Below are 124,782 nucleotides of genomic sequence, written 5' to 3' on the forward strand. Positions count from 1 at the left end.
GACGGCCCCGTTGATCTTGAGGAGATTGAGTTTCGCTACCGTCAAAGGGAGACGTCGCGCGTCATTCGCGGCATCTCGATGAGCATCCAGCCGGGCCAATTCGCCGCGTTCGTGGGAGCATCCGGCTGCGGCAAGTCCACGCTGGTCGCGCTGCTCGAGCGGTTCTACGATCCGACCTCGGGGCGCATCTGTTTCGCCCACAAGGACGTCGCGGCCATGTCACCCCGCCTCTACCGCGGCCACATGTCGCTGGTGCAGCAAGAACCCACGTTGTACCAGGGCTCGGTGCGCGAGAACGTCTCTCTGGGCCTCGCCTTCGAGCCCTCGGAGGAGCAGATCCGCGAAGCGTGTCGCCAAGCCAACGCGCTGGACTTTGTGATTTCTCTGCCCGAAGGGTTCGACACGCCGTGCGGGTCGCGCGGCACGCAGCTGTCGGGCGGCCAGAGGCAGCGCGTCGCCATCGCGAGGGCCCTGATCCGCAACCCGCAGCTGCTCCTGCTGGACGAGGCCACCAGCGCGCTGGACACCCTGTCGGAACGGCTGGTGCAGGCGGCGCTGGACGAGGCGGCCGTGGCCCGGACGACGGTCGCCGTGGCGCACCGCCTGTCGACCATCCGCGCGGCCGACGTCATCTTCGTGATTGCCAACGGCCGCATCGCCGAGACAGGGACGCACGCCGAGCTGCAGCAGCTGAAGGGCCGCTACTATGAGATGTGTCTGGCGCAGTCATTAGACAGGGCGTAAAGTAAAGAGGGTGGGTGGCTGGTGTGTGCATGCAGCGGTAGGGACAATGGGCTCCTCTCTCTCCTCTTCATGTACTTGTACTTGTAAGTAGACACAATAAAAGTCCGTGCTGTTTGTTGTAGATCGTGCGTGTCCTTTTGAATCAGGTCAGGCGGGCTCGTTTCGTGATGCGTCGTTCGTCGATACCGTGGACTCTCGCCCGTCTGGTCTGTTGTGTGGGTATGGCGGTGCCAGCGTGGTTCGGGGCAACAGTCTGCCCGCCTCGCCCATCGTCAAGGCAGTCCACCTCCTTCAACCGGTTAGGGTCCCGCATACCCCGTACATATGACCTTGCGTCTGAACCGATCCAGCACTTGTCCACAAGGAAGTACCGGTAATGCAAGAGAAACCCACCTGCGGTCCTTCCTAGCGACGAACCATTCGGTAGTCTACAAAAGTGTCTTGCGGCTTTGGGCGGTCCGGGCCAGTCCAAGCAGGGTTGCTGTAGAAGACGGGTTGCCCGAGGCGGTGGGCGCTAATATAATAACTTCCTTTCTATCCATTGCCTAGGCATATCTACTTTACAGCTCAACGCGGGTTGCAGGGAAATTTCCCGCCGAATCTGGCGCGTCAGTGCCGCCGCTTTTGGAGGGTCTCTTCCCTCGATGCCGAGATTCACCCTCCGGTCCTTTTCCACATCGTCACCCGCCCAATCTCGAAACTCGCAATAAGAGCCAGTAATCATCCCAAGTTTAGCAAATGTCCTGGTTGCTCCCAAATCGCATCGACTGAACAGGGCGGCAACCGAAACCGTTCTCATGTTCTTTGACCTGACCCCAAAGGTGTGTACTTTTGAGCCGTAGGCGCCCACTTCTCCATCCGGCGGCAAGTCACGATCTTAGCCAGTCTCAAAGCTTTTATGGCCAGTATGATCATCTATGTCCGAGCCTCCAAAGTGGAGGGGGAAATCCCTCTAAAAAATGCTTTAAGAAGGCCCTTCCATCCTCGGTCCCGGTCACCCCAGCCAGCCTGAGTACCCTGTATACCTCCGTAGGTAAGCCATCATGCAAGCATTCCTTGCAAATTCTTTCCTGCTGGCAGCAGTTACTCTCAGTCGATGCGTCACGGCACAGGTGGTGGGATGCGAGGCTGTGGACTGCCCAGCCGATGGTTGCGTCGTCGGAAACACAACAAACCTCGAACTAGGAATCGCGAATTTCACCAGCGGCAGCCTCAGCCCGGACCAACCCCTATCTTGGACCGTCGGCATCGCTGACATCCCCCATCACAATGCAGTTAACGACACATGGTTGAGAAGCTATTACCTCGGCACTCCACCCTCTCTCGACCTCGATCAATCTGGCATCAGCGGCTGTGCACTTTTCTTTGAGGATTCGGGGACCTTCCAGTTCAACATCAGCGCCCAAGAAACAAGCATCGGGACGTGTCAAGACGCCTTGACCACAAAATGTGTCGACGACCTTGTCGCACGAGTGGCCAACATCACGGCTACCTTGTCTTCTGATGCTGCAACAAATGCGAACCAATCGACTCTCTGCTCGCAGTTGGGCCCTGCCTTGAAAGCCGACTTGCCGGCCAGTTGCATGGGGCCGGTGGGACTTGAATTGGTCCCTATTGTTGCGAAAGGTGAGTTCGATCTTTTGCAGGCTCACATCATTTCTGCCCTTTGCTGCACGCTTTGACTGAGACCAGTGGACTGACTGGCTACGAACAGACCTGACTGGTTCCAGCTCTGCGCTGCAACCCGTTCAACAGACCAATTGCACTCTGACCACCGGGGGCTCGGGATACAACGTTGGACTCGTCACAACCGAGTCCTACCACCAGCAGGACTTTGCCGAAGTCTATACTTCGGGCTTCATCTTCGGCGTCACTCCAATCCTGACCCTTTTCTATCCAACTCCCAGTCAACCTGGAAACAGTTCCACGGCTTTACAAGAGCCAGAAGTCCACCTCACCTGTGTGAAAATTGTCGAAGCTGGTGCTTCCGATGCGCATGGGCCGACCTTGCTAAATGCGGCGGCGTCACGGTCGATCCGTGACTTGTACAGCTTCTTACCTGTAACGGCTTTTTTGGCTCTTATCTTTGTTGCCCTTTGATGAATCTACGAGATGATATACTATGTTTTTCTGAGTTTTGGAAAAGGAACGTCGGGATGATCTGTTAACACTAGCATAAGAATGACTTCTGGGACTGCATGTGACGACGCCGAGTGCGATAGAGGGTCTGTATAATAAAATGGCAGGGGCTCATGGTGGTGTGTGGCTTGAATTCAGGGCCTTCGGGGTTATTTCTAGGCCGGAGAATACTAGTAACTTCATGACTTGACAACAACCCACATGCTACTGTTCGAGATCATTCGATTCCCAGCAGTTCTTCCCGGTTATCATGCACTTCGACAAGGCTTCCCAACAACATCTTGTACATATTACCAGTCGATAGCATTGTGTCAGAGTCTCTTGAGTCGTTCATATCCTTCCTGGTCGCGGCCAAAGTGGGACGAATTCAGTGCTGAGAGGCCGTTTCAAAAGGTCAAGGGCCACGGACCTCGAAAAGCGAGCTCACGAGCTTGTCCAGAAAAATCCCATCAGTCAAGAGAATCAACGTAAACCCCCTCCCCTCCCCCGCTATGGCGGGAGCCAGCCTTGTTGGCAAGACTAGGCTTAGGTCACGTGGCGAACCTAAAACACCGGTCGGTGTTGCGGTTGCAACAGTTGCAACATTGCTGATTTCCTGGCACAACTTTACATCAAGGATAGAAATATAGTATATTATCCAGAGAGACAGTGTATTTTCGTTTACCCACACACATAAGCTAGCATGTAAGTCGACCTTCGCTGTTTAGCCAATCACTCGTGCAAAAGCCGTCTCGACGGTTGATTTCGTCGCCATGTCTTGGGTTGTCGAGGTACGCGGACCCCATGTTCCGTTGCCAGTCGACATTTTGAACTGACCGGCTGAAACGGGCTGTTTAGTACATCCTGTCCTTCCACAACTGGTGGAACAAGGTCAACGCGGTCAAGAGGGATGTGCTCGGCGAGAAAGTCGCGGTGCTTCAGTCCGCGGCGGCATCAGCATCAGCAGCAGCAGCTTCTTCCTCTACCTCGTCACCGCAACAAAACCCGCCTCTGCTGCGCATGGGCGTCCTCTCCGCCGCGGCCATCAACTACACCGCCATCTGGGACCCGGTCTCGACGCACCCGGGCGTAGTGATCACGGGCGTCGCCGCGCGGGACAAGTCGCGCGCCGAGGCCCAGATAGCCAGCAACAAGCGCTTCCTCCCCGGCGGCGCGTGCACGGCCCACGGCTCCTACGCGGCGCTGCTCGCCGCCCCCGACGTCGACGCCGTCTACATCCCGCTGCCCAACGGGCTGCACCACCGCTGGGCGCTCGAGGCGCTCGCGCACGGCAAGCACGTGCTGGTCGAGAAGCCCGTCGCCTCCAACGCGCAGCAGGCGCGCGAGATCCGGGACGCGGCCGCACGGGCTGGCAAAGTCGTGCTCGAGGCGTTCCACTGGCGCTTCCATCCCAGCGCGCACGTGGTCAAGCAGCTCCTCCTGGGCGGCGAGTACGGGCGGGTGCTGGCCGTCGACGCCCGCGCCGTCATCCCCGGCGGCGTCCTCAAGAAGGACGACATCCGCTTCCAGTACGGCCTCGCTGGCGGCTGCTGCATGGACCTCACCTACGTGTTCAGCGCGATCGCCTACTTTGCCGCCCGCGACGTCGCGGACCCGAACCTCGAGGTTGAGGTCGTCGACGCCAAAGCGCGCTTAAGCACGAACGATAGGCTGGTCGACGAGGCCGTCACCGCCACGCTGCGGATCACAGACCCCAATCCCTACGCCAGTGCTAGCGCCAGCACCAGCACCGCGCCCGCGGAAATCAAAGCCACCCTGTCCGCGGACCTCGCGCAGCCCAAGCTGTTCGGGCTCATCCCCAAGGTCTGGGCCGCCGGCACGCCCACGGTGACGATCCAGTGCGAGCGTGCCGAGATCGTCTACGAGAACTTCATGGGCCCGTGGCTGTCGCACAGGATCGCCGTCGTGCCCGTCACGCGCGACCCGGCTACCAACGCGATCGTCAAGCGCGGCACCGCCACCGCCGGCGACGGGAAGAGCAAGCCCCACACGCTCAAGCAGTTCAAGGGCGGCCCGCTCTGGGACCGCGAGTTCTCTGCGTCTACGACCGGTGGTGCTGACGGGGGTCAGGAGTGGTGGACCACCTACCGCTGGCAGCTCGAGGCGTTTGTCAGGATGATTCGCGAGGGACCCGGCGAGGGCGAGGCCGGGTACAAGGGCCCCTGGGTCGGCATGGACGAGAGCATCCGTGTCATGGAGATGATTGATCGCACGTACGAGAAGTTGGGCTTGCCGCTTCGTGGGGCCGTGAGTGCTGCTGAGTGAGATATATGAATGAGAGAACTCGCGCCCGAGTCGAGTCGAGGTGTAGTTTGTGACAATGTTACAGTGATGTGTGGTTCCATGTCCCATTAGCATGGCATCTCCTTCGCCATCTCGCCGGCTTTGTCTCAGCTGGGTATCATGCAGTACAAGCTAGCTAGTCATTTGGTTGAAACAAAGAAAAAGTTGACGAGGCAATATGACTCTCGTCACGCGGTAATGTTCGTCTTTCAAGTCGTCGGGTTATATCCATATATCAAATATTGTTATTCAATGTACAGGACTTGAACAGCAAAAGCGGCTATCGCACAAGCATTGCGATCCTGGTAGGTGCGCGGGGTCGCGCGGTCATTCCAATCGTAACATTCGTTCACACCTGCTTTAGTCTCATTAGGGCCACGAAACGAGTGCCCTACCAAAGCAAAATCACTGGAATTTAAGAGAAAAGACAAGAAATTGGGCATGAGCACATATAACCACACAAGGCTAGGCGCGTCCTGGGTTGGTGCTGAGCTCCGGCTGTGGACCGGTTTCCATACTGTCAGGCTTGAAGGTCAAGAAGCACTCCTTCTCTTCCGCCTGCTAGGCCTCAACTATCGGCGACGGGAGTTTGATGGCGGTCCGAGCTACAGGGCAAGCGGCTGTTCGGGTGGACTGTCTGGGGGTGGAGTTGGTTCCTGGATATGGTGCCGATGCTGGGGGATTCCGACACGCGAATTCGCGCACCTGCCAGCGTCAAGGGCCTCGGTCTTGTATTGAGGCGGGGAGCCTGGATAGTCAGGGGTTTCATTCGAGGTTAAGGTCTTTGCAGCGTCTGAGATAGCGAGGGGTGACAGAGTCGCGTTGAGTGGATCTGCTTTCTCGGGTGGTGGTTGAGACTGGGAAGATGCGCCGTATGAGTGTCGGCGAACTGGACTGTCACCAGAGGCGACATGTGCTTCCCGTGTCTGTCGCGATTGCTTTCCCAGGAGGATGCTGCCTTCCGAAGGGCCTTTTCTCGCTCGACGTTGTGCAGTGTCCGAGTCCCGGTAGTCATATGGGTTTCTTCGATATTCTTCTGTGGCGGTGTGAGTAGAAACCGGGATCTTACTGGTGAGTCGCACGTACTACTCTGTCTTTCCAGATCCCAGTCTTTCGAATCATTGATGAGATCGCGGAGGTTGGCCTATCCGGGGCATTAGTATGGTGGCTCGCCCTCGGCAACGGCACGTACAGCATTTAGCGGTCCTTTCCCAGTCACACTGAAACCAGTGCGAGTCTTGTCCTACCCATATTGTTAGCAAACTGACGAGGCGGAATGCAGGCAACGTAGCTGACCGTGGGGTGGTGGGCGGACGTGATCTTTGCGGCGCGGTCGAGATATTGGGCGACATATTCTACTAGGACCGCAGTATCCAATTTTTCGCCCGGAACGAAGATATGGATTGGTGTCTGGAGCTCCTCATCGTTGTCGCTGTCGCGGTCGCGGTTGCGGTTGCGGACGCTAAAGTCATCCTCTGTCAGCGTCCAATATGGTCTTCGCCCTTCTCTTATGGAACCGGGATATGCTCCGCCTTGCTTCAGAATGGATGGATATTGTGGAACCCATACTTTTGGGTAGAGCCCTTCTTTCCGCTTGGGGGGAGGCAGTCATCATCATGTCTGCGCTGGTCTTCATTGTCTCTTCTAGCGCCGTCCCGCCCCCTCTGATCTTGCGCGCTAAGGACCATGAATGCTCAGGAAGTCCGCGACTCGCCGGATCTGACAGGACGGTATGTTGCTGACAAGCTTATGGTGCCGTATTGGCGGGCGGAGATAGGATGGCGCGGCGCCAGGACGAAACAATCTCTGGCTGTGGGAGGAATATCGTGACTCGCACAGCGGGGCCGGCGTCTGTGTATCGATCAATCGCGTCTTCAACCCCAGCGAAGCTCGACTCTGATGCGCTGCTTTGGTTGACTGCAGTGCAGCAGATGCGCAGTTTGGGCACACAACTTCATTGCATGAGTGACCTGCCACTAACTTGCAATGCGACCATATACTGAATCGACCGAGCCGGGCGTTGGGCCGATCCGTAGGCGCCGTAGGCCAATGATGGAAGCGAGTTCATTCAAGCCATCAGTCTCGGTCACATCGGTGCCACGCCCTATTTCTAAGATCTGGGCGGCCAAAGACGCCATGCCGCTTCAGGTATATCGCAAACACAAAGTCTCTCTTGGCATTGTCTGTAACCAGCGCTCTATCTACCTGAAGCTTGGAATCCACATAGGCGGGAATTTCTTGCTAGACTTCGCCGCTGATAGCCTTGTCTTGATCGTCGTACCATTTGCGACAAGGAACCTTTTCTCGGTCTCGCAAGTCCACTGCCGAGACAAGATGTATCGCTTCTTGTACCCAACGTTGGGCTTTAGTAACCCCGTCTCGGCTAATGGATCTGTGACGTGCAGTGCTGGCCCCAGCCGACCAAATCAACAGGTCTACAAGATCTGGGTCGATGTCGGAGAGTGTGGCCGCAAGTTCCAAAACGGAGCATACTTCGATTGACTGCACGATAGGGTGAGACCCCAGTTCTTGGAGGGATTCGACTGGTCGGCATTTCGAATAATCCCATGAATTGTGTGATTTTCCTGGATCAAGAACAGGGTAAGGTGTCGAGCAATCCTACCCTAGCCTCCGAAAATCAATGCAGTACCCATGGGAAACAGGACACTTAGTAGGCAAAAAGTCTGAGGATCAAGGACTGAGTATGAGTATTTTGTAGATATGGAATGTAGACTTTGTGCTAGAGAACTCAGAAATTGCAAGGAGACGAGGAAGAGGGACGCCAACGGATCTCACAAATGATCCAAAAGAATCCGATAGGGCAGAGGTTAAGAGTTCGACGATATAGATTATTCCAGAAAAAGGAAGGGCGGCAGCTTCAAAGATTCTGCTTCCAGTCCGACTGTGTAGATTTCAATCGCCATGCTTATACTTTCGTTCGAAATTGACATGAGGACGGCTTTCATACTATGTAGTCTATGTAGTGTCGTGCCTACAGAAGGCAGACATCAACATTACATGCCAGAAGCGAGCCATTTGCTGATCTCAGTGCCGATTAGGTGTGGGTTGTCCTCCTGCAAGTAATGAATCCCTGCACCAATGTCAATTGCTCGTGCGTTTTTCATTGTTCGAGCGTACCCCGCTGCATCCTCAGGGGAAAGAAGTCCACCAGGAGTAGCCCAAAAAAGTATTTTGGGCACAGGTGTCTGGAGCAGCCAGTGGTGTCCGTCAGAAAGAATCCGAGCCACATCGACTGGGGTCCCGCCAACAGGTAATTCGTTCGGCCACCGCCAGATGGGCTCGCGCGACGCCTCCGACAAGAACGCCTGGCGATAATGGTCCATCTCCGTCTCAGTCAACTTCCGGACCACACCAGCGGGCAGAAATTCCTCCACGAAAGCGTTTTGCTCGATCAACAGCCTCCGGCCGAGCTCAGGACTGCGGAACGCCTGGAAGGTAGCTCGAGCCGCCTCAGGAAACGCATCCCAGCTGGGAAAGGAACGAACAAATTCCATCAAAACAAGACCAGCAACGCGATTCTCGTTATATCGAGCCCAGTCGAGACCCAGAGCCGCTCCCCAATCGTGGAGCACGAGAACAACGCGATCATCGGGGACCACAATTTTGAGAAAGGCTTCCACGTAGCGACGGTGATCCGTGAATCGATATTCGATATTCTCTGGTTTTCCAGAACGACCCATTCCGATCAGATCTGGGGCAATACAACGAGCCTGTGGCGCAACATGGGGGATGATATTCCGCCATAGATAGGCCGACGTCGGGTTGCCATGGAGGAAGATACAAGTGTGACCAGATTGGACCTTCCCCGTGTCCACAAATGCTATTGTCGAGTCTAGGACATTGATGCTGCGCTGTTCAAATTTGAACTCTGCGGATATTTCTTGGGCGGTCATGGTGAATTGAAGGAGAGAGTAATGAGGACGATGTCAAGGAGAAAAGCCTTCAGGGTAGATGATTCGGTGATGTGGTTTGGTTCCGTCCACAACCAAGCAGCGAGGGAAGTACTGGCCCTTTATATAGTATTGTATTTGCAAGGATCGATCTGTAGGAGCACGGTTGGACAGCTCTTGTGGAATCGATCCGGGCTCAACCAGATGTAATCACGGCTGTGCATCGCCACGGAGTGCCAGGAGTGGTATGGTCTCCACCGCCTTAGCTCAAGCAGCGAGTCGCAACGCGTTACTTGTTGATAGAAAACGTGAGTGCCGCCAAAGTGTATCTCCTCCGCATGTTCCGTATTAATATACAAGTATACCAGTATGCGGCTGCACGGAGAACGATCGAGGCTGGAACCTCCGAGGCAGTGCGGCCGTAACCTGCTGGCGTGCGCCAGAAACGGTATGGTCTCCGCCGTCTTACCAAAGTTAGTTTTCGATGTGCGGGGAGACCATGCCACAGTGGGTGTTCAGCTGCTAAGTTTTACCATGGAGCAGATAAAAGTTGATATCAGCTGTTCTCATTCTATTTGCACAACAGACATGAAGTCCCATCAACCACTACTCCGTAGTGATCCTCAGACCGTCTAATGACATGGCCTCGTGTGCGCATTGATTCCGCTGGCAATGTTTTCCACATTTTCACACCGCAGGTCTTGCGGTGGATGCATCAAGGCGAAACGACGTTGTGATCAGCGCGTCCCGCAGTGTTCGCGGTGCATGCAGAAAGCAGCGACTTGTGTCTATGAGAATCAACCTCTCACGCAGCCTCGGACAGATCTGTCACCATTTGCCCCCAGAGCTGGATCCTTGAAGAACCTCGCGGCTCTCCCGTTCCTTTCGATCCCGCTTGATCTGGGATACGAGCCTCCAGTCCCAGACATTAGGTGGAGAAATAGCAAGATCACACTTTGTTACCTTGCTTCCAAGCTTCAAACGTTTCCAACCACATTCGTCAAGCAAGGCACAACACCTTTTATCCATCACCGGCTGTATTCAAAGCGCTCTCCCATTCAGATCCAACAAGCGTACAATGTCTGCGAGATTATTTGCCACGACGATGGCCAGGATGCTGAGAATCAACAGTCGATTTTGCAGCCGAAGCTGGAACAATTGAGGCTTCAACAGACTAGTATCGCTTCCTTTGATGATCTACTAGCTTCTGTGCAAGCATTGATACTATACCTTGTCGTTTGTTTATTCAACAACAGTCCCGACCTGAGAAGAACCGGTGAACAATTCTGCCCGTGTCTCCACTCATTAACCCGCAGGCTCTGCGAGCAAGCGCCCGCTGAGCTTTCCCATGGTCTTAGCCCCTGGCGGGCTTGGTACTATGCTGAGAGCGTCCGCCGAAGCATCCTTATCTCCCACATGATGCGAGCAGTGTACGCCACAATGAAGCAGGGTTACTACCTCCATACATTATATGTCGAAGCCTTGCCATTCGACCCTCAGACCCTGCGCTGGGATGCGCGATCGGAAAGCGACTGGGTAGCATGCACCCCGTCGACGCACCCACAAATATTATCATATCGCGAATACGCTGATGGTTACGCAACCGGAACCTTGGCGCCGACTGGACTTTTTGAAAGGCTTCTCTTAATCGCATGCTATGGCAAGGAGAGAGTCGACAGCAACTTGGTGCCCATGGAAGTCCATCGTGCTTAAAGTCATCCACGACGCAGGTCCTCTGAGCCGCTGGACTCCTGACTGGCCACTCAGCCGAACGGTCATCAACATAAATTCATGGAGCTCCTCATCGGCTAAATTCTGCCTATACATTGCTGGATGATATTTCAACATCTGCTGCCGTGGACAGCTTCCGATATGGGATAACGCTCTGGACAGCTCAAAAAAGGTCTCAACACGAAACACCAACTGCATTGTGCTGAGAATCTGAGACTTTCCATTCAATCGAATCGGGTGGCATACCCTAGGAGCTTCGTTGTCACTTGTCCGAGCGGATGCCCGGAAGCCGGCACGAAGATGAAGCAAGCAGCATCCCGACGACCTCGCTAGGCAACGATTGCATGCCGGAGCAATCAGAAGCAATCGCAGAGTGACGAGACAGGAGATCAAGCACTCCGCAGAACCGTTCAAGGTACGATGCTTCCATCGCAATGTTCTTGGTTCGGAGGCATATCTCGTCGAGTGACAGTGAGATCAGAAACTCTCTCGCTGATCTTGTATATATTTCAGACAGATCTGAGTCTTGCCCGATCCTCCCCGCCCAAAAAGTACGAATCATCGTTGATGCTGTCTTTGAGATAGCTGTACTGGTGTGAATACGGCGGTCAGAAGCTGGACATCGTCGTCACGTCCGGTAAAAACTGGGCTCAATAGATGAGGGACTTCGAAATGTGCATTATGTGAAACTGAAATCTCATTTAACCTATCCTGACTCTTCTGCGTACTGCTTATGGAGATGTACCCAACTGCTCGCTCGTCTGGCATTGTGAACGGTTCTTCATCCTCTATCACCAGAGCCATTCCGACGGAAAGAGATTGTTGTCTGTAGAGCACTTCCTCTGGATGATGCAAGTTTATAACGCAAGTATTCAACCATTATCCAGAGTTGTCAAATCAAGAGATTCAAAACCTGAGACTAGATTTGTTGGTCGTACTTTAAATACCTCTCCTAGGCACCGACGACGTCTTTCACTACCTCAGCAGCCAGAACATGACTCGAACCAAACTTGAAAAAAAAAAGGACAGAGTTGCCGAATTGGTGAACGATGTGTTTCAATCATATCGAAATGCACGACCGTTTCTTGCTGACGTTGTACCGTTTCGCTCCGATGCTTGAACTTTTCCGGTACTGCAGATGACCTCATGCAGAGTTATAATCTTTAATTCAACTGCCGCAATCACAGTCCACCATATCGTCGGAGGGCACACAACCATCATGTACTCGGCGTCCAAAGCAGCAGCTAACCATATGGCTCACAACTTTTCAGCGGAACTGGCCAAAGCAACATCACGACGAATGGAATATCACGCGGCTGCTCCCCTTAAAACTGACAAGCGGATGGGTAGAGGTACTTGAAGTGAAGAAGAGCTCAAACAGCCAAGCCCGCAACGGCGGCTTAGGCAGCCGCAGAATATTGCCAGTATCTTATTCTTCTTGACATCATCTGCAGGCAGTTACCTGTTAGTCCAGGTCCTGTTCTCGTTCATGGACTTGATTGTCGAAAGGAGCAGCGTAGATATCAAAGTCGATGGTGATATTCGCTTTGCTAGGCAAGTTGTGATCTATCAATCAACAGGGCGTGGCTTGGTCTCCTTCTTGCTGTCTTACTCACCTACTCAACTATCTGCTGTTGAGCTCGCAGACATCTCGGAACGCGGCCCGCCGGAAATTTAGGGAGACCGTACCAATGCTCTACCTGGCCTCCATCATTTCCGGCACGCAGCAGCCCGACGACCTGGAAACTCGGGAACTGTTGGAATAGAAGTTTACAAAACGCCCATGATACTTTGCTTAAGGCGTGATTAACTTCCAAGATGACCTCCCTTTATTCAAGCATTTTAGGCCTTTGCCCTGGCCCTTCATTCCACTTGGTTTGCTCCCATTCTGGCGTTACAAACAAGGTATGTCACCTGCAACCAACATAGGCCAGTTCCGTGAAACTTTGCACGGAGCATGGCGCCTCGCTTCCCAAGCCTCTGTCTCTACCACGAATCCGCAGCATAAATCCTACTTACTCGGCCCCACCGCGACCGGCTTCATCCTCTACACGCCTGACGGGCACATGACGGCCACTGCATCCGCCAACTTACCTCCTATCGAGACCGTCAATCCCGCGGCGGGACTGGCTTCACTGCTCTCGGATGCCGAGGCTGCCGCGTGTGCGCGGAGTTATATTTCGTATGCGGGAGGGTTTGAATTGAGAGAGATCAGTAAGGAAGAAGATGGGGAGAAGTGGGCGGGAGAGAAGGAGAAGGCTATGAAGGACCAAGGTGTTTGGCTGGGGATGCTTGTGCATATTGTGGAGTGTAGCTTATTTCCGAATTGGGTCGGGACAAGGCAGCATCGTATTTGTTCGATCGATCGGGAAGGAGTGTTGACGCTGACGGCCAGGGAGGGGACTGACAAGGACGTAAGTGTCTCATGTGCCGCTTAGGAGTGGTATCTTGGTGATCACTAAATGTTTGATCGACTGATTTTTCTGGATATTTTTAGGGAGAAACTTTCAGAGCCATTGCGAGATGGAAGAAGGCATGAGAATCCATGTGGGAGGAGAGTACGGTGAATTTGCAGCTATATCTGCTACAATCAGCTTTTCCAATCCGTGAGATTCAGCCAAGAAATTAAAGAGAAGAGCTTATTTGTATTGATTGTTTCTCCTATTCCACATCTGTTGCACAATGCCACAATCTTCAATTCACCTACTTTACAAGCGATGATATAGCATTCTGTCTTATTTCATTTTGAATTTGTGACCTCGAGACAACGTTCACACCTCGAGCCTGCAGAGATTGAGGGCAAAGGCCGGTGCCTCTTTACTAAAACATTTGGCGCAAACCCATCTCACGATTCTTTGGTGCATTCTTCCGAAATTTCGACAACTTTGGAGGTCGTATCCTCGAGCCTGATGTCCTTTTGGTAGACTGCAACCAAATCTTCATCCCCAAAGAGATGAGCCACTTCCTCCAACGGTTTGTGCAAGGTGTTGGGATAGCAAAAGTAGACCACAAATGCCGAGCATACCGAGAGCGATATAAAAACCATGTAGAACTTCCAACCAATGTTTGCGAAAGCTGTCGGGGCCAACATCAACCACAGAATATCAATGCAACAGACCCCAACCACTGAAATGGTTATACCTTTGGCACGCAAATGGGTAGGGAAAATCTCGCTAGCATAGTACCATTGTGGCCCTTCTAGGAAGAGGTTGAAAGTGAACAGGAACAGAAAGAAAAAGGCCACGGCAGCACGGAGAGCAGAGTCATTTCCACTTCCCAAAAACTCCGCCACCAAGGCGGCTTCGATGCTGAGGATAACTGTATCGGCAATTATACCGACGGTGAAAATGATATTGCGAGGAATTCGATCGACATAAGTGAGCGATATCAAGTTGCCAGCGATTGCAGCGACGTATGTACCCGCTAGGAGCTGTAAAGACGTCTCGGCGTCATACCCGAGCTCGACAAAAAGGGATGATGCATATGCTGCGGGATCATAAGTATTTGACTCCAGATCCTGAAGACACGACATGCTTACTTGTTAAGACCAGATTTCCAGTGGTAAAAACCATCGGAGGCAAGAAGAACGCCAGCGCGGCACGTTTTCGATACGAAGGGCGCCTGATCACTTCCCACCATGAAGAATCTAGAGAGGCCTCAAGCTCATGTTGCTTCTTCATCTGGGTAAATTCGATCATTGCATATTCATCCGACGAATCTTTCTCACGACGATGTAGTCGCGACACAATGTCCCAGGCACGCTTCTCCTGGCCCCGAGCAAGGAGCCAGCGAGGTGATTCGGGGAGCCAGGGCATTAGGCAAAGGAGGAGAACCGGAGAGACACAGCCCAGAGCGAGGGGGACACGCCACTGAGAATCACTGCTGGTCTGGTAGTAGAAGAATCCCACTCCGACATATGCACCCATGATGTATCCGATCACGCCGAAGAGCCCGACAATGCCGCCCAGGATACTACGCCCTCTCGGGGGGGATATCTCGATAACCCACAGGGGCACACCCACGTACTGCATGAATGCCCTATCGACAACCTGTCAGTCTCAATCGGAGAAGGGGACGAATGACCTAGCAGGGCGAGCCACATACCCCACTCCAACGAAGAAACGAAAGGTAATGAACATGGCAATGTTCACGGACCCAGCCAGACATGCCTCCGAGATGATCAGAATAATGCTTGCCGTTGTCAGGGTGACCTTCCGGCCCCAGCGGTCGGCCATGAAGGAGTTGAGTACGCTCCCTAATGCTCCCCCAGCATAGAAAAGCGAGGTCAGAGCACCAATCAAGGCTGTGGCGTTTGGATTGGTGTCCAGGCCCATGTAACTAATAAAAGAAGGTTGGCCTACGATTTGATCAAGTCAGTACATTCCCCTGTTCATCAAGATGGACATAAAATATGTCTTGCTCTCACCTAAGGTTGTTCCAATTATGGATGCCACATAGGCGTAGGAAATGGCCCCCCATGCTATACCAGCAACTGTCCGTACCAGGCGGCCTTGGTAGTGCCGCTGAGGCTCGGGGTCTGTTGCACGCAACATTGATCAAGAAACGCGGTCGATGATCTTCAATCTTGGCGAGAGGAGGCTCGAAATTGAGAAAGGCTGAGTTACTACGCTCTTTGGTACTGTTGACCTGTCATTAAAGAGACCCTTGTCAAAAGGGCGGGGGCAGGAAGGCGTAAAATGGTGGGGAGAGAAATTCCGAGCCAGATTCGAGGACCGCAACTTAGACCTTCTTTTTACGAGATAAAACGTGGGACATGAATGATGCCATTTAGAGATTAAGACGGAAAAGTCGATCTATCATTCATTCGGTAAGTTCTCTGGAGGGCGGTCATGGCTTTTCCGTAAGTCTCTATCCTTGTCCATCGCCAGTAGTCGAAATTGCGGGGGCGGTGGCGACAGCAGCTTTGTCTGGATTCCGCGCGAAGCATTTCTCTTCAAACAAAAGTACCATCACTCGGGATTCGAGCCCTTTCATACCTCAACAACTCGAAAAAAGATTCAGAGTCCAGGCTCACGACCGACTTGTGAAAGGCGTGGGTGAATTTGGTCGATAGCTCCCTATTCTCCTGTCTAATATGCATCTCTCTCCAGAATGGGCGGAAGTAAGTTTGACTGGAGATTGATGTCGATCACCTCTGCAAGAATGGATATGAGCTGATCATCATCCTCAGTATGCTAAAGCGACACCCCTGCCGGACCTTCAGGTCCCAACAACTGCGACCGAAGCCCAGGCCATCCGTGGCTTCATGGCGCAATTCGAGGACCAAATGATGGCCACTGCAGACAATACTGGACTGAGCGTAAGAGTAGTCTCGATTCCTACAAGGGATTCCCACAAGTTGCGGGCCTTAGTTTATACGCCGGACGGTCCTGGGCAGTATCCAGTGGTTCTATAGTGAGATTTATCCCTCGTGATGATTTGAGATCCTGACACCGTGCTGGATAGCATGCATGGTGGCGGATGGGTGTTGGGAAGACCAGAGACGGATGATAAGTCGGTTCGAGGAGTGTGTCGAAAAGCGAAGGTACTGGTCGTTTCCCTGGACTATCGATTAGCACCAGAGAATCCCTGGCCCACCCCAGTGAATGATTGTGTTGATGGATTGAAGTGGGTAAGTTAAATGATCAACCGAAAGGCAGGCTGAAGTCGTTCATCCTTGGATGGACTAGGTCTTCGAAAACGCTCCCAGCATACGGGGCGACGTATCCAGAGGTGTCATTGTGAGCGGCTTTTCCGCTGGGGGACATCTCGCTGCTACCCTTGCCCTTCGCGCACTCAAGCGCAAGGTTCTGATACCGATTCGCGGAGTTGTGCTTCGGGCACCAATGCTCAGTGATTGGCGTGCGCTTTCAGCATCGGAAGCCAGCGCTCTGAAATCCCTCGAGGAAAACGCGCACGCGCCGGTCATCAACACGGACAGCCTGAAACAGATGATAGCCATTTACAATGTTCCAGGAGACCGACTCCGAGATCCTGAAGAGTTTCCCCTTCACTTGAGTGTCGAAGCTGCGAAAGGATTTCCGCCCACATTCATTCAAGTATCCCAAGCTGATCCGCTTCGAGACGAAGGTCTTCTTTTTAATCAAACGTTGAAAAATGCAAGTGTTAATACTCGGCTACACTACTACGAGGTAAGACCACTGGCATGGTTACATAACATATAGTTATGTTGTTGACACTTGGACAATATAGGGGATGCCTCATGGGTTCCATATGCATAACATACCTACCGCAACTAAAGCGGAGGAGGATTTAGCTGATGGATTTGAATGGATTCTTGACTTTGGCAAACCGGCTTGCTGAAACTTGCCAAAAAAACCCCCCACCCTAAACGCCCCTGATTAGCTACCTTCGTTAGACCATTAAACACATCTAACAGCTTGATCAAAATGGCTTCGTCTGCATTTAGGAGTGATGTCCTCGAATAACTCATTTATGCTCAGTATAGCCAATCAGTCGAAACGATTATATGTATTCGGAATTTCTCGGAATGCGTTACGAATGGCCCTGTTTTCTGGCCCTTGTTGAATAGAATAAGTTGCATGTCAATTCCGTCCAACTCTTGTTAGATAGCTTGACTGAGTGTAGCGGGGTGTTCTTTAACATGAACTCGACCCGTTTCAAGTTCGCCAAAGAAAGTGAGACTTAGAGATTCTGGCTTGTATTCATTGAAAGGGTTCAACTCTACCAGCAGATGGAGTCACTCGCTGGCAAGACGGCGATAGTCACCGGCGGATCTCGAGGTATCGGAGCTACAATCGCCACTCATTTTGCCCAGGAGGGAGTCTCAAAAATTGCCATTACATATGCTGGAAATATTCAAGCGGCAGAAGAAACGCTCACAAAACTTCGCAGCCTCGGAGTGGCCAAGGCGATAGCTCTCCAAGCTAATCTCCTCGATCCTACGTTTGGGCCAGACTTGATCCCCAAAGTCCTTCAAGGTCTTGAGACACAAAAGATTGATATTATTGTCAACAATGCAGGTATTAATGCTGGAGAGTACCTGCAACCCACCTCGCGAACGACAGCGGACATATTTGGGAAGATGTTGCAGGCAAATGCGTATGCTCCGTTGAGTCTCATTAACGCTGCACTTCCCCATCTCCCGGAAAAGGGCGGTCGCATTATCAACATATCCAGTGTGTCCTCTAAACTAGCAAATGGAGACATGTACCTGACATACGGTGCATCAAAGGCAGCCTTGGATAGTATCACGCGGTCACTGGCTGCAAACTTGGGGGTTCAGACGGGGGCAACATTCAACTCGGTCAGTGTGGGGACCACCAGGACGGACGTCATTCAAACAATGCTGGATCAGTATGGAGATAAGCTGCGCGAACAACTGTCGTCTGCTTTCACTGCGGAGAAACGAATAGGCGAGGCAGAGGATGTCGCCTTCGTGGTTGGATTTTTGGCCAGTGACAAAAGTAGATGGATTAATGGAGCTAGCATACCCGCAAACGGAGGACAAAAAGATCTTCTAGCACTACAAGGTTAGGAAGACTATCTATTTTAGCATTCTGCAAAAGACGGCGGACATCATTGATGTGCTCGCACGGTCTCTGTCGTTGGCATGATTCACAGAGTTCTTCTACTTAGAATTCGGATTGAGCCCAAACAACGTTGCCCAAACACTCAAAACATCAGAGAACAACTTGGAAAGAACAGCCGACGCAGGAGGTGCCTTTGGGCTAAGTGTCATTCTGTAAGCTACGACAAATTATTGTTGCTTAACCAAGGAAGAGATCACGTATCTAGAGACGTATCGGTCATATCGCTGTCTCAGAAGTATCATAATCTGAGTATTCCGATACAATTCCGGTTGTAAATCTAGCGGCTCTACAAGCACCCTACGTACCTTCACTCCGTCTTTAAGGAAGCTAAGTAGCGGTGGAAGCTTGTTCCGGAAAGATTCTCGGAAAATGTGACTGGTGAAGCCATGCCTTGTCATGCACTTGCCAAAATCCTGAGCCTTTGGCATTGAAGAACCAAGCCATTACCGGAGCCTTTCTTTGACATCGCGCAATCTTGCACAAGAATGTCGACCTGGCGAGAGAATCTCAAATTCGCAGCCCCAGGGGTACCGTACGGTGAGCGCTTGGTGCCGAACGTGATCGATGAGGCGGCCGAAAAGGATCCTAATCGCATCCTGGTTATGATCCCGAAGAAACCGGATATATCGCAGGGATGGTTCACTTTGTCGACAAAGAATCTGGCTGATTATGTCAACTGCATGTCCTGGTGGTTGGAAGAAAGGCTCGGGAAAAGCGAGCACATCGAAACCATTGCATACTTGGTATGGAAACTCGATTGATGCCGCACCAAAGAGAAACGTATTCAGGTTACTAACGTAGAAAGGGCGCCAATGATTTTCGCTTTTTGGTGATCGAACTGGCGGCCATCAAGTCCGGCTATTGTGTGAGTGCTCAGCCTTTTCACCTTCAAAAGAATTGAACTAATGTTTTGTGCAGACTCTTCTCCTATCCCCTAGAAACTCCCCTGGGAATACGTTAAACCTGCTAGGGACGACAAACTGCAAAGCAGTCTTTTATACTGCGGACAGATCAACTCAAATCGCCAAATTAAAACAGCAAACAGATGAAATACCTCTATTCTTATTCCCATCCATAGAGGAGATCCAGCAGACACCTCCTAAACCGAAACATCCGTACAACAAAACGTGGGAAATGGCTAAGGATGACCCAGTCATCATTGTCCATACTTCTGGATCTACTGGTAGGCAACCCGAGAACCTGTCATTAAGGATGCCGTCAATGTTCATAACACTGTTTACCAGGTGATCCAAAGCCGGTGTATTACACGAATAGATTTCTCGCAGTCATGGATCTAGACAGGTTGGTGCCTCCGTGCAATGGTCGCACTTGTGGAGGCTTGAACATGTATGGAGACTCCAACACTGCGTATCTCGTTGGATCCCCAATGTTCCACCTAAGTGGTCTGGCCAACTCGATGGCACCACTGTGGGCAGGAGCTACCATGATTCTTCCACCCTCCGATATGCCTCCTACTGCATCAATAGTTGTGGAGATGATGAAGCATGTCGAAATTCACGGAATGGCTCTCCCTTCTTCGATATGGGAGGAACTTGTTGGTGAATATCAAGATGAGTTCCTGGCCGTCTCCAGGTATATCAAACACGTCACAATTGGCGGTGGTATGTGAGAAGTCCATGTCTCATTCCTGTACCTAAAACTGCGACTCGTCTTGCTTACAGATGACTTCAGGACCACTGGCACGCGCTGTTGGAGACTGGTTGTCCGAGAGGTTCTACGTCATGAACGGAATTGGGTCAAGCGAGACCGGCTTGTTGCACTCTCTAATTCCCGAGAAGGAGGACTGGGAGTACTTCGAATGGCACCCTACTCACGTTGGATACAAGATGGAGCCGATCGGAGACGACGAAGGTCTTCATGAGATGGTCCTTTACCGCGACCCCGATTTGAGTAAGTTCCAAGGGGTTTTCATCACACAACCAGATATAGATGTCTGGCGCACGCGAGATCTTTTCGAAAAGCACCCTACCAAGGACATGTGGAAATTCAGAGGCCGACGCGACGACGTCATCGTGCTCTCTAATGGTGAAAAATTTAATCCTGTCATCGCGGAGGGGATCATAATGGGCCACCCAAAGGTGGCAGGGGCCGTCGTTGTGGGAATGCAAAGGCTACAGTGTGCCTTGCTTGTGGAATTAAGGGACAAAATCCCCAGGGATACCGCGATTGACGAAATCTGGCCTACGGTGGAAAGGGCCAATCTGGAATCCCCCGGGCATGGCCACATTTCTCGCAACTTGATTATGGTCATTCCGCCAGACAAACCCTTTAAGAGAGCTGGGAAAGGGACGATAATACGACCGGTAGTTGTGAAGGATTTCGAAGCTGAAATCGACTGTCTTTACGATACGTTCGAGTCGGCAGCTGCTAACATCGACCTCCCCACTTTAGAATATCCTCCCGATGATGAGAGGACCAAAACCTTCATCAAGCAGCTGGTGGCTTACCAGTGGAATGACCCTGATCTGCCTTCGGATACCGACGATCTGTTCAATGCTGGGTTTGATTCACTTCAGGCGAGCCAATTTTCGACAAATCTTCAAGCCGCCTTGAGGGACAAGCTACTGAACAAGCGCAAGATTACGCCCAAATTGATCTATGAGAACCCGAACATTGAAAAGATCTCATCAGCGCTGAAGATGATCCTAGATCAGGAAGCAACGGATGACCGAAAGGCGAACGGCGTCGATGATACTGGAGACCACATGAATGGAACCGGAGCTGAAGAAGAACACAAGTTTCTTCTTCAGCGTCTAGTGACCGAGTTCTCAACCCCTTATCTGTCGAAAGGCGTGGAGAAAAAGTATCTGGCCTCCAAAGAGTACTTGCATGTGCTTGTAACCGGAACAACCGGCTCCCTGGGGCATTCCTTGGTCGAAGCGCTCTTGTCTGACCCTATGATTGGACGGGTGTCTTGTTTCAATCGCGCCAGCAACGCAGAGGAGATCTTCTTGGCTCGTACTAAAGCAACAAAGAATCCTCGGCTGGATTTTTTCCAAGTGTTGTTTGGACACCCAAACTTCGGCTTGGAAAAAGAAACTTTGGAAAGACTACAGCAAGAAGTTGATGTGATCATTCATAATGCGTGGAAGGTATGCATATGTGAGGTCTTGGGGCCGTCATTGTTCCTCTGACTAGGTCATGTGGCTGACCGAATCGTTCCAGGTCGATTTCAACCAGTCTCTGGAGTCCTTCGTAGACGTCCACATACAGGGACTCGACCACTTCATCTCATGGTGCCTCACGTCGACAAAACACCCGAGCCTCTATTTCGTTTCCTCGGTATCCTCAATGAGTCGCTGGTCTGCGATTCAGAACCCGCTCATACCGGAATCTGTTTCAGATGACTGTCGAGTCGCAGCTCCCAACGGATATGGCAGCTCCAAATATGTCGCGGAAAGGATGCTAGAAGCAGCGTCACGCGCTGGCGTTCGTGCTTTCATCTTCCGCATCGGGCAGATAAGCGGTCCAGTCCGGACAGAGACCGGCCGCTGGAATGACAATGAATGGTTTCCTAGTCTGGTCAAAACAAGCAAAGCCTTGAAGATGCTGCCTGAAAACGTCGGTGCCATTGGCGATATCGACTGGATACCACTCGATGTTCTGACAGACATTATGACCGAAATCATCCACAGTACTGTTCATGCGGAGGTTGGTCCCGGGGCTAAAGTCTTCAATCTGGTCAACCCCCATAAGGTCAAGTTTGATGTTCTTGCACAGGCTATCAAAAAGGAATACCTGGCCGAGATTGTCCCATATAGGACTTGGATTCAGACACTCGAGAAACTGGAATCCACTCGAGCCAATTTCGTTCGATATCCTGCACTGAAGCTCCTTGACTTCTTCCGAGCAAATGAGCAGCCAGATGAATCAACTGCCAGCTCCAAGGTTTGGGACACTAGGGAGTCTGAAAAAGCTAGTCAGACAATGCTTGCCCTGAAGCCAGCTTGTGCCGATGACATGAAAATGTGGATAAAACAGTGGGCGTATTAAGCCATCACACAGGAAAGACAGCCATATGGTTGAACCGGTTAATGCAGTTGAGAACGGCTGATCCCTCCTTTAGATTGGAAACAGTTGACGAGACTTGTTGTGAACATTGTCCCAGTTAGACATACAGTCATAACAAGGTCTTCTTACTTAGGCTTATACACGGAGCTGCCAGAAAGGAATCATCCTCTGGAGATGTGGGCTGCAGGGTATGAAGTACAGGGCTGCGCAGATACATTTTATCGGACTAGATATTTTTTACTGTACTTGAGTTGGCCATGCTTCACTTTCGTTAGAAAATGTCTTTCACAAGATTGATTGGTGGCCGGCACATCCATTGAGCCCATTTTTCTCAGTATAAAATTCCCTAATCAATATAAAAAATAACCTTTATAATCTGGGTTCGGCAGCGCTTGGAACTTCTTCAAGATCTGGTAGATAATCTGCCGAAGGGACACTGCTATGCTCGAGGTTCACAATTGTTTTCTTTACGCATGGGTCAATTGGCGAATTATCTTTCTCCTTGATGTACCAGGAAAGATCACCCCCTCTCTTCTCGGCCGAGCTGAATCCGTTCCCCAGGTAGGCAAAGCGATTGGTATCCTCGTATGTCCAGCGATAATCTTCGTAGCGAGGTGAGGCTAGCGTCTCGAGATAGTGCAAGCCTGAGCCAGGCCAGATGGCCACGACTTTGCCATGGATGCTGCCTGCCTTGTACCATGATCGGCAATCGTCGGTCCACACTGTAATGGAAAGAAAGACTTAGAAGTGCGGCGGGACATCGCAGAAATGGCAAAAGCTTACCGAGGTGACTTAACAATTCGTCCTTGTGATCGTTGAATTCTTCGACCACCTCTTTCATTACCTCAAATGTGCTATGTCGAATGTCAGCAGATGTTGATGATTGCAAGTCGAACTGTGTAGATGCCTGACGTACCGAACATTCTCTTTTTGAAACTTCGTGATGAAAGAGAGTATGTAGGCTATCTCGGCCTCGATAGCAATGAGAACTGGGCCATTTCCGATGGGGCAGTTGGGCCCGAGAGTCATGAAGTAGTTCGGATAACCGTCGACCCCAACTCCGAGATAGGCCTTAGGCTCGTCTATGAAGAAAGATCAGACATTAGTAAATCGTTACCATGATTGTGCATCCCACATCTTGTAGCCTACCTCTCCATATTTCACTTAGGTCTTTTCCATGTGAGCCAATTAGCGGGAATCTTGGTTTGAACGTTGTGTCGAATCCTGTCGCGCAAACCAGAACATCCACAGGGTGTTCCTGGCCATCAACAACGCAACCATTGGCGGTGACTTGAGTGATCTCTCCAAAGACAACCGAGACGTTGGGAGCTGTGAGGCTTTCGAGATAGTTTGTTCCAGGCGTGATCCGTCTACAACCCACTGACCATTCCGGGATCAACAACTTCTCTAGTTCCGGAGAACGCAACTTTGCTTTCATCTCGCTTTCCATATACTGTCGGACGTTGCTTTGGGCTTCCGATCCGCGGAAGAACGTGGGCCAGGCATTGTTCATGCTCCGTTCGATCTCCTTGCGCATGTTGATGTGGAGCGCCGGGTTCGTCGAGAACTCGGCTTTCTCTTCCTCCGTGTATACCTTGTATTCCTGACCCAAGGGTGGCGAAACCCACGTTGCCTCTCGAAGGAAATTGACCACGTGTTTGGCGTCATTCTTGATGGCAGGCAGGATCTGAATGCCTGAAGATCTTGAGTGAGAGAAATATTAGTATCAGCATCTCAGAAGATTTTGGTTCCAAGGACAACGAACTTCATAAAAGTTGGATGACTTACCCGTTGCCAATGAGGCCAACAGTCTTGCCAGTCAGGGATAGATTCGGGTTCCAAGCCGCACTGTGTACTAAATCCCCTTTAAAGTCTTCTAAACCAGAGATTGCAGGGTATCTCCATGAGTTCAATATTCCACCAGTATTCACCAAGATATGGCAGCTTTCATGGACGTCCTTTCCAGTGATTAAATCGTGGGCAGTGACTTGCCACTGAGCGTTTTGTGCGTCCCATCGAGCATCAATGACCTTGTGCTGAGGCTTTATATACTGTTCAAGGTGGTATTTGGCTGCAAAATCATTGAAGTACTGGTTGATTTCTTTTGCCGTCGCATAGTTTGCCGACCAATCTACCTTGGGCTCAAACGACCAGGTGTAGCAGTGCGAAGGAACATCGCATGCGCAGCTGCTTTTTGCATTAATTTTCACTCGATCTATCCAAACTTTGGTCCAACAGCGGTTCAATCGGCTGGCCAGATTGTCACTTACCCGGGATATCTATTCTCAAACCAGGTCCCGCTCAATCCCGGATTCTTTTCGAATATAGTCAGCTCAAAGTTGTCCAGGTGGCGCTGGAGCTTATACGCGAGCAAGAGTCCAGATGCGCCTGCACCAATGCCGATGACCTTCAGTTTGCGCTGAGGCTCGTAAATAGGATAGTTCTTCATGCTGATACTGTTGGACAAAGATCTTAAAACTATTCAATCCATAGAAGGAAAGGAGAGAAAATAGATGGGATTTTAACCCTCCAGAATCCAATATTTGCCATTTCCACTCGTCGGCGTTCACCTAGCGATGTTTTCCGTTCATTTCCGAGAGAGTACATGCTCCCTCTGCGCAATGGGAATCGAAAGTTGTCGTCAGGCTTTCTCAAGTGCATCATGGGCCGCCTCATCTCTATAGATTGACACTAAGGACTCGGAATTGTTTGCGGTGTGCACCCCGCGCGTGTCATGTTTTGATTCGTCCTAAGGAAGCCGGAATTGTGTCTCAAGCTCGCAAATTGTAGGACTTTGGCATCTCATTGCTGTATTTCTGAGACAAAGATGCATTTCAGAGATTTCCTGACTACTTGCGATAGACACTGACCTTTTTGCGATTCGCAAAGACGGATTAACTTGATAAATAAAAACACACCAACATCCTCAGATGGTCGCCATACACATATACAAGCTCTACCAAATCCTTGAGTTGACCACTTTTCATCTCTAGCAGATGAAGATGACATTTGTAGCGAGGGGCAAAGAAGGGCTATGACAGCAACTCAAGGAACGCGCGAGGTGTCTTGAAAATTTTAGAGTGTAATCGAGAAAAAGGCTAATAGGATACGTAGACCGATGAAAGGAGTGCAAGAGAGTGAAGGATAGAACGATCAAAGACAAAAGAAATTGCCGATTGTACAAACACAACCCGCGCTTTTCGATGATAATTGCGTCAATGCCGTGCTGTGCGGAGTCTTGCAAAGAAAAAAGCAAAAATGCCAGGCCAGACAAATTCAACTGAATTATGAATAAGAGGTGACTTGAGCGGTTCAAAGAGCATTTTGAGCAGCCACAGGGAAAGAAAAAAAGAAATATTTTTTCGATCGTGCGTAATTTTGTCATTTACTTAGAATCGAAGCCCGCCGTGGGCAGATAGAGTCGTAGCGGTAACGAAACTTGCTCTTCCACTGGTCAAGAAAGCTATGCAGTTAGCAATCTCTTCTGCTTTACCTACCCGGCGCATTGCAATCTCCCTGGAGCGCATTTGTGCCCGGGTGACTCCAACCTCTTCCTGGGGTAAAGTATCTAACATTGGGGTGTCGACCGTGCTATTGTTCGTCAGTCGAGAGCAGGTTCGGAAGAAGTTGGAATATTATACACGAACCCGGGACAAACTGCATTGACCCTAATACCATGAGCAGCGTATTTCAGTCCATCCTATAGTCTCTTGTTAGTGAGTGTACAGAGCAATGCTCCGTTCCAGAGAAGTGATTTACGCATTTCGCCAGACCAACGACCCCATGTTTAGACACAACGTATGCCGGCAGATCTCCGTTGCCGATTAGGCCTGCCTGTGAAGCGACATATACGATGGAACCTCTAGCTGAGAATGGGGAATCTCTATTGAATGAGAGACCTGTCAGTATGACTCGGAGAATTTCTCGCAGGCTAGAACACGATCGACTTACTTGCAGTTCAATGGCTCCTGCTTCAGCATTGCATTTATTTCAGCTTTCCCACAGAAGAACATGCCACGGAGATTGATCTGGTAGACGCTTTCCCAGTCATCGACCGACAGGACAGCTGTATCACCCTGGCGAATTATGCCCGCAGAATTGACGCAATAATCCAGTCGGCCAAACACGCGTACACCTTCGTCGACCATCGCTTGCACAGACTCTTGATTTCGAACGTCAACCTTGATGACAAGCGTCTTCACATCCGGCCAATTCTTCTGTATCTCAGCGTCGACGGCCTGAAGCAGGCCAATATTGATGTCAGCTATCACAATCCGATGACAGCCATCGGCAGCGTATCGAAACGCCGCAGCCTTGCCGATGCCTAAAGGTTTGAGATTGAGCCCACAAGATGCTCCTAAGGATATTGATCACCTCACCTGAGGCTGCACCTACGATCAAGGCAACACCTGAGAAGTCCATTTTCCCACCGCTGCCGTCTCCTGGCCGTGTGGTCAGAACAAAGGTGGAGAGACTGTGAGAGCTATTGACATCGGCGCATCAGCTTCTCTGAGGAACACGAGACACTTTTTCTCTTGCCCACCTGGCGGAATTGCCAAAATCCAGAAAATCATACAATGCGGCGACCCGGGATTCGGAAATGGGTCATGCACAGGCTCGGCGGCCCCACTTATTTTTCGCAATTGGCCGGAATGGAGCTATTGTGGAAGACCAGTCTACATCAAAACCAAAAAGCTGAAGAGACTAGGCAAGAAGAGAAGAGATAAAGTGAAAGAAAAAGGACAGAAAATACAATCTGTTGCCATTCCAAGTCCGCTTTTCCGTTCAGCACAATCGTACACATTCCGTTGTCTAACAAACTGCCATCACAACCAGCCGGATGGCGACCGCACCCACCATGACCTTGCCCGATGCTGGCGAGAACCCCGGCGTTGAAGACACCTCCAAGGTTGACCATGTCGCCGGGTACGAAGTCAATGAACAATTCATCCGTGAAGCACTCGAACAAGCGGGACCTAATGCGCTGCGGCTTGCCCTGTACCAGTGTACCGGGGACGAAGAACTAAAAGAAATGCGGGTCTCCAAAAAGGAGATCCGTTATGGATGGCTCTATGACTACGTCCTTAGCGAAGAAAACGAGAAACGGGTGCGACAAAAAGCCTTAGAGTATCTGCTTCAAGGTCCACGGGAGCCTCCGCAGCGCCCTAGCAAGGAAGAGGCGTTTCGCCTGATGGATCTGTTCTCGGACGAGCCCATGAGCAACATGGCCGAGGATTTTTTCGAATACGAAGAGGGATACGAAGAACTTTCGGTAGAAGACTTCCCTCGAGACGTTCAGTGGAGCGGGGGACCGCCTCCAGCTGACGAAATCAACAGGTGGAAGATCCTCATCGTAGGGGCCGGCATTAGCGGCCTCGCTGCCGGGATCCTTCTCAAGAAGTTGGGTATCCCATTTGATATTATTGAACGCCAGAACGGTGTTGGTGGAACCTGGCTGCTCAACACTTACCCAGAAGCTCGCGTCGACACCCTCAGTTTTCTCTTCCAGTACAAGTTTGAGAAGAATTATAAATGGACCGAATACTTTGCCTCCCGGGGCGAAACTGAAAAGTACTTAAACTACATCGCGAAAAAGTACAATGTGAAGGAGAATTGCGAATTCAATAGGGAACTTGTCGCCGCAACATGGAATGAGCATGACGCCAAATGGCAAGTCAACATTCAGCACAAAGATGGCAAAGACGAGCAGCGCGACTATAATGCCATCATCAGCGCGAGTGGTTTGTTCAGTACGCCTAATCTTCCCGAGATCGCAGGCATCAAGGATTTCAAAGGCAATGTCTTTCATACCGCGCAGTGGGATCACAATGTCGACTATCACGGAAAGAGAGTTGCAGTCATTGGAACCGGCTCTTCTGGCACTCAGGTTTCACCCGGGCTGGCACCACATGTCAAGTCCTTGGCTGTGTATCAGCGGACACCCAATTGGATTGTTAAGATCGACGGGTATAGAAATGCAGTTAACGACCATGTCCGCTGGCTCTGCGACCATATGCCGTTCTACTGGAATTGGTTTTGCTATGCCGCCTATTTTAGGAGTCTTCACATCGCTGAGCTTCAATATCATGATGCGGAGTGGAAGACGAAAGGGGGAATGATCAACAGAAGAAACGACGGGCTGCGCCGAGCACTGACCGAATTTATTCATTCCAAGTTTGAAGATCGGCAAGACCTGATTCCAAAAGTCATGCCACGTCACGCGCCTCTGGTTCGTCGATTGGTTGTTGACAATGGATTCTATGATATCCTCAAGCGGGATAACGTTGAACTAGTCACCGAACGAATCGACCGCTTTACGGAGAAAGGAATCCTTACCAACGATGGTAAAGAGCGCGAATTTGATATCGTTGTCCTTGCGGGTGGATTTAAGTGTTCGGAATACCTATGGCCGGTGCAGTACATCGGCAGAGAGGGGATGACGTTGGAAAAAGCCTGGGAAAAGGACGGCGCTCGATCCTTTCTCGGTGAAGTGATGCCATACTATCCTAACCTCTTTACATCTTACGGTCCCAATCATCAACCCAGAGGAGGCAGTCTTTATTCGTCCGGAGAAATGTGGGCTCGATATGCTGTCTGCTCTATCGTCGGGATGATTGAGCGTGGAGTCCGGTCGATGGAAGTGAAGAAATGCGTTTATGACGAATACCAAAAGAAATTGGACAAAGCCAACAAGCGCATCATCTGGGAGTCCGACGATTCTGGTTATTACGTGAACAAGCACGGAAGGCAATGTGTGAACATGCCCTGGACAACGGCGGAGTATCATCGACTCATCATAAGGCCAAACTTTGACGATTTTGTCCTCAAATGACTCCCTCCCGGCTGCTTATTGTTAGGACGAGACTTGAGTAACGGCTGTGACGGGATCTAGACAGACCAGAATAAGGAGGAAGCTGGAGCGATTCCCGCTCTACAGTCTTGTTCAACTCCTGTGCGCATCCACACTGGTAGAGTTTGACTCCAACCCATGTTTTCATTTCGTTCAATTCAAAGTACATGTTTGGGCGGCTCTTGGTAATCATGATACGTCAATAGTCTGCCAGGACTGAATCTACTTGGGCTTTTAGTGGCTACACATTTGATGCTCTTTTCTGCTTCAAAATACAGCGAGCGTGTTGGCTATTGTGGCCGCGCCACCTTCCAGATTCAGCGGGGATACCGTTAAGAAAAATGTCCACCGCTTCTCTCTCTCCGCAACCTTCGCCAATGCCTCCAGATCGAGAAGTTCACCTAGCATCATCCCCCAACCAGCTATGCAGGCCTCGTGAAGTCGCAATCCTACAGCACTTCGTCAGTATAGAGGACCGGTCAAATGGCATTTGAATGGTTGCTCACTTGTGTTATCCGACGCTGGAATTGCCTCTACAGAGATGGCGTCGCTGGCTAATGCGGCAATGTTGTTGTTCCACACCCACTCTAGGAACTCTCGAGTCGGGTCCACACCTATATATTGATCCCTCTCCCAAGGTCCAATGGACTCCGGTGTCGACTCCTTGATCCACTTGCTCAGGCCGGTGCGAATGACGAGCACATCTCCTTGCTTGACCGCGACGCCTTCTTCTTGAAGAATTTCTTGAATCTGAACGAGAGAAATCGCGTAGTTACTGAGTGGGTCGTATTCAATGCCCTTCTGCTTTGCATAGCGTACAAAGTCTACCAAGACACCCCTAGCAACAATACCACCTCGCTCCGACAAGGCTGCAATCCCCATTATTTGTCAGTTCACGATGATTGGTAGAGATGAACTCAGCGCCGCGAAGGTCTACCTTGAATGCCAAGTGTTTTATCGGTCCTCGATATGCATGCGTCGGCGAATTTGACGCCATTGTAAAATTCCTTTCGTTCCTGGTGTGCATAGTGCACTTGTACCGAGAATCACGCGTCAACTTTTCCATCGCAGTGTTTCAAGTACGGTCGACTTACTCAAACCGTCCCACTGGCTCGAGGCTTGTGTGTTCAATATCACCTCGTCGTCACAGCCAAACAAGTTGTGCATCTCGGCCGTAATTAAGCGATGTTCCAACTTGATGCGCCCGGGGCAAGGAACATGGGGAAGGGTTAGTGGGAGACTGGCTTGTTGTCAGTCTTCATTGCCACTTATCTCGTAGTAGACATGCTTCAATGCAACAGACTCTCCTGTCTGAATCTCCTCTCGCGCCGCCACCACTGCTTCGGGAGTGATGAAGTTGAGGGTACCATGGGTATCCCTCTTGTTCTCTTTGTCGAACACTCCCCAAGACGAACTGGGTGGAGCGTCCGGCTTGATGGGAAGCTCGTGATATTTGGGGACTTTTAGGCCCATTGTCAGAGAACAAGACTCGCACACCTTGGTCGTTGGATGCGGGGCACCCTTGCAGGAGCTTGTTACATACAAGTACAACTGACCAAACCTGAGTTACGGAAATTAGCAATCTCAAGGTATGACTATTTCCCTTTGAGTAGGACAAATTACTTGCACGTGAAAATCCACAAGTGTGTTGTTCAAAAAACTCATGGGCGGAATTCGGAATTTTACTCCTGGCCCAAAAGTGGGCCAGGTCGCATGAGATCTTTCACGGGAGAGCTTTCCAGAAAGGTCGATCGTGAATACAACAGAGAGCTAGATGCAGATAAATGTCTCGTTCATTTTCTAACCGTCCTACGTGAGTTCTTCTAGCAACTCTTGGCGCGCGATTCGAAAAGATGCCTGTTGCCATTGTCACCGGCTCGTCGAGAGGCATCGGCCGTGGAATTGTGAAGAGACTGGCGGATGATGGTTTTGATGTGGTGGTCAACGATATTGAGGCAAACAAAGCAGGGGTAGATGAAGTCGTCGGCGAAATACAGGCCAAGGGACAGAGGGCGTATGGAATTCTTGCAGATGTCAGTAGCAAAGAGCAAGTCGAAACTATGATCTCGGAGACCGTCCAGAAATTCGGGGAGCTCAACGTCATGGTGGCAAACGCAGGGATTCTTGACATGTCGCCTCTCCTTGATATGTCTGTCGAGACTTGGGACAAGGTATTTGCAGTCAATTGCCGTGGAATCATGCTATGCTACCAACTTGCTGCACGCCAGATGACCAAGCAAGGGAACGGCGGGAAACTGATCGGGGCCTGTTCAATCTCCGGATATCGCCCAAGCGGCAAAGCTCCAGCGTATTGCTCAAGCAAATGGGCGGTCAGGGGGCTTACCCAAACAGCGGCCATGGAGTTCGGGCAATACGGCATCACGGTCAACGCATATTGCCCCGGGTCTGTCCAGACGGATATGTCCATGGTCTTTGCTTCCAGACTGGCCAAGGAAACCGGCGAATCCGATGTAGAGAAGGCATACAAATCTTCTTCACACCGGAAATCCGCCTTGAACAAAGAGGTCTTCCCAGAGGACATAGCTGGCCTCGTGAGCTTTCTGGCGGGCAAGGACTCCAACCGTATAACCGGTCAAACTATCATCTGTGATGGAGGTAAGTCAAGATCAGCGATTACTTTTGAATTGAGTCCGACCTAAGTTTTCTTTGCTTCCAGGGATGCTGTTCTCCTGAGCATACTCGAAGGTCAAAAGAGGATGAGTTGTCGAACCCTTGAGCTGTTTCTGAAAACACATAGACGAGGACTTGGTTATACATTTATCAAAATCTGGAGCGCATGGAGACAGCATGTTATCGACTTCTGGTTCGATATATGTTCAAGTTTGGCTTTATGCGACCATTGCCATCTTAGGGTTTTGCCCCATGTAGTGTCGATTATGGCTAGAATATTGCTATAGCATTCGGTGGCGACGCCACTCCCCCAGGCACGTTTAATGGACAACTCGTGAGGAAAAAGGAATAACGTCCCAATTTTGCACAGGTCTCTGCCAGCCTTTCCAGATCCCACAGTTCTCCAATGGGGCACCCCCACATGGTAAGGAGGTACTGATGGAATGCTTATCAAGCATGAATTAGCGAAGGACGCTGCGCTGGGAGATTTTGGGCTTACATAGACCTGTTTTTGGGTAGGGCATCGACTCCCAAGCTAGAGCATCACCTGCCACCGCCGAGAAATGATGGTCCCAAACCCATGTTACCGTGCCAGGTGTTGGGCTAACCCCTGCCCCTTCTTTGTTAGGGTCCGTAAAAAAGGCATCTCGCTCATTTAGATCCACACATTCGTTGTACCACTTGACCAAGCCAGACCGAATAAGCAAGATGTCGCCCTGTTTGAAATCTAAGTTTTGTTCTCGGGCTGCCAACTCTAAATCACCATAGCTGATCGGATAGTATCTGATAGGCGAGTATTTGATGTTATGGCGCTCTGCGAAAGCCACAAAGTCGATGAGAATGCCCCGACCGACGATACCTCCCTTTTCATGCCATTCTGCAAATAGTCAGTATTCACGCTGACGGGTGGTCGCCTGCAACCGGGGACCAGCCTCGTAGTCATACTGTTGATTCCAAGCACGTCTGTACCATGTGGGCCGATGATTTCCTCCTTGTCCACGCCATTGTACAACTTTCCGGTGTCTTTGTGGATCGCATGGCGGAGTCCATCCCACTGCGACCCTGATTGAGTATTGAACGACAATGTATCGTCAAAACTTAACGAGCTGCTAAACGTACTGTTGTCGATAATAGCGTGATCCAAGGGCTGTCGATCGAAAACAGGAACGCGAGGCTTGTCTAAAGCCCAACTAAGTGCCCTGTTAGTCTAGGGAAAAACATATAGGTCCTCTTTGAGCAACTTTAGAGTCACACTGAATCCCTGGCGGATTTCTGCCGCAGCTTCACGTACTGTATCATCCGTCAGTAGATTGAGGCTGCCGAGCTCGTCGCGTGCCGTTGGTTTGTCCCAAAGGCCCCAGGCACAGCCTTTTGGCAAACCGGGCTTTTCTGGGAGTTCTTCAAATGTTGGAATGTTGGCCATGTGGATTGAATTTGCCCGTTTTCGACCTGTTCGCCAAGAACTACACGTCCCTGAAGGCCGAAATATAGCAACACTATACTATCGGTCGATCAATTACAGCGTAGTATCGGCTCACGGAAGACCCAATATTCCGGAGGAGCTCGTACTTTTCCGACGGCGGTGTTCTTTTTGGTGTCTCCGCAAGGATGCGGAGGCAACCTAGTCCAGAGATGAAAGACGAAGATGGAAGTTCCGACGTCATAAGATACACTTTCGAGAACAACAAATAAGTGATTATCAGCCTGGTCAACTTTACGGTTTGAGCAAGACTGTCCGCATTGTTTTCAAACATTTGTTTTCAACTATGACATACGACTTTCCTGGCGTAGCATTGGTGACAGGCGCTGCCTCGGGTATCTATCTCCTCGCGGAATTTTGCCAATCCTGTTCAGCAGCTAATTGTCAACAGGAATAGGACGAGCTACAGCTATCCTCTATGCTCGAGAGGGATGCAAGAGAATCAGTATTTCGGATCTCAATGAGAAAGGCCTCGAAGAGACAAAGCAGCTGATGGAAAAGGAATCAAAGGCAGTGACGGTCAGAATGACAGTCTGTAACAACATGGATGCAGCGTCTGTGGAGAATCTCATTGACCGCACGATCCAAGAGTTCGGCAGGATTGACTACGCTACAAATATCGCTGGAATTACTGTCCTTGGTCCAGGAACCGCGGATATGACAACAGAATTCTGGGAGAAAGATTACCTTGTGAATCTTAGGGGGCTGTTCTTCTGTGAAAGAGCGGAATTACGGGCAATGATGCGACAGGAACCATTACTTTCAAGGTTTGTCACCTCTTTGCACGCCGGCACAATCTAACGAATCTGTAGAGACACCACGTACCCAGTGAGAGGTGCCATAGCCAATGTGGCGTCAATGGCCGGGTTGGTTGGCATGAAGGACATTCCCGCATACACCGCGAGTAAACACGGTGTAGTAGGTCTTTCCAAAGCGGTAGGATTGACCTTTGCCTCACATTTTGTTTGAGACAAATCTGCCGAGCCTGACCGCATTTTAAGGATGGATTATACTACGGAAAACACCTCATTAGAGTGAACACCGTCTGTCCGGGGTAAGCTTCTTTGCCTTCTTGTTCACTACACGAGACTTTCCCTTGAATGCTCTCCGTGGGACGTTACTGGAATTGCTTACCCGAGTTCCAGGGCCACAGCAACGCCTATTCTAGCAAATTCCGGCAATGATCCTTCGAAAGCCCCTCTTGTTGATTCATCAAATGCTGGCAATGCGCTGAATCGGTTTGGAGATCCAGAGGAGCTTGCCCAGTGCTTGGTATGGCTCACAAGCGGTCGGGCTAGCTACGTTACTGCCGCTATTTTGGCCGCCAACGGTGGCGAGATCGGTGCCTAGGTTTGAGGCAATTCTCGCGTAGCCTCGCGAAGCGTTTATAGTATGTGATGAAAATCGAGGGATTGAAACGAATGCGGTCAAAATGATCGAATCTTGACTCCAATTTGTTGTCTCTTCCGTCAAAATCTAGACTATCTTATTACCCACTCAGCAGGAAACAGAGTCCAGCGTCACCTCTAGTGTGTCTCGTATACATTGGTCCTAAGGCGCCCGAGATAACGATTATCGAAGAAAACATTCTGTGAACGCTCAGACGCCGAAGAAATCGCCTAAATCATCAAGGCTGTTACAGCTGGCAATGTTGATCAATGTGTTCCGGAATCCGCTCTAGAACGATAGTTCTGTGACATTGGTGAATTGCCCACGTCTTGGAAAGATGGCTGGGCTCTGGAATGCCCTTCCTATTACAATGCCTATCCAGTCGCCAAATTCACCGATTCCCATCAAGCAGATCACTCACGTGCGAGGCTGAGGCCGCCTAAATCTACCTGTATTCCGATGTTGTTCCGCCCCCGCCCCCGCCCCCATACGGTCACATGTCGTGCCACTTAATACCTGATTCGGACTAAATGTGTCCACGATCGTACTAGCGCCTATCTGCGATTCACCATACGCAACCGCGCCAAAAGCTCATTACATAGGCAGGAAATTTTTTCTTTTTGACACGGCGCATCCAGGAGACGAACAGTAAAAGCCAGAAGTCAATGAAGACGTGATCTAGACTGTATGCGTTTATACGAAGTAAGGTACTATAGGCAAAGATGACTATGGAGATAAAAAGCTCATAAGAACCACCCTCTTAATGCAGGATTACTGTCTTCAAGAGCTTCCGGCCTTGCTTGTCTTTTAAGTTATAGCAAGTTTCGAATGCTTCAAGTGCATCCTTGAAGTTAAAAGTGTGGCTTACAAGGCTTTTCACGTCGATTAACCCTTTGTCTATCAAGTATACTGCTTCTTCGAAACAGTTCGCGGTGTATCTGATGGTTCCTGGGTGCGGCCTGGTTAGCAGATCGAAGAAAGTCAGAACATGGAAGTGAGGAATACCTCGGACGTTGAGTTGTTTGATGCAAACCTCCATCATGTTGATTTCGGGGTGCTTTCCTCGGTACATGCCCACTTGGACATCTACAAGATCACTCGTCAGTTTCTATAACCGGGCACAAAGACACAAGGGGATACACACATGTTCCACCAGGTCTACAAAGCTTGATACCAAGCTGCATGCATTCCTCGGCCCCTGCTGCCTCAATGCAGACGTCGAATCCGCGGTGAAGGCCTGGCACAGATTCCAGGATATCTTTACTCACACGACTGACGTATGCGTTGTTGCTCTCCTCCGGATCTCGAGGTGGATTCTGAAAGACGAAGTCGGCACAATACTCCTTCGCGAACTCGGCTCGGTGAGGTTGCTTCTCGAAAACCACCACATTTGCAGCGCCGTATCTAGATTCACGCGTTTTGTCAGCAGTGGTGGACAACCCGCGGGTCCGTTGCATTGAGCAAAGAGTATACGTACGCCTTGGCCATAGCTCCCAAAAGCAGACCAATGCAGCCTCCGCCCAGGATCATGACATTCTGAAGTGCCCTGAGGTCGGCTTGCTGGGACATTTGCAAACATATCGCCAAGGGCTGGATCAAACCGGCTTCCGTCCACGAGATCTTAGGTGTCAAGCGGACTAGCTGGATCTCGGGGACAACTTTCAAGGTTGCGCAGCCACCATCAACACCCGGTGTACCGTTGTACCGGGTATTGGGGCATAAATTGGGCCGACCTCTGGTACAATCTAGACACCTTCACAGCTTCAGCTCCTTTTCTCAAGCCTTTTGCCCACCAATGCTGGCGTCTTGCATAGACACTTACTTCAGACATGTCAGACCAGGCTTGATTGCTATTCTGTCTCCTTCTTGCCAGCTGGTGACATCAGGACCGACGCCTATGATCTCGCCAGCGCATTCATGACCCATTACGTAGGGGCTTGGTGCTTTCACTCCAAGTGCGCTTCCATGTTTCCAAAGATGGATCTATTCTCGATATTTGTCAGTTAACCAGTAGAAAGTGCGTACACCAGAAACTTCCCCCAGCTGATCATCTTTGGAACCAACGAAACAGTCAGAGAAGTTCTCGGGGAAAAAGATTTGGAGCTCACGTCGCTACCACAAATGCCAGTAACTTTCACCCGCACCAACACCGATCCAGAGGGAATTATTGGTTTCTTGTTAACCGACGCTGGAAGAATGAGAGGATATTCCCTGAGATCAAGGCTGTTTATGTCGTCCATCAGAACCGCCTCATTATGAAGTTCGATGGTTGCCTGGGCCATGGTGAATATGTGTGATCTAGAGTTGACCGAAGAGCGTACAACAGAGCGAAGCTGACGTTGCAAACGAAATCAGTCGACTTATGACCTATCAGTACCCCCGCAGTCATATTCCGGCAAGGAAAGTGGTTTCGCCGGTTTTAATTACCAGGCAGCAACACCATTTCGGGCGATGAGAGGCAACCTTTGGATACCCCTTAATTTCGTAACGCTTTTTCTAGTGCGCACTCAACTTCGATATTGCTTCCCTTTATACAGTCTTGGCATAAAAGGAAATGGCGAACTATCCTCGTGATGAGGACCCTCACTAAGACGCAGGTACTTCTATGAACTCTCTGATCTATTGCTCCTCAATATCTCCAGTCAGAGTAGAACTGGCACCGAAACACCATTAACGACTTGACCTTGAGCTTCCGTCTCTTCTTCATCCTCAGGGTTTATGATGGGGGGCTTATCAACTGTGTCAAGATATTCTGTTGTCACTTTGTCTTCTTCCTGCGCTCGCGTCAAGCCTTTCCCAAACCATGAAAAGATATTTTCCGCAGTCTCGGGGAGGTATTCATAGTTGAAATCCTCCCATCGTGGATTCTCGAAGGCCACAACAGCGTGAATACAGGATCCAGGCCAGATGGTGATGACTCGGCCGTCTTCCTTGCCGCGCTTCATCCACGACTTGCAAGGTTGAGTGTAGATGGTCTTGGTAAAGTATTTGTCGACATGGTTGGTGAACATCCTCATCACCTCTGGCTTGATGTAAATGGCTTTGAGGTACTCCCGCTGTGCCTTCTGGATAGCTTTGATCATATATTCACAAGCACATTCGACTAAATGAACAAGACCACCGGTGCCAGGCGCACCATTTGGTCCGATAAATCGTAACATGTTGGGCATCTTGTTGGGGAAAATTCCAAAGTAAGCTTCGGGGATTGGATCCCACACTTCGTTCAGTGTAACCCCATCCTGACCAAGAATTGGTATGTCTTGCTTCAACGTGGTGTCAAATCCAGTAGCACAGATGATAATGTCCACATTCCGTTCTTTACCGTCTATCGTCTCGATGCCATTCGGAGTAAAGTGTTTAATTTTGGTATGGACGAAATTCACGTTGTCTTCAACCAGAGCCTCGAGATAACCTGGACCAGGAGTGAGGCGGCGGCATCCCGGTGGCCAGGAAGGCTCGAGTGCTTCCATGATCTCTGGTTTCTTCTCCAGTTTCTTTTTCATGGCTTCGTGGTTGATAAGCTGAAATTCTTTCTGGGTCGGAGTACCAAAAATCGTGATGAGAGCTGCCCCATTAACCGTTTTCTCGATCTTATGCCTCCACGCTAGGTAGGTCTTAGGGTCTTTTTTGAATGTTTCCAACTCCTCTTGAGAATGTCTGACTGTGAAAAGGCATTAGTCTCATCGACCAAAGTCGACTGGTTCACACCTACAATTCCCAACAACGCCACGGATTTTAAGCTCATCACTCCCGAAACCAATAGGCGAGATCCATGTTTTCCCACTGAAGTAATGGTCCACTCGCTTGGCTACGGGTTGAATTTGAGGAAGGATCTGGATTCCAGAGGATCCGGCTCCTATCAAGGCAATATCTTTGCCCTTCATACTTTCGAGGGTGAGCTCCGGATCCCATTGGGCGGAATGGACCATTTTGCCCTTGAATGACTCGCGCCCAGGAATGTCCGGCCACTTCCATTTGTTGAGGATACCTGTCGCTGAGACGTAGAAATCACAGGTATCAACGACAACCTAGAATCTATCAACAACAAATGAAGTCGAAAGGTTAGGGCATCAAGTTTACCTCTCCCGTGTCCAAATTTTCAAATTCAAGATCCCATTTTCCCGCGCCAGACCGCCAGGTTGCTCCTCGGAGCATGTGGCGGAACTTAGTGAACCTGTAGACCCCATACTTTCGTGCAACCCGCTGAAAGTATCTCTCAATCTCTGCACCTTCACAATAGTACTCGCTCCACTGTGTGTTGCTCTCGAATGTATACTGATATGCCGCACTTGGCACATCGCATCTGACTCCTGGATACCTGCAAAGGCGATATCAGCTGGGAGTCCATTTTTGTACTTGCCGGCGGTCAAAACCACCTCTTGCTTACCTATTTTCCCACCAGGTACCTCCCACATCCTCGTTCTTGTCGTATATAGTCAAGTGAAGATTCGGAATGCGTTGAGGGAATCTGATGCCAGCAAGAATTCCCGATAACCCTGCCCCGACTACAATGACTTTGATCGGTCGATAGTCGTCAATGCAGTGTTCCCAAAGAGGCGGTAAGCCCTGGGTGGTTTCGTTAGCGACGCTTCCCATTGCCAATATAGTTTGTCCTATTCAAAAAATAATGGCGCTTTTCGAACTCAGAAAACTAAATTATTCGAATAATCCGTCTATGGTCATCATTTTAATTAGAGCAGGTTCAAATTGTGTCATAACCCTGTTTAGGAACTCGGGATTTCCGATTCCTTCGGAATTTCTAGACACTCAGCGAAAGATGGACTGTAATTTTAATGGACACGGCCGCATATCGCGTGATAGTGGTGTCGAGTCATTGATCGTTCTGTAAGCGGATAAGTATCCGTAATTTCCGAAAGCTAGAAGACCCAGAACTACTATGAGTCGTATAAATTTTGTATACTGATCCATGAGCCCATCACATAAAATAATAAGTATCTAGAAGCTCGAGGCACCCTCCGAAGGAGCAGGCCACTATTCGATCTCTCCACCATAGCAATCTCCCCGGTACTGGCATCAAAGATGACTCAGGTAGCACTCCCGCAATTAAATCAATGAGCGTAATGGCGCCCTAACAGCATTCTCACTACTAGCTCGGATCCAGGACTTTCAATCACAATATCAACCACATTGCTTTTGCGGTTCCAGACTGCGATCGTGCAGTAGAGTGGTATGGCAGTATACTGGGGTTTCGCCTGATAACGCGTATGAGCGTTGATCGGGAGGAGAATCCAGCCGACATCATCTTCGACATCTATCCTAAAGAGTTACGGAAGGCGAAAATTGCTGTTATGACCGCCGGGAACGGTGTCGGTGTGGAATTCTTCGAGTTTATTGACCCGAAGATGACACAGGCTGCAGCGTTTGATATTACCCGTGGAGGGGTTTTCCATGTCGCTGTTACCGATCCACACCCGGAAGAACTATGCTCAAAGATTATAGCAGCAGGTGGGAAGAAGATTGGAAAACCGGTTTCTCCATTTCCACTCTCAGTGGATGGATTCAAGGACGGCGCGCTTTACCTGCAGGATCCATGGGGGAATACGATTGAAATCGTCAGCTGTAACCTTGAACTGCTTCTAGCAAACAGATCCTGAGTTTTTGGATCCCTGAATCTGTGCCTCAACTATTTTGTCTTTACCCTTTCTCTCGCTGCTCTACTTCAGTGTTCAATCGTGCGTAATGTGTTTTCGACGGCTTTGTGTACGGACGGCATTACATATCATGGTTGTGGAATCGGTGAAGCCGATGGCAAATCAATGTACAAAGGTTGTGCGTGGCGTTTTCGTCTTTTGCAAAGCCGATAGTTTCATTGGCCCCCGCCCCCGCAAAACTGAGCACTCTCGCAAATGACGAATAGCGAGGCATACCTCTTCAACCGGAAGGTCCTCGTAATGTGGGCCGTCCATTAGGTGTTGAATCGCATTTTTCACTTTGTTGGAAGCCTCTATACTGGCGGCTTTCGGAACCCTGCAAAGTCAGCAATACAGCTCGGAAACAAAGGGCTGAACTAAATTGACGGATTTATCTCGCCGTCTGATCCATGAGATCCTTGCACAGAAGCTCTTTCTGCCAGCTTGCCAGCAATTACAACAATGTCTTTCGGAGGTCATGATGAGATCTCGAAGCACGTCATATGTCTCATCATAGGAGGTGGGATGAGTGGCGTGTCGATGGGTGCTCATCTGATTTCACAGCGCGTTTTGAAGCATTCGGAGTTCCTCATTGTCGATCGACACGCCGATTACGGGGGTGTCTGGGAGGCAAACACATATCCCGGCGCCGCTTGCGACGTGCCGAGCCATGCGTACGTTATGCCTTTTTCTTTAAAAGCTGGTATGTAGCGAGTCTCCTCTCTACAGGAAAATGAGCCGAGATACTTAGTTGAAAGATAGATTGGACCAGAAAGTACGCCCCTCAAAAAGAGATCAAACAGTACTACGTGGAAATTGCAGAACGCCATAAACTGCGCCAGAATACAGTGTTTAACACACGGGTGGTCGAGGCCCGATGGCACCAGGCCGATCTCATTTGGGATGTTTTAGTGGAGGATGTCACCACGGGTAAGCTGAGCAGATGGAGAACCAATTCCATTGTCCATGCCGGCGGTCAATTCTGGAAGCCTAAATACGTCGATATTCCCGGGCGCGAAACCTTCAAAGGAGAACAGATACACACTGCAGAATGGCGACATGATATTGACTTGCATGGGAAGCGCATTGCCCTGATTGGGACGGGCCCCAGTGCAGCTCAAGTAGCACCGAAGATTCAGCCGATTGCCAGGCAGCTCAATGTTTATCAGAGGAGTGCGACCTATGTGATGCCTCGAGGGGATGATCCAGTGCCTGGCTGGAAGAAGACACTATTCGGCTGGGTTCCTGGTCTTCTTTGGTTGTATCACATGTGGTGGTATGTTGATGTATGGTTTCTACCTCCTCTTCTTCAATGGGGTATCTAGTTCCTAATTCGGGCTGACTGCAGACTGAAATGAGTAAACCCATGTGGCTTTCTGGAACAAAACGACATCAACAAGCCGGTGATTTTGCTCTTAAGCATCTGAAGGACCAAGTGAAGGACCCCGTGGTGCGCAGAAAGCTCACGCCGCGAAACCAATTCGGGTGCAAGCGAATACTCGTTCTTGACGACTGGTATGCAATGTTCAACCAGCCAAACGTCGAATTGATCACCGACAAACCCATTCGAATCACGGAGAGAGGGATTATTTCGAAACCACCGCATGAACTTACGAAAGATCAGCTACAGGGCTTGCCCACCGGGGCCTATGATCTGAGGAATGAAGATCCTGAGGCTGTAGAGACCGAGAGAGAGGCTGACGTTATAATCTGGGGCACTGGTGAGTTCACGCATCGGCATTGATTGCAAACCAAAACATCTTCTTACTCGCCCCAGGTTTCGACATGAATGCTCAGGGTAGCCATTTTCAAGTTTACGGTGTAAATGGCATTAACCTGGAGAAGGTATGGGGGGACACCCCGAGAGCATATTACAGTACGTGATGAAACCTCAAAATGAAGCCTCTGTTAGCTTACTGTTTTCTAGGTGTGGGAGTGAGCAAGTTTCCCAACTTTATGCTCCTCATGGGTCCTAATGCGGCAAATTTCTGGTCCAACATTCCATTTTTAGTCCAGGTCCAGGTCAAATACAACTGTCAACTGGTGGCGCACATCAAGAAGCAGATCAACAAAGGTCCATATGGACTGTACATCAAACCCGAAGTTCAGTCGGCCTACAACGACTGGATTCAGGCGAACATGGGTAACATTGCCATCTTGTCACCCAACTGTTCAAACTACTATAAGGTAGATCCCCTTTCATTCTATTGGCGCCATCTCCTGACCAAGTCTTCCAGAATTCAAAGAGTGAACCTACCTTCTGGAGTCCCCTTAACGGCTATGATTATGCTTGGCGAATGGCGTGGCCAAAGTATGAGGATTACGTCCAGCTACGGAACGACAAATCATAGGAGTTCATCACCCAAACCCACGCCAAACGATGGATTGACATGGTGCAGTCCGAGTCGGGAAGACAAAACCGCATACCGAGCTCTTGTCAGGTTCTCTGTATCGGCGAAAAGAATTTCGCTCGAAAATAGATGATATAGCGACAATTTATTATGTCTGTTGTAACCGGGCAAAGTGTATGATATTGAGACTGAATCACTGTTTAATCACCCCTGAGTGAATTACTATAGAAACTGGAATGCGGAGACCTGTCCTTGAATCCACCCACAATACATGATGCTGATTGATTCCGAAAAACATGGAAGTGATAATTCCGGAAAGTGCACCACAAAAAGAAACATTCATACCAAGCAGTAACTAATAATGTCATTGTCCAAATAGCCCAGCTCCCCTTCCTTGTCACCGTTCGGCTCATTATGAGACGGCCAAGATTCGACGAATTGCCTCTCCACGAGGAGGATCCCCCCTTTTCCGCGTGGCGTCTTTATGGACCAGACGATGAACTTGGGTGTCTGAATCTCCTCACCCCTGAAGTTGTCAAAGAAGCTTCCAAAGAAATTCAGACAGGCATTCGAATTGGGCTGGATGGGCCTCTCAACTATCTGAAGCGAGCTCCACATAACCGTCAGAACCTGACTCACACCATCATTCACAAAGAACCTCGTGCGGTGCACGACGACGTGCTCATCTTCAATTCACAGGTCTGTTGACCCTTCTGATTCTGCGTCGGTGGTCGTTCATCCAGCGAAAAGTCTGACCCGAATCAGATATCCGCGCAGTGGGATGGTTTCCGACATTTCGGTTACCAGGAGCGCAAAGTATTCTACAACGGAGCAAAAGTGGAAGATCTCTCCGGGGTCAAAGCTGATTCGAAGCTTGGAATCCAAGGTCAGTCCTTTTGAGACATGTTTCTCTCTGCCACTATCGACACAAGGGGAATTTTTCGGTTGAACTTGAATAGCATGGTGCAGACAAGGGATTGCTGGCCGTGGTGTATTTCTAGACTATCTGCATTGGGCACGATCACAAGGGAAGAACTACGATCTCCTCGGCGACCATGCATTGACCGTTGATGAACTGAAGGCGGTGGCTGAATTCCAGAAGGTGGAATTCAAGAAAGGCGACATCTTGATCATCCGAACGGGCTTCCATGCTGGGTACGAGGCTCTCAGTGAAGAGGAGAAAATTGCATGGAGTTATGGAAGCCCAATGAAACACGTCGGGGTCGAGACATCCCTGGGAATGGCTAGGTGGCTATGGGACACCGGGTTCTGCGCATGTGCCGGAGACAGCCCTGCGTTTGAGAGGATGCCGAAGCAGTCTTCGATCCCCGGCGATCTGTTTCTACACGAACTCATTCTGAGTGGATGGGGCATGCCGATAGGTACGGTCCAAAAGCTGGCCCTTCCGCTGGTGTCCCCCAAAAAAGTGCTGATATGATTGACAGGGGAAATGTGGAGTCTGGACGCACTCGGCGAGGAATGCCGAAAGCAAAATCGGTATTCCTTCTTCTTGACAAGCATGCCTCTCAACGTCGACGGCTTAGTGGGAAGTCCAGCCAACGTAATGGCAATTTTTTAGAACGGAAATATCTCGATGCCATGATTAGTCTGGGGGCGTTGCCCTGCCCAAAATACTATGTGTTACATTCCTTGTGACAGGCACAAGACTTCCAAGCCAGAACAGACATAACTATCAGAGTTCAAAATAGAACGCGGGTGCCCTTGGGAAGCACAATGAAGGGCGGCAATGTATCCCTCACGCACATATGCACGCAGACGTGAAAGTTCTCAAGATGATGTTTGCCATGAGCCTAGTTCCTGGTTCATTGGAAACGCCATTTGCTGAGTGCTCAGGAACTCTCCTTGCAACCAGAGCTCGTCCAGTTCATGTGTCGTATAAGATAAGTCGTGAGCTAATGGGTTCATCAGGGTGTAGGAGAACGAGCCGTCGAATTTGGCGCCCATCATGCTTTCGTCCGCCGGTTGCCGAGGTGGGGTTCGAATTGACGGGAACTCGTCTATTAGCGTGTCAAAGTTGATATTCGCCATCTGGAAATCGGCAGGGGGGTCCGGGGTTGCCATGTCCCCGTCGCTGTGTCGGGAGATGGCTAGGTTGGTCTCGTGGATAATTCGACTTATGGAGCTGAGCGCATGGCGGGCCAGTGGATAATCAGACCGGAGTTGGTTGAGCAGTTGCAAGCCTTTCTTGAATTGCTCGATGGCGTCAGTCCGAAGCTGTGGAGGGTTGCCGCTCTTGATGATGATGCAGACGAGGCTCAAGATGGCGCCTTGGACGTAAAGCACCGACGAGAATCGATCGGTGCGGCGGTGAAGGTCCGAGTTGATATACTGACCGATCGCGTTGATTGATCCTATAGCGATTGACACGCACTCCACTGCGGTCTGGTAGTCGTACTCTAAACTCAGCATCCGCTCCTGTCTCAGGAGGAACCGAAGTTGATTGACCCTCTTGAGTCCACGTTAGTTAGTTGTTCTAGACGGGCAAAGAGTGGTCACCTACTAGGTACAAGATGATGCTTTGCCGTATTGTTGAAGGCTGGTGATCATTCATCTCATGAAGCCTTTGCGCATGCTCATGCCACCGAAGGTGAGGCGGCAGTTGACTCACAGTATAGAGGATTCTCGCATCGAGGGAGGCAACAAGCTCTTGGTTGACGGGCGTCTGAACGCTGACCGAGAACATGGAATCCCAGATTTCGGCACAGAGTTTGCCCCATTTCACCGCGACAGCGAGGCATGGTCCATAAGAGTGCACCGGGTCTTCTGGGGGCAACGGTTTGTCCGGATCCATTTCGCGGTCATTATAGCTTTTGGGCAGGTCCACCCGGATGTCGGATTCTCGAATGAGGTATGGAATGCCACTGTTGAGAGCAACGTTGCGTTCGAAGTAGAAGATAGTCCACATGATGCGTTGTCTCATGGCGATTTCAAAGGGGGTGCATGTCTCCCAGGCGTCCTGATTCGAGTACTTCATCTTGAAGCAGAGACGCGCCGCCCGGGCGATGGTGTCATAAGCGGCTTCACTGCGCTCCGCGTAAAGGAGATACTTAGCCTTGATTATGAGGCACTGCACAGTCATATGGTTGCCATTTCCGAGCCAGGTCAGGTTACCCAAAACGGTGTCTGCGCGACAAAATTCATCCCATCCGGGGACATTTTCGGAGTCGGAGTTCGAGTCGTCCAAGATCTTGACTTCAGCGCAGACCAGGTTGATCAATGCGATGAATTGGATGTGATCAACATCTCGATTCTCATTAAGCTCGCTGATAAGGAAGCGGTTGAGCTGTTGGCGGAACTGACATTCGTTCAAGCAGGGATAGTGGGGATTTAGGTACTCGAAGAAGACATCCACAAGGCGATAGAGCTCGGCACGATCGAGAGCTTTCGTTTCTCGTTCCAGGGTCGCAATATTTTTGTTTCGAGCTCGCGGAAGCCTCTCCCACCCAACACTTTGGGCGGGGCTTACTGGTCTGGCTTCCACTGGAGCGTGCGCTTGGTTTTCTCCCTCCCCGTTGTCAACGATCTTGTTGAGAGCGGTGATTGACTGGACGATTGAGGTGGGCCCGTGAATCGTGCCGGGTCCAGGGAGTCGCACTTCATTCATCGGCGTTGTCAAGTCGGAGGCGTTTCTATCCTCTTCTGATGGTGTCTGTGCTGGGCTATCATCCTGCGAGCATTTATCGTGCACAGCGATATGGTTCTTAAAGACATTCAGCTCTCTCTCCACGGCAGTAAGCCGCGCCAGGACATCCCCAAGTGAGTTATTTGGAGCAGCCTCTTGTGCTGGCGCGTGCGACCCGATAGACACCCGGCTTATAGCAACAGACCTGCATCCTTGGTCAGTTAATCCAAGGATTTTGAACGAGGGATGATTAGCTGACTTTGGCTTATCGCCTTTTGAAAGTAGATTAGAGCGTCTTTTCCTGCTCGGCTGATACATACAAATCTCATCCCCTGCAAGACACTGCTGGCAAGTCTCCTCTCCTGAGCACTATGATATTGATAAGCACCACCCAATCATAGGGATTTCAGGTCTGACATGCGCGCTTACCTTGATCTTTCGCTTTTGGCAGTTGATACTATAAGAACTGTATTAGCGAATGATCTAAACAGGAGAGGAAGGGTCTCGAACCAAGCTTGTGGGACATATCTGCCTCTTTTATTGGCCGCCTTTCTCTCCTTTGTAGTCCCGTCCCCGGCCCCCGCGTCTCCAGTTGCTTGAGCAATGGCATCACCAGGACTAACTCCGCCCAGGGGAGACGATTCAGTGGCGGAGACCGGCCTTGCTTGACTGGCCCAAGCTTGCCACTGTTTCTCGGCGGACCCGGGTAATGTAAATTTGGGATTATCTGAGCCAGACACAGCGTTCTCGCCAGATCCCACTACCGGACCTCCCACCACCTGCACAATTTCCGCTGGGCTGGTAGTGACAAGGTGACCTGGAGATAAATGCTGAGAGGCGCTGCCAGATTTTCTTTGGGAGATGTCGGTGGGTGGTGAAGGTAAAGCACCATTGACGGAGTTGGCGGTCTGGTCAGTGACACCACAGGTACACTCCCACATACCACAAATCTGGCATGATCGTCTGGGGTTCTTCCATCCCTGCTGAGAATCTGCGCCCTCACCGTCGGGCTTGCCCGCCCGGCAGCACTGCTGGTGGCGGAGCAAGACGTCTCTAGGTGCAGTGAGTGTCTAACGTCAAAAGGGCGAGATGTCACACCGAAGCTCGGGGCAAAAGACAAACAGACCTCCTGGATAATTTTTTCCCGCAGAGATTACACGCGTGGTGCTTTGCATCTTGGGAGCTATGCAAAGACACCATGTGCCGCTTCAGGTGCTCCAAGCGTGCAAATTGGGCGTTACACTCGGGACATGCATTTCGGGAAGGCTCTGGTCGCTCTTGTCGTTGGGCCTTCATTTTTCCTCGGGGAGTTCAAACATGCCACGTTATCGTTGGAATGGAGCTGCCACGGCCGATATGTCCTGTTCCGGCCTACCAAAGGCTCCAAGTGCTCAGTGCTGTAGGGCTACTGAATGCTGGACCTAGACGGCAGCCCGGTTGCTTCACGTGCTCCTCAAGCAAATGCAAGGCTCACGTGTATCTCGCCGCCTGACTCTGACGGAAGGCCAGTCAACCCACCGCAAATTCAGAGCTGAGCGTCTTTTGTGCAGAGAGAGTCTCAGGAAATTCCGGCGGCGGGGGGCCCTTTAAGTAGCCCTTTCTCCTACATTATTTCCGAGGCCCAATCACGGGTACATGTTCCTGTTCCGGCCGGTCGAAGGGCATGCAAGGTACTGATAGGTCCGCCGAGCCAGTCCAAGGCTTGGATCCCCCGCGTCACCCCGTATCACCCCGCGTTGCTGCCATTTTGAGCGGGTCGCCGAAGCTAGAGCTCTTGACTCTAACCTTTTTCTCCCACAGCCCCATCTAGTGCCAGCGTGCGTGCGGCGTTGTTGTGCACAAAAAACTGTTTACGACCACCCCGGCAATTGTGTGCTCCCGGAAGACTGTTAATGTGTGTTCTTCGGAAGACAAGGTGGTGTGAGCTGAATCAATCTCCGTTCGGACGGTGGCAACTTTCACCCACTCCTGTAACTCCACTGCATTCCGTGTGGCTACGTTCCTCGTGCTAGCTCGCAGGTCAACTAATTGAGAAAAAAGCTCTTTCCTAGAGCCTCCTTCAAACGAGGTTACAATGGTCACGGCAGGAACCATGGTTGCTCCAAGCCACTCACACCTTTCGCAAATTCACCCATCTTTCGTAGGCCATGTGCAGGATGTCAATGTTGCCTTTGATAAAATATGGACCTTTCAAACTGTCAACGAGCTGCGGAAGAACTTTTCAGGAGCAAGGGTCAACTATCCCTCCTTTGCTCCTACACAGGGCTATGTTATCAGTCACGAAAGAGCACCGCTTTCGGATGGCACCGACATGGAGATCCGAGTCTACAGGCCTGAAAACAAAAAGGGACGTCTCCCCATGTTCTATGTGTGCCACGGAGGAGGTTTGTATTGCCAAACTTGATCATATCATGGAGGCTTTGAAGAGGGCTCATCGTGTCATAGGTTGGACAGTCGGTGGTCACGATTCTGAGGCGATCATGAATCTCACTTCCTGTGTTCAAGCAGGGATCACCGTAATAAGTGTTGATTATCGAAGGTATGCTTGGGATTTTCGCCTCGATGGCATCAATTAAGAAAAATTCGTCTATCAAGGGCTCCCGAGCATCCTTTCCCAACGCCGATGAATGACGCCTTTGAAGGTCTCCTCTGGGTATTGTGAACCTGCATTTCGCTGTCGTTTGGTAGCTTATTATCATTTAGGTCCTGGACAATGCTGCCTCCTTACAAGTTGACCCGTCCAAGGTGATTGTTGGAGGGAGCAGTTCTGGTGCCAACCTTGTGCGCACGCCGTCCACAACAGAGCCTCTGTGCTAACAATCAGATCATCAGGCGGCCGCAGTGGCCCTACGTGCGAGAGATTCGGGCCTGCAAGGTATCATCGGTCAGGTTTTGAATATTCCTGCACTTTGTCACCCTAAACATTTCCCGACCTCAAAGTATGAGCTTCTAAGTTTTGCCCAAAACAAAGACTCTCCCACCACCAACTCAGAACGCATGCAATGGTTTTGGGGTATGGCAAGCTTATCCTTCTCTGATTTCGTCTTTCAAGGTAATGGTACGCTCCAGATTGCCATGGCTGATGTGTGCATTATGATTACTTTTTCTTTCAGATCAATATCTTCCAGATCAAAATACACATGCCTACGCGAACCCCCTTCTTGCGTCCTCCCATTCTGGGCTTCCTCCTTGCCGTAGGTCTAACTTCCCATCCCTGCATGGATCGAAGCTTACCGCCCTTTTGCCATAGTCATCCAAGTCGCTGGCATGGATCCTTTGCGGGACGAAGGAATGGCATATGCGAGTGCTTTGGAAGTTGCAGAGTGAGCTTATGAATCATCCGAGGCACGCTTCAACATCCTAAGATATCTTAGTGTTCCGACCACCCTCAAGATTTTCCCAGGACTTCCCCATGGTTTCATTATGATCCTCACTCTTCCACAGACCGCAGAATATTATCGGAATGTCGTTGAGTGGATTTCGCAATTGCTCGGAGCTCTCCAGCCGACAGAGATAGATGGTTAGTGGACAGGCATTTCCTTCGACATTGTCACCGATTTGTTCCTAAATCAGGTTCGAAGAGAATTTCGGCCATGTATATTTGCTTAACACAATCCAATTGTTGTCCTCCACGTTCATTTCAATGGGTCTGTGAATGGTCTTCCCAGGGGTGCCGAACATGACTCTCTACCCAGCCAGCGGGAATTAATTCTCATAAATCTACGATGAGGTCTGCGTTTGTGTCTGCTGCGCGGCCATTGTGCCATTCTTACAGTCTTCCAAGTTAGCCTTGGCCCCTTGAGCCAGCAAGGTTGCCTCCCCAGGGAGCTAAAAAGTATAAGCACACAGGGGGCGTGATTAGGGGTTGTAGAGTCCCTCGAACGTACCAAAAGAAAATTGAACCCCTCCAGCGTTCGGCATTTGCAGGATTCACCATCCCTCGCAAATATTCCGACTGGCTTTCCGAGCCGGCTGCAAGTCGCTAGGATCTTTTGCAAGGCTTCAAGGTAGACACTTTCGGTGCCATCGCTTCCTGGCAGGCCCATGGATAATCTTAAATCGACTGGCCCAACAAAGACAGACGTGACACCGTCAACTGATGCTATCTTCTCGATGTTGTTGAGGCCTTGAACTGACTCAATCATGGGGATGAGCGCAATCCGGTTGCTGGTATGATTCAGATATTTGTCCGTTGTTGCTGCAGGATCCAGGTCCGCAAAAAGAGCCAATGCCGGACCAAAGCTGCGTGCTCCTCTTGGCGGATAGAGCGCGCTCTGGACAATATTCTCCATCTGTGCCCGGGATTCCACCATGGGCACAATAATCCCTACTGCACCGGCGTCGAGCGCCCACTTGATCCATTCGGGCCCGTGAGATGGAATTCGCACAAGCGGTTGGCATTTGCCTGCCGATGCAGCCATCACAACATGAACCAGGACGCCAGCTTCACGGGCGGACAGAGGATGATGTTCCATATCGATCATGACAAAGTCATAGCCTACACGAGAGAGGATCTGGGAGCTGAAAGTCGAGCCGAACCCGAGGGTACAGCCCAGGGCTGTCCTGCCGTCAGGCTGCGAAAGAGGAAAGTCCGCCATCCCTTCGTACAGTGGATGGGAATGTCGAAGGCCGCCCAGTTGACGCACATCACTTGTCAAATAGACAGTCCTTGATTGCGAAAAGGAGGTGATGCAGGGAAATTTTGAGCGAAATGCAGGGGCGATTTCCGAAACCGTCGCCTCCACGCCTAGCAACAAGCCGGCAGCTGTGGCTCAGTCAGAGATGCCAGCTCATTCACAGGTAATCCAATGGCTCTTTTTGCGCCACCTCCGCATTCCGTTTGTACTCCCAGGCGCTCAGGCCAAAGAATTTGACTACTGAGCGCGTTTTGACGGGATTGAGGGAGCCATCATACACATCTCTCTAAGCTAATATGGCTTGTCGAAAGACACATTTGAATCATTCTCCAGGCTATTTTGTTCTGTTATGTCCTATAGTGATCTAGCAATTTGATAGAGATTCCTCCTGGACGTCGGAATTCAACTCAAAAGTACACCCGGAATTCGTCCATTGCAAAATACCTTGATAAAAGTCAAAAAGCATATGTATGGTTGGGCTTACTGCAGTCAATTGTTACACCTTTTCTGACCAAGATTTCCGTACGAACCTAGATAACACGGCGCATTAGATATCAAATCTCAAGAGCAGCGCAGGCCCTAAAAAGCTTCTCCTTTTGCCCATTCCAACCAAACACTTGTCCTTTACCTCAATTTTAATCCATCATCCATTCACAATTAGCCATTAGCCATGGTTCTTACTCAGAAACAGCTTCAGCTAAAGCAACGATTTCTCGAGAGCAGAGGCTATTGGACTGATGACTGGCACGCACTTCTGGTCATAAACCAGGACTATTTTGCAGCATACCTCAACATGCGTGAGGCTTCCGAGAGGAAGAACCGTCTCTCGGCGAAAGTGCAAGAATTCATTCACATAGCCGTCGCAGCATCGTGCACGCATATGTACATTCCTGGCGTGCGTGCTCACACCCATGCCGCCCTTGCGGCCGGGGCGACCATTGAGGAGATCATCGAAGTCGTCGGACTCACTTATCTTCTTGGAATCCATTCTGTTAGTAATGGGTCACAGATCTTACTGGAGGTTATGGAAGAGTTGGGCATTGAGAGCGACAAGAAAACATCTACGAACGAGTGGAAACAAGTCGAGGAAGAATTCATTAAACACCGCGGTTTCTTCCCAGAGTCGTTTCGGCCGATCCTCCAGCTCGACCCCATCTACCTTGAAGCTTACACCGAATTCTCTTCGCTCCCTGCGAAAACACAGGTGCTGGAGCCCAAAATTAGAGAGATTATTACGTGTGCATTTGATGCGGCCACCACTCATCTTTACCACCGGGGCACGAAAATCCACATGAGGAATGCTCTGAAGCTCGGGGCTACTCCCGAGGAGATTATGGAGATGCTCGAAATCACGAGTCTCATTGGCATCCATGGAGTCCTCGAAACAGCACCAATCCTCGCCGGTCATCTCAAGAGTCAGAAGAGCGCTACGCAAAACACAGCTATGCGTGATGTGGCAAACGGTGTTACCCATGTATCGGCCAACGGCAACGGCAATCTCAGCGATTTTCTGGATAATGAGACTAATGGACATATATAGTTAGAATACGTCTCTAGGTTTCCTTCGTAGTCAATTTTATTTAATAAATAAATTAAGTTCCTCTTAACTATCTACTTTATATATAGGTCTATATGGTATACTCTTAGTTTCTAGTCTTAGCTATATCGCCCTACTACTATATCACCAAGTAAACCACTTCGGCTTTACCTAGTGACACCTCACGTGTGCAAAGCAGCTCGTAACATATAGTCATTACTATAGTCCTGGCAACACTGCCTCTTTGAAAGAGAGATGTTCTTGTGGGGTATCGAGAAATATCTATGCATACATCTATGTCACATCTGAAATACACAATCTTTTTGGGATCATCCGCTCTATCAATTGCTTAGCGTGATTTCCTAAAAGGTTTTGGAGATCAATGCAGCTTCTTGAATTTGAATCCCAAGCTACGAAAAGTAAAAGACTATAATTTCAGGAAAAGTTGAAGGATAGGCCTCCTATGTCCCACCTGGAAACACCCAGCGTCTCCCGGCAACCAGCCCGCCGTCGACGAGAAGATCGATACCGGTGATGAAGGACGCATCGGCGCTGCATAGAAAGGCGGCCGCTGCTGCAATTTCTTGGCTTGTCCCCAGGCGGTTGATCGCACCAGCTGCGATAATGTCCCTGATGTAGTCGCCTGATGGGCCCTCAAGTTCGGATATACTCATGGGCGTGTAGATCACTCCGGGACTGATTGAGTTTATTCGAGCACCTTTCTTTCCATACTCTCGAGATGCAGTCTGAACGCGCAAAATGTTTCCTCGTTTCGCCAATGAATAAGCTGATAGTTCTGTATCACTGGTGACTTCAGGATGTTGAAGTAGCTTTGTGCGCTCCGCCGTTGCGAGGTGCTGCTCCAAGGAGTCGGAATACTTGTACCCATGACCAGCAGAGCTTGCTATGCACACAACGCTGCTGCCAACGGTGACAATGGGCAGAAACGCGTCGATGACGTTGGCGGTCCCGACGAGATTGATATCGAATATTAGATGCTTGGTTGAACTTGCAGGTGAGACGCCAGCAGTATGGACGATTGCATCAACTCTCCCAGCCGCGGCAGCGTGCTCTGCTAGTTTCTTGACGGAGTCGTAGTCGGCCACATTCAGCTTGTGGCTTTCGACGGTAAAACCTTCGCTCTTGAGCTGAGCGACACCAACCTCCAAGGCCTTGTCGGAATAGTCGGCAAGAATCACCAGCCGACCGCTTCCCATCCTCCTCGCACTAGCTACTCCCATCCCCCCAGCCCCAGTTACCACAAGAACAGATTGTATCATTTTGGAGGTGCTGTGCACTGTATCGTGTAACGTCTAGACAACGTGAGCGAGCCTCAAGATAACCAGGACCGATTCACTGGTTGATGACAGCCTTTCTCTTTCCCCAATGATCACCTCCAAAAGCGCCCCCAGGAAACCATTCCCCAGTCCTTCCGGTTTCCGAATTCCGAAACCCGCTTTTCGACCAAACTCTCCCGGAATATCAGACTGAGATTGAGTGAACTTTTGTCCACGAGAGATATCTTGGTCAAAGGTTGACAAAAGTCGAAGTTGATGAGCTGAGAAAATTCCTGAGCATCACTGTCACATTATTTCTGCCCTATTCACCAAATATGAAGACTGTTTTAGACGACGATGAGGAGCAGGGCATCTATAACAATGTTGCCGCAGAAGTCACACTTGACCACATGAAGAGGAGGCTGCCTCTGGACTTCAAAGGCGACGTCTTCAACGACAGTGGCCTGGTCCTTCGGGGCAAGGCAGAAACCGGCGAGGACATCCATCTCTGGAATTTTATCTATCAGCAGCAGGGCCGCGAGGTTGTCGTCGACGGTGACGTGGCCCAGTTGTTGCTAGTTTATGGCAAATTCTCCGACGAGCAAAAGCAGTACATGAATCCAGACGCTCTCGGTGTCAACAAGGGCCAGCTGATTGATGATTACTACAAACCCGGCTCCATCAAGGTTATCGAGGGCAAGGATAAGGTCGTTTGGAAGCTAGACAAGATGGAACACCACTGCGCCCCTCCTGAATGGCATGCCATCGGCGAGTACGCCGGTGTCAAAGTCGACCTCAAGTTCAAGCAAACAAACCCGGCATTCTGGCATTTGGGCACCTTTGATGCGCAGAAGCCCGTCGGAATGGCGGGTTACATCACGCACTGTCGTGTTTCAGGAACTATCGAGGTTGATGGAAAGGTGCTGACCCTCAAAGACCAGTTTGGCCTTCATGAACGCATTCAACACCGAGGTCACGTCCCTGATCGTACCGGACACATGGCTGGCCGGGGACTAAGCTGGATGCACGGTTGGAGTGAGGGCTTAAGTTGGTATTTGATGCGCGGAGATATCGGCAAGGGCATGGGAACCGCCATGATCAACATCGGAGACGAGCAAATTCTTCTCGAGGATCCAACGAGCTCCGGTGTCGAAGAGGTGGCATTCTGGATTGATCCGTTGAGTAAGATCCTCAGTCCCTACCGGTGGCGTGCCTGGGTGAGAACCCCCCAAGGAACTCTGGAGTCACGTATCAACGCCTACGGCAGGCAGTACTATACTTGGACTCGCCGCGGCGGAAATTTGGTCGTCAATCAATACTGTGCTGACGCCGAGACCGAATTCCGCTTCCCTGATGGCCGAACCGTCTCTGCGAAGCAAGTTGTCAGCATCGAGCATATGCGGACCTTCTATCGGCAGATCTCTAACCTGCAGAACCCTGGAGGTCCCGAACATTTGTATCCATGAACAGAATCTGAAATAGCCCATCTAGGATAAAAAACAAGTTCAATGATAAAAGACGGAGCCTCTCCGGATAGTAACTTTGTACAACAGACGCCTCGCTTAATTATACATGGCAGAAACTGACCCCGCCTATTTTGGCTCGCGTCCGTCTCTGCTAAGCACAGCCAGTATGACGAACCACCCCGCCTTTGATGTGGCTCCATGGAGGAACATGATGCTGTCCAGAGAGGCTCCCATAAAAGACAAGGCTGCGGCCACCGGGACAATCATATTTTATGTCCAAGAGGTTGATAGAATATCGAGACAAGCAAGACAGCTTACGTGCACTGAGTTTGCCTCTGAGGCCGTTCTTGCACCCACAGAAGACATGCAGGTTCATCCCCATGATTTCTAATCCCGTGGAGAACTCGTTCTGGGAAATATACCCCGTCCAGCTTAGCACATTCCTCGTTCCCATTTCCAACGTTCGCCACGACCTTACCCTTGATCACCACGTATAGTTCGCCATCTTCGTGCCTGTGCGGGACTGACTTTTGCCCAGGTCCCAGCACAGTCATGCCGATGGTGACCTTATCGCTCGCCAAAGCTACATCGCGATTATAATTCTCGAAACCATCGCCTCCACCAACCCAACTGATGGCCCATCGCTGGAATTCGGGCTCCTGGCCCCGGTAAAGCCCATAGAATGGCTTGAGGTCCGTAAAGCTTACGAAGTAAATGTCGTCTGGCTGTTCGTATGAAGCGGGGACCACGCCATCCATGAAATACACGGAGGTCCCAATCTTCTCGATCCCGTCGTGCACCCAAATCAGGTCACAATCTTCTGTACCACAGTTCCGGACACCGTGAGGTACGCCTTTAGGAATATAGATACAGTCCAAAGCCTTGGCCCGATGAGTCTGCCCTTTGCCGTCATAAGACTCCAGTTCCCCTCGGAGGATTATGTAGATTTCCGTGACACTGTGATAGTGTAGGCCCTTTTGCATCTGGCCCACAGGAAGATTCATGAGGCCAACAACCGTCTTTTCGCTCACTCGAGCAACTTCCTTGTTGGGGTTGATATGTCCGTCCGGGCCTCCAATCCAATTGATGAGGTATCGTATAAACCCGGGTTCTTTGGCTCCAGGAACATGCCATTTCGGCTCCAGGTCGCGGTATCTAATAATCTCGGGGAGGTCCATGGTTTAAGGAGAGATTGGTCTCGATTTGTCACACCCCCATGTACCTTTGACGTTTGTTGATCAAGGAGCTCCCGCAGATACCAGCGTCCAGAGTAGCCTTTAGTATTGGAAATATTATGTTTCGTAAGGTGGGCGTTGAAGATCCAGCTTCTTTTAGGGTTGCTCAAACACAGTAACAAGGCTCTCACAATTGAAACTCCCGCTAGATGAGTTTGAAGAAATTTTTTGTCAAATTTGGGAACGGTTTTCTCCCCCTTATTTTCTCCGGGTGGAACGCTCTCATTTTCCACATCTGCGCTTCGTGCGGGGGGTTGGATTATCCTTGCGTCTCGCCATTCAAGATCCGGGTGGGGGAATGGGGAGGGCGGAAATCTTTAAAGACTTTCCGAGTTAACTTGCAGTCTGTTTCGTCGGACAAGAGCTCGTTCCTAGGCATTCCCCAGCCTCTCGGCCACCTGGGTGCATATGTGCAAGCGTCGAGAACCTCGAATGCCGAACAGAGATTTCTACCAACTCGGCCCTGCTCCCTGATCCTCCGACTATTTTTCGCTTTAAATCTTATCAAATTGGCAGCGACAGGCGTCATTCCTGAAGCAGTGTGCAAGGGCGAAAAGGACTCAGCCCGAGAATACTTTACATGCATACCAGACGCAAGAAGAACCCGGTCAGGCAGGTCTAGAAAGTCTGAACACAGCAATATGGGCCGGAAGAACACTACGGGAGCTAGGTTGTATTCAGGGCTGGCCCGGGCAAGCTTGTGTCCCGGAAAAACTAAAAGGCAATGCTTTGGCGAGCAAATTTTTCGAACTGAAAGTACTGAGCGGCTGTTGATACAGCCTGGTGCCCGGGACGGAATTGCGTGCCCCCGAACAACAACCGTCACGGCATCAACGACGGCAACCACAGCGACCCGGGAGAAGCCCAGAAAGTTCAGATACCCTCCCATTTCCGATGTGACGGCGACAGCATTTGCTTATATATGCTGGTGATATCAAGAATGATAGCGCATGCCAGCGGTTACTCACTTCATCAGTATCTGGCTTTGCCGAAGGACCCAGAATTGGAAAAAATTCCTCCATCTAGACGATCCATCTCTAGGACCCTTTGATTTAGTTCCTTATGCTGCGCGTATCTCTTTCAAGTCTTCATTTCCGGCGTATTTCCGAAAAGGACAGTTCCATGACAGATATTCAAGACGAGATTACGAGCGTGTCAAGTCTTTCGATGATATAAAGACCCCTAGAAATGACCCCTAGCACTGACGGTACGATCTCCAAGACACAGATCAATTCAACAGCCCCATAGCCATTCGATAGCTAACCAAGTCCTCCGCGAAATCACAGCTCGCGGTAAATCAAAGAGTCTCCTAAATTTTCTTCTTCTGTGAGACAAAACCCATCAGCAATACGTTGCCTTCCAACGGTCTAGTTATTCGCAAGACAGAAAGGATATTTATGATGGACCACTCTCAAGAACTTCCAGCGAAGTCTAATGAAACGAAAGCCGCCGCAATAATTGGCGCTAGTGGGGGGATCGGTGCGGCCATCGCCCGACGTCTAGCGGGAGATGGAGTGGTAGTGAGCCTGGGTTATAACAAGAACGCGGATGCAGCTCGCAAATTGGAGCATGAAATTGTGAGCCAGGGAGGACGAGCCGCTGTTGGTCACATCGATCTCACGGACGCCGAGTCCGTGAGAATATTCCTTCACGAAGCCGCAGCAGCTTGGGGTCGGCTCGACTCGATTGTGGTGGCGACTGGGCCACCGATGCCTGTCTGTCCGCTCTTGGACGTTCCAAACGAGGTATTTGAGAGAATATTGCGCACGGAGATTATCGGAGCCTTCAACGTGGTCAAAGAAGGGGTGAAGGTGCTTCGCCAGCAGCCCGAAAGGGACAAATCGGTCTTATTCATCCTTTCCACGGCTGTGCAAAGGTCATTGAGATATGATGGCATGAGCTATATTCCGAAAATGGCGGTTACTGGACTATACAAACAAATGGTCCGCGACTACGGCCATGAAGGAATCAGGTTGAACGGCATAGGTACCGGGGGCATTGCTTCTGGAATGGGAGAGGAAGGCCGACTCAATCTGGAGGACCCGTACGTCAACTCGGTGGTTAGGGAAGTGTGTACCCCGCGAGGTCGCATGGGTTCAGGAGCTGAGATAGCAAATGTGGCAGCTTTCCTTGTGTCAGACGCTGCTAGCTATGTAAGTGGCCAGTTATTGTCTGTAGACGGGGGTTATGCTGCATAGAACGTTGCCTCACAGGAAGCCCGCAGAAATCACTTGGAAAGTCGTCGATGCTATGACCATGCAAGAATTTCTTTGCGTCTTGTTGAGGTAAAGGAATTTGGCACAATTCTTTCTATTGTATCAATTTTTTAGATAGGGACAGAGGCTCAGGCTGCATCAAATCATGCATGCTAGATCATCCCCTTGTCGAAACCACTGCTGGTTTAATCTTTTCGCGATGTGAAAATAACAGGGAGCTCACCGATCAGCAATGTTCCTTTGAACGCGACCGTCTTCTCAAACTCCGCCGGGTTGTAACCCGGAGGAAAATGGAAATCCAAGTTGCGCATGACCTTGGCCACGAACAGTCTGATCTCTTGGTACGCCAGGTTCTTCCCCAAGCAGGTGTATTGTCCCACAGTAAAGGGGATAAAAGCCCTTGGCTGATGAACAAAATCCGGTGGCCGCATGTCATCTACCCACCGCTCGGGGATGAATTCAAGAGGATTCGAGAAGTACCTCTCGTCTCTCTGGATTGCTATGGGGCAGACGCTGACCTGCGTACCCTTAGGCACATATTCCCCATCTACTACCATGCCACCATCAGGGCTCCGTCTTTGTGTGCCTCCCGGCGCAGGAGGCCAAATACGCAGAGTCTCTTCAATGACAGCGTTGAGGTACGGCGCAGGACCAGGGCCTATTGAATAGTCAGGAATTGATTTTTCCTTGATTATTGATAATGAGGGGGTTTTTTTCCTCTCTTACCAATCTGTGACACCGCTAACGGTGAAACTCCATCCCAGTTTCGGTCGATCTCTCTCTGAAGCTTTCCATATATGGCCCGATGTTGACAAAGATACCAAAAAACAAATGTAATGCACAGAGCCGTGGACGTCGATCCAGCCATGATTATCACTGAAGCTTCTGGTTAGCTTCATCACATTGAATCTAGTGTAAGTATGGCTTACATGACGCATCTGCCATGATCTCTGCTTCAGTCAATGGCCGTGGTCCTATGCTGTCCGGATTATTTGCGATCGTTTCGAACATATCCTGCTGTTTGACGTCTCCCCTAGCTTTTCGGCGGTGATAAGTTTCTATTCCAATCTTCCTGAAGTCTCGGCCGTCTTTCTTCGATTGCGCGTCTACTGGGAAAAGCCATAGGAGTGGCCGCATCCATGGCGTTTGTGCCACAGTGAAGATGATCCTGGCGTTACCGTGCAAAGCGCTGACGTACCGATGCGGTTTGCCGGCTTTCAACATGCCAAATTCTTCACTGAAGCCAAGATCGCTCATCACATCGTACGCAAAGAACTCGCACCACTCCGTCATGTTCACAATGGCTGGAGTCGTCAGTCCTGCAGCCAAAGAAGAACGAAATTCATTCTCCCGTGGTATGTTTCTTACCTCCCTCGCGTTTCCTCAACTGCGATACAAGGACATCAAGGTGACGAACCACCCTGGATTCGTACGCTTTCAGCTGGAGTGTTCCAAATCCTCGCTCCCAAATTTTGCGCCGCCATCGGTGTTCGTCGAGGCTTTGCGTTGAAAGCATGGAATTGGCAGGCCGATTGGGGTCGCCCCCGTAGAAAGGACCTCGAGCCACATTTCCCGCCTTTGAGCCATGGACTGCGTCCACAGCGGTGACGGATTTGTAGGACAACTCGTTCGGGGATACTCGCACTACATCACCATACTGCGCATAGTCAGCAGCGAGCAAGCAACCATATCTGGTGTGGTCCCGTACCTTTTCATGAAGATCGTGTAACCAAACGTGGGTGTCTCTTTGCAACGCATGGTAAGTCGCCACAAATCGAGTGATCTTGCAAAACAGAGGGCCGGGGAAGCGGTTTAGAGGATGGAAAAAGACCCGGTACAAAGTCATACTGGTCCTTTCCAACTTGTCAGCATACGGCTGGCGCCAAACCCTCTGAATCTGTCCGAGAATTGCTCACAGGATGGTGGCGATGTAGATCCCTAAATCGATGATCGCCACTTGAACTAGGCCAGTTGTAGTGCGAATCCCTAATGCTTTAGAGAGAATGGCCATTGCCACGTTGGTGCCAACGATATAACCGAAACATCCACTGGTTGGTTGTTAGCATCAGGTTCAAAAAGGGGGTATAATCTATTAGATCTACATACTAAGCACTGGGCTCATTGCGCTTGAAGATCTGGTGTGACAGAAGGCCGACCACAAAGGCCACAGAGGCCATAATGAGCTCGGAGCTAGATGACGACATGGCGGCCAGGTCACTTGCTCGAATGAATTTCATATCCATGCTTGCGCCATAAAGTAGTGCGATTCTCGTTTTAGACGGACCAGAAAGGCTGGAATATGCCTGAGCGTCCCGAAAATCAGTATATAACTGAGCCAGGCATTACGGTAGTGTAATCGGTGCGGAATAGGGAGCCTCTGCACAAAAACAGTGGCTCGGAGATAGTTCCGACGCTAGCTTAGAATGATCTAATCCATTTGTTTTCTTGATTCCGGAGATGAGAATGCAATATCGGAATACCTCCTGGATTGTGGCGGCGGGGGTGGCGGGAAGGGAGTGTAGGGAGAGAAGGGGCAGAAGGGGGAGGGGTTTTCTCGGCCTCATTAGCCTCAAAAGGATTCAGGTGTCGGTGTAGGACGTCGAGCCTCTCGATGAATTGGCCATAGCCTTGTACAATCAAAAATTTACATGAGATCTCTGGAGTAGCTGATGAAACTCAATACATCATGTCTTACAACGAACTTGCGGGGCGAACTTTTATCGTCACTGGTGCTGCTTCGGGCATGGGCAAAGCGCTCTCGCTGTTGCTTGCCGAGCAAGGTGCAAATGTGGCCTTGTTGGACCTCCAACCATCCGAGGCCGTTGCGGAGGCGGTCGAAGCTGCTGGTGGTCGTGCTTTGACTTTGGCATGCAACGTGCAGAATGCTCAGTCTGTCAATGATGCGACCAAAGCCGTGGTCGATCATTTTGGCGATTTGCATGGTATCCTCCCGATGGCATCTCGGGTTCACTTCGTCACCTGTGCTGATCGATGTCAGGTGCGGCTAATATGGCTGGTATCGCTTTCACCAAAAAAACGAGCATTGCGCAATTTCCGCTGGAAACCCTGGATGATGACGATTGGGATATGATCATGAAAACCAATCTAGACGGAGTAAAGAACTGCCTCCGCGCACAGCTGCGGGAAATGAAAGGAGCCGGATCAATTGTGAACGCCGCAAGCATTGCCGGTCAAATGGGAGCCTCTGGCTGTTCGCCCTACATCTGTAGCAAATGGGGTGTTATAGGCATCACGAAGACGGCAGCCAAAGAAGCGGGCAAGCGGGGAATTCGAGTGAATGCGGTCGCCCCGTACGTATTTACTTTGTCGAAATCAATGGAGGGCAACAATGGCTAACGTGTAAGCAGAGGCATTATCCAGACCCCTCTTACAGCACCAGCTAACCCAGCCCGAGCGGCTGCCCTCGCTGCCACAGCTTTGGGTCGTATGGGTCAGCCTGAAGAAGTGTCGAGGACAATCCTATTCCTTTTGAGTGATCAGTCCAGTTTTATTACCGCATCGGTAAGTTGTATGACCTCGTTTCGAATAGAGCACTAAGGGCAAATCAGGTTGTGAATGTTGACGGTGGATACTTTTGAACACAGTGCCAGCTTCATCTAGACAAAATAATTTAGAACAGCCAGTCCCCCTTTACGGACAATAGAAAAGCGAAAAATACCTCCTTAGCCTTCACAACTTATATTTCAAGGATTCTCTATTGATGCTATCCTAGGATTTCCGCAAGCAATGGCCTAGAACGACAGAGTATAATCGTCCATATTTGGCTTCCGAACCCAAGAGTGATATTCATCGCTTGTCCAGGGCATATTGACTCCCTGTCTTCCGTATTTATTGACAAAGTAGCTCGTGGGATCCAATTCCCAAATAAGCTTGCTGTTAGCAATGTCGAGCTTTGCATTGTAATCTTCATAGACTTCTAGCTTGACTTCGGCTGACCTGACGCCGTTCTCAATCATCGAGACAATCATTGCAATTGCATAGCGGCCCCAAATCTCCGACCATGAATGAAGACTAGGACCTCCACGTGGCTGGTGATTAGGTCCGTAGAGGGTGAACAGGTTTGGGAAGCCGGGAAGTGCCAGTCCTAAGTATGAACGTGCTCCATCCTTTGCCCATAATTTTTCCAGGGTCATGCCGTCGCGGCCATGGTATTTGCAAGGGAAGAGATATTCAGTGGGTTTAAATCCACATCCCAGCACAACAAGGTCAAACTCCCGCTCCACTGAGTCTGCCGTGCGAATACCCTTCGGCGTGAAACATTTAATGTGCTCGGTGACAAGTTCCGTATTATCACGCATAAGGGCATCATAGAAACCGTTGTCCACCACCAGTCGACGTACCAAAGGGGCTTGCTTCGGAGTCAGTGATTGGACGAGTTGTTCGTTGTTGTTGACTTTAGTCCGAATGTACTGCGACAAACCCTTTCGCATCTGGTCATTCCGAGCATTGATCAAACCTCCTTGTGCTCGCCACTCCGGATCATCCACCTGGAGAGGTGGTAGCTGCATACCTCGGAGGTAGCCCGCATATCCGTGCCAGTTACCGTAATATGGCATGTTCTCCAAGATCCATGAAAGTGTAGGTGGCACTGTGTCCCGGTAGCCTTCATATGGGGCAATCCAGTTAGGCGTTCGCATGTAGACGGACAATTGCTTCGCCTCTCGCGCCATCTCGGGGATAAGCTGGGCACCACTCGAACCGTTACCTATCACAGCCACACGTTGGCCCTTGTAAGGGACGCTATGGTCCCATGCTGTGGTGTGGAACATGTGGCCCTTGAAATCCGTGATTCCAGGAATATCTGGGAGGTTCGCAGTGGCAAAGAGACCACCTGCACTGATGATGTAGTTCGCTTCTAACGACATATCTTCGGCGTCAGAAGTGGTATTTGTCGCCCTCAAAGTCATCTTCCATACTTTTCTTTCTTCATCCCATGTGGCAGCCACAAGCTCGCGGTTGAAGACACATTTCCCAGTAACGTTGTACTTGGTGGCGACATGTTGAAGGTAATCCCGTAGCTCCGACGCCGTAGGGAACATGTGTTTCCAACGGTAACCCTTTTCAAACTTGTACTGAAAGGTGAATCCCAACGTATCAACACGTGCCTCTGGGTACGTATTGAGTAACCAAGTGCCACCTACGGCAGATTGGCGTTCGATGACGGTGTACGGAATCCCGAGATGATCCAGAGACACGGCGGTGGATATCCCACAGATCCCGGCACCGACAATGACAACATGATATGTTGAAAGTTTCTCAGGTGGCGGCGGCTTGGACCACTCTACCGCCCGTGGAAAATCTTGAAATGCAAGTTCTTCGAACCCCAGAGCTAATTCAGCATCGTTTGGGGGGTTTTTCTTTCCACAAAAAAGCTTCATCAGAGTGACAGCCTCCTCGAAGGGAGGTTGGTGACTTTGAACGGCAGAGACATTTCGTTTTTGATTCAGAAGCCATGATAACACCTTTTCTCTCACAACAGATTCATCATCTTTGGACAGGTTGTAGTCCATCATCGCCCCACCGCGTATGAGCTCCTTTTCGACGTTCATCTGTGCCAACGATTCATCTGAAGTCAGTTGATAGAGTGCCAGGCGCAAAGCATTGGCATTAGCCTCTTTGACGGCGTCCCTTATGAAATCTTCGGTGACTGCCCACTTTGGAGTAGGTACGTCCTCAGCACATTCTGGCAGCGATATTGACCCCATGATCAACTCGCTTATTGATATCCAGGAAGTTCTCTTTCCCAAAGGCGATTGTCTCGAGGTGTCTCGAGGTTAATTTCAACTTATCGAGAGAGCCCCCTGCTTTTTGACTTAAAAGGGTCATTTAGGAGCCTTCCCAGACTCAGCCAGTGTCAAATCAAGCCATGGACAAACTCGGAAACTGCATGGCGGAATTCGGGAATGTTCAGCGAAAACCTGTATCCCTCACGCCACCAATCGCCCAAGTTACCCTCCCTCTAAACCCCCTTTGCAATTCACAGATAGCACTTCCGCTGCTAAGCCTACCTCCCGGTGCAAAGTCCTATCCTTGGGGTTTACAAGCAGTGACAGCGTCAATTCCGGACACAATCTCACTGCCTAGTGAGCATTAACACATGGAGTGAAGGAAATAACAAAAAATGAATGGTAAAGGCAAATTTCAATGCTCATTTGAAAACTATACAGTTGTTGCAGCATCACATTGTGTTATCAAGTAGAACTATGTGCTTGAAATTAGCGTCAGGTCGCAAAATAGAATGTAAATCCGGCACAATAACTCACCTAATAAACGTAGTTTTGGGCTCGGTGTAGTGTCTCAATGCATACTCTCCGAGCTCTCGACCGTACCCACTTTGCTTGAAACCCCCATTGGGAGCTTGCGGCCCAATCATGATGGCACAGTTGACACAAACAGTCCCAGCCTTGACCTTGGAACTCACACGAAGAGCTCTATTTAGGTCTTTCGTGAAAACGGCTCCTAGCGAAAGCGTCAGTGAGATCACGGTTCAGGGCATGGAATCATCGGCTAACCGGACAATCCGTAGTGAGTATCGTTGGCCTTCTGCAGAGCCTCCTGCTCTGTCCCAAAAGTAGTCACGCAAAGAACTGGTCCAAAGATTTCTTCCCGGTAGATAACAGCATCCTCAGGGGGGTTGAGGAAGATTGTTGGAGGAACGTAATACCCCTTCCCTGGGTAATCTTCACTGCCAGCGAGCACAGTTGCTCCGCTCTGCTTTCCAGCCTCAATGTACCCTCTGACCCTATCATATTGGAACTTGTCAATGATGGGTCCATAACTGGACCGTCCGTCCTGTGGATCCTGTCCGAGAGTGATGGACTCGAATCTTGCCTTAAGTTTAGATATGAACTCGTCTCTGATTGAGTCCTGGATCAAAATTCGAGATGTTGCGGCACAAACCTGACCAGTTCCTACAGTGATGCCCGCAACAGCCCAGAACATGGCCTTTTCCAAGTCACAGTCATCGAAGATAATCATTGGGCTTTTCCCCCCAAGCTCTAGGGTCACGCGTTTCATGTTGCTCTTTGTTGCTGCTTCCTGAATTTTCCGTCCAGTTATCGTAGAGCCAGTGAAGGACACCTTAGCGACTTTCATATGGCTCGCCAGACATGCGCCGATTTTTCCATCGCCTGCGTTCGTCAGCGAGAAGTTGTGCGTAGGGCTTTTGGCAATGACTACCGACCAGGGAGTATCTGGAGCACGCCGGCAGGAAATCCCGCTGCCTCTACCAAGTAGCCAACAGCAAGAGTACCAAATGGTGATTTCTCTGACGGTTTGATAATGCATGTGTTCCCGCAGGCCAGGGCGGGCCCGGCTTTCCAGGCGAGAAAATGAAGGGATCCGTTCCAGGCCGTGATGCCCGCACACACTCCCAGAGGCTCCTGGGTAATGATCTTGTAGAAACCATCGTCGGCAGGATATACGTCTCCCTTGATTTTGTCCGCCCAACCTGCATAGTCTTTATGCAAAGGAGACATTCGTTATTTTGACATCCTCCTAAGAAGAAGGAAAAAGAGTCAAAGAAAAGAGACAAGGACCTACATTGAAGAACCTCTGCGCTCATTCTCACGTCTCGTTCAACATCAGTGATTGGTTTTCCCGATACCACACTCTCGAAATACGCGATCTCCACAACGTGGTCATTCATCAAGTCCGCTAGTTTTCGGATGCATTGCCCCCTTTTCGCACTTGTGAAACTGGACCAAGGACCGGACTCGAAAGCCTCTGTCGCACATGCCACGGCCTGTTCGAGGTCTTCCTCACTAGCTGAGCATAGAGATACTTCCAAATCGAGTTCATTTTTGGGATTTAAGAATTTCAGCTTCTCCCCGGATCCACCAGTCCACTATTTAATCGTTAGCATTTCTACATAACCCGAGGAATCAGGTAGGAAGACTTGATTATTGACGAAAGGTCTCTCAGGTATGTCCTTCTGAGTAAACAGCTTACACGCCATCGTGTGGTTGCAGCCGAGGACTCGATACACGCTGGCAGTGTATTGTTGATGGAGTTGAGCTACTTTTTGTACCCTATGGTATGCACTAATGCCCCGTCACCACCTGGTCCCTAGCGACAAGCGACGAAGTGGTGCGGAAATCGACTTGGAAAGAGAGAGCTCAAATTCCGTCCCAAGTCTGACTCGGGGCTACGGGGAATTACAGGGACCATTGGCATTCCTTTTTGTCCCCTCGAGCATTGCAGTTGGAAAAAGATGTCCATATTACGAATGTATACTCTAAATTCTTTTACTGCGCTGAGCAGCAGTAGCAAAAAGAAGCTCCTATGAATCCTTCCGTCCTGGCTATGTCTGATATACAGTCTTACTATGAGGGTTCAGGCAAGAGTCTTATCCTCTGCCTTTCTAGAGGTTAGATATTCTCTCTTGGGAGGATACAAGGGCGCCTACATGACATTTGTCCATAAGTTTGGTCTCTGGGTTTGCCTCAAGCCGGGATTAAATCAATGTCGGTCTTATATATCCCAACGGTATACAATTCGCCCGACCGTCTTACCAGCAGTTACATCGGAGACACCCTGATTTATTGCGCTCACTTGCTTGACCTTGACGGGAATCCAGGTCAGTAAGTTCGAATAGAATTTGGTCAAAAGAATGTTACCTCGTATATCGGCTTGATGCCCAGATCCGCAGCAACTTGAAGGGCCTCCACCAACTCTTTCTTGTTCCCTTGGTTTGTAGCTCCGATAGTGTAAGCGAGCAGTGACAGGAGGACTGAAGATCAACATGAGAATCGACTTACTAATGATACTAATTTCCCTCAAAACCATTCCGAGGACTTTTCAAATGAAGTCGTGTCAGCGCATTCGTATCCGCGATACGTGCACACCAAATATACACAAGGACGTCTAGGCTCGCGAACTTACTATCGATTGGGACTGGGCCGTGCGGAACTCCAATTATGATAACCTTCCCGCCAGTTGCAGTGGCTTTGATGCCAAAGTCATAAGCTGCTGCGACGCCAGTCACCACAATTGTGCATCCTGTTTGAACGATTTCGACTTTGGAAGAATCCTTCGAGTTTACTGTCTTGACAGCACCACATCTTAGTGCAAGGTCGAGCTTGTCTTGTGCAATGTCACCTGCGCCAGATATTAATAAAGCCCTATCAACCATGAAGGCTACCAGGAAGGGGTGAGTTACTTGCAATGACACGGTAGCCCATCTTGGTAGCGTACTGAATCACAAGGTGGCCTAAACAGAGGCGTTAGTTTTCAGGAAGACAAATAATCGACTCGAAGCAAAAGGAAAGAGTCTGTACCAACGCCTCCGCAACCAACAACATTGAGCCATGAGCCACCTGGTAAATATTGAAAAGCCTTCTTCACTGCTCCGTACGCCGTGATCCCAGCACAGAGAAGTGGAGCCGCTCTGCAGAACTCACAGCTGTTAGAGGAGTTTAAAGTGTCTCTTCGTGAAGTATAGGGCAAAAATCTGCATCCACTCACTCCTCATCCCCCAAAATATCCGGAATTTTTACTGTTGACATCGGATCGCAAATACAATACTCGGAGAATCCTCCGCAGCCAGCTGTGCTGTCAAAGCCGACATTGATGCGCTGCTCACAATAGCGATGGCTTCCGCTTAAGCAGTTCATACATTCCTCTGGAGGTGAAGCGTCAACTCATGTGCCGTGAAAGATGTCCAGGGGTGTCTCACGACAGGAGCGCGATGCTGGCATCCAACCAACTCTATCACCGACTTTGAAACCTATGACGGCGCTCCCGACTTTATCGACAACACCCACAGCTGCGTAGAACATCCATGAAGTCAGCCAAATTATGTCCATGACACGGGCAACCTATTTATGCCATGGTAAGGAAGGGTAGTCACCTACGCTCATGCCCAGGACAGTAAGGAATTTTGGCAGTGTCTATATGACCCATAAACCCCATGACATCGCTCATGCAAAGGGAGCAGGCTGATACTTTCACGAGTAACTCGGTGGCTTTCGGTGTCGGAACTGGGAGCTCATCTTGGATCTCAAGAGGTTTGTTGTACTAGCCACATATTTTATCAACATACAAGTTCTTCGTCGTGCAACTGGAACCCACACACTTCTACCACCACCACTGACTTCATGGCTTCTGGCTTTTTCAAAAGTTTGTGTCAAAAAAGGCAAGAAAAGTGATACTTGGTTTAGTTGAACGCAGAGCAGGTTACTGCTGCCGGACTTGCGGTATGGAGCTTCAGGTCGAAAGATTCTGTGAAGTTTGACGCAGTCATGTGTTTCCTGTCGTTATTGTCATTGTTTTCATGGGTCAGAGAGGACTCATGTTCGTGCTTCCTTTACCCCCAAAAACCGGCTTTTCCTCCAAATTCCTATCATTCCGGAGCTTGAAACCTTGATTCAAGAGGAGATGGGGTGTTCAAAGTTTAACTCCCATATACGGCAAGGTATTAATCAACTGATTCCGGGAGAACCTCCGCTGAATGCCCCAGACTCGCGCTAGTAACCCCATTGTTGATAGGATTACTTGTATGGTCAGACGGTCCCCAGGACCCTCTGTAGAATGCATCCTATTCCTCCATTGAGTCGCACAGATCACTGATGTTAGTCATGAAAGTGAAAGAGGCACATGATGGATCTCGAAGGGCGCCAAGGGACGTCAGACCATATAGTCTCAACAGCTTGCTACTGAGAGTAGCATCTTTGAGATTCAAACTCCTATAGATTATTCGAAGAATCAACAGGCTGTACGCAGACTCAATGGATACAATTGTTGTGATTTTGGCGAGGTGGGACCCCCGCCGGAAATGTCGACATTTCCGAACTAAAAGGGAAGCCGACCAAAGAGCCGCGTTCTTAAGATGTGTTGATACACTCAGAGTTGCGGGCTGGGGCACTACCGCAATTACTGATACCTTTCTCGTTGACTCCAGTCTCACACTTTTGACGTTGGAGTTATGAAACTAAGTGAATATGAGAGCCGCTTTAAATACATCAAGCTCGAGCGCGAAGATGGCATATTACAGTTGACGCTGCACGACAGGGGCAGGGAGGCGAGGTTTGGCGCAGCAGAAGGAGGCCTCCACACCGAACTACCCGAGGCCTTCTTCTGCATCAATCATGACCCGGAAAACAAGGTCGTCATCTTGACTGGAATGGGTGACTCTTTTCTCGCCCAATGGGACCTGGAGAACCGGCTTGACCCATCCCAGCTCAACGCCGCAACATGGCACCGGATCTACAAGGAGGGTAAAGAGCTCCTGATGAACTTGTGTGATGTTGAAGTCCCTATGATTGCTGCTGTCAACGGGAATTGTTTCATCCACCCGGAGCTCCCGACTATGTGCGACATCGTCTTGGCCTCAGAAACAGCATCCTTTGCAGACAAAGGGCACCTGTCAGGTACCGGCACTGTTCCTGGGGATGGTGTGCACATCTGGTGGCCCATGCTTCTGGGACCGAATCGTGGACGAACGTTCCTGATGCTAGGCGAAGAGATTAGCGCTCAAGAGGGCAAAGCTCTGGGCTTTGTCGCAGAGGTTCTACCCCCGGATCGCCTCTTGGACCGTGCCTGGGAGCTTGCTCGTACACTTGCCAAGAATCATCCACTCGTACTGCGCTATACGCGGATCGCCTTGGCTCAACATATCAAGAGACGCCTGCACGACGACCTCGGCTATGGGCTGCAGTTGGAAGGCCTCGGCGTATTGGCCTCTCGATCCGTCGCCAGGGGTCATGGTTGACTGGAATTCGAGATATATTCCATGAGTGATTTCGTTCGACCCCTTTTCATGCCGCGTACTGGCAAGGAGACCTCTGAAAATAGAGTATCCTCTACTGGCCGATCCTCTCTTACAAGTGTTCAAACGAGCCTCGGCTTTCACTCGCGAACTCAATGTCGCTACATACTTCAAAAATTGATTTAGCAAAGATGTATGCAACTGTTGCGTCTATTTCGTTGTAGTCGGACAAAAGAAGGGGCGGAATTGCTTCCTTGATGAATGTAAACTTCACACAATACCGAAATTCCGGACCATTTCATCTCGTCTCTAAATGACCCTCGTCTGGAATCGATCTGCAAAGAGACATTCTAATGCATCTATATAAGAGGGCCCCCTTCACTCACCGTTCTGGTTGATTGGCACGACAGACACTATTCTTCGACACTTATAACAACAGGCCCCCTTTTCGACCATGGTGTTTACCGTTATCATCACAGCCAGTAAAGCGGCGCACCTGTCAGCGGAACAGTTCAAGGAACACTATGAAACAAAACATGCTCCACTCGTCAATTCACTATGCGACGCACGCTATAAGCCGCTTGTCTATCGACGACACTATACCGCTCGCCCGGATGGGCCCTCTATGCACCCTGACTTTGATGCTATGACGGTGCTTATTTTTGCGGATGAGCCAACGTACAGATCTTGGCAGGCTTCGCTAGCAGCTGGAGACAACAAGACTAAGATCCAGAGTGATTGTCTTCAATTTCTCAATATGGCAACCTACAAGACGTGCCCGGTTGAGGTTAGAGAATGAATAGATGGAAAAGAAGACAATTCCACAGGAGAGTGGAACATGACGTATTATAGCAAAATTTGAATGATCTTTTATGACCCTTGATCCAGAACACATTTTGGAGCAATTTGTTTCAGCTGAGGATACTACGTATTCTAAGATTTTTCACAAGTACTGGCCGCCATTCACGGCGAGGACAGAGGCAGTCATGTAACTGGCACGACCACTTGAAACCCAAACCAAAGCCTGGGCCAACTCTTCCGGGTCGGCCCATCTTCCAAGCGCATTTTGAGACGCTGAAGCTCTGAGTTCGTCCGCTTTCGACATATCGCTTATTCCATTATTGGATAGAATGCCGGTTTTGGTTGGACTGCCGTTGCCGTCTTCAGTCAAAACTTTCTTGCGCATCCCACATTACATGGATAGACGGGGACAAACCTACCCTGGGCAGACACAATTGACCCTGATCCCAAATTTGCCGTAGAATAGACCATCCTTTCATTCCGTTAGCCCTGACTGAGGACCGACCAACGAGCCGGCACAAGTACATACCGCCTTTGAGAGCCCCACAACACCGTGCTTGCTTGCGCAATAGTGAGGAAGCTCTTTGCGTCCAGTGAGGCCTGCCATGGACCCAACATTGACAATGCTGCCTCTCAGAGGGTAGTTGGAATCACTGTTCGCTCACTCGTGAGACGAGTACTTTGACGAGTATGAAATCGACACTCAGACCTTGACTTCAGTGGCTCTTGGTTCAGCATGGCCTTCAATTCGGACCTTTCACAGAAAAAGAGCCCTCGCAAATTCGTATGGTTATCCTTTTCCCACAGCTCGGTTGGCATATCTGCTGTCGTCGGGCCGAGGATCGTGATACCAGCAATGTTGGTTGCGTAGTCAACTCTCCCAAATTGCTGAACACACCCGTCTACCATGCTTTGTACCTGTTTCTCATCGGTATTGTCACACACGGCCGTGCGAACAGTGACTCCATCGGACACCACTTCTATCATTTTCTTGGTCTCTTCCAGGCCTTGGGCATTGATATCAGCTATGCAGATACGCTTGCAGCCTTCCTTTGCAAAGAGAATTGCTGTTGCCCGGCCCATACCTAGGATGATTTAGCGAAAGCCCTGTCGCCTCGTCCTTGGATGAGTGGCATTACCATGTCCCGCACCGGTCACTAAAGCGACACCAGGAAAATCGTAAGTAGCCATTGAAACTCTGGAGTTAAACAATATAAAGGGACAAAGTGTTGGCGCCGAGAAGAGTTTTGCCTCAGCTCTGTTCACGATTTGTCAAATAGATGTCACTAATTATGTATTTTCTGGGCGGTGTGGAAGTTAAGAATGGAAATGAAATCCACAGGTGGTCGGAATTGAAAGCGGAATAATCTCAGGCATTTTGCTATGGAAAAGAATGGAACCCACAGCCGCGTCAGTCCAACAAGTCAGAATATGCTTTCAGCATGTACTATATATGCTATTGCTAAGAGCCTTCTACCCGCACCTGCATTCACATTGATTAAAGACATTTTTCCGGTAGGATAGAAATCGCCTCCGCTTGAGAAAGCTTGACGCCGGTCCTACGTTGGCCCCTCCCCCGGATTAATTGAATTCCGAGACTCCAGAATTCCCTTCCGGATGTCTTTGAACTCGGAGAGCCTGAGACATTCATAAACGTCAGGAACAGCTGGAATTAAAAAGACAGATGAGAGTCCAAGACTCTGTGGAGTAAGACGAACAGCACCCTCAAATCATGTCTCAGGTAGCTTTCCCAGCTTTAGAAAGGTTAGACCAGATAATATCGCTGACCATACGCCAGGCCGGAAGCACACCATTAAATCTCAACTTTAACCATCTAGGCATTGCGGTACCGGACTGCGGCGAAGCGGCCAAATGGTATGCAGAGAATCTCGGATTTCGGGTGGTGACGGCGCTCCCTATATATATCAATCGTGACGATGAGCCTGACCATCCGGTGTTTGATATATACCCAGCGCACCTTCGGGAGGTTAAGATAATGGTTTTGAATATGGGAAACAATATTGCCTTTGAGATCTTTGAGTTCATTGACCCGAAGATGGAGCACCCGGCTACATTCGATATCACCCGGGGAGGGATGTTCCACTTTGCAATCACTCACCCATATCCGGACGAATTATGCGAACGAATTATCGCAGCTGGCGGCAAGAAAATCGGTAAAACTGTCTGTCGGTCTCCCCCTGATAGTGCACTCTATGTCCAGGATCCATGGGGAAACGTGATTGAAGTATTAAGCGCTGGTTTTGCAGCCGGATGGGTTAAACTGCGAGCTGGATGAACATGCCTGGTGATCACGGTGTAGGAGTTTCAGAGCTATAGGAAAGTCTTGACAGCCTCTGAAGAGATAGATTTTCAGGCTTCAGACAAATTGATTCCCCCCCTTGATGAGCATCCACAAAGCCGACTGGACAAGTTTGTTGCACGGGAGCCCGTCGGGAGCTTGGATATGCCTTCCCCCCACCCCCGCAAAAGTATATTCTTTCCCCAGACTAACTGATGAATTTCCGAGCAACAACTCTGGCGGGGCCTACACGCGTCCAGGCCACCGCCAAGTCCAGACCCAATGTTATCATAAAGCTTTGAGCTCACCAACACCAACTCGACTCATCAAGAGCGACTTCTTTCTGCTACACTTGCCACGATAGCTATGGAACGTCGAGATTCAGAAGACATCAAGGCCCAACACCAAGAATTGGAGGTCATGGCCGCGGACACGGACCAGGACATCGATATCATGGACACGGAAAAAGGTGGCAGCAACGTGACGGGCGCCCCAGAGGATGAGGATTTCGAATTTACCTTTGGAAAATTTATGGCCATGCTGGTGAGCCTGAAATCCGGGGTCCCATATCGTGACCTCCCGCTAACAGTCCTCAGGCATTTTCCCTTGGTTACGTGTCCGATAACTTTGTCACCCAGTTCACCGGGGCAACCTTAGGGGTTGTCAATCGTGATATCGGTGAGCATATAAGTTACCTTCGCATCTGATAGTCATGGCGCAGTGACTAACCCATAATCTTCTATTCTAGGTCCAAGCCCGAGCTATGTCTGGATGGCTCTGGGGCAGACCACTGGAACAGCTGCTTTAACTCCCATCGCTGGCCGATTTGGAGATATCTATGGACGTCGAAACTTTATCATCCTAGGTAATGTAATAGCAATGATCGGAACAGCCGTTGCAGCCACTGCGAAGGACATCAACACTATCATCGTCGGCTCGGTTCTGATTGGCATCTCCGGAGCGTTTCGCCAAATCTGCTGGAGTAGCTTAGGGGAACTTGTTCCAAAGGCCTGGCGCTCGTTCGCCTTTGGGGCGCTCTCCAGCACACTTTCAATCACCTCATCCTTCGGTCCCGTTGTCGGTAAGTTAGATGACGCAAGGTCCAGATAGGACCAGAGCTAACCCAGTGGTTGTTCTACGTTATAGCATTTTCCTTTATCGCAACGAGCACCTGGAGATGGATCTATTGGTTCCCATTCATCCTAGATGGAATTTCCCTAGTTATGACCATCCTCTGGTACCATCCAATGAACCAATATATCCATGAAATGGGCACCTCGACATGGCGCCAGATCCTTGAAACCGACTTCATCGGCTGTTTTACCTTTATCGCGGGCCTCGTCGTCTTTCTCTTGGGGCTCTCTTTTGGGGGCAGTGAATTTCCATGGTACGCCGTTCTTTCCGCTCACCAATTCTCTACTGACATTTCTAGGCGTTCGGCAGGCACACTAGCACCGATCGTCCTCGGATTCGTGGTACTTGTGATCTGTGCGTTCTACGAGGCGTACAGTAAGACCAAGTGGCCCATATTTCCACCTTCAATCTTCCGTGATGTCAGGGGCTTTACCTTGGTTCAGGTTGCAGTATTCCTCTACGGAATGTCCTTCTACGCCACTGCGGTCTTATGGCCTGCCCAGGTTCAAGCACTCTACACTACACCCGACGAGCCTTATAAGATCGGATGGTACTCCGGTGCAAGTGGTTTTGCCGGTCTAGTCTGGAGTATAACCGCTGGCATTATCCTGTCGAAGTTCCGACATGTTCGCCTACAGCTGATTTTCTATGTATTCGGAGTCCTCCTCTTCAGTGCTTGTCAAGCCACGGTTACGCCGACGAGCAACATCGGATCGACTATTCTGGTGGTCTTCCTCTTTGCTGTAGTTGCCGGTGTCAATATCGCAACGATCACAGTAGTCCAGACAACGGTCAAGCACGAGTTTATCGGTATTGCGACTGGAATTGTCTGTTGTTCTCGATCTGTGGGTGGATCGATTGCCCAGGTCATCTACACGACAATCTTGCACAACAAACTGGTCTCCAATGTGGCAACTGATGTGGCTGCTCCCTTGGTCTCCGCAGGAGTTCCACCAAGCACACTTCCTACGATCGTCGAGGCCCTTCTCACCGGAATATCCGGCCCACTCAAAAGTTTAACTCCGAGTCAACTCTTGATCGCAACAGAAGGACTGAAGAGGGCCAATGCCGCCGCTTTCCGCGTTGTCTATCTCGTGACGATCGCCTTTGGAACGATTGGTCTGATCGCGGTCTATTTCGTCAAAGACATTGATCACCTTTTGACTCAGAAAGTCGACATTAAGCTTCAGGAGGGCGCCATCATCCATTCTCACACAGACACTGGCGAGGGTCATATTATCCAGCAGAACGAGCGAAGCGCCTAGAATAACTGGCTTTGTGGGCGGAGCTGAAGCGCAAAGCCTTTGATGATGGTAGTGTTATGCTTAGGAGGACGACTGGACTGTGACTACTCTTTGTCAATCAGTCCTTAAATATGGGACAATTGACAAGACTGGATTTCGTTCCTTTCGCGTGTCGGTAGTTGGGGCAGGCAGACAAACGGTGTTCATGTACGATCCGAAGTACATTATTGCCTCGAAAGTATCAAAACTCACCGCTCTCTAACTACGTCTACCACTCGGTACATGAAAAATGGTTGACAATGATCGGCAACATTAATCGATCTGGGTGCCATCTCCCCGTGGCTAAAACCGCGGTATCTGTTACAATCCTCGACACGTTCCACGTGTGTGCTCCCAACGTGCTGCGGCCTTTCCCCCAACCGTGCCGTTAGCATCTTCATCTCCCGCAGCACCAATTTCGTGTTGGTTTTTGATGCACACAGAGATCAGTGTAGCAGCAAGTTCCAGTGTTGCCAGGATTGCAGTCAGGACCTCGCCTTTATTGTGGTCATGACTGCCAAGGGATTGGCAAGAATATCAAGCGATTTTATTGGTTCAGGAACATGGTGGATTCTATTAGGTCCTTGGGACCGTCTGACTATACAGCCTCGAGTAATTATCGAAGCGTCACTATTATATCGCTTGGTAACTGTACCAGTCACGATAGAGGGTCTCTCACCGTTACTAAACCGGTCTTGATACCATTTGAATAGACTACGGCCAGAAGGGTTTAATCTGAGCGTTGTATACTTGATATCCACAATAAGAGGCTCGTCGCCCAAAACTCGTTTTACAAATTAAAATTAATTTGTTTCACGTTGAATGGGACCAGAGTTTCTACCTAGGTAGCTTTTGTGCAATTTGAGACCACTCGCACGATACTTTCTGCAGAGAGAGGGAGAGAGAGAGAGAACGGAATTATGGGGAATGTGATAAGGCTCGGGTGAGAAGTTCCGGACGACGCGTACGACCATCGATGATTTCACCTTGGCCAACCAATCGACGGGGCTGTTATCGATCGAATTCTACAGCGCCGAGTCCCCTTGTTTCCGAATCTTCGTGTCTACACTGATGCATTCCGACCGTCCGGCCGTATACATTCTTGATTCCGGGGTGCAAACAAGCCTCTTGTCGGAGCCCATCGAGCCTTGTGGATATCTTCTGAAAGGTTGTCAATAGGGAAAATCGTGGAATCTGTCTAAGAGTTTCCATATTTGAAGCATATATCTGTACCCGACATATACAAAGAGGGGTAGACTCTGTTTGTACATTTCTGGTTGAACAGCCTAAATTGAGGGGGAATTTGTGTGTGTGTGTGTGTGTGTGTGTGTGTGTTGTATACCGACAACACCTCAAAAGAAAGCTCCATTTTGAAACGACTTTGGAAGACCTACGAAGAATGTGGACGGGCAAAGTGGCGGTTTTCACGAAGCCTGGTGAGCCTATACAAATCAGAGAGGAGAATACTGCAGAACCAGGTCCGGAGCAGATAGTGGTACAGATGGTAATGGCAGGCATTTGCGGAAGTGATGTTCATCGACTTTCAGGAGATATTCCAGAACCGCTGAAGCCTATATGTTTCGGACATGAGGTTGTTGGGAAAATAGTCGCACTTGGTAATGGAATCAGGTGTGATCGTGCAGGCAGGCCCATCGCTGTTGGTGATCTCCTCTACTGGCTTCCCTCCATGCCGTGTGGAAGTTGTTGGGAATGCAGCATATCCAATCCATTGCATTGCAAAAGTCTGAACTGGCCAGTTGCTGCAGGTGGACCAAATGCAGCAGGATTTCGCGAATACGCGACGCTCGGTCCCAGATGTACCTATATTCGCATCCCCTCTGGTACAAGTCCCGAGTCTGTCATCGCCTTTGGCTGCGCAATGCCCACAGCGTTAAGAGGGATTGGCAAACTCGGCCCCATTAATTCTCAGACAGATGTTGTGGTTCAGGGTGCGGGTCCTGTGGGACTGGCAGTGACTTTTCTTGTGAGCCTCGCAGGTGCTCGAACCATCACTGTCATCGGCGACCCTGCACATCGATTGGAGATCGCTCGCTCACTCGGAGCTACGCAGACTCTGTCGATTAGCGAGAGTGGAGTAGAACAGAGACATGAAAAGATCAAAGCATTCACAAACGGTCGTGGGGCGTCTATGGTGATAGAGGCCTCAGGGTCCAAGGCAGCTTTTCCTGAAGGTTTCAACTTACTTGGAATGAACGGGAAATACCTCATCCTCGGACTGTACTCTGGAAAGGCCGAAGCAGTGATCGATCCTGTACGCATCAACAACTACAATCTACACATCATTGGAAGCTTGGGCATTGAAACAGAGAACTATCTAAAGACGGTTGAGCTGGCAACAGTGCATGGAAAACTTCGAGACATGGATCGCTTGATAACCCACCGCTTCCCTCTTTCTTCAATCGAGGACGCCATTCAGTCAGTGGCTCAAGGAATCCCCGCAAAAGCCGTGATTGTGCCATGATCTCTTGAAATGGATACACGTTGATCAGAACGGACGAAAGGGCCGGCAATAGTAAAATTTTTGTGAGAGATTCCGTCCTCTTGTTAAATTGCACATCCTACGCCAAAGGTATCTCGATTATTCTTTCTCTCTGTCTATCTACCTACGCATGAAGGCTCCAAATAAGGGTTCAAAGATGGCGGATTCGTGTTTCAGCCTGGAAACATTCGATAAAGCCTGTCCTTGCGGCGCTACTGCTCGATGCAAAGTACCACAATGTTACTAGTGTTCTGGTTTAACCCCTTAATAACTCCCCACTTCTTTGTTCTGAACAGTATGCTTCTCTGATACCACAGCCTGGTCTTCACCCATGCCAATGACAAGGATATTTTCGGAATACATTTTCACCAGGGGCATACCGCAATATGATGCTTGCCCCCCATGAATGTTCGTCTAAGAATTCTATCACATCGTACACCTCTCCTTCAACGCTAAGCCAGCGTGACTACCAAGTGCAATGTTGGGCCACCTGATCGGCAGTGAGCATGGTGGCGAATCGGGTAATGTGGTCGAGAGTCCAAGAAGAGCAGACAAAGTTCTGCAGTCCTGGTCGAAGGTCAAGATGGCCTGAGCAAAGGTTCAGAGGGCCCGGTCCACGATATCTAAGAACCTCCATCAGTTTGAACTCCATGTTAGGAAAAGGGTGGCGAGGCTGGGCGGAATTCCCGGAATTCGGACAAAAATGAAGCCTCCGCGAAGTGATAGAAATTAACCCTGCATCTTTTGTCAACAATAACGAGCATGGACATAACATCGCCGAGATCAACACCTGAATTTTATTGTTATCTGGAGAAACTTGAGTAACCATGGGAAGCATTGCAAAGCCAATCTCTATCAAGCAAATCCATCCCACCTTCGCTGCTAGGATTGAAGGGCTAAATCTCTCCAACCCGATTAGCGATGCGCAGTTTGATCAGCTTCGCGATGCAGTCCACAAGTATGGTGTGGTAGTTATCAGGAAAGCAAACTTACCTGATGATACAGCCCACGTCGCCTTTTCTCGCCTGTTTGGCGAAGTCGAGAAGAGCAAGTACCGCAGCCCACACATGAGGAAGCTCGACGAGCCCGAGATCTTCGACATATCCAACCTAGACGAGAAAGGTCAGGTCGTGACCCATAGCAATGAAAAAAGGATTACTGCTATTCGGGGCAATGCTCTATGGCATGCCGACGGCTCATTCAATCCGCGGCGGACATACGTCTCTATTCTTCGGGCCGTGGAAATCCCGCCCAAGTCCATGGGTGGACACACTGAGTATGCCGACGCGCGCCAGGCTTACGATGATCTCCCACAAGCAACCAAAGACAAGATCAAGGACTTGGTGGTCGTGCACTCTTTCTATCATAATCGCAAGACCGCAAATCCAGACTCTCCGCTGTTCAAAGACGTCAACATCATGAGTATGCCTGTTGCTCGCCACAAACTGGTCACCATCCACGAGCCGACTGGGCGACCGATGCTATATGTCACATCCTATTCTTACTCGATCGAGGATATGCCACTCGAGGAAGGGCAAAAGCTCCTGAAAGAATTGGTGGACCACGCCAAACAACCCAGGTATGTCTTTGAGCACCATTGGGATTCACCAGGAGACGTGGTTATCTGGGACAACACGGCCGTTCTGCATCGTGCAACCTCGGGTGCGTACGAGGGCAAGCATGTCAGGGACATGAGAAGGACGTGTGTCATGGATTCAGGCACGCAGGCTTACGGGTTGAACGACCCCGAGCTTGCAAAGGACCAGGCAAACTCCAGCTAATCGCGTCGTGTTGACCCTGTATATGAGCACACACGTATAACAGAGAAAAAGCATTAGGTATTATGTGAAATTCGATGATAATTTGGAAACCAACGGACTCCTTTAATTTGCATTGAACACCTGCTCGACTAGTCATCCAATACTCCGCTCTCCATGAAATCGGATATGCGAACCAAAAATCGAGCTTGTGATGCCGGCCATGAAAATATGTTCTCGACGACTATCATAGAGTCAGTCACTCTGTCTTTGGCGAGTTTCAGAGCAAATTTGGTTCAGACAACAAAGCATTTGGTTTTGTTACTCTCTTCGTAACTAGCTGAGTGGTCAGAGCCTGGCGTGTGTCTATCAACAGCCCATGCTGATGTTCTACTAGGGTAAACTCAATTCAGCAAACTCCGGTCATTCTATACGAGTACGCGAGAGTTCGTCGGGTAGTCACAAGAAAACATTTCCGAGTTCACCGTGCACATAATTATGCAAATACCTAATTTGTAAACCCTCCCTAATGCAGAGTTGGAAAAGGCTGAGCCGCAGTCGATAATGCTGCGATCCACAATTCCGTGCTTCCAATGCGGGGGGCGGGGCCTCCAACAGTAAAGTACAATCTCGTGTTAAGATATCTTTGTATAGGGAATTTCGCGCACTCGGGGTACCAACTGGGTGACAGCGCCAAATTTCTAGCACTTCATCTTTCTGATATCTTCACCAAAGGTGTATCGTGAGCAAGAATGGCTCCTATTAAATTGGGACTCATTGGACTGTCAGCACAAGGGTGAGCCATAATTCATCTCGGTGTCCCAAAGCTAAATTTCCTACACGCAGCTCGTGGGCTTCGCAGGCACACTTGCCATACCTTCAAAAGACCAAGCTCTACCACATCAACGCACTCTTGAACAGCAGTACAGAATCTGCTGTAAAGGCCGCGAGAGCGTACGGTCTGGCTGAAGACGTCTCATGCCATAGCGATATTGATTCTCTTGTCCACGATCCAAATGTCGACGTCGTGGTCGTGTCTGTTAAAGCCCCCGACCACTATAAACTCGCGAAACCAGCGCTACAAGCTGGGAAAGATGTCTTTGTAGAATGGCCACTTGGTGCAAATCTAAAGGAAGCAGAGGAGCTTGCTGCACTCGCGACCTTACATAAGGTGAAAACTATGGTCGGCCTCCAGGCGCGCCAGAGTCCAAGTGTGAGAAAGGCCAGAGAAATGATTCAGAACGACGATCTAGGGGAGATTCTGGGTACAACCATGTTAGGCTCAGGGATTATCTTCGGGCCTACGACACCCTTTGACTTCGAGTATGGATGTCAGATTGAACGCGGTGCGAACTTGATCACTATACCTGCTGGCCACGCTATGGATGCGCTCTGCTATGTACTAGGCGAGTTTAAGGACCTACAAGCCACATTAGCAAACAATCGACCGAAAATGCCTCTTGTGGATGGATCAGGGCAAGTCGTGCGAACTGCGGAAAAGACCTCGCACGATTACGTGTCTGTACAGGGAAATCTGGTGCGAGGGGGAGTTGCGACGGTTGTCTACCAGGGGGGTTTCTCGCGAACCGAAAAGAACTTCTATTGGGAGATCAATGGGACCAAGGGTAGTTTGGTTCTCGAGGGCCCAGTGGGCCATCTTCAGATGTACCAACCCAAGCTCAGGTTTGTCAAAGCTCATCAAGGTGCGCAGCTGGAGGAGGTAGACGTCGAAAAAGCCGAAAACTTCGCATATAACGTTGGAAAGGCCTGGGATTCTTTCGCTGAGCAGGGCGAAGGGACTGTGACAACTTTTGAGGAAGCTCTTGTGAGGCACAAGATGATCGATGCAATATACCGCAGCAACGAGAAAGGGACTCGAGAGAGTTACATTTGAGCAGAGAAACCCCCCAGTAAGACTGATCCTTTCTTTCTTTGGCGGGTTTGAGACGCACTGTTCTCCATCCAATTCTTGTTCTGTCTGTCTGTACTGCTATCGCTGGGCTGCCGAGCGTTTTGCTTCCCATTACAATAGTTGCTTGACTGGGTGCGCTACATGAAGCGCATATTTGACCTTGTTGGAAGTACTTGTATTGCCCAGGGCTTACTCATTGATGTTTTTCCAAACCAGTGCTGGCTCTCGACAACTTCGATACCAAAAGCAGCTGGACGTCGCCAGTGCCTCCTTTGCATTAGTAGTATGCTAGGATGTGGGCCAGCTATGCAAAGTGGCGGTATGTGTTAGAGTCGTGAAGATATGTTCTGAGCTATTGGTGGTGATGTTGTTGATAGCGCGATTATATATGTCAAGTCGCTGAAGTTGAGTTCCGCTTTGTGGGCAGGGCAAGCATATCAACATATCGATATACTGTATGTTTCCTTTCCCGCTAGTCACGTGCTGCACGTGACCTAGCCTTACTCGCAGTTCATGTCCTACCTGCCAGGCTGCCACAGCCGGCAGACCTTCCCCTGGGCATCCCGCCCTCTGGTCGCATGAAAGGCCGTTTCTAACAGTGAGCTAGGTGTCAAATTACTTCGTCTTGGCATGTTTGCATTTCATACTCAGGCTGCAGCGCCTGAGGAAGCCCGCATAGGAATTTCGAAGAATGACAATTCGGTATACCCTTCTGTCTCTCTGACTCGGGCATCTCTGCTCAGGGCTAAGTATACTGCGATGGGAGCTTGGCTGGATCTGTCTTTGGCCCAACATGCAGCCCAATGTCAACGTTGAAAGGTCGTGGTTAGGGTGGTGCGACTTCGCCCGGCAGACAAACAGTAAGTCGAGGCTCTTCATAGATGTGCTGGAGACTTACACCCTCTCTCAGAGTGGCAATTCACAAGGTCGGCAGGGTGGAGCACAGCCCTGTCTCTGGTTTTGGGCTTGGTCCTTGGTGCCCTGTTGCCATACCTAAGTCATCTCTTGACTCGCATAGCCGAATGGTCTTCTGGTGTATTGTGGCCATTTCTGCGTCAGACTCGCATCGTCAAATCGTGTATAGATGCGTTATGCTGTTGCAAGAGCCCTCGTGCAAGCAGGGGACCAGACGAACGTTCCCCTTTACTTGGCCATGGCGCGGAACAGAACAACTTTCAAGGTGTTAACGGACATCCCGTGCCACAACCACCGACACCTAGGGATGATAGTTCGCGGCCAATGGCTCCTGTCGGTGCGTCTCATAGTGATGCGGCCCTCGATGGCACAGTTGCAGAAAGAGAGAAGATATCACAGTCATGGACGTCGAATGTGTTGACAGTCACCATCATCCTCGCTTCTATCGGCTGGTCCGTTTGGGGCTCGTTTGCAACTCAGCTGCCTACTGACAGCGTCGGCATTTTATCCTCAAAGTATTGTGGAGTGTGGAGCTTGAAGGCAGGCGCTGGCGAAGCCGCAAGAGCTGATGATGCATTGATTCGATCCCGGAAGGAAAGAAGAGCCGGCGACTACGCCCGTGCTTGTTACGGCAATCGCAGTGTGAACAGCCCGTCACAGTGCTCATTGTTTAGCAATCAAACCATCGGGTATCATTCGAAACGTATACCTTGTCCCTTTGTCAAAAAGTCCATGTGTGCTGGGAACGGACTTGACGATGCCATACGCTTCTGGACCGATCCAGTCGATGCAAGCATTATCGGAGTCAACGTTGACCAAAGACCAAAGTTCAAGCATACAACCATCTGTGCACCCCTGAATATCGACCAAGGCTTCGTTCGAAAAGTCACGCCTGCCGATCCCCAAGACGACGACATCTACCAATATTACCTTGGCCCAGTGGACGGCGGACAGGCCAATTTCACGTTCCGAACAGTGGGCGATCCTTTTTATACCAGGATACCTGCCTACTCAGTCAGGTGAGTGTTCGCATGAAGCGTGCGGTAGGACCAAGACTGACTTCACAGTACTTATGAGTCGACGCCATATGGGCCGGACTATGACTACTGGGATCCAAGTGCAGACTTGGATCTTGATCAGGCCGTTGTGACGCAGCGCGGCGACAGGTTCATGACCATCTTGTTTATATCGAGCTGTCATATCATCTACAGGGGCCATTCCGACGACCCCATTTTTCCAGCTACCCTCCCGCACCCGGAAAACTCGGGTCGCTATCGCAATGGAGATGTCCGAGCTCGTCCGCTGGTCTGCATTGACTGGAATGAGGTGTGCCTTCGAGACGACCTATGCCACACGGTCGAGGACGAATATCCTCCAAAGGAAAACCCGGGGTACACTGTCGCCTATGAGTTCACAAGATCAGCTCTGCGGGAGGCAACGGTGTACAGGTCAATCAAGGCCCGCCTTGGGAACGCTCTGATTGCGAACGAACGACTGGCAGACTATGAGTCGTTCCGATTGCCACGGGATCAATGGGTGGAAGAGAGCGAAGCGCTGTTCCAAACTTCACTCGCACGGATCCAGTGGGACGCGTTCGACGTTGCTGTGGGCGCCGGACACGACGCCGAGTACTACACTGACATCACCCCTCGCTGGGCGCGAAACGAGAAAATGTGCGGCATGTACAAAGTCCAGTTGCCGCAAGGGTATGCGAACATCAATTTCTGGCCGAACTTCTGGATTTGCTTCAGCATTGCGCTGGTCGTCTTCTTGGGCTGTGAGTCTCCTTGGGGCGACTTCGATGATGACCTGAGGCCCCATTTCAAAGGGAGGCCGCTTTTTTTCGACCTCATTGGGATCGGAATATGTTGGCTCAAACGCAAGGTCGACGGAAAGCTGCAAAAACCACAACCCCCTACAGCAGCAGCAGCCGCCCCGCCATCTGCGCAAAGCCATCCGGGCCAACTCCAGATTGAGTGGCCCCAGCAGCATATGGCTCAGAGATGATGATTTTTTCAGTATGTTAGACGCGACAGGCTGTCCCTCCCCGGCCCTAATCTGTGCTCGTTTTCACCATCTAGTCTGTTGTTGGAGGAAAGGCGAGGGGTGACTAGGCCTCTATCATATGGAGAACCCCAGGACAGTTCGTCGCTGCGAGCATGTCATGTCTAGTACGTGTGAAGTTGTCATAACCGCCTGACTGGAGACGGCAGGATAGAAAGGAACTCGAAGACATCGACCGCAAAAGCGAATAAGCATTGTGTCACGGATAGGGATAGGGCTTTGAGGCGAACGCGTACTACTTTGCATTTGCTAATCACCGCCACGCATCGTAATTTTAGCGATCCGTATATGTACCCACTCCCACTCCAGCTGAACGACCCCGTTGTGGCGCCCAGATCCATACAGCACCGTGCACATGCCAATATCCCTCATCTGACACCGGCTCCGCTTATACTTTCATACTAGATGAGGCAAGCCAGACATTAGCGAAACCATGCACCAAAAACGAGAAAAGAGAAAGGCCGTTCAACACCAGCAAGCCGAGATGTGACATTGTCGTCGTTTCGTTTCCTCAAGGGCAGAGAGGGCGGAGAAGGGAGAAAACTTACTTGATGTTAATCTGCTTGGGCTCCAGGTACGCCTTGAGCCCTTCCTCGCCCAGCTCCCGGCCGCTGCCGGATTGCTTGACGCCGCCAAAGGGGGACTGGATCTCTGGGATGAAGGGGCTGTTGATCGAGACGCCGCCGGTTTCGAGCGCGGATGCGACGCGGAGGCCGCGGGTGAGGGAAGTGGTGTAGATGGCCGCTGTTGATGAAGCGTCAGTTTTATCGCTGGAAGTGTGACAACACTACGACCCGGGACGGGAAGAGAGCGAGAAACAGAACGTAAGGACTTACATGCCAACCCGTACGTCGACTCGTTTGCCAACGCAATGGCCTCCTCCTCCGTCTTGAACGTTTTGATGCTCATGACGGGTCCAAAGATCTCCTCGTCCCAGATGCGACTGCCCGACTTGGGATTCACAAAGATCGTCGGCTCGATCAGGCACCCCTTCTGGCCTTTACGGGACCCGCCCGTGAGGAGCTGCGCGTCGCCCTTGCCGATGTCAATGTAGCTCATCACGCGGTCATACTGGGCCTGGTCGACCACGGGACCATGCGTTGTCGCCGGCTCCAGCGGGTTGGCCCCCATGCCGGCGGAAACGGCCTCAAACTGCTGCTTGAGAGCGGCTTCAAACTTGGGCGCAATGTCCTCCTGGACGAGGACGCGGGATGCCGCAACGCAGATCTGCCCCGAGTTGATGAGGAAGCCCTGTCCCACGCCTCCGACCGCAGCTTCGATGGGCGCGTCACTGAAAACAATGGCCGGCGACTTGCCTCCCAGTTCCAGGGTCACCCGCTTCATATTCGACTTGAGTGCGGCTTGTTGCACCGCCTTGCCACCCCCGACCGAGCCGGTGAAGCTGATCTTGGAGATGTCCATGTGCGAGGCCAGCAGGGCGCCAGTGTTTCGCTCTCCCGTCACGAACTGAACAACCCCATCTGGAAAGCCTGCTTCTTTGTACAGAGGGGCGAGACCAAGGACACCCAATGGTGACTTTTCGGATGCCTTGAAGATGAACGAGCAACCAGCGGCTAGGGCCGGTGCTATCTTCCAGCCGACGTAGAGGAAAGTGGCGTTCCAGGATGCAATCCCCGCGCACACACCCACAGGCTCGTAGCGGACGATCTTATACATGCCGTTGTCCTCGGAGAATGTCTTGCCGGGGATCTTGTCTGCCCAGCCTGCATAGTAGCGATACACGGAAACCATGTGAGGGAGATCAAAGTGCTTGATCATGGAGAACGGGCGACCCGTAGGCAGAGACTCCAGCCGAGCGAGTTTGTCGACGTTTTGCTCCACCAGGTCCGCGAACTTGAGCATACACGCTGCACGTTGGGCGCCCGTGAAGCCCTTCCACGGTCCCTTCTTCACGGCCGCGACCGAGGCGGCGACTGCGGCGTCGATGTCCGCGCTGTTGGCGACATGGACGTCCTCTGCAACGACGGTTTCATCCCAAGGGTTGGTGAGGGCCAGGCGGTCCGAGCCTGTCGACGGGATGAATGCGCCGTTGATGTAGAGTTTGCCGTTGTATTCGTCGGAAGAGAGAACCATTTTGGATGGAGGAGCTGTCCGAGGCTGTTATGTGTCAAGAAGATCTAGGAGGCCTGTGTCAGTGCTTTAAGAGCTCCTCGCTGGCAACTGGTCTACTTTATATCTTTCGCTACTAGGACCCTACGTCTACCGAGACAAGCAACACTCAGTGGCATGAACCAGACCATTGAAGGTCAAAACGGCTATTCCAGCCGTCAGCACTAGAACATTCACCAGCAAAACACTTTGACGATTCGTCCGCGGCGCTCCTCTTTCTCCATGGAGAACGTGGCTCCCGTGAATTGTCATCGATCAAAAAAAGAAGAGGGGTTTTCTCGGGGGCCATGCCCTCGATGTCCCTGGCCATACGCAGCCTGATAATGGAGGGGCTCCACCAGACCCGAGCTTAGCCGGGTGCAGCTAATACATACCTAGGGCTGGAGCGCTCTGAGCTGGCAGGGCATTTGCAAAACTGTAACACAATGGCCACTTTGGCTACAGGCTGGAGGTAGTAATTCCGCGATTGTCTGGTTTGGGAAGGGAACCCCCATTGCGTGTCTCAGTGGCCCTGCTCAAGGGCTGCAGGCGTCCCAGATGTGGCTCAACATTCTCAACCCCATGCTGCCAGCTGACACCGGCGGTTCTTTCGCATCCAATCGATTGCATTACCGCGTCGGCATAAGATGAGCTCGCTGTCGTGTACCGGATCTGCGCAGACGTAACAATGTCATGCCGCTCAACGAGGAAATGCGAAACCCTTCTCAGGCCAGTGCGCTCTACGCACGGTTTTGTAATCATTGTCAGCTTTGAGGCTTTGATTGGGTGGCGTCTACCGATGCCACGAAATGGGTGTGTCTAGGTCGATCATAAGCAATCCAAACGAGGAAATTCGTAGACTCGGCCGCAAGATGCCACGGCGAGCGGGACGATGGTTATCCCGGAGACTGGATGGTGGAAAGGAGCGAAAGGAAACATTCAAGAGCCCACAATTTGCGAAGGGAGCCCTTTCAATTCTTCCTCCGCCAGCCTCTTGACATCCTGCCTTGGGTCTGGCCTTCGAATACTGTTTACCAACTCGAAGGCTCTGGGTTTGCAACCATCGCGGTCTCACATTGTACAGTTGACCGTGCGACTGGCGCAGAGATGGCAACCCAATCCGAGCAACTTGATAAACGCAAATTGGACGTATGCATGCCCAGCTAGGCAACGGAATAGGTAGTTGGTTAGCGAGTTGGCCAGAGAACACGTCGTGTCCCACAATTCATTGGGGGCAGAAGCCGGGGGTGGCATGCAAGCAAGTAGCCAATCCCTCTCGGAGCGTGGCCCCTAGATTCTAATTGCATGTAACCGGCACGACGCCCACCACTACATTGCGCCCTGCCAAGTTCGCGCCCTCATGTCCATGCACCCGTTTCCCAGCCTCAGCCTTTGGATCCTATTTACAAATGTTGAGTGCTCCGCATGAGTTTCCGACCAGATTCATTGCGCGTTACCCTTGAGATGCTGAAATCAGGCGAGTTGCAAATAACATGTTGGCAACAGATGGGCAAAGGAAAACTGCGTGTGTTGGTTGGCTTCAACCACTGCACGGCCCTTGACGTCGGCCACCTCATCACGAAAGACTGCATGCTTGCCGCTCGCGCCATCGACTTTCATAGGCTGAACAGATGGTGCCCAAGGTCGCAGCTGCATTTGTGGCAGGGGCCAGCCTCCAGCTTCCCCTGCAACCTGAAGGACTTATATTCGACGCCCTCAGCCTGATGGATTTCCGGAACCGACCTCTGTTCTTCATCTTCTCCGACCATTCAGTACGTGAGCAATGGCAGAATTGATTGACAACAGCGAAACTCCTGAGGACCAAATAGGTGTGATCCCGATTTACAGGCCGGCGGGGCGAGCTCGAGGCCGGTGAGTACAACGTTCAATATCATTGATCCATATCTGATCAGAAACATAGCATTTTTGCCTTTCACGGGTTTACTGGCTCGTGGAAAGAAACCTGGACTCGAGACGGGGTCTTCTGGCTGCAAGACCTGCTCCCCAAAAAGTTCCCTCACTGCGAGATATGCAGCATTGGTTGGGAAGGCAAGGATTTTGATCCGTCCAACGTCGATGAAAGGGATGACTCGAACCGCACCTCGCTCGGTGAGCTGGCGAAATCCATAGCGCACACCATCAGGTCCTATATGCGCGACACGCCTTTGGATAGGCGGAGCCCAATTGTGTACATCGTCCACAGCCTGGGGATTTTCGAAGAGGTATGTCTTAAGTTACCCATCTTTGGAGTGCTTCAAGGCTGCTTATCCTTTCCAGGCCATTAATTTGCTGTATAAGCCGTCCTACCTTGAAATCAACACTTGCACTCCCGAGCTTGACCAGTTGAAAGGCATAATTTTTCTCGGTTTGTTCTCTAACAATCCGTACCGCGCTATATATGAACCTGGCACTTACTCTGGCATCAGCCACACCGCATCGCTTTAACCGTCCCGCTAAACATTACTCTCGAGTCTTCCTCGACAATAGCCAGCTCCAGGACCACATAGCAAACCGAAAGTCTGCTCGCACGTTAGATTCATTCAGAACCATTGTCGAGGCCCAAAAAACAAAGCTATTCTCAATCGTTGAGCAATTCCCACTTGACAAGGGCGGTGATATACTTTTCACAGAATCAGAGATCACCGTCAACTCGCCAAAATTCGAAACCGTTCAGAAAATGCCAAAAAATCACATCGAGATAGCGACATTTGGATCTGATACGGAGCAATCTTTCCTCGATCTGTGCACGTGGTTGAGAACCATCTTCGGAGACTTGATTGATCAGGACACTACTTGGGACATGCAGTTCATTCCTCTCACAGCTCGCCAGCCAGGATGCTATGATTCCATTCCTTTCGAGGGAAATTCAGACAACTATTCCCAACGGTGGATCAACACGATTAAACGATCTGGGGTCCATTACCGTGATAAATGGTTTCATTTTCCGACAAACCACGAATCAGAAGTGACGGTCAGTCAAATGGCAAGCATTGTCAATCTACTTACGCTAATAGTACCTGGGCGCTTTTTAGGGTGCGGGAGCAATAGCTTTAGGGCTGCCTCTAGGTCTCGGTGACGTCCCGCGAGCGCGGAAGGATCTTCCGCATGCGCGTTACGTCCTACCAAGCACATGCGTCTCAATGGAGTCGTGGGGGGCAGATGCAGATACGATTTTCTTCCGGCTCGTTGTCAGTATCTTCTCAAGCTTCACTCGAGCTCAAGTAACACTTTTTTTAGCTTCCATATCTTCACTGGGATACAATGGCTGGGGCGAGCAGGTATAAGAAGTGGCTGAAATGGAAACAGAACCCGAACAGCTTGGACTCAAATCCATTCCCAGTATTCGCTTCTCTGCCGGAGCCCTTCAAATCTTACCACCCGCGCCGAACCTTGGATCAATTCTACTATTCACGCCTCGAACACACTGATGAGCGGGACAATGATCAGGTGGTTTCGAAACAGACCAAAGCCTCTCCCACAGGAGCAAAAATGATAATGGTGGATCAGCTCTGGCTTGGTTTATGGGTTTCCGCGCAGCACCCAGCTCTGCGGTCGCCTGCGCAGTTGAATTTTCGGAAGGACAGAGCCATTATTTTGACTTCATTTCCTGACACGGCCTATGCGAGAGACGATGATCCACCTCGCGAGAAGTATTGCGCTGTTGACATTCGGCAGCAGGTTTTCAAAGCAATAGAGGACGGAGCAATACGCGGGCCGACGTCGGACGAGGTTCCGGCTGCAGATTGTGCAGTCGAAGTCCTGCGGACTGCACTCCTGGGCATGCTTTCTTATCGGAAAGACTGGTCATTAGATTTCATGGAACTATTCCGTGAAGCTCTCGGCCAAATCACAGAGCAGCACAGCAAAAATTTCCGTCAATATACTACTTCCATCGGCAGCCGGGGGAAATGCAGCGAGCAGGAGGAGATAAAATTCAAGGTGATGGTTCAGACAGGCAAGATGGAGGAAATTCGTCTTAGTCTTGAGGTCGCCGACATCATCGATGAGCTGAACATGCTCAGGAAGTTGTTTGTAGAACAGATTGAAGTTCTCCAACGAGCCAGCATACAAGTTGACGAAGTGAGAGCCGGACCGGGAATTGAGCACGCTCCGTGGCTCGAATCATTCGGCAAGACACTACGAGAGCTGTTAGGTAAGGTCGAAGACTATTTATTTCGGGCTAAAAGCATGATTGAAGACGGCGAACGGGCGCAGAAAGACATCTTGGTATTCCTGGACATCCAGCAAAGAGAGGAGAACATCCAAGAAACAAGGAGCCTGAATCAACAAGCCCTGTTTGCCGCCAAACAGGCAATATCTGCTCAGGAACAAGCCGACGCGACCGATGCTCAGAATCAAATCCTGTTCATATTCACCATCGTCACCATCGTCTTCACGCCACTTTCGTTCCTCGCCTCCTACTTCGCCCTGGCCGACAAGCACAACGGGACCATATTCGGTGCGTCAGCGGGCGTTTGGGTTGGCCTAGGCTTGACGGGCTTGCTGTACTTCTTTTGGTCAAGGCGCGGCGCGAAGAAGAGTAGGATCGAGGAACTCGCCGGATTGAAGATGGGCGGATATCTGCCAGATCGATTGCTGGATTCGAATCGGAAATTATCTGAAGAGGTGGACAAAAAGGTAGAGGAATTGGTAAGGAAGGCGGAAGAGGAGGAGGGGGAGAGGAGGAAGAAGATCGTGTGATAAGCGAGGAGAGCAACTATCCAGTTTCTCAGTCTTTTATCTCCTGAAACCCCAATCCGTGGCGACGTGAACTGTCTTAGCCACACTCCAATAATCTAATGTTCCAATCTCAAAGCGTTTGCTCATAGCAGCCGTAGAAGCTGATCAGATGCTCTAGTCGCTCATAAATCATGTCGAAAGTCTGCCATCAAATCAGGACCACTCTCGACAGCATCAATGGTTCGCCGAATAAAGCTCCCCTCAATCTCCCTTGAGTGTGCTCTAATACCTTTCTCCAACCTCTGCTTCAATATGCACGCTGATCGGAACATCACTGTTTTCCTTGAGCTCCTCTACGATCGAGACTCTGCTTCGCACCGCTTCCAGCTCTGTCCCCATCACCTACAGCTTTAAGACAGTCCCAGCAATATACCCCCAAGCCGCTTTACGATCCTCTCCCATCTACTCAAGATCAAGACTCTGAATGTCGAGATTCTAGTCAACCGTCGACACAGGATCCCTGTCTAGTGCAAGCGCAAGGATCCATCTTCGAAGGGAGGCAGGGGAGCCTGCGCAAGAGAGGTGAGTCGGAGCTGAGTAGTGTTTAAAGCGGCATAGGCTAGGTGGGTGTCCTTGTAATACGGACACTACGGAGTACCTTGTATCTTCAGCCGCCAAGCCTGGCGGAATCTCCAATATAGCTTATCGATAAGGACCACGTGAGAAGTCGTGAATGGAGGGCCTGCGCCGGCCGCTGCTCCTTCGTCTGTACCATGTACACAGTACAGTCTCTGCATGCTTTCGCTTTCCTATCAGGTAGTTGAGTAGTAGTGTCGTTCGCTTCACAGAGCGATTGGTCCCCACAAAGATGGTCTCGACCGCCCTCACTGCCGCTCTGCAGTCGATTGCGGCAAGTCCTGCTACCTCCAGACACCAAAAGTACAATGACCTTCTCACCCAACTGACGAGCGCACCATCCGCATCGCCTGAAGAATACGGTGCGGACTTGAATGCCTACTTCGACGCACTGCTCTCTTCTTCCCTCGGAATCATCTCGATTCGCCCTCTCGTGGCCACGCTCATCGACCGACTCGCGTCTGCGCCGCCCGAGGTCAAGATCAAGGTTGGGTCACACGTCACCGAAGCCTTACAGCTCCAGTTGGCTTCCTATGAAGAGCAGGATGCAAGAGTCAGAGAGATACTCGCAGACGGATATGAAGCAGAAGAGGAGTACACCGCGGCTGCAAAAGCACTCCAAGGTGTTCACCTCGACACTACCCAGCGTCAGGTCTCTGACCGAGCCAAGGTCGAGATATGGATCCGCATTGTACGGTATTATCTAGAAGATGATGACACTGTGGCAGCGGAAACGGCCTTGAACAAGATCAAGAACTCGGCCGCTGCTGCTCAAGTTTTGAAGGATGCCCCGGACCTGAGACTGCACTACCAGTTGTCCCAGGCCCGGATCTTGGATTCTCGCCGAGATTTCCTCAATGCCTCCGCCGAGTATCTCAATGTGTCTTTCAACACCATGATCGACGACGAAGAAAAACGACGAGCTCTGTCCGCAGCAATCAAAACAGCCATTCTGGCCCCCGCCGGACCCCAGAGAAGTCGGACTCTTGCCAAGTTGTACAAGGATGAGAGATCGGGAGAAACAGGGGAGTACGGCATACTCGAGAACATGTATTTGGATCGGTTGTTGTCGGCGACTGAAGTGGAGGCATTCGCGGCAACACTATCACCTCACCAGCTCGCCAAAACGGCCGACGGGAGCACGGTTTTGAGCAAGGCTGTCATTGAGCACAATCTCCTTGCTACCAGCCGGCTCTACAACAATATCACAACGGGAGCGCTTGCGCAGTTGCTTGGTCTCAAGGATGGCAAGGAAGACACTGCCGCTGAAAAAGCCGAAGATTACGCCGCCAAAATGATGGAGCAGGGTAGGCTGAGGGGCGAAATCGATCAGATAGCTGGCATCATCCATTTCGAGACTGTTCCTGGTGTTGCGCTGAGAGGACCGCTGCGTGATCTTCGAGAATGGGATCAGGGAGTGCAAGGTCTGGTTGAAGATGTGGAGCGATGCGCCGCAGGAATTAGTGAGAGCTTCCCGGTAAGCAGACTCGGAACACGTTTAACAGATGATTCACTTGCCGAAAACAGCAGGCTGACTGATATGATGCAGGAGCTCGCGGCAGAACGCATGGTGCACTGATAATTCCCATCTGACACCTTACGCCCACTGTTCTAAGTCAGGCACACGACACTTTGAACGCACATGCCGTAACAATGTCTCTCGCAAGGCTCTACAGTACAATAATAAGCCGGACATTGTTGGCTATCGGCTGAGGCCGGCTTGATGGGATTCGCGGCTCCGACGGGTTTGCTGGTGCCGAGGAGATCGAGACGCTTGACAGAGTCCATCAACAAAAGTCGAAGGATACGAAACACGGTATGCACATGATGGCGATCGAGGCATGAGCGGGAGAACCCTCTGGACGAACATGACGCCACGAGCTCGCCCCATGGCCGCATCACCCGTGGGATCTCCATCCGAAATATCGGGGCAAAGATGAAGTTGAACAGAGGCAGCCATTCGTGGAGTGGATGGACGGGGTGTTAGCCATCGGATGAGGACTTTTGCAGGGAACCGCAGGGTCGGCCAGAAGAACGAATCGCAGTAATGAATTGTTGCAGTAATTCTCCTAAACGGGCCCTGGAAGGGTGTGCGCTGCCATTGCCGTCCTGCGCTCCTCGAAGAGTCCGAGGCGCCCAAGATTCGGGAAGCCAACAAGAGTGGGGGGTTACCTGCCCTCCGCGGTAAGGTGGAAGAATGGCGGGGTACAGGCTGCTAGGCTGCTGGGGGGGCTTGCTGGGCACTGCTGGGCGGCGCTGGGGACCTGCTGAGTGCCTGCTAAGCACTATGAGACCTTACTTAAGATGAGCCACGCGGCGTGAGCCAATCAGCTGCGTGCAAATCACAGCTCTCACTTCCCGACTTCAACTTCCGTCCTCTACAACTTTGACCCGTCTGCCATCGCCGCTATCCAGACTGGTCGCCGACTCGCTACTTTGTGTGGGCACCAATACCCTCCCTTGACCTGACTGATCCTGCTTGCAGTATGCATCTCGCCCTCGCTCTCGGTCTCTGCCTCTAGACTCTTCGATCTCGCAACGTCACAACCCTAGGTTATATAACCTTGAGCTCTCTCCGCTGCTGGCTACCAGACCAACATCAGTCACCCTCCCGTATTGTTTGAACTGGTATTCTCTCTCAGACCCCATTTGGCACTGTTAAAAACACTCGGACAGACTCGTCAGAATGTTTGTGGCCTCGTTCATCTCGCCGTGGGCGCTCCTTCTGCTGCCAGTCCTCTACTTCCTCCTTCCATATCTCCGGAACTGGTCTCTCTTGAAGGTTCCTGGCCCCCTGCCGGCCGCTCTCTCAAACCTATGGTTGATGTATCAATGCCGGCGGGGACGAAGGTACAAGGTTGTCGACGACCTGCACAAGAAATACGGCAAGGTCGTGCGTATTCAGCCGAATCATGTCTCGATCGCGGATGACAGCGCCATCAACACCATCTACGGCCATGGTAATGGATTCCTTAAGAGGTAAGTCGGTAACAGCGTCTCCGCTCGAAGTCTCACTCGCCTTCAGCTCTTTGCCTCGAATACATTCTGACAGACCAATTTAAAGTGAATACTATGACGCCTTCGTCTCCATCCGCCGCGGCCTGTTCAACACCCGCGACAGGGCAGAGCACACTCGCAAGCGCAAAGTCGTCTCTCACACCTTCTCGGCCAAGTCCATCGGCCAATTCGAACAGTACATTCACGCCAACTTGGAGCTGTTCGCGCAAAAGTGGAGAAACCTCGCCAACAACAAGAAGAACCCGCAAACCGGCTACGCGTCCATTGATTCCTTGCACTGGTTCAACTACCTCGCCTTCGACATCATTGGCGACCTTGCATTCGGACAGCCCTTCGGCATGCTGGAGAAAGAGAAGGATATTGCCGAGATCCGTAAGTCCCCGGACGCTCCGCCAACCACTGCCCCGGCAATTGAAGTCTTGAACCGTCGAGGTGAGGTGTCAGGCACATTGGGCTGCCTGCCACAATTGAAACCCTACGCCAAATATCTGCCCGACCCCTTCTTTAGCCAAGGCGTTGAGGCCGTGGAGAACCTGGCGGGTATCGCCATTGCTCGAGTCAAGCAGCGACTGGAGAACCCCAACACTGACCGAGTGGACCTCCTTGCCCGTCTCATGGAAGGCAAAGACGCCAACGGCGAAAAACTCGGGCGCGAAGAACTGACCGCCGAGGCCCTCACGCAACTCATTGCCGGATCCGATACCACTTCCAACACCGCCTGCGCCATCTTGTACTACGTTGTACGCACCCCGGGTGTCCTCGAGAATTTGCAAAAAGAACTTGATGCAAACATTGGCCCGGGCGTCCCCCAGTACGAGCAAGTTAGAGACCTCGAGTACGTGCAATGGGTGATCAACGAGACCATGCGCATCCACTCCACCTCCTCACTTGGCCTTCCCCGTCTCACTCCCATGCCGACACCTGACAACCCAAATCCCAAACCTGTCGAAATCCTTGGCTACACCTTTCCTCCCGGGACCGCCCTGTCTGTCCCCTCATACACGATTCACCACTCCAAGGAAATTTGGGGCTCTGACGCCGACGACTTCGTCCCCGAGCGCTGGTCTGAAAAGAGACTTACGCCGCGACAAAAGGAGGCCTTCATCCCATTCTCTGTTGGCCCCAGGGCCTGTGTCGGCCGAAATGTCGCCGAAATGGAACTGAAATGCATGGTCGCGACGGTATTCAGGAACTTCGAGTTCCGAGATGAGCATGACGGCCCCCTGCAGACAAGGGAGGGCTTCCTCAGAAAGCCATTGGGATATAATGTTGGCATTCGGGTAAGAGCTAATGCTTGAAGGAGTGATGCCCAAACTGTCTCATAATGGACGAGAGCGAAAGGTGGGCGTGATGTGATGCCCGATTTGAGTGTTTGGAGAGTGGATTCAATGTTGGCCTTTCTACATTATTTTGGGGTGTCCGTGGGTTGCATTGCCCATTTTTCTTTCTCTTGGAAACACTGAGCTGGTCGAGCTGGCGGGGGGAAATAGGAGGCCAACTTCCACCCGGCTCCTTGTCACGAGGAAGACTGTGATGACGACAATTTGATGAAGCACGAACCGGTACACATTGGATTGAGATATGAGGGGTGGAGATTTCTACTACATATTGGTGATGCAAGCTGGATTGCATCAGCTCTGGGAATTCGGATCAGATTGTCCACCTGCATCGTTGGCTAGGTCGGCGCACACTTCCTTGTCGTGCCGAGTTTTTCGATAAGTGATCGAGTCTATAAGGGGCTCAAAAGCCTTGAAATGGGAATTGACCTTGAACATCAAACCTTCCATCTACTTATACATGCGGGTATCATTTTCTCTATCTCTATCTAAGAAGACATGTGCATATCAGATGCTGAACTGCTGAGTCCCAACCGTCTCTCTATGAAAGCCATGCCAAATAAAATGTATGAGGATAACAGGTGAAGAATGCAAAATGGTGATATCGAAGGGGGTTCTCCTTCGTCGAAAGGCGTCTCCCATTTTACACCACCCCACCATGTCAGGCCATCCAGGTAACGGGGCGACTGGGGCTATTCGAGGTCGAATTTGTCCAAGGTGGATGTTGTAATCTGAGGCATGCTGTCGACAGCAAAGGAGGATAAACCGCCCGGCAGTTCACTGGGTGGTGGTGATGCTGGGCGGCTGCTTGGCCGAGGCGGGAGGACCGGGCATGTCGAAGTCTGCGCGCGTTCGGGACCGCGCACACGCCTACTGGAGGAAGGCCTTTGTTCACAGCTTGGCCTTCAGCCTCTGGGTGTCGTCGCCGGCCTTGTTCGCATCGACGGCCACGACCACCAGGACGGCGATGTCGTCGACCTTGCCGCCGTGCCACGGGTCGTAGGGGAACTGCTTCTGCATCTCCTTGGCGAACGGGCCGTCGCGCTTCGCGTTGAGGCTGGCGTTCTTGGCCTCCCCGACAATCGCCGCCGCCAGCACGCTCTGCAAGGTGCCCGTGGCGAGAGGTAGCTGTTGGACAGAACCGTCGACCGTGTCCGAGATCCGGAGCTTGTGCTTGCGAGGGCCGAGGCCCTGGTCCACGAGCTCGGCGAGGACGGGCGAGACCGTGTACCCTTGGTCCTTGGACCTCAGCCACGCGCCGGTCGCGCGCATGTGCAGAGACACGATGGACAGTATGTCCTGGGAGTTGAGGTTGTCCCAAACCCCGTCCGTCGCCAGCACCAGGACGTCGCCGTGCCGGAGCATGTGGTCCGCCAAGTCGGCGCGCTCGGCCTTGTCGTTCAGGGGCAGGCCGCCGAAGATCATGGCTTGCGCCAGGATCTCGGGCGGGGTCAGGCTCATCTGGTAGGGGGTGTTGAAGGCGTGGGTTTGCGGATTGGAGTAATGATGGACGGTCCCCAGTCGCAACTGCAGGAACCCTGAATCGCCCAGGTTGGCGATGCGCATGCGGCCGTCTCCTTCGGTCACCGCAACACAGGCAGTTGTGCCTCCCGCGTGGATGGTCGGATCACTGATGGTTTTCTCGTACCCTATCTCGAGAAGTTGTTTCGGACCCAGCCGCTCATTTGACGACCAAGACAGAGTGGTCTCCGCCATGTAGCTACACAAGCCATGCGAGAAGTCTGCCGGGTCGATTCCATGCTCGGACCAGCCGCCGACGCCGTCCGCTATCGCGAATGCTGTCGTGTTCGGGTCCTTTCCAACACGGGCAACAAAGTATGCATCTTGTCCGCTATCGGGGCGCCGGATCCTTTTCTCTTCGAGGGACGAGCCGCGTTGGAGGCCCAGCCCGTCGTCGTCGCTGGGGACGTACTCGTACGTGCTCAGTTCTGGACGGAATTTTCGGCCTTTCCCGCTCGAAGACGCCGCGATGTGGAGTGAAATGTGAGGGATGGCGGAGTTGGACATGCCCGCGGAGGGAGCCGGGACGGTGGCTGCGCGACGCGGCGACGAGTGCAGGTTCCTGGCGTTGAATCTGTAAGGATCGAGGCTTCGTCGGATATTTTGGTGGAGGTCTAGAAAGACACGGTAAGCAAGGGCTGGATCGTGACGAGAGGATTTGCCCGCACGGTGACTTAGGTGAGAGGGAGTAAATATCAGAGAACGAGTGAGGAAGGCCGGTGCTGCTCGAACAGTGCCAGCTGCGGCGGACATGTTGATCACTGCGCCGGGCTATGAAAAGAGTTGAAGGATGTCCCCGCGGGCTCGGGAATCTGAGATAGGATACATGAGAGACGAATCTTCAGCTGGCCACTGGTAATTCTCGAACGAAGGCGATTTCAGTCGATTAAAGAGCGCATTGGGCGGAGGGAGCGTGCAGTGGTCAACAAATTGGTTTTCTGGGAGACAATCTCCTTTGATGTCGCGATGCGTCCAGTGGATGCGTATCTTGCCGGCTGAAGTTCGGAAGTGACCAAAAAATTTACTCGAACACCCAAATGGGGCAGGAGGCGGCGCCGCCCTGAGCCACTTGGGACGACACAGACATCAGCACAAATCATCGCCCTACTTTATGGCACTGTGCTCTGGATGCTCGAGCGCCACAGACACATGGTGAATTAGGGCAAAGAAGCCTCGATTGAAGGGCCTGGAATTGGACTGTCATCGTCGTTTTTTCAGCCTTTCACCGAAGACCCTCAAAACCGCCCTTGAATCACAATATGGAGCTACGCCACAGAGGATGTTGTCTCGATGGGAAGATAACTTCAGTGAACAGCCTAGCATGGCTGTGAAATGGTGTACCCTACACAGCATTCCAAACCAACTAACACCGTCGATCCCCGAAGCTACACCGACGACACCTTGATACGTTGGTCGGGTCGAACCGAAAACACCCCGAGATTGATCTGCCGACACTCTCTCAACATGCGCCTGCAATAGATGGTAAGGCAACAGGCGTACTCCGCGAACACTTGTGGTCCTCTGTATGCCGAACCCCGGACCGCGGGTGGCACGACTTACCCCGTATGGAGGAACAGGAGATAATTACTGGAGAAGCTGAGCGACGGTAGTTTATATTCAAGTTCAAGCCCGGCGTCTCTGCAGTAATGAGCGACCTCTACTAGTATATCCCGCCGAAACGCATCAAAAAGGACCAGATTGTGCTTGTTACTAAGGAGAATAAGACTCGGGCCCGATTCTATTCGATTTCTGTTCAACCATCCGTCAACGAGGAGCTTATCGTCACGATGTCGGCAGGGCGGCAGCCATACATACGGATCTCAATCTTCATCAAAAGGAAGCCCGGCACGTCGAGTGAAGAATTTCACACCCACTGGTCCGGTGTGCATGCCGACGTGGTTCGAAGCCTTCCTGGCTATCTCCACCTCTGCAAACGATACACCCAGGCAAGATTCACCACCGCTCCAAAATGGAGAGGATGCGCTGGCTGACTGTTGGTGGACCAAACAGTTCCACGCCCTGCCCGAATACCAAGACCAGGAGAAAGTCATGGGGCTCCCTGTCCTCCCGTTCGATGGCATCGTTGAGATATGGATAGAAAGTGTCGACAAGTATGTACGGCACGTCAGCCAGGAAGACATTGTGAAGGCGCTTGCTGGTGAAGAATGCCCTCCCTCTGTCTCTGTCAGGCCAGCTTCTTGTGCTAATGCTGGATCTCTGCAGCCGACGAACAACAGTTCATGACTCGCGAGGACGCTTTCATCATGGTTGGTTATGAAACACTCGAGATTGGAGAGCCTGTGCCAGGATTTGCCTAAACAGGTATCGAAGCGACGCACGAAATATGGCTTTTGAATCAGTTTTTGGATCTTCCAGCATGATATAACTTATGCTGTAAGTAGAAGCTGATGGAATGTGGTGCCAGATGGCTGGACGACCAAGAAAATCCAAAAATGTAGGCGTGTACAGCTCTGTGCATCTCGTTTTAAGCTTATTTATACCATTCAAGGCAGACTGCAGGGAATGGTCTCGGCGGCTATTACCTCGCTTTAGAGAACAAATTCAATTCTGAAGCACACCTTCGCTGGGTCGGTGCCGTTGGACCCGAATATTCTTTCACGACTTGCTGCTGCGATTATAATTGTCAGGTGGGCGTCAATGCGTTGACATCGGATCGCAGCCTCGTTGTTCAAACAAGCAAAATCTGCCTCCAGATCGCAGCCTTGCGCGGAACGGCAGACCGCCTGTACTCGGTACAACTCCAGCCGTCCTCTCCTTCCTGACCTACGACGACTAAGCATCATCGCATCGTCATCGCGCAGATCCCGACAGACCACCCAAAGGACGCGGCGTCGAGCGGCCTGGACCACACCGTCTTTACGTTCGACACCCTGCAAGACCTGGCGCGGGCGGGCAGTACACTGTACACGCAGCGGGGCAATATGGGGTCCATAGTGTAACAGGCTGGAGTGGTGGCCAAGTGCTAACTATATAGGGTACTTTACGCTAATAGCCAGTGAACCTCTCGCGGAGGAGTCAAGCGCAGGAGAAGAGAGAGTGGACGGCAAGGTGAGAGAAACAACCATATGCCTGCCACGCAACAATCATTGTTTTACCTCTCATCAGCTCCTTCCGTGGGCAAACCAACCATGCGTAGACTTTCTGACCACAGTCTCGATGCAGCTTCCCGGTCGCATACGTGAGGTGCATAGCCGGGAGCCAAAGCGGTCTGATCTCCATCCCAAGGCTCGCTTTCCTGGCAATCTTCGAGGAACCTCCCGCCTGTCCCTTCCAGCTCCCTCGCCACGGCGGCCCACACGGTCGTTGCAGCCCCTTGCGCAGCACTCTTCATCCTCATTTGCACTTGGGGCTGCGTGATTTGCGCCGTGAGCACGTCCGCCGGGGTGAGGCGGTTCAGGCCCGTGTTTGCTATGCCGCCCGGATGCACGGCCAATCCGTGCAGGCCCTGGGCACGGTATCTCCGCTCAATCTCGACGGCCGTGAGGATGTTGGCCGTCTTCGACTGTGCGTAGGCAAGGAGAGGCTGGTACTCGGCTTCGTTTCGATCAAAGTGAAAGTCGTCGAATCGGATCCCCGATTGCCGGTGTCCAGACGCGGAGAGAGAGATCACGCGGGAGTGGGAGGACGGCGTGGACGAGCTAATCAAGAGCGCCTTGAGGGCCTGGAACAAAACAAAGTGGCCCAGATGGTTGATGCCAAAATGCAGCTCAAATCCGTCCTTGGTCTTGCCCTTGGGATAGCCACGAACCCCTGGTACACAAAGAGACGTTTTAGAATTGGGCAAGAGTTCGGCTTCGAGATGGCCGGACACGAAGGGTGATGCACTCACCTGCATTGCAGATCAACACGTTCAACTTGTCCGATCTCTTCAGGAATTCTGCAGCGGCGGTCCTCACACTCTCCAGTGAGTCCAGATGCATTTCAATGTACTCGGCTTTGCCAGGCTTTCCGTCCCGTAGCAGAGCATCCCGAATCTCTCGACCTTTCTCCGTTTCGCGGCCGGTGAAATAGATATCTGCCCCCGTGGCATGAATCGCTCGTGCTGTTTCCAGTCCCAATCCAGACGTACAGCCGGTGATGAAGAACACCTTGCCAGCCAACGCGCCGTCGAGAGCTTGATCGCGAATGATCTTGAGTGCATTGGGTCGAGCGTCTGCGGGCCCGTTCGGATTGCGGTGGTCATTCGCGTATGGAGCAATGAGGGCCATATTCGGCTCCGTCCGGTGTGTTCCAAAGGACGCAAGGCAAGATGAGGGAGAGACCGTTGCGAATCTCCTTCACCTGTGATGGTACCGTCGTCCGGGCAGGGACCTCTGTATTTAAGTGACACAGCAGGATCCACACCTGATGCGTCTGCATGGTTGGGTCGTTCGGTGGGAGCTGGCCAGTACTTCGTTATTTGGGGTCGGAAGTAAGGCGGACTTTACCAGTCGTATACTCCGAAATCGACATCCACGATGACTCTATACTTTATAGTAATGGGGCTGGCGTGATGGCCAAGTTGGCACAGTTACGTGACTGTGCAGGACACTTTACTACCTAGGCATGACAGCGCCAGGAGTGATTTTGATAGTCCTGAAGCAAGAATTAAGCAATTGGTTCACGGAGAGAATAGAGTCCTAGTTGTGTCCAAGACCTTCGCTTCCTCCTTATTTCCTATTCCCTCGGCCTTCTATAGCTCGTTCTAGTGCATTCGGATATGTCTTGCAAGGATGACCGACAACGTGGCTGTCTGCCTGCCGGAGTTGCATGACGTCTTCGTGGTAGTGTAGTCCTTGGGGTTACAAGAGACAGTACCATTGCAAAATCCCTGTACACATGGGTGACTAGAAATAACCACTATCCCAATCTTGCATCACCCAGCTTCGGTCGGACTCGAGGATATCATCAAGGGTCATCTCGTCCCCTCTGAAACTGGTGTTGCCTATCCCCATCGCGAGAATCCCACCGTCGGAGTTATACGCGGTGCTGCGATCAAGCATGGTCTCTGTCGGTTCGAACAAGATCCTCGTACCGAGACCATAGTTCTCCAGGGCGGATCCTGAAAGATCGGTATGGTTGTGGAAGTGGGGGTGCTGCCGTTGCTGCTGAGGGCGTCGAATTTCACTGTGACTCCTGGTACTCATAGCACCAGGGGCACTGTGACCGGCTGATGAAAGTCCGCCATGCGATTCTTGGGCTATATCTGCTTGAGCTGGACGGACTGAGGACCTCTGGCTACGCGGCGGCCCACCCATGTTAGTGCTTATTCTCTTCTGCGTCTCCCTGTCTGCCACGGCGGCTGCAGTTATGTCGCTGTGGGAGTGTAGATATGCCGTGGGGTTCTGTCCCATATGGTCGGACAAGGCGTGACTCTCACGTTGTTTCGTGACGGACTTTCTGTAAGATGAAGGATCAAGATCGTATCTGCTGGCCATTTCCAAGGCCGGTGGCGAGTCTGTAGGTGCCAGAAGAGTCAATGCGCTGCTTCCGAGATCCACCGCCTCCGGTTCTTGCTCTGTTTCGCGCCTCTCTTCGTCTATATCGAGGGTACGTATGTCGTTACAGTCTTCCCAATTTGGCATGGCCGAAGGTGACAACTGAAAGCATTCGCCGGGGTTGTACGTTCGGAAACACACCTGGTTCGCGCGATCGGCCGCTCTTTCAATCGAAGTGATACTCTCAGCGGCGCCTAGGTCGTCAGCAGTAGACGAAGAAGGGGTGGTCGCGGCGTTGCTGTGAAGTGGGAGTTCGCGCCCCTCGCTGTTCACGAAATTCTGTGACGGGAGGGTGCGGCTTGGGGACGTCGACCCAATGACCAGATCACACTTTGGACACAACTCCGGCCCCAGTCTCTCGAAGAGGGATAACTGATCAGTGAGGCTGGAGTCCTTGTGGCTCTGCCCGATCAAGGCGATGTTTCGCTTGAATGTGCGTGACTCTGTAGCATTGCTACGGTTGATTGCGGCCAACAACTTGTTCAGGGATCCCAAGTGACGGTGAGCGGAATGCCAGGTTTTGCTCATCTCCAGGAGGGAGTAGCGGATCATCTTGAATTCCCTCTTGGATGCTTCTCTCAGTATTGGGATCTTGTGACCAGATATCTGGGGCAGCCCCGCCGTGAAAAGATAGAAGATATAAATCGGGCTGAGATACCTAAGCATATCGCGGGCCAGGAAATCCTCGAAAATCCGTGCCACGCAAGATGAGGCCAATATGGCGGCAACCGAACAGTTTTGCACAGCAGGACCTGGACCGTACAATATGGAGATGGCAGTGAAGTATGGGATATGCAGTTGTCGGCTTTCGAAATCGAAGTCGCTTGAGCTGTCTAGCTGGAGTTCCGGAGGCAGCTGACTTCTCCATCTGTACAAGTCGCGGCCGACCCCAACACAGAGCGATCCAATATGGCCACCGGGCAGGGCAGCTTGCCCCAGGCGGCCGAGAATGCAGCATATGTCGACGTAACTCAGGAAAAGGCGGGCATGCTTATTGTCCTCGGGGAAATCATGAAGTGTTGGCCAACGTACAGTACAGTCGTTGAGGTTGATAGAGCGTGGTCGACCTTGGGAGGCTGATAGAAGTGCATCGCGTGCCTGCTGCAGTGTTAGTTGACGAAGATGCCGCAGAGCACTCTTGTGCCAGAGTGAGCAACTACGGACAAGTACTCACAACAAGTGTCCAAAACAGTCTTCGGCGTAATTTATAATCTGGGTTTCTGGGATCTGGCTCTCGATGGAGGCCGATTTGGAAGGCCAACCCAACCGCCAGTCTGAGCCAGGAGACACTGGAATGGATAGAGACAAACTCGGGTCCATTGGGGTTGTACCACTGGAGCAGACAGAGTGCACGGATGACGGTGAGCGGATTGAGCTCGTGTTCCGCAAAATAGAGTGCTTTGGCTCGGTTGTAGAATTCGCTGCAGCTATTGAACGAGAAGCGAGAGGATTGAACGCGGCTTCCGGCCACAAAGAGCGCTTGAGTTAGCAGGAGGGACGGGGTGTTTTCTCCTTCATTCCTGTGGCGGCTCTGGATCTCGCAGGCTCTCAACCCCAGACTTTGAAGTTCTTCCCGCTCGATCACAGGCATCCAAGGACTGCAATACACTTTGAAGCTGTTCACGAGGCTATCTCTGATGGCTCGAGTCGGGAGATCGAAGGCCCTGTAGAGGCGTAGAAAAGCGAGGTCAACTTCCGGATGCGAGTTGGTGGGAGGTGATGTTGGCGCCGAGGACTCCATCAGCTCTGTTTCCCTTTCCAGGAATTCAATCTCGTTCTCCAGATATACCGGTCGGCCTACAACTCCTCCTTTGGGCGTGAGCATAGGCTGCGGAGTTGATGCAGCGGCGGCGATCGACGCGGTAGACTTGCGTCTTGCTATGTGAGGCCATGTCGTCGCGTTGGACAAGCTTGGAATTGCCTGTTCGTCTGAATCTCCACATGTTGTATGTAAACGAGTCAATGGTTCAGCGTTGGCATTGTCAAGTTTATTCTGAGCCTCGATCTCCAGGTTACCCAGGTTGCGAATGCCCTGAGTTTCGGCATTCGTATCGTCATCACCATCCTCCAGACAGTGTGGGTGGCCATATGACTGCGTGTGAGTTGGAGAAGGTCGACTGGTGTTGATTTGGGCAGCCGGCCTATCCTTAGAAGCTGTGCGCCATGCCCTTCGTTGATGCGGCCTGTGAAGTGCGGGTATCTCGAGTCAGACATATGTAACCCCACGTCAAGCAGATTACTGTATGAATGAAAGAGTGTGTGTTGGTGAAGGATTTCGTGGAATGCGGAAGAGGAGGGGATTTCTGTAGGGAACAGTTACATACAAGCACTTCAAACCCTGGGACTGACAGTTGGTACAGGGCCCAGATCCTTGTTCAGCGAGATCACATCGAACCTGAACGGGAAAAACGAGTATCGCCAGTCAGTATCCCAAACGCCAAAGAGACATGTTTCATCAATTTTGCGAACCTTTCTCCTGTTGCAGATAACGCATGCGTTCCGGCCTCGTGGTCGCCGCGCCTGGCCAAGACGCCCAGATGGACCCTTTGCGGTCGACATTGCTTCGGGTGTCCTGGCTACTTGTTAGGATGCTCGCTGGATCACCCGAGAGCTCTTCACCCGAGAATCCTTCACGCAAGACAGATGCTCAAGTAGAGGAGAGGGCGTCCAGCTCGGATGCCGCCTCTTTCATTACACCTGCCCTGAAATCACTCCTGACTGCCGACTGACTGCCAGACGATGCCGAAGGGTGGCGAGAAACACCAGCGACTCTTTCAACCGACTCTGAATTCCTTGATATGGGCCAGTCCAGATTGTGGCGGCAGGGACAGAATCGAGGAGGAGAGGCCAGTCGTCCAACCACGAGACCGGCCATGATTCGCCAATCAGCGCCCAATGTGCCGCTGTGCCAGACAGACTGGGGAAATCAATGCGGGGGAAACGGCAAGGCTACGACTCCTTGAGAGGCACCATGGGTCTTTCTGTCCCCCATCACCCGCCACCACCCCGGGCAATGGCCGGGACCCATCAAAATAGACCCAACGACGAAGAAAGCGGGATCTAGCTAGGGGATTCTGTCGGGATAGTTGTGCCGGACGGGACCAGTTGACCAGGTCCAGTTTTCCCGAAACCTGCGGCCAAGTAGCAACTTTCGGGAACTTCGGTAGGGGATCCCTGAGAGGGCGCCGACCTGCCCTCAGCCGAGATCCCGTGGAGCAGAAAAGCTCTGGGTCGGGGCAGTTTACCTGAACTCTGTCCATGTGATAATGAATGCGGAGGTAGAACTTTGCTTGTACCAGGCCCGTGGCTATCCTATAGCAAAGCAAAGAAAACTACGGCAAATACGCCGACTTTCGAACTTTGGCTTGACCTCGTAGGATGACGAATACAACACTAGATGACCGTCTGCACTGTGGTAATCGAACGGCCGAGGAACCTGACCACCACAGTTGTTTAAGACGGAGTGCTGGATGTACCGATACGGTTATTATAAGAGGTCAAGATCATCGAGTATCGGACTCGTATTGCGAGACATTTAGGCACTGGACCAGATAGTTATCCTGGCGTGCCACCTCGTTCGTTATTGGGTTTATGTTTATTTACACCTCCCCTGATGTCGCAATGTAGTGTTTGTTGGCCTACCCTACCACTGCGGTTTGGAATGACGACGACGATACACTGCATGCTTACGGTCTATATCGCATGTCCTGCTGGGGCGGCTGAGGCCATTCGTCTAGGACGACCTCGTCGCCAGTCAGAGTGAAATTGAGTATTGCCTGCGCCATGGTTAGCGTTGAGTCTGTAGATACGGTCGCGGTCAGACAGAGGAAACTCACCTGGGTCGGCTGGTCTACTAGCAGAGCGTAGTCGCCTGGGTAGAGGACGGTGTTTCCTAGCTCGTCGACCCGCGCCAAAGAGCCCAACGTAAGGTTCAGCATGGTAACCCGCGAGCTTCCAGGCTGGACATCATGCAGTCGGTCGTATGCGACCAGCGTCTTTATCGGATATGGCTGCGGGCCGAACTGTCCCGACAGGAACCCCAGAGTCACAAAGTCCGACGTGGTGCCGCCGGTATTTGTGACGTTGACGGGGAATGCTTGGAAGGGGCAGCGGTCGGAATAGACATCCGTGCAATTGCTCATGAGAGAGGCGATGGAGTAGGTCGACGTAGTCGATATAAACGACGCGGAGAAGTTGGTGTAGTGAAGTCCGAACCCAAACGGGACGACTGCGTCGTTGTACCACCTGTACGTCCGTCCCGGATTGTTTGGCCCCGGCCTGAGGGACATGTCTGTCATTGGAACGTCGTTGACGTAGTGCGCTGGATACTGGGTTACCGGCAGCCGACCGGCTGGCGCGACCGTGCCGGTGATGATATCGATTATCGCCGTCCCTCCGTCTTGTCCGGGGTACCCAGCCCAGAGGACGGCGCTGATATTGGGGTTGGCGAAAAATTGAGACGAATCCAGCATCATCCCCATCTGAACGAGAATGCACGGCTTTCCCAACGCGGCCACTTGCGAGATCAGGTCTCTCTGAGTCTGTGTCCAATCTATCCAGTACCTGAATGCTCAATGTCAGCATTCCGAAGCACCAAGGCTGGACATGGGTCCCTACCGATCGTCGCCTTCGTCGGCATCTTCTTGATCCATGCCGCCAATGTAGATGATGACGTCTGAGCTGTTGGCTGCGTTGATGGCAGCTGGGATAAAGTCTGTCAACGGATTGCTTTGTCCAGGTCCGGTTGCGTAGTTGACGGTCACATTGAGCTGTTGAAGGGCGTATAGGGGGCTATGGAGGTAGGGCGCGGTGCCTGCATAGTTCCCCTGCATAGAGACGGTTGCATTGGCCCATTCTCCAATCAGCGCAACCGAGGTCGAGGGCGTGATGGCGTAGGGGAGCGTGCCGTCGTTCTTAAGCAGAACGATGCTCTCCGCCGCAGCGTTGTAGGCCAACCGCTCCGATGCAGGAGTGGACACGTTTGACCAATCCAGAGAACGGTAGGCATGTGAAGAGCCGGTGTCGAAGTAGCCCAGTCTCACAAGAGCAGAATAGAGGCGAACCAACGATTGGTCCAGCGCGGACTCTTGGATCAGTCCCTGAGCGATGGCGGCGCCTAGATGGCTTGGATAGTACGTGCCACAGTTTAGGTCCGTTCCTGCGGAGAGAGTGTCGGCAACAGTCTGCTCCCTCGTCGCCGCGTATGCGTGGTCGTGTGTGCCTGAGCTGAACACCTGCTGGACTGCATCACAATCCGACACCACCCAGTGATCACTGGCATTCCAACCCCAGTGCTCGCGCAAAATTGTCTGCATCAGGTATTCGTTTGCACATGCTGGGACACCATTGAGAGCGTTGTAAGAGCACCTTGGGTCGATCGCATTAGTTTTCCTATGGGTCTGGGTGGCTTGATCACGGTACTTGTACTTACATAAAAGCACCGACCTTAGCATCTCGCGCGCAGGTCTGAAACGGAGGCATGTAATACTCTCTTAAATCTTGAGTACTGACTTGAGCATCGAAGTCATATCGGCGGATTCCGTTCCAGTTCTCTAGATCGTAAGCAGCGAAGTGCTGTCATCGTGTTAGCAATATCCGAGGGGATTGGCAAGCTCAATAATGAACCTTCGTCAGGCAATACCGGAAGGGACTCTACGTAATGGTGTGAGGGTTTTCGATGTCGTTGGGTCAGTTCTAACCTTGCAAGTTGCCACGACGCGATATACGTCTGGGTCTATACCACCCTGTAAACCTTTAATCAAGGCTTTGACATATGACTGTAAGTGATATGGATCTTCTCCAGGAACCTCTGCAACAATTCAGTTGTTAGCCTCAGTATTCCTTTCGACGGAGTCCATGGCCTACCCTGTCCACGTCCCCACCGCGGGTCGCGATACGGATTGATATTAGGGGTCCATAAATCTAGGCCCAGGCGGTTCGCGTTGCTAAAGGCTCTGGCTTCGGTGCTGATGACGGTTGCAACATCGAATATCAACTCGTCATCAAATGCGGCGCCCATGAGAAGCGGCTGTGGAAACGAGGTGGCGTGACTATAATCTCCTTCGGGAGTGTAGTTGGCACCGTGTCGAGTGGCCACCCCGTGTCTATCCTGGCATGAGAAGACGACCATCTGTGGGGTGGCACGACCTACAAGGCTTCTTGCCACCACTATAGCACTACTTAGCTGTTGAATGATACTGAGGGAGTGGGGGAAACGAACATCATAGGCGGGCAAACCCAAACGAGGTACTCCAGGATTCACATTGCCAGTGCTGTTCAACTTCTCTTCTAGAGTCATTTCGTTGACGAGAGCTGTAGCACGGTCAACCGATGACATGGACGTGTCACAGACAGCATTGGACTTGAGCGGTCCATTGCTGCAGTCGGGGAAGAGATATTGGCCGCCAACAGGTGCGAGAATGGAGAGAACGAATGTCGCTGTAACGAGAGAAGACATCTTGTAAGGAGGTTCCTTTGTTAGACGTAGAACCTCTGGCACGGACCACGATTTGCCTCTGAATCTTGAAAAACAGAACGACCCGCCACCTTTATACGTTCGTCGACCGAAGCACGGCATTTGAGCAATGCAAAATTCTTGGCAGTAGCTTCTCGGAAGTATGCGAAGTCCATTTCGTCAAGGCTAAACTCATGTTTGAGTGCATTTCGAGCTGCTTCAGCCCAAGTACCTCGAGCTCGGTGGCTCCAATCGGCATCAGAGGCGCGGATCGTGCAGATCATCTCCCAGGAACAAGAATGCGGAGACGCCAAGTGGGAGAAAGCTTCACATTGTGTGCTTTTTGTTGCACTCGTTACAAAAGTCGAAGCCGGCAGATGAAGGGGCAGTGGTTCATGGAGCAGCGACGGTGGGACAAGAGAGTCAGCTGCTCGGAATACCGCGTGCACCTAGGTATGTTCCCGACAGCTAGCCATGCATAGAACCCTCACAATATCGGGGGAACGACAGCACTCAGCCTTGGCATACTTGTCAAGCGAGTAAGAAGTACAGTATCCAGTGGACGATGTTTTGTGAGGTGGAGAGACACTTCCAGCTTGCGATGAGCAGATATTGCCGGGAGGAGTCGCTTAGCCCATCTGAGACTGGCGCTCTCTGGTTAAATTGGATGAATACAACAACCCTGGGCGTCACCGACCATCGACGCCTCGCCTAGATCCTTCAAACAAATACTTCAGCCGCCAATGCTTGACAGCATCTAGTGGTAGTAGCATCATGAGCGGGCCATCCCCCTGTGCGCACACTCAGCCCCCATCCCTTCTGGGACCAATTTATCCGGGTGACAGCGATGAGCAGCATCCTGGCAGTAAAATTTCGAATCCAAGAGCCTGCCTTCTCAACATTATCGGGGAAAATCCGCTTCCACCTCTATATCTAGTGCCTTGGCGGATTCCTCCAGGAGTATGGGGTACAGACATCAATGAATGATTTATACCTGTTTCTCGTCTATTCGCTCGTTTAGGTTAGTTTCTAAGGTGTCGAGCTTTTCAGGAGCAACTATGGCCTCAGGTCGATCGACTAGGCATACGATGGCGTCATTATGCCTCTTCCTTTGTCTCTTGGAATGAGCTCAAGAAGGAGTGAAAGCAGTCGTGCTATATTCGCAAGAATATTGGTTTTTTGACCCATGTACCTTGTGGTACGATATTGGGGTATATATGTTGGTGCAAATCTAACCAGATACTTCTTTGTATGAGCTCCATGATGATGGACATGAAGCTCTGCTCATCCTTATCCTCTGCTAAATGATTTCCTATACGTTCAAAGACAGTCAGACAATGATGAGACGGAAAGTTGTGACTGAGTGGAATACCTAGGTAACTATTTGATGGTATTTCCGAGGTTGACATTTGTAGGGTTGAGAGCCGGTATTCCACAACGCTCTCCCAGATCGATGTCCAGCCGTCTAGAGCTTGCTTAGTCGCTTCCCCCGATCGTAGTCTTCGGCTCCCATGACAAGCTCGTCGTCCCAGTACCGCGGGTTGTAAGTGATTTTGTTCAATGGGTTCAAACGGTGCGCTCGATTGAATAAGTCCTCGTACACCTTGCCATCGGATCTCCCCAGCGCACTGTCGAGAAGATAATCAGGTATCATCCAAGCGTCCACCAGGTTCACGGCATGAGGACGGATTCGGATCAGTAGACTCTTGATCCTCTCTGGAATGGCTTCCATGTGTTCGGTGCTGATGGCGCCTGTGCTGAGGACTGGGAGCAGAAAGAAGACTTAGTTCAGTGGTTCAAGCAAGTGAGGTGGTAAATACATCTCTAGGAAAGATGGCAGAGCAGGAGAATTAGGCAAACTCACACTCCCGCGCTTCATTGTCCATGGTGTAGAGGCAGAAGAGGCGAAACAGGTCGCGCAATACGTCTCGCAACTCCGAAGACATATCCCCGGCCTTTTCCACGGCAGAATAGAAAAGCCCCACGACTCTCGCTTGTGATTGTGCTAAAATGAACATGAGCTTGAGACGATGATTAATCTCTTGAGTAGCCGGGACGCTGGCTCACCTAGTCCAAGCTTGTGTAGCTGAATCAAAATACTATTCCACTTTTCGTATCGAACAACCCTGGCTTCGTATGCTCGGAAAGTCTAGTGGGAGTGGACAACTTTGATTAGTTTGCCAACGAGAAATACAATCCTGAAGGGGGAAACAGATGACTTACAAGTGCTGCAGCTCGCCATTGGAAAGCATCTACCAGCGCCTGGTCGCTTTTGAGCACGTCGAAAGTAGAAGCACTCTGCGGTAGATGTTGAAGGAGAGCTCGAGCCTTGACAAAGTTTCGAAGATTATTCTCGGTACTGTCCGCTGACTTCCCATCGGGATTCTTGACCACCGCTGTCATCTTCTTGATCAAGTAAGCAGCCACTTGCTGCGTGATCATCCAGTTGTCTCCTTCCACCGTCGGCTTCGACAAGTAGTCATTGTTCAATTGGATCATCCCGCTTCCCCCTCCGAAGCCATGACCACCGAGAACTCGGCGACAAGTTTCAATCCCATCAGCAGCAAGGCCAGTGCACAGGCTCTTGAGTCCGGTCGACATGTTGTGGAGATCTGCCAGCTCACTGAAGTCACCGGAGTTTATGCTCGTCCGGGTCCGATAGAAAAGGTCTCCCATCGCTTGGCCGCTGTAGTGAAGGGCGAACATGGTGGCGAGCAAGGGAAGCACTCTGATCTGGACCGTTTGGTAATCGAGAACAGGGACCTCTGCACTGTTCGGACCTTCGTCGCGGTCTGAGAATTGATGTCTGATCGCCGAGTAGCGAATGGCGATGGTCACGGCACGAGCCAGAACCATTCGAGCTTGCATAACAATGACGGATCGGGAGAAAGTCATGCTGCCGTAAATGAGTGCCCTTACCTTTGGCTTGCTATATGCTCCCGTATCAGGGTCGACCTTTGCGTGGCGGCTTAAGAAGGCCGAATGAGGTATTCTGTAATTGTCGAACAAAATATATGCATTGTCCATGGTGATGTATCCGTATTTCGGACCTATATCTCCAATGACGACGCCTTTCATTGGCTTGTGTGTTTTGAAAGCCCGTACTTGCACCACAAATGTGTGCGGGCCGTATGAGGTGTAGCTGGTAGTCTTACTTTCGTCGGATTTAGTGGGAAGCATGAGTTGTGCCACCACGATTGCATGGTTGCCTGTGATGCCGATAGACCCATTCCACCATTTGCTGGAGGTTAAAGTCGGGCTGTTAAGGATGAATTCCTTGGTCGCAGGATCCCACTTCGCCTCCAGTTCAAGCCCTCTCACATTGCTACCGTGTCCAAGCTCTGTCTGTTTATCACATCGTCGCATCAACACACTTGTGGTGGGAAAGGCGTGAAGATCAGGATGCCTACTCACCTGTGCGTAGCCCCCAGTTACTTCCCAGCTTTCGATCTTGGGCATCCAGTAGGCCAATTGCTCGTCGCTTGCTTGCTCTCGAATAGTATTGGTGAACAGTTTCGTGTGGGCGTAGAACGGATTAACGTCGTCCACCAAGTACAAAGCCCTAGTAGGCCAATGAGTGAGCAATCGTGACGTCTAAAAGGAAGCCGATTGCTGGAGCGCCTACATCAGGTAATCGTCTTGGTCCCATCGATGCTTGTCAGCCATACGCCGTAGACACTTTGCCCGCGTCAAGCCTAACTCAAAGCGTTCCTTTCGTGATAAGTGTTGCTGTGATTCTTTGGAGAAGACAGGCTCCTTTTGCAGCTCCTGCAGAATGCGTTCCTGACGTTCGAGAAACCCATCGCGCCCAAAAAGATGGTTTGCTAGCTCTTGGACTGGTAACGAAGAGCTTGCTCTCTCTCGTGCTAGACAGTCTGGACCCTGAGGACCCGCCGGCTTGAGGTTGTCTGGGAAGGAAGGCATAATAACAGTGGAATTGTACGACAATGACTCTTCAGATTTTCTCCCCAATTGTCTGTCTTTTCTCTACAGAGCATGTTAGACCTGGAGAGATGAAGGTCAATGAATTGTCTCCAGCTGTAAGCTAAATCTGTTTCTCGTGGAGGGAATTGACTCACACAGAGCTCGGAGTTACACGAAATGAACAGGCCACTTCGGGAATACCACGATCACCAAGCCGCATTTAGGTCGAGGAGGGGAAAAGGAGTAGGCCAGACTCGAAAGCCAACGCCGGCTTGAGTGCAAACTGGGTGTGGCGTTGACTAAAGCAAGGCTTCGGCAAATGTAGAAGTTGGTCAAAATTACCGAGCCGAAGGAAAAACCAACATATCAATGCAAGTCCCGAAACAGATCTATACCACGCAAGTTGATCCAAAGGCTCACAGAAATCGTAGATGAATGTGACACACACCGTCCTCCACAAATGTTGTCTGGAGAAGTCTTGTTACAATGCCTTCTGCCTTGAGTTGTAGCATACTATCAATTGAACCTACTATTCATGGGAAATGCCTCGAAGGAATCTCATAATTACTACCTAGGCTTGTAAATCAAAAAGGCCCCTTTGCCTCTAATCTACTCTATGTTGCCTCCAGAGATAGGAGTGATTCTATAGTTTAGAAACAATCGCTGCCTTTGTATTGCTCCAGGCTTGTATGTCTCTGTGCCCATCCTTAGGAAACAACTGCGGACCCAAAATCTTCTTGGATACCTTGCCGGTTGCTGTTTTGGGGAGGTCTTGAACAATTCGCAGCAGGGTTGGGAGTTTGTAGGATGATAGACGATCCCGTAAGTCGCGACGAATCCTCTCTAGCGTAAGCCGTTTGGAAGGATCCGGCCACTGGTAGATATGTGTTAGCGCAGCCTCGAATCCCGATCGCTGATGCTAGGAGACATACATTCTGGTTCAGTGTCACGACAGCTGCGGTTCGCTGTCCGAACTCCTCATCATCGACGCCTACCACCATAGCCTCGCCGATGTAATCTAAAGTGAGTAATTCGCGTTCCACGTCCAAGGTCGAGATCTTGTAGCCGCCGGATTTGATGACTGCAATTTCGTCAGGAATGAATCCCGAAACTTTGGATAGAGGAAACTTTGGATAGAGCCTTCAGAGAGATTTGAATGTAACTTACTGTCCACTGACTGTCGCCCAAGAATAAAGTAGTAACGTCCGACCTTCCGAGCAATGTCACCCGTTTTGAAAAAGCCATCTGCGTCGTGTGCGTTTGCCGTTGCGACTGGGTCGAAAAGGTATCTGGATGCCAATTAGATCGTTCGGTCTCGGCAGTAAAAGCAGACGCTTACCTCGAGAACATGAATGGAGTTCTAGCAAGAATCTCTCCTTCATCACCTTCAGAGAGTTTCACCTCGACACCAGGTGTTAGTGTACCGACAGAGTCCTAAAGGTAGTTTAAGGAGTGAGTCGACAGCCTCAAATGTGGTCAAAAGGCGATCATATCAAACCTTACCATTGGAGCATCTGATGCCGTGCAGGGCATCTTGAAGACAGGTCCAAACTCCGTGGCTCCATATCTTGTCAGCAGCCTCATGCCACCCGTCAGTCGGACCCATTTGTCCTGCAGTGGCAATGGTAAGGCTGAGGTGCCACAAAGAAGTCCTCTCATACTCCGCAATCCGGCCAGATACTGATCTAGCTCCTCTCCTGGGAGCTTGCTCAGGTGAATTTCGAAGTGTTGCATCAGTCGCGCGTACATGGTCGGAACACCGGAGAAGAAGGTCAGCCCTCCTTCTCTCCAGCGGTCCCACAACTCTGCCGGGTTGAAACTACCAGACCGAAATTCCACGCGTGCCCCGGCAAACAGAAACGGAGAGAAGGAGAACCCAATCCCGGCCGCATGGTGCACAGGCATTAGATGTAGCACAGCATCATCAAGGCCCAGATTGTAATGATCAGCGATTTCCTCGGCGGACTCGACGAAATTGGACCGACGCATCACCACTCCTTTTGGAGGGCCAGTCGTCCCGGAGGTGAAGATGACGAGACCTGCACCGTTGTGGTCGAGAGCTAGGTTTGAGGAAATAACGATATCACTTGGTTGCAGTGGCTTCTGATAAATGTGCGGTTCGATCTCGATGCATTTGAAGTTCGAATTGGTCGTTTGATTGATCGCTTCCTCCAAGGCTCTCCCAATCTCAAGCGAAGTCGACGATGCTAGTACAGCATCGGCCCGTGACTTGTTGGCAAAGTAGCAGGCTTCTTGAAGGGGAACACCAGCGGCTAGAAGGAGACAGGCGCTTCATGGTCAACGATCGGACTGTTTGGGAACGAGGCAAATAGCAACGATGAAGAAGATGCTTGCTCACATAGTGGGACTGGGACGGCACCAGCCGCGATAACCGCGAGAATGCACACCGCAAATTCATAACCTCCAGACGCAATGATGTTCACAAAAACCTCCTGTCCTGGTCCTTCATGCTGGATCTGGAGCCTCGACAACACCTGTGGATGAAGTGATTCTTCAAGCACATTACGGAGATGGAGGATGTCAGTCAGTAATTGAATGTGTGAAGCATGATATCCCGTGGTCCAATCCGTGATGGCGATATTGTTGTGCCGACTGGCGAACCTGAGGAGCCTCGAGAAGAGGGCGAAGGCGGGCAAGACGTTTGGGCCGCAGTGATTCGGAACCAGGCCCGTTCGGTCGATGTCCAAGTCATTGTCCATCTCCTAAGCCTTTTGCCAGCAAGAGATTCAGGTGCGAAGAGTGAAGAAGAAGGACATTAGACATAGCCCCCTGGTACTACATACCGTCGAACTAAAAATCTGCTGAGAAGGGCTTGGGTCAATTGATACGGCATGTCTTGAGGATGGAAAGCTCGCCATCTCCACATTTGCCGAACCTCGTACCCCAGTCACGCTCGGGAAATCAGTTTGCGTTGAGATGATAGCCTTCAGCCGAGCAATGGCTTTAGCTTCCGAGCATAGACCAGCCGAATACGAGGCCACCTCGCTTGCGAAGGACCAAATTGATCGCAATGCTCTGAGGTTGAATCCCTGCTGCAGAGGCATATCATACCACACATCCCAGCCCAATTCCACCTTCCCCAGATTATCCCCCGGATCTCTCTGGCCACCTACAGAATCCTTATCGTTCTTTTCTTCCAACGTTTCCTCCGACTCAACCAACATGACTCCGCAGCTGAGTCCGGCCACCAGCGACACGATCACTAGTCCCGTGCACAAGACCGAAGGCGGCATGAACGAACTCCGCGTGGAAGATGTGAAGTCTCCGCATGTCGGGATCAGTGCGATGGAGGATGGTGCTGCGTCGGCTGAATATGCTCGTCAGCTGGAGAAGAGAGTTGTACGAAAGTTCGACTTTCATGTACTCCCTATTATCTGCATGATGTGTAGGTCTCCCACCGCACACTTGACCGAACCATCTACGGCTGGACGACTGCTGACCGAGCTTGCCTAGACCTGCTGTCTTTCCTTGATCGCTCTAATATCGGGTATGCTTCCATGGCCTTATTGAATTGATCTCTTTCTACAAGAGAACGAAACGAGGCTGAAAGCTCACTTTTGTCAGGAACGCCAAAATCGCTGGCATGCAAGAGGATCTGGATTTGGATTCGAACCGCTACGCATGGCTCCTGCAGATATTCTATATCAGTTTCATCGTGTTCGAGCCGTTTATCCTCTGCTGGAAGAGATTTCCGCCACACATGTGTGCCACGGCCGCCGTGACTACATGGTATGTCGAAGCATTGCCACCCTACTATTGTCAAGGCGACCTCTGATCTGACATTACTCGGTCACATTTAGGGGACTCGTTGCAACCCTCCAAGCCTCAGTCTCCAGCTGGCAAGGCTTGATGGCCTGTCGCTTCCTCTTGGGTATGGCCGAGGCTGGCTCTGCATTGGGCATCGTCTACTACCTGTCGTTCTTCTATAATCGCAGCGAACTTGGCTTCCGCATTGGCATCCAGTTCTGCTGTAGCCCTCTCGCCACTTGTTTTGCAGGTGTCCTCGCATACGGCATTACCTCTGGCCATGCTGCTTTTGCAAGCTGGAGAGTGTTGTTCGTAGCCGAGGGTCTGCCCAGTGTCGTCGCTGGCTTGATTACCTGGTTCTTCCTCCCAGACACCCCCGAGAGTCTCCGGGTACTCACGGAAGAGGAACGAGCTGTAGCAAAGGCAAGAAGCCTACGACAGGTTGGCGTGGCCTCGGAGCAAAGAATCGGCCACCTGAGGTGGAAGGATGTTGGAGAGGGCCTCTTTGATTACAAGAATTACTTGACTGCGGTATGTACCTTGTCCCCATATCTCTTACCCCTTGAGCATTGCTTGTCCGATCTCGGCATACTGACCTGGTGTTTGATTACATTTAGCTGATGTACTTCTCTACAAACCTTTCCTTTACGTCTCTACCGGTGTTCCTGCCAACTATTCTGGTTGAAATTGGATTTAGCGGTATCCATGCACAGGGTCTCACAGCGCCGCCGTACCTTCTGGCCTTCTTCACCACCCTTGCCTCAACCTACATTACAGATAGGACCCGGCAGCGCGGCGTGACCATCATGACCCTGGCGACGATCGGAACGGTCGGGTATATTTTGCTCGCCGCTACGAAGCCCACCGCGACGAGATACTTTGGAGTCTTTCTAGCAGCAGGAGCCATCTTCCCTACAATGGCAAACATCTTGCCATGGGTTCTGAGTAAGTTCACGACCCATGACTCTGCGGAAGTGCGCAATTTACTGACAATTTGATTTTTCCCTCGTGGAATAGACAACCAAGGCACGGACACCAAGCGAGGCATGGGCCTGACTATCCTCAATCTAATCGCCCAAACCGCCTCCCTGGTCTCGACTCGTCTTTTCCCCGAAGAAGACGGGCCTTACTACCGCAAAGGAATGGCCGTTTGCGCGGCTTTCATGTTTTTCACTGTGCTCCTGGCGCTCACGCTGCGCACCTTGCTGCTGTTCGAGAATCGGAAATTGGACGTCAAATACGGGCCGGTTACGGCAGCACCGACCGTTGTAGAGATGTCCGAGACATCCCTAGAAGACCAGAAAAAGTTGCCTGAGATTGGAGAAGAGAATGAAGGCCCCAGATTCCGCTTTGTGCTATAGGCAGCCTCTCGACAGCTCTGCTACTCCTGCACATATGGGGGTGGCTTTTGGATCAAACGCTTCACGCAGTGATTGCAAGGTTTCCAAGGCATTGAATGTCTGGTGGTTTGGCTGCTTTAGTTCTACAATCGCACACGAGTCTCGTATCAAAGTTCCACGTACTCACGAATGCTCAAACCTCATTAAATATCAAATGAAATACCAGTATCTATTTGTTATTGTCTTGTCAGAAAGAGTTTCTCCGTAAAAAGAACGGGCGACCTCAAAGCATCTGCACCATATGACAAGCTCCTCCGAGCGTGTTGATACCTATGCCTACATTCACTGCAACGAGGTCTGCAACGAAGACTATGTAGACCTTGGGTGGCAAGTCACCGTCTAAGCGACTATCATATTGAAGGACCCAGTCGTAAATTGTCCACAGTACTTTCAGTAGGCACCCTCATCCTACACTACGATAAAGACTCAAACATCCTGGTCAACTCTCCCAAATTGATGGCGCCCACGGTCGAAAGAGTCACCATTTCATCTCCACTTTCCAGAGCCTCGCAAATGCTCAATTTGATCTAGAACCCTTGTTCTTGCATCCACGAATGAGCACGGGCAAAAGACACTGGAGCACTATAGTGGATGTTGATGTCGTGGCCAGTGTCCTGCGGCACATAGAAGGAGAAGCTACGGGACTTGGGAAACAGCTGGCCCGTGGGCGCGAGGGAGGAGTTGACGCCGGAGTCGCAGTGGCCGCCGGGGCAGAAAGGTTGATCCTGATCCCCGGTCATGATGAACACTGGGGCTGTGAAGCCGTTGGCCACCGGAGGAGGGAGCTTGCGGCTGATGAATTCGCCCACTGTCGCTGTTTGTTGTGTGTCGGTGTCGATGTCGAGGAGGCGAGGATCAAACGTGCCGTTCGCGCCGTAAAACACCGATCGCTGTCCCGCTGTGGGCAGAACGAGGTAGCCGGAAGCGAGATCCTCGAGCCTGACAAATTCGCTGTTGGCAGCGCTGAATTCGATTGAAATATTGGCACGAGTGCTGGAAAAGCCGGTCAGGATCAAGGCATCGATCGCATCGGGGTGGCTCGCCGCCAGATGGTTTCCCAGCTCGGAGCCATAAGAGTGGCCGACGTAAATGATGTTTTTGAACGGGCGGCCGCCAATGACTCCCGACTTCAGGGCCAGAATAATGTTGGCGAGGACTTCAGTCTCGAGTCCAAACTGGACGGCATGGACGGGATCAGGATGAGAGGACTGTCCAACCCCGAGTCGATCAACGGACAGCGTCGGCCAGCCCTGCTTCGAAGCGAAGGCAATCCAGGAATATGTGTCTGGTTCGAAGCCAGGAAAACCCAGTGCTGACCAATAGTCTTTGGTGTACGTTGCGCCATGGACCAGGAACTGGATCGATTGTGCTCGCTGCGGCATCTTGACTTCGGGTTCGCAATACCTCGCACTGATGTTGAAGTACCCGGACACGGTCGAGTTCGGGGCGTTCTTGGTGACATTAGGGGCGGTGGCAAGCAACTGGTTTATGAAGGTGCCATTCTCCAAGCTACCGTCGACGATCACATTGTAGTTGGTGGCTGTGGTATTGAATCCAATCGTTAAAGATGTACAAGCTGGTCCATTCTCCACTGAAAAAGGTGGTGAAGGCGGTCGCGAATACACTCCGACCAGAGTGAATGACAAGACTAAAGCAATCCTCATGCCCAAGTTCAGGATTGAGCCCTGCGTTTTTGCTTGAGTTGCAGACGTCTTCGCCTTGTCCGGATCGATTTGAAGGCGGAATGGATATCTACCTAAGATCACCACGGCATTAGCCCTTGTCTCCTTTTCGCCTACGGGCAGTGAGTAACTAAGTGCAAAGAACACTGGAATCTGCAGAGAGAGATTTGGACAGTGAAGAGTCCTCCAAGTCATGGGAGGTCCCTAAGGTAGTACTCACTTGAACCACTGGTTAATTGCTTGATACTATGGAAATTCGGATCTCGAACATACAGTCTAATTCCGTGCTCTGGTCAACTATATATTACACTATGCTTTTGATCAACGAAAGAACGGCGACCAGTCCAAACAATCATACTGCCTGGTTCGGCTGATATCTTCTAGGTACTTCACAGAATACAAGCCGAACGGGCTGCAACCGGCGGAGAGGGTGGTTGGTACTTCCTCTTCCTACCTCCCACTGATAGAATCTCCCTCTCGGGTCTTCGGCATTATTAGAGATGGGGTTGGTCAGTATAGATGGCCGCTGCTATAGCGTGACTCGAAGGTCAAATCCGGGGTAGCTCCGCATGTGTGGGGAAGTTTGACGTTTCTAGATTGAATGCTCGGGAATTGTTATTTCGGCAACTTTAAGCCTTGATGACTTGGAGGTCCAGTGAGCCGAAGAAGTTTCACACCGGCTGAGCCTGGGACGATGCAGGTCCAGAGGTCGAACCATGGCCAGGACACTCTCCGCGGGTTTATGTAGCCCGCCTCCGCCTTGTCGACTTCCGCAGACATTGTCCCAAGTGTCTGCCTTCTCCCCCTCGTATCTTTATTGATCGATGCAATGTCTTCTAAAGAGCTTCCAATAGGCGTGACCAACGAAATAGAAGTCGCTCCCGCCAAGCCAGTCAGCGGAAATGAGGATGCACGACGTGAAAATACCAAAGTCCGTCCGACCGGAGAGGAACAGTTTATCGAGCGCTCTGACCAGGATTCTCAAACACTTGAGATGAAGGTTGTGCGAAAGTTGGACTGGCATGTGACCAGCCTTGTGTGTGCGCTGTGTATGTCGAGTTCAGTCCCATGGCATGGTCTGCCCTTCCAAACTCATCTGACCTGAATTGATGTGAAAGATCTTCTCTCCTACCTCGATCGCTCAAATATCGGGTGCGTAGGATCTTTTCTGGTTCAACCTCAGGCATTTATCTAGGGTGATTTGGCTTCATAACTGCTGCTAAAATTGCGTGAAGGAATGCCAACATCGCAGGGATGTCGGAAGATCTCTCTCTGAGTTCGGATAACTATGCCTGGCTCTTGACCATCTACTACATCAGCTTCATCTTGTTCGAGCCGTTGATCTTCATGTGGAAGTTGGTACCACCGCATATGTGGGCGGCTTTCGTCACCGTGGCATGGTAAGTTTCGTGTAGGTGTATGAAATTCAGGCTAACACGTTGCAGGGGAATCATCTCGGCTGCACAGGCAGGTACCAAGAACTGGGCAGGCATGATGGCATGTCGCTTCTTTCTTGGAATAGCCGAAGCCGGCCTTGGTCTCGGGGTGCCATATTATCTCAGTTTCTTTTACCTGCGTTATGAACTCGGATTCCGGTGTGGAATTATGCTCTCGATGGCACCTCTTGCGAATACCTTTGCTGGAGCTCTCGCTTTCGGCATAACATCTGGCCATGCCGCGTTAGCCAACTGGAAGTTACTTTTCATCGTTGAGGGAGTTCCGAGCGTTGCTCTTGGATTTATCACATACTTCTTCCTACCTGATAGCCCTACCGCAGCAAGATTCCTGACAAAAGACGAAAAGTCAGTTGCGAGGGCTAGAGGAGTGAGGCAGGTAGGTGAAGAAGTCGATCACAGACTAGGCCACCTCCGATGGGCACACATTTATGAAGCTCTGCTTGACTGGAAGAACTGGGTGACTGCTGTAGGTCTACCGGTTTCAAGTTATTGGGTTCGAGCCTCTGCCACGAAGAACTGACGATTGCCAGGTTATGTACTTCGCGAGCAACGTGTCCTTCTCGTCTCTACCAGTCTTTTTACCCTTGATCCTCAAGGAGATGGGCTTTACGGCTGTCAACGCCCAAGGCCTTACGGCGCCCCCGTATTTTGTGTCGTTTGGACTAACTCTTCTCACAACCTATTTCGCCGATCGGCTGCAACAACGTGGAATAACGGTCGCAATCATGGCCAGCATTGGTGGTATAGGCTACGTTATCCTTGCCACTACGGAAAGTGTTGGAGCCAGATACTTCAGTGTGTTCCTGGCAGCTGGCGGGATTTTCCCCACCATAGCAAACATCATTCCTTGGGTTCTGAGTATGTCCAGTATGACAATCATCGTGCAGGCCTTTTACAGCTAACAAACAGTGTAGATAATCAAGGATCCGACACGAAACGTGGATCCGGGGTCACCATCCTGAATGTCATCGGCCAATGTGGCCCTCTACTTGGTACCCGTATATACCCTGCCCGTCAAGGCCCACTCTACAAGGAAGGGATGTCGATTTGCGCCGGATTCATGTTCCTGACCGCCATACTTGCACTCTGCCTTCGTACAGGGCTTGTCATTGAAAATAAGAGGCTCGACTCGCAATATGGAGCTCGCCCAGCTGTTGGAACGGTGGAACTCGTACAGACTGGTGAGGATTCGAAGCACTCCGCTCTTGGCGGTGAAGAAAATGAGGGTCCGATGTTTAGGTATATACTTTAACAGTGGAGACTTTGGTTTCCTAATGCGGAATGTCACAGAGTGGGGCGTGCCTTGGTTACGTTTGGACTCTGTCGTCAAGGAAAGCCGATTGAGACGTGAGGGGCAGCGCAGAATTGGTGATCCTCAAATTGAAAATCCGTAAGTTGAGATGCATTGATCACTTCAAGTTTTCAACCAAAAAGACGCAAAGGTGAAAAAGGGCAAGGTTAGTCTGTGTTAATCGCGTAATTTCGACGATGCGAATTCGTGGCACCATCCATGAACATGGTGTAAGAGTTCAAAATGCTGCAGAAAATGACGATAATACGCGGGGCAGGCTCCTGATGTGAACATGGAACTGAGCATCTCGCCGCTGCCTCTCAATCTGCGAGTCCAAAACTCGGCTCGTCGGCTCGTCTGCCGGGACCGGACCTTTCCCGGCAACTCTCCACCCTCATCGGGTTGATACTGCTGATACTCGGCATATTCAACCCAACGATTTTAGATTATAAACCTAAATCGCGAGGGATGTCTGATTTCCAATCCTTCAACGCGTTAACATAGCTTTATCTGCCTCGAAGCTTGACCATTTAGCGGAACTTAGATGATTCCCAATCTTGAAGCCTTCCTGTTGTCACGAACACATACACTCCTAGCATTTTCTAGTTATTTGCTGACCTCGTAGCCACGATGGCAACAAAAGCAGCAGCCAGCTGGGCTGTCAACCTGAAATACTCTGACCTTCCTCCCGAAGTCATCTCCACGGCTGTCCAATCCTTCTACAACTGGGTGGGCTGCACCATTGGCGGCAGCAACCATGCAGCCGTGAAGATCGCTTATGACGCCCTATCACCGTTCTTCGGCGCCTCATCAACATCCAAGCTCCTGGGCACCGAC

General features: G+C 51.1%; 27 protein-coding genes across 30 annotated transcripts in view; 18 read left to right on the forward strand and 9 right to left on the reverse strand.

The window, feature by feature from the left end:
- PV07_11278 (uncharacterized protein) overlaps positions 1–744 on the forward strand; it is a gene marked incomplete at both ends in the record, with an annotated part of 3,786 nt that extends 3,042 nt beyond the window's left edge. Inside the window, one exon of the mRNA XM_016398700.1 lies at positions 1–744. This exon is cut by the window's left edge and continues 3,042 nt beyond it. Coding sequence (XP_016243262.1) covers positions 1–744 — 744 coding nt within the window.
- Positions 745–1,787: 1,043 nt separating this feature from the next.
- PV07_11279 (uncharacterized protein) lies at positions 1,788–2,844 on the forward strand (the record flags this gene model as incomplete). The annotated part of the gene is made up of 2 exons (XM_016398701.1): positions 1,788–2,370; positions 2,459–2,844. The coding sequence occupies 2 exons, from the start codon at positions 1,788–1,790 to the stop codon at positions 2,842–2,844; spliced, it is 969 nt and encodes a 322-aa protein (XP_016243263.1).
- Positions 2,845–3,495: 651 nt separating this feature from the next.
- PV07_11280 (uncharacterized protein) lies at positions 3,496–5,304 on the forward strand. Its single transcript, XM_016398702.1, has 2 exons — positions 3,496–3,653; positions 3,721–5,304. The coding sequence occupies exons 1-2, from the start codon at positions 3,636–3,638 to the stop codon at positions 5,146–5,148; spliced, it is 1,446 nt and encodes a 481-aa protein (XP_016243264.1). The 5' UTR covers positions 3,496–3,635; the 3' UTR covers positions 5,149–5,304.
- A 66-nt stretch (positions 5,305–5,370) lies between these two features.
- Positions 5,371–6,944, reverse strand: PV07_11281 (uncharacterized protein). The gene is made up of 5 exons (XM_016398703.1): positions 6,736–6,944; positions 6,463–6,628; positions 6,359–6,409; positions 6,253–6,310; positions 5,371–6,202 (listed from the first exon to the last, which is right to left on the reverse strand). Exons 1-5 carry the CDS (start codon positions 6,852–6,854, stop codon positions 5,772–5,774), a joined length of 825 nt encoding a protein of 274 aa, XP_016243265.1. The 5' UTR covers positions 6,855–6,944; the 3' UTR covers positions 5,371–5,771.
- Positions 6,945–8,180: 1,236 nt separating this feature from the next.
- Positions 8,181–9,080, reverse strand: PV07_11282 (uncharacterized protein; the record flags this gene model as incomplete). Its single annotated transcript, XM_016398704.1, has 1 exon — positions 8,181–9,080. The coding sequence occupies one exon, from the start codon at positions 9,078–9,080 to the stop codon at positions 8,181–8,183; it is 900 nt and encodes a 299-aa protein (XP_016243266.1).
- A 3,635-nt stretch (positions 9,081–12,715) lies between these two features.
- Positions 12,716–13,347, forward strand: PV07_11283 (uncharacterized protein; the record flags this gene model as incomplete). The annotated part of the gene is made up of 2 exons (XM_016398705.1): positions 12,716–13,222; positions 13,306–13,347. 2 exons carry the CDS (start codon positions 12,716–12,718, stop codon positions 13,345–13,347), a joined length of 549 nt encoding a protein of 182 aa, XP_016243267.1.
- A 2,556-nt stretch (positions 13,348–15,903) lies between these two features.
- Positions 15,904–17,132, forward strand: PV07_11284 (uncharacterized protein; the record flags this gene model as incomplete). The annotated part of the gene is made up of 5 exons (XM_016398706.1): positions 15,904–15,930; positions 16,000–16,223; positions 16,275–16,440; positions 16,499–16,960; positions 17,022–17,132. 5 exons carry the CDS (start codon positions 15,904–15,906, stop codon positions 17,130–17,132), a joined length of 990 nt encoding a protein of 329 aa, XP_016243268.1.
- A 391-nt stretch (positions 17,133–17,523) lies between these two features.
- On the forward strand, positions 17,524–18,327 carry PV07_11285 (uncharacterized protein; the record flags this gene model as incomplete). Its single annotated transcript, XM_016398707.1, has 1 exon — positions 17,524–18,327. The coding sequence occupies one exon, from the start codon at positions 17,524–17,526 to the stop codon at positions 18,325–18,327; it is 804 nt and encodes a 267-aa protein (XP_016243269.1).
- A 12,790-nt stretch (positions 18,328–31,117) lies between these two features.
- Positions 31,118–31,924, forward strand: PV07_11286 (uncharacterized protein; the record flags this gene model as incomplete). The annotated part of the gene is made up of 1 exon (XM_016398708.1): positions 31,118–31,924. The coding sequence occupies one exon, from the start codon at positions 31,118–31,120 to the stop codon at positions 31,922–31,924; it is 807 nt and encodes a 268-aa protein (XP_016243270.1).
- Positions 31,925–39,989: 8,065 nt separating this feature from the next.
- On the forward strand, positions 39,990–40,379 carry PV07_11287 (uncharacterized protein; the record flags this gene model as incomplete). The annotated part of the gene is made up of 1 exon (XM_016398709.1): positions 39,990–40,379. One exon carries the CDS (start codon positions 39,990–39,992, stop codon positions 40,377–40,379), a length of 390 nt encoding a protein of 129 aa, XP_016243271.1.
- Positions 40,380–48,483: 8,104 nt separating this feature from the next.
- Positions 48,484–49,934, forward strand: PV07_11288 (uncharacterized protein; the record flags this gene model as incomplete). Its single annotated transcript, XM_016398710.1, has 8 exons — positions 48,484–48,793; positions 48,855–48,948; positions 49,005–49,062; positions 49,113–49,190; positions 49,242–49,422; positions 49,523–49,603; positions 49,660–49,732; positions 49,784–49,934. 8 exons carry the CDS (start codon positions 48,484–48,486, stop codon positions 49,932–49,934), a joined length of 1,026 nt encoding a protein of 341 aa, XP_016243272.1.
- A 3,110-nt stretch (positions 49,935–53,044) lies between these two features.
- On the reverse strand, positions 53,045–53,863 carry PV07_11289 (uncharacterized protein; the record flags this gene model as incomplete). The annotated part of the gene is made up of 1 exon (XM_016398711.1): positions 53,045–53,863. One exon carries the CDS (start codon positions 53,861–53,863, stop codon positions 53,045–53,047), a length of 819 nt encoding a protein of 272 aa, XP_016243273.1.
- A 5,099-nt stretch (positions 53,864–58,962) lies between these two features.
- PV07_11290 (uncharacterized protein) lies at positions 58,963–61,020 on the reverse strand (the record flags this gene model as incomplete). Its single annotated transcript, XM_016398712.1, has 7 exons — positions 58,963–59,435; positions 59,504–59,653; positions 59,707–60,081; positions 60,146–60,434; positions 60,486–60,630; positions 60,694–60,825; positions 60,884–61,020. 7 exons carry the CDS (start codon positions 61,018–61,020, stop codon positions 58,963–58,965), a joined length of 1,701 nt encoding a protein of 566 aa, XP_016243274.1.
- A 443-nt stretch (positions 61,021–61,463) lies between these two features.
- PV07_11291 (uncharacterized protein) lies at positions 61,464–62,376 on the forward strand (the record flags this gene model as incomplete). The annotated part of the gene is made up of 4 exons (XM_016398713.1): positions 61,464–61,719; positions 61,776–62,088; positions 62,146–62,299; positions 62,347–62,376. The coding sequence occupies 4 exons, from the start codon at positions 61,464–61,466 to the stop codon at positions 62,374–62,376; spliced, it is 753 nt and encodes a 250-aa protein (XP_016243275.1).
- Positions 62,377–64,989: 2,613 nt separating this feature from the next.
- On the reverse strand, positions 64,990–67,980 carry PV07_11292 (uncharacterized protein; the record flags this gene model as incomplete). Its single annotated transcript, XM_016398714.1, has 9 exons — positions 64,990–64,999; positions 65,062–65,257; positions 65,311–65,928; positions 65,982–66,248; positions 66,341–66,644; positions 67,292–67,360; positions 67,417–67,529; positions 67,682–67,897; positions 67,959–67,980. 9 exons carry the CDS (start codon positions 67,978–67,980, stop codon positions 64,990–64,992), a joined length of 1,815 nt encoding a protein of 604 aa, XP_016243276.1.
- Positions 67,981–70,959: 2,979 nt separating this feature from the next.
- PV07_11293 (uncharacterized protein) lies at positions 70,960–71,304 on the forward strand (the record flags this gene model as incomplete). Its single annotated transcript, XM_016398715.1, has 1 exon — positions 70,960–71,304. The coding sequence occupies one exon, from the start codon at positions 70,960–70,962 to the stop codon at positions 71,302–71,304; it is 345 nt and encodes a 114-aa protein (XP_016243277.1).
- Positions 71,305–73,038: 1,734 nt separating this feature from the next.
- PV07_11294 (uncharacterized protein) lies at positions 73,039–73,602 on the forward strand (the record flags this gene model as incomplete). The annotated part of the gene is made up of 1 exon (XM_016398716.1): positions 73,039–73,602. One exon carries the CDS (start codon positions 73,039–73,041, stop codon positions 73,600–73,602), a length of 564 nt encoding a protein of 187 aa, XP_016243278.1.
- Positions 73,603–77,529: 3,927 nt separating this feature from the next.
- PV07_11295 (uncharacterized protein) lies at positions 77,530–78,504 on the forward strand (the record flags this gene model as incomplete). The annotated part of the gene is made up of 2 exons (XM_016398717.1): positions 77,530–77,638; positions 77,789–78,504. 2 exons carry the CDS (start codon positions 77,530–77,532, stop codon positions 78,502–78,504), a joined length of 825 nt encoding a protein of 274 aa, XP_016243279.1.
- A 4,700-nt stretch (positions 78,505–83,204) lies between these two features.
- Positions 83,205–85,431, forward strand: PV07_11296 (uncharacterized protein). The gene is made up of 2 exons (XM_016398718.1): positions 83,205–84,125; positions 84,174–85,431. Exons 1-2 carry the CDS (start codon positions 83,431–83,433, stop codon positions 85,111–85,113), a joined length of 1,635 nt encoding a protein of 544 aa, XP_016243280.1. The 5' UTR covers positions 83,205–83,430; the 3' UTR covers positions 85,114–85,431.
- On the reverse strand, positions 85,342–87,356 carry PV07_11297 (uncharacterized protein). Its single transcript, XM_016398719.1, has 3 exons — positions 86,007–87,356; positions 85,719–85,914; positions 85,342–85,571 (listed from the first exon to the last, which is right to left on the reverse strand). The coding sequence occupies exons 1-3, from the start codon at positions 87,262–87,264 to the stop codon at positions 85,559–85,561; spliced, it is 1,467 nt and encodes a 488-aa protein (XP_016243281.1). The 5' UTR covers positions 87,265–87,356; the 3' UTR covers positions 85,342–85,558.
- A 1,301-nt stretch (positions 87,357–88,657) lies between these two features.
- Positions 88,658–92,107, forward strand: PV07_11298. 3 transcript variants are annotated; one of them, XM_016398720.1, is made up of 6 exons: positions 88,658–89,151; positions 89,201–89,501; positions 89,557–89,644; positions 89,706–90,250; positions 90,312–90,467; positions 90,517–92,107. In XM_016398720.1, exons 1-6 carry the CDS (start codon positions 89,063–89,065, stop codon positions 91,978–91,980), a joined length of 2,643 nt encoding a protein of 880 aa, XP_016243282.1. In that variant the 5' UTR covers positions 88,658–89,062; the 3' UTR covers positions 91,981–92,107. The 3 variants fall into 3 exon arrangements, with proteins under 3 accessions (XP_016243282.1, XP_016243284.1, XP_016243283.1); XM_016398722.1 differs by having other exon boundaries at positions 89,201–89,644; XM_016398721.1 differs by having other exon boundaries at positions 89,201–90,250.
- Positions 92,108–92,827: 720 nt separating this feature from the next.
- Positions 92,828–94,174, forward strand: PV07_11299 (uncharacterized protein; the record flags this gene model as incomplete). The annotated part of the gene is made up of 2 exons (XM_016398723.1): positions 92,828–94,072; positions 94,145–94,174. The coding sequence occupies 2 exons, from the start codon at positions 92,828–92,830 to the stop codon at positions 94,172–94,174; spliced, it is 1,275 nt and encodes a 424-aa protein (XP_016243285.1).
- A 1,107-nt stretch (positions 94,175–95,281) lies between these two features.
- PV07_11300 (uncharacterized protein) lies at positions 95,282–96,911 on the forward strand (the record flags this gene model as incomplete). The annotated part of the gene is made up of 2 exons (XM_016398724.1): positions 95,282–95,574; positions 95,660–96,911. The coding sequence occupies 2 exons, from the start codon at positions 95,282–95,284 to the stop codon at positions 96,909–96,911; spliced, it is 1,545 nt and encodes a 514-aa protein (XP_016243286.1).
- Positions 96,912–97,381: 470 nt separating this feature from the next.
- PV07_11301 lies at positions 97,382–99,412 on the reverse strand. 2 transcript variants are annotated; one of them, XM_016398726.1, is made up of 2 exons: positions 99,140–99,412; positions 97,382–99,085 (listed from the first exon to the last, which is right to left on the reverse strand). In XM_016398726.1, the coding sequence occupies exons 1-2, from the start codon at positions 99,222–99,224 to the stop codon at positions 97,842–97,844; spliced, it is 1,329 nt and encodes a 442-aa protein (XP_016243288.1). In that variant the 5' UTR covers positions 99,225–99,412; the 3' UTR covers positions 97,382–97,841. The 2 variants fall into 2 exon arrangements, with proteins under 2 accessions (XP_016243288.1, XP_016243287.1); XM_016398725.1 differs by having other exon boundaries at positions 97,382–99,412.
- Positions 99,413–100,107: 695 nt separating this feature from the next.
- Positions 100,108–100,838, forward strand: PV07_11302 (uncharacterized protein). Its single transcript, XM_016398727.1, has 3 exons — positions 100,108–100,417; positions 100,482–100,629; positions 100,695–100,838. Exons 1-3 carry the CDS (start codon positions 100,259–100,261, stop codon positions 100,787–100,789), a joined length of 402 nt encoding a protein of 133 aa, XP_016243289.1. The 5' UTR covers positions 100,108–100,258; the 3' UTR covers positions 100,790–100,838.
- Positions 100,839–103,318: 2,480 nt separating this feature from the next.
- PV07_11303 (uncharacterized protein) lies at positions 103,319–110,426 on the reverse strand (the record flags this gene model as incomplete). Its single annotated transcript, XM_016398728.1, has 11 exons — positions 103,319–105,067; positions 105,144–106,152; positions 107,660–107,745; positions 107,806–108,532; positions 108,587–109,336; positions 109,401–109,543; positions 109,595–109,621; positions 109,696–109,778; positions 109,835–110,073; positions 110,121–110,137; positions 110,190–110,426. 11 exons carry the CDS (start codon positions 110,424–110,426, stop codon positions 103,319–103,321), a joined length of 5,067 nt encoding a protein of 1,688 aa, XP_016243290.1.
- A 1,462-nt stretch (positions 110,427–111,888) lies between these two features.
- PV07_11304 (uncharacterized protein) lies at positions 111,889–117,067 on the reverse strand (the record flags this gene model as incomplete). Its single annotated transcript, XM_016398729.1, has 12 exons — positions 111,889–112,187; positions 112,288–112,428; positions 112,491–112,572; positions 112,647–113,768; positions 113,838–113,985; positions 114,049–114,410; positions 115,093–115,221; positions 115,280–115,428; positions 115,515–115,636; positions 115,687–115,781; positions 115,851–116,620; positions 116,707–117,067. 12 exons carry the CDS (start codon positions 117,065–117,067, stop codon positions 111,889–111,891), a joined length of 3,780 nt encoding a protein of 1,259 aa, XP_016243291.1.
- Between the last annotated feature and the right edge of the window lie 7,715 nt (positions 117,068–124,782).

Source organism: Cladophialophora immunda (assembly GCF_000835495.1).
Source record: "Cladophialophora immunda strain CBS 83496 unplaced genomic scaffold supercont1.7, whole genome shotgun sequence".
NCBI classification, from domain to species: Eukaryota; Fungi; Ascomycota; class Eurotiomycetes; order Chaetothyriales; family Herpotrichiellaceae; genus Cladophialophora; species Cladophialophora immunda.

What these genes read in the sequence shown, in the direction of transcription:
- PV07_11301 (XM_016398725.1), bottom strand. Translation starts at nt 99,224, where the DNA reads ATGTCCGCCGCAGCTGGCACTGTTCGAGCAGCACCGGCCTTCCTCACT.
- PV07_11281 (XM_016398703.1), bottom strand. Translation starts at nt 6,854, where the DNA reads ATGGTCCTTAGCGCGCAAGATCAGAGGGGGCGGGACGGCGCTAGAAGA. An exon ending in CGTCCGCCCACCACCCCACG is followed by an intron (nt 6,410 to 6,462) that starts GTCAGCTACGTT and finishes CAATATGGGTAG; the next exon opens with GACAAGACTCGCACTGGTTT. An exon ending in GGAAAGGACCGCTAAATGCT is followed by an intron (nt 6,311 to 6,358) that starts GTACGTGCCGTT and finishes TGCCCCGGATAG; the next exon opens with GCCAACCTCCGCGATCTCAT.
- PV07_11302 (XM_016398727.1), top strand. Translation starts at nt 100,259, where the DNA reads ATGTCGGCAGGGCGGCAGCCATACATACGGATCTCAATCTTCATCAAA. An exon ending in TCTGCAAACGATACACCCAG is followed by an intron (nt 100,418 to 100,481) that starts GCAAGATTCACC and finishes TGGACCAAACAG; the next exon opens with TTCCACGCCCTGCCCGAATA. An exon ending in CATTGTGAAGGCGCTTGCTG is followed by an intron (nt 100,630 to 100,694) that starts GTGAAGAATGCC and finishes GGATCTCTGCAG; the next exon opens with CCGACGAACAACAGTTCATG.
- PV07_11298 (XM_016398720.1), top strand. Translation starts at nt 89,063, where the DNA reads ATGGCAGAATTGATTGACAACAGCGAAACTCCTGAGGACCAAATAGGT. An exon ending in GCCTGGGGATTTTCGAAGAG is followed by an intron (nt 89,502 to 89,556) that starts GTATGTCTTAAG and finishes TATCCTTTCCAG; the next exon opens with GCCATTAATTTGCTGTATAA. An exon ending in CGATTTTCTTCCGGCTCGTT is followed by an intron (nt 90,468 to 90,516) that starts GTCAGTATCTTC and finishes CACTTTTTTTAG; the next exon opens with CTTCCATATCTTCACTGGGA.
- PV07_11296 (XM_016398718.1), top strand. Translation starts at nt 83,431, where the DNA reads ATGGCTCCTGTCGGTGCGTCTCATAGTGATGCGGCCCTCGATGGCACA. An exon ending in ATACCTGCCTACTCAGTCAG is followed by an intron (nt 84,126 to 84,173) that starts GTGAGTGTTCGC and finishes CTGACTTCACAG; the next exon opens with TACTTATGAGTCGACGCCAT.
- PV07_11297 (XM_016398719.1), bottom strand. Translation starts at nt 87,264, where the DNA reads ATGGTTCTCTCTTCCGACGAATACAACGGCAAACTCTACATCAACGGC. An exon ending in GTCGACGTACGGGTTGGCAT is followed by an intron (nt 85,915 to 86,006) that starts GTAAGTCCTTAC and finishes CTTCATCAACAG; the next exon opens with CGGCCATCTACACCACTTCC.